Source organism: Gymnodraco acuticeps, unplaced genomic scaffold (genome assembly GCF_902827175.1).
Source record: "Gymnodraco acuticeps unplaced genomic scaffold, fGymAcu1.1, whole genome shotgun sequence".
Lineage (NCBI taxonomy): Eukaryota > Metazoa > Chordata > Actinopteri > Perciformes > Bathydraconidae > Gymnodraco > Gymnodraco acuticeps.
In genome coordinates this window covers 2,334,607-2,478,785 of record NW_022991091.1, presented here as the reverse complement: position 1 = coordinate 2,478,785, position 144,179 = coordinate 2,334,607, and the positions used below count along the sequence as shown (strand labels likewise).

Here is a 144,179-nt window from a genome sequence, read left to right as displayed (position 1 = left end):
CAAAAGCAGTTCCAACCTTCAAATAATAGTAGGCCTACATTTTTTGGGAAATGCTCTTTGGATTGGCTGCATTCCTCAATGATTGGACTGATTTCTAACACATTCTGTTTCTTCAAACTACATTTTTGTGTCTTTTTTTTTTATTTGCCAACTATATTCTGGAGTTTTGTCATTTTAATGACGTTGGCCAACTGTTTGAGAGCAAAATGCTAAGTGTGGAGTCAAATTCTACATTGAAAGAGCTCCGTCACTGGTGTGGACGTGGGCTGAGTGTGTGTTAAGTGATGCATCAGGAATGAATGGCAGTAGAACAGCGCTGGTCTTTTCCTGCCTAGTGAGCAGCTAATGGTGCAGAGAGCATATCCCGTCGGGGGAGACAAACGCTGTGGCCCTGCCATGATGCCAGATGTGCTGTCAACTCTGTATTGTCTGCAGCAACAAAGCACACACACCGGGCCAGGCGCTTGTAGGGTATTCACATTCCGAATGAGACTTCTACCATTAACGTTTCTACTGCTTGCTCCTGCCCGCCTACTCGGATCACTACAAGACTGTCTCGTTCTCATTTTCAGCATTTAAGGCTTATTTTTCTCAAATCAAGAATAAAACTTTGTCAATGCAGTGACAATTCCACATTTTCCTCGAACAGTTTCCCTCATTTCAGAAATGTACAAGAAGTGATTGTAACAATCTTGACAGGATATGGCAGTTCAGTGCATCAGTATCAAGAAATTATACTTAATTTGAGAACCCGCCTAAATAAGTAGAATTTTCATGAAAACAGGTGAATTATTTGATCTTTGTTCACCTGTTTTGATAAGAACACAAAATTGTACACTCCAATAATTGAGCAAATAACTTGTTAAGATAGAGATTTATGTTTGTAGTGAACTGAAGTGACCACACACAAACACACACATAATGAGAACTATTTTATGAGGCACTCGCACAAATCATACTCAGAAGTGAACAGACAGACATGACACACCCAAGGACACACACACAGATAGAGACACAGAAAGAATCATAAATACTGAAACACACACACGCCCTCCCCCTTTACTGAGGGAGGGTCGGCCATCTGCCCTCAGCCGAGGCAGCAACACAATGACCAGATCAGAGGAACCCTCTAACGAGAAGGACTTATCCACAGTTAAAAATGCATTCAATGTTTCTTGCAGTCTAACTAACCTGCAGCCACATTACACATGCATCTGAGGGGGCATGCTTTGTGTGTCTCCTACCAATGACGTAATCACATTACCTATTTTGTCAACACATCAGCAAAAGTTCAACTACCGGCTGAGACTTGAAATCGTCTGTTGCGTAAGATTCCATGACAAAACACTCTGTAGCCGTGTCGACAAGAGAGAGAGAGAGGGAGGTGTTTTGACACAGTCTGAGGCCAGCATGAGGAGACAAAAACAAGCTTCTCTACTGCAGTCGATAGTTCATCTTTTTTCGAACCTCTCACGCAACCCGAGATGAGGGAGGTGTGACTCGGCCAAAAAACGCAAAGGCTGCTGTATTGTCCCGTGATCCGTGGCAGAGTGGGGGTGTGTGTGAGGGGTGGGGGGGGGTATTGATCTCTCTGTGGACATCTGTGGCATCTATCTGGAGGGTTGTCACTCATCAGAGAGGGGAAGTGAGGCCAGAGTGGAGTGGTTTTAGCTGCGTGTGTGGGATGAAGCGGGCAGACAACAGCGGCAAGACAAACAGGTTCACCCTGAGTTCATTCTGTTTTCCTACCCGTCTGACATAAACAAATTGTTTTTGTTTCTCTCTGTCCTTTCTCGGTTCATTTCCCCTTATCTCTATCTTCAACCCTTCAATTCGAACCCTCCAGTCTCCAATGCCGAACACTGTTTGTTTGTGTGAGTGTTTACTCCACTCGCGAAGGGTTCAAATTATGTGTCAGAATTGTATGAAAAAAGGCAGCAGTGTGAAAGATAAGCAGAGTATCTCCAGCTGTCATTTGATTCAGTTGAAAAATAGACTTGCTTGGGCCAAAATTTGAGGATGGTGCCAAGAAATGCAGAACCGGGGTGATAGTTCACATTCTTTGGAGATGCAACCAAGCTGCGGCGCTGGCTATATATATAGGCCTACGTTTATTTATAAGAACGATTTTGTGGAGAAGTTTGCCTAGAGTTGGAGAGATTATCTGAGAAAAATGTTGCAACATCAGTAAACAGCAATACTGGCACAAGATGGATCGAAAGCACTTCCCAGAGATATGAGTTATAAAAAACGTGATTTATGGCACTTTGGTGCCTCTGATTTACAAAGCTGGTATACTATCATTATATATGTGGGAGCAAACTAAAGCATTGAAGATGATTTAGAAACGTGATGATGGAAGAAACGGTCTTTCTCAATCATGGCCGCGGGGCATTCAAACACAGTAAATGTAATGAATCATGGGGGATAAGTAAAAGGAGAAGCTTTAAGGAAAAGTTGCTACGTATGATTCCTGTAAGGTAAAAAGGTAAAACGCAGTGGGTGTTACATGACTCACCATTACTGGAGCCCTGTCACAGACTAGAGACAGTGTTAGGTGAGTGAGACTAATAATAAGCCTGAACAACAGAGAGGTGAGTGAGATCAGGTTACAGGTGCAGGAGAAAGTCTGCTGCTTTATGTTTATCTTGACATGTCGTGCCTGTGAGTACATGCGTTGAGTCAGGTTCTGTTTAAGGTGAACCGCTTGCGTGATAATGTGTGAATACATTTCCATGTTAATAAGAACAAAGCTGTTTAATATCCATTTTCTTTCAGCCCAGACATAACAAAGAAACCAACACCTTGTCTCTGTAAATATATGCTTATAAATCAACCAGGACTGTATTATCTTAAAGGAATATGGTGCATGTTTTAACATTGTGGGAAATATGCTTATTTGCCAGCGCCGTAAGATAGATGAAAAAAAACAATACCTCTTTCACTTCCATTTGTTTATTATGGAGCTTCATGTTTAGCAAGATGCAAGATTTGTATTGATCTAATAAAAAAAACTCTTGGCAAGAAGAAAAATATGTGGATATGTCAAAATATTTATTTTGCCAACTGGTACGGTTGCCAACAAGGGCACATGTGGTCAACTTTATATTCCCTGAACGTCTTGCAGCGTTTTTTTTTATTTTAGTGTTTTGTGTTTGCAGCACTTTGAATATGCAGTGCTTTCAGTCAACTCTGGGCATGTTTCGCCAAGTCAGTGAATGTTTTAAAAAAATTGGTGAAGATGTTCCTTTATTTGCATGTGCTTTGGCACATTTGTTTTTCTATATTTGCATCGTTTTTGAAAATGCACCACATTTCTCCTATTGAGCGATTTTGGGTAATAGTCCGTTGGGACGGGTTTGCCACTGTAACTTTGGGGCCAAGGAAACACATAATATCAATGTTGACTGCTTTTAAATTCAGATTTACCAACACATGAGAAACGTAAAAGGTTTTCCCAATTGAATATTTCCCAACTGTGAGTTGCTGTTCTAAATCCAAGAATTCCACAGAACTTCGCTTCAGGCCTTCCTTCCCTGTCTCCCTGAGCTGAGGACACATAAAGAGGACACATTTTTATGATAAGGAAGGACATTTTGCTGTCCAAAAAGTCCCTTTTTCAGTAACTCCACGAAACAGGTGTTCCTTTCTGATTTTAGTGTGTTACAATATTAAAGTAAAGTAAATGTTGGTAAAATCTGGGATAGAAAATCCAGCATTCATTATAAGGTAACAGAACCAAACTGTCTGAGATTTGTGATTTTTAATAAATGACTGATTCTAAAATGTGTGACTGTATGATCATTTGTAAAAGAAAATGTATGCTTATATGCCTTGTTATTCATTTGGAATAACATTATTAAAAAAAACAATTCACATGCCATCTTATCTCATGACATTCTCCATTGACATGGAAAAGTGTCAATAAAGTCAGCAGGAACTTAAAGGGGACCTATCATGCAAAATGCACTTTTGTACGTCTTTTATACATGAATGTGTCCCCGGTGTGTCAGGGAACTCACCAAGTGTCAGAAAACACAACCCTCTCTCTTTTCCTCCATACCCAAATCTCTAAAAACGGAGCTGATACAGATTTGAATTTTTCTGACGTCAGAAAAGGGGTGCTCCACCTATCAGGTGAATGGCCACAGCCATTGCCACTCGAAAGCGCTGGAGACGCTGTAGTACATATGCCAGGCCTGTAAGTGGCGCTGTAGGCTGCCACAAAAGCAGCGAAGAAGACTTCTCACAGAATCAGCCCTTGCAAAAACAGGGCTGGAAAAGAGCAAAAAGAGCTAAATGAGGCATGGCTAAAATGCAACTGTTTGTTATTTTGAAAAAAAAACTTCACAGACATGTTTTACTGTATATAGGTATGGCCCTACAATATATTATTCAAATATAGCATGATAGGTCCACTTTAAGTTTTGTTTAAGCGGCTCAGATGTTTCAGAGCTGGGTGTGACTAAAGTGCCATGTCTACAGTTTTTCTAACAGAAGCATACACATACAGCAGCACTAGACCCAAAGTCACGGGACATGATGGGTATAAGAAAAACGACATCATCAGCTAAGTAGTTACGTCTCTTAGTGCCCCAGACGACAGATCTCTATACATTGATTTCCCCTCAGACGCTCAGAACACTCAAAGCAGTCTTATCTCCTGAGCATCCTGTCTCAACATCTGCTAATATATATATAGCTTATATATGTCCTTATTTTGTCAGATAACATATAAAACCAGATGGAAAGCTCCCAAGGGGACAAGGGCCCTCTTTAATTCTATTACACACACTCCTGCACACAAAACACACACATCAGCCCAAGATGTAAGCAGCTATTGGATACCACAGAGAGTAGTTCTTACAGATCCGAAGCTGCCCCGAAGGCAAGAGGCCCATGATGGATCAGACATTGATTTGATTTGAAGTGAGTGTGAAAGCCCCCGTCCGTGCCCTTTGCCAGAGAGGTGAACCATGATTGAGCAATGGCTGTCTGGAGGGTTCACTCAGGAAACTGTAAGTGGACAGGCTGGACCTGCTGCTAACAATCACCTTTTGTACAAATCGTCTGGAAATGAATTGTTGATTCACAGAGTGGAAACTAAAAACGAGTCCCAGCTGCACGCTCCTCCACCAAACACCATCTCTGAGCTGTTGCTTCTCAAATAATAGACTCGCAATAACGATGTTAAAACTTGTTTTGCTGTTTTAGCATGGGAAGTCATTAAAGCTGTATTAAGCAAGAGAGCCTCGTACCTGAGACTCTCCTGTTTACCCATAATAAAGTCCTTGTGTCGGCTAAGTTTCTCGTCTGAAATCTTCTCCGCCTACACAAAGGGATGAATCACTTCTTCTGAGTGAAATACAGATGTATCTGCCCAGCAGCAGTGAGCAGTTACAAAAAAAATGGCTACTGCATCACAGATAAATTGGGTTGTTTAAATCGTGTATGGAGTGGTGGAAGATCTAGATAATGTATTAAAGAAAAGCACCAATACCAATTTTGTTTATTTTGTTGAATTTCTACAAAAGTCTGTGGGAGCATCCTTCCCCCTGCAGTGCAGAACCTGGATAGGCAACAAAACTACATGGTTATGGTCAGGAAAATATTCTAGTGTGGGTTAAGATAACGGTGGAAGTGCTGTAACTTAAGTTCGGAAGTCACAAAACAAAAATGTATTGTTGACTTGAGGACATGAGCAGGGGTCTCCTGTGTGAAAGATAAGCCCATCCATCCATCCTAACCTAATTATTTATCATCCTTACCTGTCCTACATCAGAAATATGTGTGTTACAAGTTGATGTGAACCATTTTTATAAGATACAAATACAAATAGTGATTTCTTTGGGCGAAAATTGGATAATAGAAAACCTTCTAATCAAAGATAAATGTAGTGGAGTAAGAAAACAAACTAAGGGAAGGAGAGGTATAGAGTAGGAAGTGCCATTACTGCACTTGGGTACAGTTGAGTAATCTCAACCAACGGCTGAATGTAGTTTCCTGACATCATGCAACTAGACCAAATTAGACATTACCATACCGCTGCTAATTTGTGTAAACATTCTCATAGGTCCAGTTGAGCGAAGTACTTTGCATTTTCCTTCTACTAATGAATCTCTTTGTTGTTATTCTCAGTTGCCACAATGATGATTCAACCTGCAACCAGTTCACAAAATCTTTCACAGTTTACTTGTTCACATTACTTTAGGAAAACCCCTGTGATGCATGGGAAATGATGTGCTTTGCACCTGCAATTTCTTTGGAAGAAACAAAAAACAGAAACCAAAGCTGAAAACAGAAAGTATCAACATAAAAAGCAAGAAGAAGAAAAGTCCCAGTGCTGTGTGCACAGTTTGATTGACAGGTTATCTCTGGGACGAGGCGCACAGAAGAGCACTTCGCAACAAAGATGGAGACAAAATAAACTCAAGAACAGATTTCAAGGACTAACACCTGGAGGAAGTAGGCCATGGAGCTTACTAGTTGGTGTGCAATAAACACTTGAAGGTACACACGGTTTATCTAGGTACGAGAGAAACGTAAACATTGAATCACAGCCGAGCACGGAGCTGACTGAAACACAAACAGGGCCTGCGCTGTCATACAGATGTTATTGATGATAACCCAGAAGCTTTGTTGACACTCCTGATAATGACACATTCTGCCAGCTGCCCCAGGGCCGTCCTCTCTGTCCACCACAGCTCAAAGCAAATATCCAAGTGTCTCGCTGCTTGACAGATAATAATCAGTCTAAACAATACGAGTTCATGGAAGCCCGCTCACACCTGAGGCCTGAAAAACCTCTGTTTGTCCCCATAAAAGCAACACTTCATCACATCCGGCTCCTCTGGCTCAGTGTTTTGATAACAACAATTGCATTAATTGATATTTCCTGCCTCATTGTCTGTCACGAGAGAGTTTGTTTTGATCCAATCGGCCTGGTGAGGCTGAGAGAAGACCACAATATCATTTCCAGAGGCGCAATGAGAACAAACAAAAAGCACCTGTCATATCCTGATCAATAGCCTTCCTGTGGGAATACAGGGCTATTGGTATGCTGACAAAGTGACCAGCGCCAGTCCTATTTCCTGTCATAAACAACTCTAAAGCATGGGCCTGCTAAATAATCAAAAAGTCAGGAAAGCGGATGCTGCTGAAGGCACAGCGAAATCCAGATGTATTATTTACTCCAGATCTTTGTTTACACAAAAACACAATAATCCTCGCAGATTTGGGGCAGTCGGGGGTAGGAAAGGCAACACTTGCTATCAGTGGAGGGATCTACAGTCTTTAGAAAAGAAAATAACTCAATTGTGCAGAGAAAATAAACCCCAAGGCAGCCGAGTACAAAGGGCCGCGGGTCCCAGGCGAGCGCCTTCAGGATTCGACCGAAGACTTGGCCGGAGGAGGAAACTCTATCACAGGGCTGAGGGAGCACAGAGGGGTGGTTTGTTTAGCTATAAATCCTGTTCTTTTTTAATTCACGGGGGGCTCTCCCTGTCTGCCTGGATACAAACACAAGCAGAAACAATCCGTGTCTTCTTTTACTGACATTATGGTGTTCTTCTTTTTAAATGTTACTAATATCAGATAAAGAGCTCCCTTTGTTCCACATTTCCAAACATTGATTAAATCACTACTAAATCATAGGTGAACTGTGAAAACACTGCAAAACAATGAGTGTACCTGTTCCTGCATTTACGGGTAAATTATAAAGTTGGCACATCCTATGGATTGCTTCACAATCGGCTCCAGCTTGATGGGTAGACTGTGATTAACACAGGTGAGTCATGAACTGAGAATGAGGACAGAAAAACAAAATTTCTCGTGTTAAAAGACAGTGACGGTTTTTTAACAACTCTCTGCCCTTTCCTGAAGGCTGGAGGAAGGAGGAAATAAAACGACAATTTGTTTTCTGCTAGCTTCAGGCCGTCAGTGAAGACGGTGTCATCTTTCAGACAAGAGGGCTCCACAGGGGAGGTAAAGCGTCCCCCTGGCCGGGCTGATAGATGTTCCTCCACTGGTGCTCTGTTCAGGTCTGGTGCTGGACACTTGCCCACCTTATTTCGGACCAGGCCCCTTATATCACTCGCCACAGGAAGTCTTGAAGATGCTCATATAGACAAATCCAGCCGTCAGATTTCGATCGCAGTGCTTGAATAATAAATGTAGTCTGGCTTCTTTTGCTGAGTGGTGCTATAAATCAGCACTTAAAGCAGCAAAAGTGCTGAAGGGTGATGGCTTTTTACGCACAGAGCCTCTCTGGAAAGGTTCAAATGTTGAGGTTTACTATGTTTACTTTGGTGCTCTTCAAAGAAAAGATGCTCAGTGAAGGAATTGTATGAGCTCCTTTGTCTTTTTGTTGAAAAGGTATTACTCTGATCACATTAGGACAGCCTCCACCTTTGCACATCTAAATGCAGATGAAACTTAGGTATAATAGTCAAACACATATCAGAGCTAAATGGATCTTTTACAGGTTTAAATAAAACAATATTATTTATATATATATACAGTATACATGTTCTGTATTTAAGTGAAATGTGCGCATTATTAATACAACTTCTTATTTGTATGTAATGTTGTATTCTATTTTTACTTTATTGTATCTTTTATTTGACTTTATTTGATTTGTACTTTATCACATACATATCTTAATTTGTTTTTATTAAAAAGTATTTATTTGTTTTATTGCACATTCTTACTAAAACTTTGTTGATATCTTTTTTTTTTTAAATGTCATTCTTGAATAGAGCAACAGTCACAAAGCCCAATTTCCCCCTGGATAAATACAAATATTCTGATGATGAACCAATCCAACATGTCCCTCATTTCAAATAACATTTATGATGATCAATAAAGATGTACATTTGTTATGCTGGGGAGACACACTCCGCTGCTGATGTGTCCTTTAATAGATCCTCCTTGGAGACTCTTGACGGTGGAAGTAATGAGGCAGTCTGGCCTGGCAGCAGGTTTATTCCCTCTCTCCCTCCGCTGATCACTCGACTCTGGAAAGCTTATCTGCTGTCATCTGGTCCATTGTCCCCGTTATCTGAGGTGATCAGGTCCGAGCTGAGCCCCTGTTGGCGTTTCAGTCTCCTCCACCCTCCACAGGCCAGATGGAGGGGCTCCACCTGCAGAGAGCCTGAAAGAACACTTGCTGTGATCTTCTGTCACTAACAAATGCAGCAGAAGGATCTCTGGAGAACTCAGGGAACTCATTCAGAAAGTCATTGAAATTCGTACTTCTTCAATCCTCTGATCTGCCACGGCGGTGACAGTTATATAACCTTGTTTCTATTGGGAAAACCTGAAAAGAACAGTCTCTTAATTGGAAATTGAAACTGTGATGCAAATGAATACATTCAAACAATCCAAGCATTGCATTTGTATAGTGTGGAGGCCGCTTGCCAGTGTTTTAATACTGTCGCAAGGCAAAACCACAATGGAGACGTTGGTTAGAAAGGAAAAGGAACCCCGGTTGCATTTATCATGGACTCAAAGAAAACACCCTTCCTATGCAACAACATTTCTTAACTGGCTTTGTGGCTTGTTTTGGATCTCTGCCACAAGTGGATATTTCTCCCCTAACTGCTGGAGGGCAGGCATTGTCACCAATTTCACTTTTTATTGGTTCATGCCGCGTTGTCTAATTCTGCATGGAATCCATGTCAGGGCAGGCAGCAGCAGGATGCTGGGTAATCAGTGTGAAAATGTTCTGGAGTCAAAAAAAAATCTCCTCCCTCCAGTTGTTGCCCACCAACGTTGTCAAACAAGCGGCTGGGGAAAAAACTTGCCAGTGTTCCAGTAATAAAACATATCCTGCAGTCCTCCAAAAATATTCTTTTAATTTTTAAACTGGTCATGGATCCTCAGAATCAGACTCAAATTAGATTAAGTGTCATTCCTTAGCACACAAAACCAAAAAGACTGTGTTAAGCTACAAAGGCAGGTTATGACCAATTATAAGTCAAATTCTCCTCAGGGAAGTAACTCATGCATCCATTGTTAATTCAATTCTAATAATTTTGTCACAGGATAAAAAATCACTGAGTCGATAAATGATTATCACTTCACTACAATGTCAGTGATGTTAATGTGATTTCGCTCGAGCACACAGGCTGTTTCTGCACACCCTCTGAATTTCATATTGAATTCACTGGGAAGAGTGACCTTGATTGAGGTCGAGGAAAGGTTTTTTTTAAGCATGTAGCAGCGCAGCAAAGTAGGAAGTTAAAGTGGGTGCCTTTCATAGATAAGGAGCTAGCTTTGTCTTTAAAGTGGGGTCTATTGTTCAAATGGGAGCTCTTTATTCAAACACAAACATTTCAGCAAGCAAGCGAGCCAGATGCTTTTACAAATAATTCTTACTGTGTGGAAATATAATCATTAATATGTGTCTTTGCCAACACTGTGGAAAAATAACAGTTTCCACTTCTATGTCACTCAAATCAAGCCGACTGTGAGATTATGGTCTCCACAATATTTGCTAAAGTCTTGTGATAAGTTGTGTGCTCGAGTATCGTTTTTCTGGTGTCATGTTTTACTTGCCGGGAAACAAAAGGACGGGAGAGAATGAAGGATGAATCTCTCACGTTGCCCCACCCCCATACACCCCCACCATCACCAGCCTTCTTCCCTGAACAGACCATCCATGTGAGGGAGAGATAGAAAAACAAAAGCACCCTGATAAAACCTTGGCTGATAGATAGATAAAAACGTTATGCATTCCATCACAAATAACGATCATGAAGTATATGAGGAAAAATGCAGGAACATTCAGATCTTCTGAAGTCATTTAAAAACAATTAATTCCACACTTCAGCCCTGTACTGGCATTACACAGCTTTCCATAGAGAACCTGTAAATGCCAAGTACTGAGATCCTAAGTAAAAGTACAAATACTACGGTCTTCAAGTCATCCACTACAAGTAAAAGTCCAGAATTTTACTTGAGTAAAAGTATTAGCATTAATATGTTTTAAAATAAAAGTACTCTATGTGCACAATGGCTCATTTCAGAATTATTTGAAACAGAAGTATTATCAGTTTAAAGTACTTCAAGTATCAAAAGTAAAATTACTCAGTATGCAGAATGGATCTTTTCACAGTATTGTATTATTATGGTTATTTTTTTATCCTGTTTTTATTCGTGCAAAATAATTTCGTAATGCTTAGATTATTAGTACAGTACTGCATATTACCATATCAGCATATCATGTGTTTGTATTTGTACAAGTAACAATACGAATAAATGCAGTGGAGTAAAAATAGGATATTTACCTCTGAAATGTAGCATATAAAGTAGTATTAAATGGAAATACTAGTACAAATATAAATATGTCAATAAAGTACTTAAGTACAATACTTGAGTAATGTACTTAGTTACTTTCCACCACTGGGGAAGGGGTGGAATACGAGATGGAACAAACACTACCTTAATAAGTAGAGGATGTTTTTAAATCAAAATGCATGTGCATAAGAGGGATACAATATGGCAACAACAGCTATGTCTACAATGCATTATCAAGTACACACACTTTTCTTCTGTGTGTAGCAGAAATACACAAAGCACTTCTCAGAGCTCAGACAAGAGATTAAAGGTATTTAAGTTACCCCAAAAACCTTTTGTGCATTTATGGCCAACACCCAGAGTCAGCTCCAACATAAAAGACTGGATGTTTTTTAGTATGCAGAGAATGAAAAAAAAGAAGAAAAAGTGAAGGTGATATTTGAGCGGAGCTATCATTATGAAAAGTTATCCCGTGCTGACTTGCTCAGGGGGCCGGGATGAGTTGGAACTGGAGGGCTCGGAGTTGTTTACTGCTCATTCTTCTCTTTATCTCTCTGACATTCTACTGCCTCATTTCAATAGCCATTCTTCACTGAAGAGCCCGCTTCGCTGCCGTTCACACTTCTTGTGATTTGTATTCTAAGTAGCTCAGAGATCTTTTGTATTCCTGGCCGATAGCAATCTGAATCCTCACGCAGATATCCTGCTGAATCCAGAGGGGGGGAAAAGGCATTATTTATCATGAGGAGTGAAATATCTGATGTTAATGTACTAGAAAATGATAAGCTGCATGCCATGTACACACACACTCCACAGATGATGAAAGGTATGGCAAGAAGCAGATTTATTGAAAAACACAGATTTGACATAAAAAGCTACAATACAGGGCACAAATCTTGCACTGGAAGTATGAATATCATCAATAACATATCCCCGTTGTGGGACAAATAAAGAATTTCAGATTCTGAATATCATTCCTAACTTTTCTTCCAACAATCAATATGTCTGTACAAATGTATAAATATGATTCTGGGCCTTAATTTGTACATAATAGCTCCAATCTCAGCATTTCCCCCAAAAACTATAAATATTCACTGAGTTTCGATTCATGCACTCTTAGGACCTTCTTTAAATACCTTAATAAGAAATAAATAAGAAATGTCTTTGTTTTTCCCTCACAGATATATGTTTCATGTAAGGAAAGCATAGTGATCCAATGCCACACAACTGCACCATTTCAAAGACTTCACAACTCCAAGCATCACGCTGAATTTAGAAACAGCCTTTGAGCGAAATGGTAAGTGTAAAGGAAAAATGTATGAATGCTTCAGAGGAAATACTTCTCAAAATGTAAAGAATAAGAAAAAAAAACTTCACAAAGTGAGTCAGCAAAAAGCAGTGAAAGAGATTTGGGGAATGTAGAAAATAAAATAGTGTACGTTATTCAGAAGAAATCCAGGAGTTGTGCTGGCGGAGAGAGATAACAAGTGTGTGTCTGAATGGAGAAGATAAGAGCATCATACCAATACAGTGGCCTTTCTCTGAGCGGCAGATTCCTCCTGTTCCTCTCCTCGGGAGTTCTACTGCAGGGGGATCTGAAGACAACACACACAGGATTAGTCTGCAAAACATCTGTCTGTGAATGCTGCTGTATTACTGCTGATTATTAGATTATTCAGTCTTTCGTGTGTTCTTATTGTATACGAGTAATAATTAGAGGGCATTTTTCCACTCAGAGATCAGGTTGGTGTGATGTTTCAACACTGCATATTCAACAGATTGTAATTCAAACTGTGCAAGTGTTCCTGGGTCTCCTGCAGATGCTTCACGTGCTAACTACTCTTATTCTGAAGGAACATTAAGAACAGTTTCCTTCACACCAGGGGATTTTAGTGTAGAGTTTGGTCAAAATAAAAACCCCTCTTGGAGTTTCTACAGATAGAATAACTTTTGTCAATAAGTACCAGAGTAATAAAACAGCGCTTTTAAATCGCCCAGTCGAGAGTAAAATATGTATTTTTTTCCACACAGATCATATTTTGTGCGAACACAGTGTTAGTCAGTCATGTTCAGAGATGCTGAGTACCGTCACAACACAAATGGCTGTGGTTTCCATTCCAACTTTTAATAACAGTAGGGTTTTTTTTATGATTCAGCATGATGACTGTCTTCTGATAAACTTCCCCATTTTCTAAGCACCCTGGGGTAACTTTTCATCACAACACACTGTTGTTTTGAAATGTAACTGTGAATTGTTCCTGTTGTTGAAATGCAGAGACAGTTAAAAAGCTGTCGAGCATCTTTACCTTAACTGACCTCTGATATAGTACGATACGGCCAGTTGAGAAATTGATTGAAATCTGATATGCACAACATGTGTGTTCCATCAGATAAACCTAAGAACAAATCCGCTATTGCAACATATATGGAAAATAAATGTTTTGCTCTATGAAAATGTGCTGTTGTCCTGATGTTTTTTGAATGTTGTGTTGTCCTGCATCTCTAAGAATCCCTCTTCAACACAAGGGGCAAACATCAATAGAATCAATGATGCACATTGACTCATTGAATCTATCAATGCTCTCATATATCAAAGACACGAGGCAGCATTTGCATGCCACATGGAGGAGATTCGGTTTCAGACAACCGTCAGCTCCGTCTGAGAGGGCGGAGGGTTTGGTGTGGTCTGTCATCACCAACTGAAATCAGAGAGGGTTGGTAAAGCTGTGAAAGAAAATAACGTTCTGCACTGTGAGACTCGATAGCCGTTTGATAGAAATGCCACATTATTGGGTGTGGGGTTCTTTTCAAATCCACTGGGGGTCATTAAGCAGTTGGCAGCGCAGACATAACAGCACTTGAGCAGAGACAGGGTGTGTTTGAAGGTGAGGACGGATTCCAACCTCCGCTGATGAAAACTGTCCTCAGACAGTTATAAAGTGATTTGTAGAGAGAATTATGAGGCTGAGAAGACCCTGAACGACCAATCTAAATGTCAGTGCACGCTTCATGCAGAATGAGGAGGGAGGTGCGAAGTGTGAGGCTGCTGAGCTGATGATATACAACCAGCAAAGCAGGTGTAATCCTAAAATTGCTCTAATTTTTCCAACAACTCTCCTTGACGGATGGCTGAAAATGGTGTCCTTGTTGAACTCTACAGCACATTCCTCTGCTGTGGTGACATTACAGCAGAGAAGGAAGCAATACTCCAATGTTTAACTTGAGTAAAAGTACCAAATATTAAATAGTTCATTTTTTGGTTGATTTATATGTTTGTATTAGCTAATCACCTCTATCTGTAATTAAGATGTCAGAATGCAGTGGAAGTGGAGAATATTGGCTTCCAAATGAAGTTGAAGTATAGTTGCATAACATTTACTTAAATTCATCTTTGTTTGTTTTGGGAATTGTTCTTGTAAAGCAACTTTGAGTATCTAGAAAAGTGCTTTCTAAATTATATTTATTACTCTACTCATTATTACTAAAATAAAATACTCATGTAAAGTACAATTACTTCAAAATGGTACTTTACAGTACTTGAGAATATGATATTTGTTACATTCCAACAACATTGTAATATATTCTGGGTAGGTGCACTTAATAATAGGATAATAATCATATTATCACTGACTGATGTGAAATCTATGTCTTATGATATGTTACTGTGCTTACTTTTTGAAGTGCATGTGATATTGATGTGTTTTTCCTTTATGGTGTCTCTGTAATGAAGGCGTTGATTCAATTACATGTTTGTATATCAGGTTCTCAAAATGTTTCATAGTAAAGGTTAGTTCTTGGTTGTAAATTCATACTTCCTATTGCAAAAAAAATAAAGGAAGTCTTAGTTTTTACAGAGTGCAAAAGTCACCAGAAATAAATTCAAGAATAAGTTAAGCCTTATGACATTAAATAATTGTCACAGTGCCCACACAAACCTCTCTTTTTTTGGTTCAACGTCTTTTTCGAAGGTGACAAAATATTGGACACGGTTGTTAGGGTAACACTTTCACAAAGTGACGCCCACTGTAGTTGGTTTTATAGTGGAACCTCTTTTGGAGACTCGTGCGTCTTTAAGCCCCACCTCCGGGGGGGGAGTGGGCCAGCGCACCGACGGCAAGCCTATATATTGGTTTGCATTAAGACAGACAACGGATAGCCCTGCTGCACACACACAAACACACACTGGTTCTAACGTCTCTTTTCAACGACTGGCAAACATGGACCAAGACGTGAGTTTCTTCATTTGTTTTTACTGTTTAAATTAAGATAAGGCAGTTTGGTCGGTTTTGACTTGAAGCTGTTTTAGGAAAAAAAGGTCAATCTAAATATATTGGATAATTTAGGACCCGTGTAAACAGGGGTGTAATTAACTAGTAATAGGCCTACTAATTGTATTGTTTTGTAATTTTAAATAAACACTTTTATTGGCAAAATAACTAAAATAAATAAGTTAAATTCTAACTTTTTACACAACTTTAGAGAAGTAGCAGATAAAAAAAAATATGTTCAACCATTTTTGCTAGAGGGTGTTTAGTGGGGAAATAATGTGAATATATTTTATCATTTTCATCATTGTTAACAGTGATATTATATACTTTAAATACTTGTATTCTTAATACTTCGATTGGTAAAATGTATTTACATTTTAAACTTTTCAGACAACTTAGGAAACAAGCTGCACATTTTCTTTAAAAGATACATTTATTGTTAACAACTAAATGTATATCAACTGTTTTCTAACTTCACCATTCCTTTTTTCTTTCAGATGGATGTGACCTATGAGTTTTTTGAGAACGGTACTGACAACTTTTCAGAGTCTGGAGACTTTGAGTTTGGAGATGAGCCATGTGGCCGAGCCCTCAGCAGCAACTTCAGCAAGATCTTCCTGCCGACCGTTTACGGAATTATATTCGTCCTTGGAGTCATTGGCAATGGATTAGTGGTAGTTGTCATGGGCTACCAAAAAAAGGTCAAAACAATGACGGACAAGTACCGGCTCCATCTCTCCGTGGCTGACCTCCTGTTCGTCCTCACGCTGCCCTTCTGGGCCGTGGATGCAGCCAGCTCCTGGTACTTTCGCGGTTTCCTCTGTGTGTCAGTGCACACGATCTACACGGTGAACCTGTACAGCAGCGTGTTGATCTTGGCCTTCATCAGCCTGGACAGATACTTGGCAGTTGTGCGGGCCACCAACAGTCAAGCTACAAGGAAGCTTCTTGCGAGCAGAGTGATCTATGTGGGAGTGTGGCTGCCTGCTGCTGTGCTGACTGTACCTGACCTTGTGTTTGCCAGGGTGCTCACAGGGTCATCCAACATCCACTTTTTCAACCATAGCATAGAGACTGCAGACTCCAGGATCATCTGCCAGCGCTTTTACCCGCAGGATTCCAGCATCATATGGACAGTTGTTTTCCGCTTTCAGCACATCCTGGTGGGCTTTGTTCTGCCCGGGCTGGTCATCCTCATCTGCTACTGCATCATCATCGCCAAGCTGTCGCAAGGCACCAAGGGCCAGGCGCTGAAGAAGAAAGCGCTGAAGACCACGGTCATCCTCATCCTTTGTTTTTTCACCTGCTGGCTGCCCTACTGTGTTGGTATCTTCCTGGACAACCTGATAATGCTGAACGTGGTGACTCCCTCCTGTGTGCTGCAACAAGCGGTGGAGAAGTGGATTTCTATCACAGAGGCGCTGGCTTACTTTCACTGCTGCTTAAACCCCATCCTCTATGCTTTCCTGGGAGTAAAGTTCAAGAAATCAGCCAAGAGTGCACTGACAGCCGGCAGCAGATCCAGTCAAAAGGTGACACTCATGACCAAAAAGAGAGGGCCAATTTCCTCAATATCCACTGAGTCGGAGTCCTCAAGCGTTTTGTCAAGTTAACAAAAAACTCTGTGACTTGAAACTCTCAGGAGGGAGAGAAAAACTAAGCTTTGATTTGAAAGAACTTACTACATTTTGTACAATTGTAAAAAAAATAGTTGTTTTTTTATACTTTTTTAATAGTTTTTCCTTTTTTTACTGCAATTGGGTCTTGTGTTTTTTTTATTTGCATTTGTGCAACCTTTATGTTCCTCAGAGAAGACTGTGTCCGCGGGCCTCATTTCCAGTCATGCAGCTTTACAATCGAGGTCCATTTTCCCCGTTTCCATCTTTACAATCTGTGCTGCTGTATCAAAGCTCAGGCATACAATGCCCTACTTTTTTTTCATGGATGGTAGCTGCTCTTGGAAACCTGTATATAGTTTGTAGCATTTGTGTGTTCGCACTTAAGTTGTGTGATTTTCTGAAAGCTATTATTTATTGCTGTCATTCACACTGGAAGTTTTGTAAAAAAAAAAGAAACTGCATGCTGCTTTTTTATGTAAAAAATAAAAAATCCACTGCTTCATTATGACTGTGTTGTCTGCATTTTCACCTCAAACCAAGTCCTCTTTCCCTCAAGGCAGGGGTGGGGGATGGGGTGTGTGTTGGAGGGAGGGGGTGGGTCTCTTAACACAAATGTCTACACCTGATCTGGCTAGAAAGCAGGAGGAGGACTGAACAGGCAGGCCCTGTAATTGCAGGAACATCTGTGCACTTTTACATCTTAAGCAGCCATGACACAAAAGCTCAGAATTCTTGGTTATAATTAGCACCCATATGGCTCCTTAACAGAGTAAATAGCATGTTAAGTTCTCCTTTGACTCATTTTCTCTTCATTTTGCAAGATATACTGCCTCCTTTTTATTTGGCTTGTATACAAGTGTTATGCTTACTCATTTTAAAAGAGCAGGTCAGTGGGTCGACTTAGCTATTTCCAAGTTAACAAAGCACAAAATAATAGTATTCAGGACTCGGGTTATATATTCTAAATATGCAAATAGGCAGACACACAGTCTTTGTTGAGCACGAATGCAATATATCATACGCAATAAATCAGCCACAATTACAAAGATGTCAAGATCAGGCATAAAAATAACAACTTTTGAGCACACATGCTGACATGTATCTTTCTGTGTGCTCTACTTTCTTAAATATAAACAAGAGATGTAATCTTGGTGAACTGGTGACGCGGTGATGTTCAAGTTTCAGACCAAAGGAAGCTGAAAACAAAAGATGTCAAGGAGAATTAAGTCGTCAAATGGCTGTTGTACAATGTAATGCCGGCATCCATTCAAGACTCCAATGGAGTGACATTTCCACTTCTTTACATGTAAAAAAGGTGTGAATTGCCCCCATCAGGCCACAAGGTTAAAGGGTATTTGTGGTTCTGGTCTCTCAGAGGGAAACGGGCGTAAAACAATAGGTGCTGTTTTCAGTTGGAAATGTTCCCAGATAATTCAGAATTAGCATGAGAGTCGCACTGCCTCAGTCTCTGCAGAGACAGAGCAGATTAACACATCAAGTGCTCAGATGCTGCTGCTTAGGTGCTGTTTACACGGGAACGAAACGGGTTGTATCCGCTACTTTTGTCTTTCGTTCACACGAGGCCCTATCGGAACCGCGGAAACGGACCCCTAAAACGATAATGGGTCCCAAGGGTAGATCTGCGGAGGGAACGCTCTGGGGGGCCAAACGGCTCCGTGTGTACGCCCTATCATTTTCCTGATAACGATGAAGCCATAGCCCCGCCTCTGCCCACCTCTGCTGCTCACCCAAATCTACAGCTCCTCTACCACAACCATCAGAAACAAGTGGACATGGAGAACTACATGAACTACATGTTGCTAAATCCACCGCGGAGAATAAACAGAAGGGCAACCATGGCAACCATGCTCAGGGGTCTTCTTCGCTGCTTTTGGTGTATTTTGTGGCGGAATTACAGCACCACTTACAGGCCCGGCATATGTACTACAGCATCTCCAGCGGGTCGAGCGGTCTCGTGTGAAGGGACACGTTTATTGAGCCGTATCCGTGTGAACAGAAGTCTTTTTTTAAATCGAATTTGGTTAGTTTGCGTTTCGTTTGCGTTCCCGTGTAAATAGGGTCTTAGTCCTTCACCGCATCAGGAGCTTCAGGATCAGATCATCTACTATACAGAAATGTTACCTGATGTGCATGGTTAGTTTCCCAGTAAACTGATGATATTTTAGGAAACTATTTAACCAAATAACAGTGAGCTATCATAAATGTAGAAAAATTGTTAAAATGTTGCATTATCAGGAACTGTCGCAAACTTCAATACAAACAAAAGTGATGACTTAGACATAACTGCCTTAAAACAGAGGCTGGAAAAACAGGGAAAGCCCAAAAGAAGAACATGGTTAAAACAAACAGTCAAATGGATATGCTTTTATTACTGTTCCTGAGAATGATATCTTGTTTTTAAGTCATCTGTTTTATGGATCGATTTTTTTGGTTCCTATTGTTATATTGCATACCATTATCACCAAGACAAAACATAAATATTTTATCCTAAATATCCAAAGGGTCCACTTGAGTGCACAAACAGTACTCAGGGCCCCTTTGGGAATAAACCCTCAGGGACAAGAAGGTGCTCTTTCATTCATTATTAAAGCTTTCGCTATCTTTGTGTGGTGAGAAAAGGCTTACTCCTCAACAAAACACACATAAACATCCATACTGTAAATCTATACATCAACAGAAGTGTTTATTTTAGATGGAATAGGTTTTTGTGACATAATAATGTTTTCATCTGTTACTAAGCCTCAATATAAACTTCCTGTGCAAAATCCAACCTCTCTGACATCTTATATATTAGTAAAAACAAACTCATATGTGTATGTTGAAGTAGGGAAGAGTGTCTTGTTTGCTTTGTGGGTTAAAGGGCAAAGCTGTTCAAACGGACAGGAAATACTTTCTATTGGTGATTCATTACCAGTGGGCCAGTTTCAAACCGTGACTTGAGACCATTGTTCAGGACGTGTTGATGTAGGTTTTGCTGTTGAGATGTATAAAATGAACAGTCAGTAAATGCAGATATACATTTAAATGCTATTGCAAACAAGGATGAAAGGAACACTAATACCACAGGTTCCTGTGGGCAGCGACCTGCTCCTCTAATGGTTGCATTGTTTTGGTTGGAAAGTGAGCAGCAGGAAGGCTGTTTCCTGCATCAGGAGCTCCTGTGGCCAACAGCCTGAGAAAAGCTTTGATGACCCCCCACTGTATTCAACCCACCATCACTCACTGTGCTCAGCCATTCCTTCAAAGGTCACTGCATACCTGGATGCACTCAGAGAGCTCGACCAAAGGCGTGAAACTCATTTCATGCAGTGACACTTTATAAGGGTGCATGTGGATATATAATAACTACTAGATGACCACACATGGTGGAACCTTCAAAATAATGAAGACCACAGCATATAATTTTTGACAAGCTGGTTGTGTAGCAATATCCCTTCCTATTGATTTAGTCAAGTGTGTCTGTATATGAAATAGAAAACCCACATAATAATGTACCACTTTATTAACTTCCATGGTTTGCATGCACGCTTAGACAGTTTATTATCATAGTTTATAAAGGTTTACATTTCTATGCACAAACAATATGTACACATCATATTTAACCTTCCCAAAAGCTATGTCTGGTTTCTCATTCAAATATTATGTCTTAGCAAGCACACTTTATCTTTTAAACAAATTGCTTATGCCTTCAAAGTAATGGGCATCATTTTATCAAATATCGTAGCAGCTTGATTGATTGATTGAAAAGTTTATTAACAGCTTGTATATTGGGTACAGTACAGTACAGCTCAAAACATACAATTGTTAAGGGATGCAGACCAGAGAAAGACTTTCGTCTTGTTTACATCAGGGTCCCCCATTTCCAATTCATCATGTCATTTAAGACATATAAGACATACAGATGGCTTATTTACAATTTACATACAGGTGGTTTTTTTACATACAGATTGCTTGTTTACAATTTTCATTTTAGATTTCGTTCTAATACATCCTAACCGGACATTTAAGACATACCAAGTCTACAGATATACAGTTAGTAACAGAGTCTAAAATGCGAGTATATACATAGATGGGGGGGGAAGCTGTCCATTGAACGACAGGTTGAGATTTGTACCATTACCGGGGCCAGTTTTGCAATGCTCTCCCCCAAAGGTGCTCTTTAAGAGAGGTTTTGAAGGTAAGTATAGTTTTACTTTTCTTTACAGTTGTGGGAAGAGCGTTCCACCTTGATGTGGCATAATTGTGAAACGTGTATTCCCCCTTTTTTGTGCCAAATCTGGGTTTCACATGATTTGTGGAGCTCCCTCTGGTGTTATGATCATGGTATTCCTTGACCTTTGGGAAGAATTTTGACATGTACATGGGTACCATAGAGGTGTAGTGGATCTTGTAGACCAGGCCCATTGCAAGTAGCTGTACTCTGTCGTCTACTCTAAGCCATCCTAGGTTGTCAAAGTGGGCAGAGGTGAGGTGGGTTCTAGATGAAAGGTCAAGCAGTAGTCTGACCAGTTTATTTTGCGATGTTTGAAGTTTTATTTTTAGCGCCTTGGAGGTGCTATGGTACCATGACGTGCAAGCATAGTCATAGTACCCTTGAATGAGTGCTCCTGCCAGAGTTTTCAGGGTGTTTTTGTTTACCAGAGAGGAGATCCGGTATAGGAATCTAGTTCTTTGATTGACTTTTTTTATTACATTGGATGCCATTTTGTCACAAGAGAGGTTTGCCTCAAGAATCAATTCAATTCAATTCAAAACCTTTATTTATCCAGGTAAAATCCCATTGAGATCAATGATCTCTTTTTCAAGGGAGACCTGCAGCAGTAGGTTCCACAAGAAGACATAAACAACAGAACAACAAAAGGACATCATACAGCAAAATGTACAGGGATTACAATTTACATATTTAACCACAAGTACAGGTACCAACAGCATCTGATTTTGTAGCATCCAACCGAGCTTTAAAAACATGTAGTGGTACTAGCTTGGTAATTTTCCATTCTTTTTGCAGACTGTTCCATGTTAGTGGAGCTGCACATCTAAAAGCTTTCTTCCCTAAGACAGTCCTAGCACTTGGCACATTTAATAAAACCACAGCATGCGATCTCAGGCAATAAGTACTTTCAATTCGCAGAGAGATCAGGGAGCAGATATAAGATGGTAGTTTATCCAACATGGCTTTGTAAATTACATTACATTACATTACATTGCATTTAGCTGACGCTTTTGTCCAAAGCGACTTACAATAAGTACATTCGACCAGGAAGACACAACCTTGAAGAAAACAGAATCATATAAGTATATCAGGTTTCATAGAGCCAAACATTTCAAGTGCTACTCAACTGGCTTTAGGTAATCCAGTCCTTTATTGGTATAAAAGTGCTTCGTTAATCGTTCTAACGCTCGAAGTGGAGTCGAAAGAGATGAGTTTTCAGTTTGCGCCGGAAGATGTGCAAGCTATCTGCCGTCCTGATGTCAATGGGGAGCTCATTCCACCATCTTGGAGCCAGGATAGCAAACCCACGTGTTTTCGCCGATGGGAACTTGGGTCCCCCTCGCAGCGAGGGCGCAACGAGTCGTTTGGCTGATGCAGAGCGTAGTGCACGCGCTGGGGTGTACGGTTTAACCATGTCCTGGATGTAGGAAGGGCCAGATCCATTCACAGCATGGTACGCAAGTACCAGTGTCTTGAAGTGGATTCTAGCAGTTACCGGAAGCCAGTGAAGGGAGCGGAGGAGCGGAGTGGTGTGGGAGAATTTAGGAAGGTTGAAAACCAGACGAGCCGCTGCATTCTGGATGAGCTGCAGAGGTCGGATGGCACATGCAGGTAGACCAGCCAGGAGGGAGTTGCAGTAGTCTAGGCGTGAGATGACGAGAGCCTGGACCAGAACCTGAGTCGCTTTCTGAGTCAGCTGGGGACGTATCTTCCTGATGTTGTAAAGCGTGTATCTGCAGCAGCGGGTTGTAGCAGCGATGTTTGCAGTGAAGGACAGGTTGTTATCTAGGGTCACACCCAGATTCCTGCAGTCTGAGTCGGGGAAACAACTGAGGTGCCGATGTTGATTGTCAGGTCAAGAGTTGGACAATCTTTTCCCGGGAGGAAGAGCAGCTCAGTCTTGTCAAGGTTGAGTTTGAGGTGGTGAGCAGACATCCACTGAGAGATGTCAGCTAGACAAGCAGAGATGCGTGCGACGACCTGGGTCTCTGAGCGGGGAAAGGACAGAATTAATTGGGTGTCGTCAGCGTAGCAGTGGTAAGAAAAACCATGCGGGCTAATGACTGATCCGAGCGAGTTTGTGTACAAGGAGAAGAGGAGGGGACCAAGAACAGAGCCCTGAGGGACCCCCGTAGTTAATTGACAAGGGTCGGACTCAGACCCTCTCCAAGTCACCCTGTAGGTACGGTCTTTCAGGTATGAGGTGAGGAGGGAAAGTGCAGAGCCGGAAACTCCAAGTTTTTGGAGAGTGCGAAGGAGGATCTGATGATTCACCGTGTCGAATGCAGCAGACAGGTCCAACAGGATGATGACAGAGGAGAGGGATGCAGTTTTGGCAGTGTGCAGTTCCTCCGTGACAGCAATGAGAGCAGTTTCTGTGGAGTGACCTGCCTTGAAACCAGACTGGTGCGGATCCAGAAGGTTGTTCTGATTGAGATAACAGGAGAGTTGTTTAAAGACAGCGCGTTCAAGTGATTTAGACAGGAACGGGAGGAGAGAGACAGGCCTGTAGTTTATAACATCAGACGGGTTGAGAGTGGGTTTCTTTAGGAGAGGGTTTACTCTTGCCTCCTTGAGACTGTTTGGAAAGTGACCAGAAGTTAGAGAAGTGTTGATGAAATGGGTGAGAAACGGTAGAATATCAGGAGCGATAGTCTGAAGGAGGTTTGAAGGGATAGGGTCCAGAGGACAGGTGGTAGGGCGGGCAGAGGTAATGAGGGTAAGAACCTCACTTGGAGAGAGAGGGGAAAAGGAGGTTAGTGTGTTGGTGGAAGGAAGGTCTGGTGACCCAGCGGTGAGTAAAGGTGAGTCAGAAAAAGAAGAGCGAATATCATTAACCTTTTTTTCAAAGTGGGTAACAAAGTCGCTTGACAGAAGTGAGGAGGGGGGAGGAGCTTTTGGAGGGTCCAAGAGGGTGGAGAAGATGGAAAATAGTTTTTTAGGATTGGAATAGGAAGATTGGATCTTATCTTGAAAGAAAGTGCTTTTTGCCTGAGAGATCGAAGCAGAGAAAGAGGAGAGGAGAGCTTGATAGGTTAGGAGGTCGTCACGGTGTTTGGATTTCCACCATTTCCGCTCTGCTGCCCTAAGGACGGTAAATGAAAAAGTACCAGTGACTGAGCTTCCGTACAGTAAGTGATGGCATAACCGCCTTGGTATACAGGGTACAGTGATGCGTGAGTGCTTTACAATTTGTCATAAATCTCAGTGCACTGTGATACACAGCATCTAACTTGCTCAGGTAATTGGCAGGTGCATTCATATATAACAAATCACCATAGTCCAGCACAGGTAAAAAGGTCACAGTGACTAGCCTTTTCCTGGCCTCAAGCGAGAAACAGGACTTATTTCTGTAAAAGAAACCTAGCCTAACCCTCAGCTTTTTAAGCAGGTTATTGACATGAAGTTTAAAAGTGAGACAGTCATCAAGCCAGATACCCAAGTATTTGTAACAGGTAACCACTTCAAGTTGTATTTCTTGCGTAGTTACAATATCCAAAGCAGTCTCTGGTGTATTTTTAGCTTTAGCTTTAGAAAAGAGCATTACCTTGGTTTTATCCACATTTAAAAGAAGCTTAAGCTCAGAGAGCTGAGCCTGAATAATGTTAAAAACAGCCTGTAATTTAACAACAGCCTCGTTAATCGAGGGACCTGCACAGTACATAACGGTATCGTCCGCATAAAAATGTAAGGTTGCTCCTTCGACATTTTCACCTAAACTATTAATATAGATAGAGAATAATAGCGGACCTAAAACTGAACCTTGTGGTACACCATTAGTGATGTTTAACCACTCAGAAGACAGCCCATCAAACTGAACACATTGGGATCTTTCAGAGAGGTAGTTTACAAACCACCCTACTGCATGGCTGGACATGCCTATACTGACCAGCCTTTGCTTCAAAATGCGATGATCGACGGTATCAAAAGCTTTGGATAGGTCAACAAATAGAGCTGCACAACTCTGCTTATTATCTAAAATACTCGTAATATCATTTACCACTTTCATTGTGGCAGTGATGGTGCTATGTTGCTTTCTGAAGCCTGACTGATGTTTAGACAGGATGTCATTGTTACATAAAAACACCTTTACCTGCTCACTCACTAGGCGTTCAAGAACCTTGGCCAGAACTGACAATTTAGAGATGGGTCTATAATTGTTTAATAAGGTGGCCTCCCCTCCTTTTAGTAGTGGCAGGACATAAGCTGACTTCCATACTTTTGGGATTTTGTTCGTGCTGAGGGAGAGGTTAAAAAGAGTAGTAAGAGGTGGAGCAATCAAATCTGCAGCTATCTTTAAAAATAAAGGTTCTACGTTGTCCGGACCAGCCGGCTTTTTAGGATCTAGCTTGGTTAAGACTTCACGAACAACATCAACAGTAAAAGGAGTAAAACTGAAGGGATTTTCCAGACCACATTGTTCTGAGTCACCGACTGTGGTGTTCACAGAAGCAGAATTAGAAACAGAATGAAACAGAGAGCCACAGGACACAAAATGCTCATTAAAACAATTTGGTATGGTGGTCCTATCCGATATAGTGCCAGATACTGTGGTAAGGCACGGAGGTAGCTCATTACGGATATTACCGGTGGATATCGATTTTATGGCTTTCCAGAATTTTCTAGGGTTGTTCAGGTTCTTTGTGGTAACTGACAGATAATACTTAGATTTAGCACTTTTGACATGTGAAGTGAAGCTATTTCTTAGCTGCCTAAAACGCAGCCATTCTACCTCTGAGCCTGAATTCCTAGCCTTTGCCCAGGCCTTGTTTCTCTCATGTAGGAGACTAGATAATTCAGCAGAAAACCAAGGATTGTCTCGTCCCTTTTTAGAATAGGTATGTAATTTCCTTCTTACTTGTGACAATAATGTCGCCCACTGCAACTGAGAAGTCGTCGGATTTGCTGAGATTATGTTTCGAACCGAAGAGAATGGACTCTGTTTTACCCAGGTGTAATGATAATTTATTATCGGCGAGCCAGGTGCAGATTCTGCCGAGCTCGGAGCTGAGGGTTTTTTCAACCTGCAACCTGTTCCTGTCAGAGACCAGCAGGGCTGAGTCGTCCGCGAACAGGAACAAGTTGCAGTCACATGCTGATGACATGTCATTTACATAAATTAGGAACAGTAACGGACCTAATATGCTTCCTTGTGGAACACCACAGCTCACTGGGAGGGGGGGGGGACAGAGTACCGTTTACCTCCACCATCTGTTCTCTCCCCTCCAGGTAGGATTGCATCCAGCTCACCGATAGTTTATCAAAACCAATTGCTTTTAGCTTGTCAATCAGAATGGGGTGATTGACAGTGTCGAAAGCCTTTTGTAGGTCCAGCATCACCATGCCGCAGTACTTGCTCTCGTCCACCTCTTGTTTGATGTGGTCGCTCAAATAAAGAAGGCATGTGTCAGTGGAGTGGGATGTTCTAAAGCCAGATTGAAATTCATAGATTAGTTTATTTTCCGTGAGGTACTTTTCGACCTGTTCATATACTATTTTGTCCATGACTTTCGAGATGGAGGTAAGTATAGAAACAGGGTGGTAGTTGCCTGGGTCCAATTTGCTGCCCTTTTTGTGCAGGGGGGTTACTCTTGCAATTTTGAAGTCCTTGGGTACTTTTCCCTGTTTTATGGAGAGGTTAATTATGTGAGCTATGACTGGTGAGATGGCGGTTGCTGTGTCTCTGAGGAATTTGGAGGGGATATTGTCGTGGCCAGTGGCCTTGTTAGGTTGGAGGGCGCTCAGTTTAATGAGTACCTCTGCTGTTGTTACCCTTGCTAGACTGAAATCATCTTTGCGTACCCCTAGGTTTTTGTAGTAGGTCATGATGTGATCTACTCCAAAAAGCCCTGAGTGGGAGGGTAATTTATTTACAAGAGTTGTGGCTATGTTTGTGAAAAAAATGTTCAAGTACTTGGCCACATCCAGTTTGTCTGTGATGAGCCTGTTATCTGTCTTTATGTTTAAGTTAGAAAATCTCGTTTTGAGTTTTTTACTGCAGCCATTTTCTAACACACATTAAAAGGATGCAACATCTAGCAGAGAATACACACATGCTATAATACACTAACGGCATCATCAAAGAAAATAAAGGGGATTTATATGAAATAATAAAGAGACATTTATAAATAAATAAAAATGTTTTAATCACGAGGCCAATCTGAGAAAAAAACAAAGAGAAGCAAGTACTTCAGATAGCCTATAATTGGCATACATCAAAACAAAAAAACACAATTATTTCTTGCTATTTTTACTACAGTAATTCTTTCATCAGTGATCATGGAAGTAGTTTGAAACAATTTACAAACCAAACAAACACTTTTCCGTTCCCTTATTTTGTCTAACCGATGTGCAGGACTGAAAAAATAGGTGGCCGGAACTATGATTCAGTGAGTCGTTTCTATACGGAGTATCCGGTATTTGGTGCTACATCAAAACAAGTCCTTCCTTCCTGTGCACGTCCATGCTTTGAACAGCTGATGTGGTGCTTCTTTCGGACTGACAGCCGTTAAACATTTCGTCCTCATTCTCCACGAATATAGCTCAACATGACTAAAGACGAAGTCCAGGGGTAAGAACGCTGTGAAATGTGTTCGTGTGGTAAATAACGTCTCACAGAAACTCTTATACTAGCTAACAGTAGAACGGCTAGCAGCTAGCTAGCATTACTAAAACAGACTGCCGATTGCATCATCTGACAGTTCAAGTAAATACATCATGAGTCATGACGTTTAGCAGAAATATATAGCTAAACACAAATATAGCTCATATGATAGCTAACGTATGTGCAGTCTCATTTAAACTCTAATTATATTAAATAATCGCTCAGTTTATGATAGCCTTGCTAAATAAGCTATGTGCATATATGTATGTACGTACGTGGCTAGTGTCTGTGGTGAATAATAACTTGGTTGCAATCAAGGAAATGTCAGACTTTGTGTTTGCAACCTCGTTTACAACATGCAAAACAATATTTTATTGTTTTTGTTTTTTAAAAGCAGTTTTAAATCCCCACCTGTTTGGTCCTGTTCATGCACACTCCCCTGCTGTCAGTTGTGGCTCTGGTCATGGGCCACGACCCCCTCAGTTGTAAAGTCTGTGTATTAGAAATGAAGGAATGTGTGACAGGAAACAAATAAAAACGTGTATGATGCAATGCAAAGCAATATAAGAACCCTGCAGTACATTAGTAACCTGTGTGTTACCTCAATCTTAATCTCATTGCATTAAAATAAGAGGTTTTTAGTATTGTGTGCACCACAGTTATTATGGGGAGGGGTTTAAATATGGGAAACACTTTTAAACAATCATTCAAACCAACATCACAATCCGTTTCTTCGATTAATTGATTCACACCCTGTCAACATTTTAAAACGTCTGCGTCACAAACGTTTGGATTGTGTTGCATTTTTATTTGTAAACTATCAATCATAATGTTGTGTACTTCAGATGACTAAGTCTTACACAATGACTCACAACAGGGTTGTCTTTGTATGTGCAACTGCTTCATTAATTCATTGTCTTTTATGAATACACCTGATGATGACATCTGACGGTTGAATGTCATAATTCGCCACATTTGGATTGGCTGTTTATGTGTAACCATGCAACAAACAATAATTGTGGGTCAGGGTGTGAGTCTGAACTAAATGAGCCGTGCAGACTGGTTTGTTTTTGTATTGATTTGAGAGCAGATTGTAGTAGTGTGTGGACTGTCCCAGGCAGCCAGTCTCACCTCATTGCCTGAGGGAAAGATCATTGGGAATCCAGTTTAACAAATTCAACTGGTTGGTAGAAGATATAAATACCGGCCTGAGGTTCTCTTATTAGGCTACTCTTATTTATGGTTTGTGGTTGTTTGTTGCATTCAATACATACAGAACAAATGCTCTTTAAACACGGTTATGAAGAGTTATAAAACACACAACATATCATACATTACAGTTATTTGTTTTACGCTTTACTGAGAAAGATGGGGCCTGTTTGCAGTGCAGCGACTTCTCATATTTGAACTTATCGGATTCAATTTCATGAGAAATCATAAAATATTTGAATCAGACAAAATCTCTTCACATCGTTTTAAAAGCCACAAGCAATTTCAAATGTGCAAAGTCTAACCGGGAAACCCTGTCAGGTATTGTCTAGTCCTAAACGTTGTGTACAGGAAGTCTGACGTCCTCCCTCGTAGCACCAGCTCATCATCTGTTGGGATTGGTGTTTCTTGTTTAGGTTTTATTGCTATGTATAGTTGGCCTTTGGTCCTTGTTATTTCCTGTGATGAAATGCAAGCAGTTCCCATTTTGCTCGTGGCTTCCTTCAGGTCTAGACACCTGGTCAGTGGGGAGAACCAAACGGGACTAACTCATCCACCTGCAAGCTTAGCACACACTCTTATCACAGGGAAGTTTTGAAGTAGTGGAAACAAAGTCTGTCACAGGACTACCTGGTTTATTGCAGCTTTTTCTTTTACAACCTTCTGTTGTTTGACCTAAAACAGTGGTGTATCACTTCCTCAGTAAACTACAGAGAGTGCCCTGATGTCGCATCGATAAAGGCCATCAGAAATCACTTTTCATTTCGTTTGCATTTTCAAACATAAAAGTAAACATTATTATAAGAAACAAATACAAAATGTGAACTTGTATGATACAATTATACTTTATTGAGTGATCTTGCATCACAGCAGCTCCATTTGCAACATCAACAAGGACAAGATACACAGAGACAGACATTTAACGCGACGTCAAGGGAAACGTGCTCAATACCCTTTAACGTACATTTGACGTTGAAATGTGAGCCTATTAAATCACGGTTCCCTTTATATTGTGCTCTAGTGTGGTTCCCTCTTGCCTGTTAGATGTCTAAAGTCTTTCTCCATTTTAAATGATCTTCATTCATACATTACACTCATCCTATATTGTGACCCAATTGTTACATTGAAAGAGTGCTGTGTATTTACTTTCTTGTGGCTGCTACCAAGCAAACTTGACTTTATAGGCAAATGTCACATGCTTATCAGCACTGACATTGTGTTGAGCTTTGAGTGTGGCATTGGCATTTAGCAAATAAAGACACCTCTACGTTTAGAGAAGACTTAATGTTATCATAATCAGATCATCTGTATTATTCACAAATTCTATAATGGATTAGAAAGTGCTGCTGAGACTAATGTCTTCTTAAAGCGGCGGTGTTTATCTAGCTAATCGTACTTTCTGACATCTCCGCTCTCCGAGCCTCTCGTCTCTGCGCTCACCCACTCTACAGCTGTTTTGTCTGAAATAACAATGGGATTAAAGGTAGCCCAGACTTAGAAGCTGGAGGCGGCGATGGCTAAGAATGCATTTTTTTTTCCCAGGCAGTCAATAACTTCCTCAAGGGATGCGAGAGCAATAGATGGTGGAAGTTGACTTAAATGTTTACGTTGTGTACCTCTTCCTGTTGCAGGGCGATGGAGGAGGACCAGGCTCAGTCAAAGAAAGGCCTGAAGAAACAGCAGAAGGAAGCGGAGAAAGCTGTGAAGAAGGCTGAGAAGCAGGCCAAGCTGGTCAGTGTTGTTTTTTAACATCCGCCTCCTCCATTACAGCTGGTAAGGCTGTGACGTGCGGCTCTGCAGGGCATTGTGGGTCCAGGAGGGTCAGTTAGCCGCACAGCATCCATTGTTTGAGTATTCCTGTCATGTTGGCCGTGTTTATGTCCACATAAACAAAGCGCTGTTTTTTCTACACTGAGGACACAACATATAAGCAGCTCTATAACTACAAGTGGAGAAAGATATTACACATTTTAAACTGTGAGGATCACACTTACTGCAACGTTCTTGACCCTAAGAAAGTATTCTGGAAGCATGTTGGATTAGCAAACCAAAACGCCCACAACACTCACTTGGCTTACAGTGTCTCCTGGTGGGAAATGTTGACCCATTTAGAAATGTCAAAGTGAGTGAAAGAGATCATCTTTGCACTGGACCTTTTGGTTTTCATACAGTAAAGACTTTATAGAGCACTTCATGAACCCGTCTCGAGTGGACTCAACAGGAATACTGCCAACAGGGTTTCAAACTGAGTTCTTTGTTTCTTTGGAATCCAACAAAGCTTGTGAATTACTTTCCTTTGCCAAAATACGTGGAGTGTCAATTTAGTTTGTATTTCACACTCATCAGAGGCCGCCGTGCATGTGTCTGCATTCCTTCCATTGCTTCAGATGACACCGGTTTTGGATATTTATGAGCTTTTTTAAACTTTGGAGATGCACGCAGCCATCTGAATTTTAGGTCATTATTTAGTGTGGATTGGTAACGGTGGTCCAATTGCCCAATAATGTGAATATCCTGATCAGTGTCAGTCCATCCCTAAATTATTTTTCAAAGCAAAATCTATCTATTAAAAAACAAAACCTGTATCCCTATTTACAAAAAATGTAGTCTAGCTTGAGACGGGCTGATTCAAAAATAATTACACATCCTGCACTTTCATGTGTCATGACTTAACGTATCCTGTGTTCCATCTGAATTCAGCAGTCAGCAAGTTTCATTGAAGTAGCAGGTGTCACCAATATTCTGGCTATTGCTGCCCACATCAGTGTGGCACAGTAAGCATTTCCTGGGCGGGGGGCGCCTGAGAGCTGAGTTGAATGTTCGCGGAGGGAGTGTTAGCTTTTTTTAAATGTACCGTTGTGTTGTTTTTGCGCTGACACTTGATATTTTAGTGTCTCTGGTGAGGATCTGTCGCACGTGGCCGTAGCAGGTCTATATCCAGCTGATCATAAGCGGCAATATCATCCATCATGCGACTGGATTATCATATCAAGGATGGGCGATTCCAATTCACTCTACTGCCATCAGCCATTTCCATACACCAATATCAATTTGCATAGGAAATGGAATTGTAACTTTGCCAAGACTCGAGCTCATCGCGCTCTGGGACTCATTTGCCTGAAGTCGGTGCGGAGATAAAGAATCTGTCCACTTACACTGTTTCTATTACAAAGTCATATCTCCTCCTGCCATTACTCATTGTTGTTGATTTGTTAGAGCAATGTGAAAAAGAGCCGTGTATTCCAGGGGTCTGAGACTCGAGCTGTGATTTAGTAATTGTATTCGAATCCCTGATAGCACAAGATATAAAACACGATTTCCATGACTGCTGTAGCAAAACGTTTTAAGTTGTTCCATTGTTTTTGAAAATGTTCAATGGAGGGTCCTGTTGCCTGGCTATTTGCAATGCCCTTAAAATCCCTGTGTCCTCTTTTGTGTTTCAGGCTGCCGACCAGCAGGGCTCAGAGGAAGATGTAAGTATCCCCCTACGGAACACAGTACTCATCCTCTAAGACCTATTCCCTGCCTTCCTCTCTGAATGTGATTCTGCCTTTTGCTTTCACACCTTTGCAACAGTTTGTATGCAAATGCTCACACACTGAAGTCAGGGTCTCCATTTTCTGTTAGACCATTTTCTCTCTAGCACCGTGATAAGCCTGATTATCTGCTCTGGAAGGGTGTTATCTCCGATGTAGTAGACACACTTACGCGTATGAAATCAAAGTGGTGGAGTTGCTTTTGAGAACAATAGAGTTAGAGGTGCATACGCATAAAGTGGTGTGATGTTTTGTTTAGACGTTTGATCAAGTGGCTGATCTCTGATGGCATGCTCTTCTTCTTTCAGGACTTCGCCAAGGACAGATATGGTGTGCCGCCGATGGTCCAGTCCCAACAAAAACTGGGTTAGTAGGAACGTTATTTCCTTGAGCAAACATAACAACCAACGGAAATACCTCTCATTGTTAAAAACACATGCAAATAGTAGCTAGATCATGAAGATTGATTATATATCTTTCTGTTCGTCAGTAATAATGGGATGAGCTTTTGCTTGGGCTGGATGTGACTGCAAGTTTAATTTCAACTTAAACTACTAACTATCTTTTAGATATTTTTAGTATTATGTGCCAGCTGTACATGTCGCTTTCTTCTCCAAACATGCGTCAAAGTCAGCATAGTGATTTCTCCATTGTCACAAATTCACAGAATCTGTTTCAACAAGACTTCGCTTGGTTTGAACAGAAATGTATTCTTTCTCTCATTTCCAGGTATCAGTGTTGAGTGTTTTTCCTCTTATCTGTGTGCTGCATCGTTCTTAGTTTCTTGTCAATCATCTGAAACTTACCCGAAGTCTCTTAAACATTCAGAGTTTTGCAAGGTGCCGTCTTGTTATTTTAATGCATTTGGCTATGCCTTACCACTGTAGAGATTCATTTGACAATGTACTCCATTTTTTAGTTTGGGTTAAAGGGTCCCTGTTATTCTCATTTTCAGGTTCCTATTTTTATTTTGTGCCTCTGACATGTTTCCATGCGTTAATGTTCAAAGAGGTCTTTATTTTTCTCACACCTCTTTTCACCCTCTGTCTAAAACCAGAGCCCAGTCTGCCCTGATTGGTTAGCTGGCCGGCTCTGTTGTGATTGGTCAACCGCTTAAAGATGTCCCGCCCCTTAGCCTATCACGTACAATTTGTTGGAGTGCTATCCAATAGAAGCGCAAGTACTACATGGTGATGTCACTATGACGCGGAAGTAAACAAAGGAATAATAAATAAATCGGGTCTCATTAATGTTTTAAAATAAATAAATCCTAAAGAAGGGTAACGATTCAAGATTCTCCTTCCTTCTTGGGTTAAATGCACACGGACAATGCACACATGAATCAGCCCTGTGTTGTAAACGACATGATAACAAAAATAAGGCATCCTGAAATGGATAATGTGCGGCAACTCTCAAATTAAATGTTTTGATACAGGATGGCTTTCTGATCCACAACCTCTCAGATACCTTGGTCTGGCTGTCAGAAAGTTACAGATAACACCATTACAACTGATAAACACTGTGGAAAATGCTTCTGGTGTCTCCTCTCAACGCGATTGCAGCGGCGATAATTGCAGTAACTAATAGTGTGAGATAGCTCTGGGATCAAAGAGGCCGTCCATCTGTCTGGATGCTCTTTCAGCTCCAGTGGCAGCAAACAAACTGGGGCCTCCCTCACCTGCATGCCGATCCAAACCATTGGGAGGGGAGGGGGGTTAGAGGACAGGGGGTGAGGGCTTTCATGTGGGTTGACGTGGAGTTCTCAGCCAAAAGGGCGGCTCTGTTTTCTCCAGTGCTGCCTCAGTGTCTGCTGCTTCTCCTCGCTGATAATAAGGAGAAAGCATGCCTCTGAGTGACACAGGTGAAACCAGAGTCAATTTGTCATAAAGCCCACAGAGAAAGGCTGAGTTGGACAGCTTTTCAACAGCCCTACTAGTGTGTCTTATTTATTAGGCACCGCGGTAATTTGAGCATTTTATTGTGTGTTCGTTTGCACACGCACAAGCATGCTTATTCACATTTCTTTCTGCCTTTGGGAGTGTGCAGGGGAATGTTAGTTTTTCTACTCAGATGTGGGGAAATGGAGCCAGAAAACGTGCTTTGAAGTAATACATTATTTGTGTGTATGTGTGTGTGAGACAGACAGGGTGTTGGTGCGGGTCGAAGACCTTTCTCCTGAGAAAGCTGACCAGCTGATTTGGCTGCGTGCCCGAGTCCACACCAGCAGAGCTAAAGGTGAGACCCCCCTTCCTCCACCACATCTTTGTTCATCTTTTTTTCAGCTTATAGATACTTTCTTTGTGCAGAAGACACAAACAGCCAAGATTAGATGACCCCTGTGATAATCCTCGGTGTACAAAGGCAAAATAGCTAAAGCGTCTGCCCTTGGGCAAGCTATACTCTTTACTGCCTTCTCTTCAAGAACAAACCACAAAACCCGTTGACTTTGACTTGCTTTTAGATTTCCCATTCTCTAACGATTACATGGTAAGGGAGAGCCCAACATTCTGCTTTTAGAACTAATAGCGAGGCAAACTAGGACTGTGGGTCATCTTTTATTTTCCTTTCTACTTTATTATTTTGTATTATTACTTTTGCATTGTGACTTGTACTGTTGGTAAACGGCTTAGGGAGTGTGGGTGTACATTTGCTTACGTCGGCACTTTTACATCTTGAATTGTACACTGATGTTCGTTAAAATGCTCTGTCCCTATCAAATAAACCAAAACTAAATTGATTACTCTGTTGACTATTTTGCAGATTTGTCGATTTATCTCAACATTGTAAATTCGATCAAAAAAGAACATCTAATTTTTAAAATAAACAGCATTGAATAAAATGTAAACAAAGATTAAAGTTGAAAAATGTCAGTTACAGATGGCAATTACAATATGATGACATGAAACATATGAAACATTTAAATAAAAAGGAAGGGGTTGTTATTTTAGTCAGTGCAACTGCAAAAGAAACCCCAGTTTTTAATGGTTCCCTAACAATATATAAAAATGTGCTACATGAGAAAGAGAGGAGAAGAACAATCACTATTAATTACACTGACTATTCACAGCAGCCATACTGATATCGATCTCCTCAGGTTGAATAACAGTGAGGTTCAAAAACCACAAAATAACCAGTCAGCGTTTATTACAAAGCTTGATACCAAACCTCCCCCCCATCTTCTCCTATATATTCCTCTGTGGGATTGTGCAGACACTCGCAGAGCATTCCTTCCATGTTAAGCAGAGTTTGACAAGCTGAACCAATCATAGTCAGACTTTGCATGTCACCGCCAACTGGAATCTGGCATAACCTCCATTTGTCAGGTCCCAGCTACTGGCAGCTATGAAGTGTCTCTATTTGAATACAATGAACCTGTTGAGCCTTGCCAGGTTATTGGATCTCTGTATCAAAGCCAAGCTTTTTCTTTTTTTTCTGCTGTGAACTTGTGATTCCAAATAAACCCAAGTCTGAATGATTATCTTTGGGCCCATTTCCTCTCAAGATAACTTCCAGAGTCAAGAGTCACTTCCCCTCCTTCATGTCTTTATTCTCCTGGCTCGCTGTAAGGATGTCCGCGTGAGCAGAATAACATCCTGATTTGGTCTGGGATGAGGTGCATCTGTTGGTGGGATCTGGGCTTTGCTATTATCCCCACCACCCACCTCCTTCTCACAGGCAACAAACATCAAAGTACCTGGGTGGTCTGACTGTCTACTGCCCAGAGTTTTTGTTGGCTAACTTGTTTACACTCTTCCTAGGTGTGTGTTTGCTAGGAAGGTAGCAATCACCCTTTCTCAACACAGTGCTCTTCAAAGAGAATCCTGCGCTCACACACTTTACCTGTAGACAAGGAATATCCTTCCAGCTGGAGTCACACGTAGACTTCTGACTGAACAAAAGCACATTGCTTCAGAGAGATCTCCCAAGCTTTCATTATGACAAGCATGTCAAGCATGCATAATAGAGATCTTAACATCCCCGCATTTGTTGTTGTTTTGTTTTCAGGCAAGCAATGCTTCTTGGTCCTGCGTCAGCAGCAGTTCAACGTGCAGGCGCTGGTCGCAGTGGGAGATCGTGCCAGCAAGCAGATGGTCAAGTTTGCCGCAAAGTGAGTACCGAGACCGCTCTTCCTGTCAGAGAGGGCGCAAACAATGGTGGGAAAACCCTGGGCCCTAATCGTCCCACCGATCCATTTTCACACATTCTGAGGGTGGAGGGTGGAGGGTGGGGGGTGGAGGGTGGAGGGTGGGGGAATCAATCATTTTTCACTCCACAACAAAAGCTGGCTGTTAACATGGCAGGCTACAGCACTTTTTAATGGAGCGGTTCCTGTCGAGATGGCAAATCCAACAGCTCGGATCAGAGGAGGAGGAAATACTTAAGAGCCAAGCATCATTATTCAAGTTCGCAGCCAAATTGTAGCCCATTACCGTTAGACTGTAAATGAACCTGACTATCAGCGGATATGCACTTTATTAAAAGCACAAAAGGGGGACGGCTGACTTAGTGCCACTTCAGACTGAAATGTGATGTTCACAAGGCTTCAAATATAACATAATTCATGGTATGTGCTAAAACATATATTGCATTCATCAGTATCTGTCTTCCGTTGCTATTTGTCCTTGTTAAAGATCATAATTAACATGTATTTCTGAAATGGCAGGTATTGCTTAATTAGGCAAAGGGCAACACCCGCTACTGCAATTTGCCACACCATAATGGCAGTTAAGACATTGGATAATGAAGAAGTTGGGCAAGGCATGGTCGTTTTATTTACAAACACATTTCATACAAAGGTACAGGGTGCTTAAGCAATGCAGAGATTGCAGCTGTGTTTAAAAAAGGAGCCTTGCATTAGCAAACAGCTATCATAGCCTTAGAGTCTCGCCAAAAGCTGCCATTTATACTGAATATTGAAGTGTCTGCGGTTTCATCCTCCTACAGAATCTTACAAAACTTGCCAGTTTAGATTGACTTCTAACAGCATAGTACTGACTAAGCAAACATCGTTAGGATATGTGAGACTTCCCTTTGTTCTAGACAGTGACCTCATAGCCACGAGGGACTCTTCTCAGCTGATCTTTTGGGAAAAACAATCCCCATTACAGAATACTGGGTTATTAGATAGCATCTACAACACAATGTATATCACTGTAGTAGTTTTAGAAACAATCAGTTCAGCCAGATTCATTAAAAAGAATGATGCAAGTAAGTGATGAATGTTGAAGTGTATGTACACACCTGTCTGAGTCTTAGTAAACAAGTCTGAGCTGCTAAATGTCTGAGAAAAATGTGCATAAATTACCATGTTACCACATTATTATACTCGTGTTTTTGTAAATGAGAACCCAGGAGCCCTTCGACAGTTTGTTGCGGCTTACAAGAAAATAAAGCCAAACACCAGGACGTGTTTCTAATGAGGGCGAGGTCACCGGCGCTCAGACCCCAGCTTTGACCTCTGCCTGAACACGCTGACCCCACTTTGTAAGAAGCGTCAGAATCTCCTGACCACACCGTGGTTCCCCTGCCGCTCAGCTGACTGCTCCGACATTTTTACAATTCAGTTTCTGTTCCCCCCCACACTAAGCCCAGGCAGAAAAAAGGACCACATTTTAAGCTAGATGTTGTTTAATATTGTAGAAGTGTTTTCTGTATGTCACAGGATATTGTGTTAAGGACATCGAACAGACACTTCAATAGATCCTTGAAACTGCTGGATGATTTATTTAAAGTTGCGTGTTTTCTCAATGTGGTTCTGCAAAGTTGTGGTTGGGCAGTTGGATTTGTATGCAACACATTGCCACCGAACAGAGCAAGTGAGAGTGATGACATGGTCGTCAAAACAACATCTGAAACAAAATGGTGAAGTTATGCTACAAGGAAAATAATGACCAAGAGTTTCAGAGCGTTTAAATGTCATCTGCTTTTTATATGTCAATGGTTAAAAACAGCTGGCACTATCAGTTCCTGTGGCCCCCTTTGTGGCTCCTGTCTGACAAGCCGAGTAAGACCCTGGATTACAAGTAAATCCTCTCATAATCACAAGAGCACTGATGACATTGCTCCGGAAGTCTCCTCTCACAGATTGTATGTCCAAGTCATCCTCCTCTCACTCACACAATTTAATTAAGTGATCTTCAGGCTCTGCAACCTTTACTCTGCTCAAGTACCTTTTAAAGAGCGACGGGGTGGGGGGGAGAAGGGATATGAGCTGAAACTGGAATAATAAACCTGTCTGAGGGTCTTCGTAGATTTGATACTACCTTGACTTACCGGATTCAATCACAGCTTCTTAAATAATATTTCATTTGAATGACACGTGTTTGAAAAAGAGCAACGACAATAAGTTGACTTATTGATAAGTCAATGGACAGAAAAGAATCTGCAACTATTTTGACAAGCCATTCATCTGCAATAACTATTTCAGAGATTGCTGTTTCAAGCATCTGAAGCGTAGAGAGTTCCTACTTTCCTCAGATGTATTTCATAATAAACTGAATATCTTTGTGCTTGTAGACACGTCAAAACATCACATTGGCCTTTGAATAACAGGGATGAACCTTTGACACTAGTTTCTGACATTTTATAGACTAAACAATGAATTGCTTCGTCTAGAAAACGATAAAATAATTGTTATTTAAAGCCCTAATTTGAAAGAATCATAGCATCCTCTGTCGTGTGTGGGATCAGGTTAGCAGCCCTCCGCCAAAATAAAATAATAATAATACATTACATTTATAAAGCGCTTTTCCTGGTGCTCAAAGCGCTTAAAATGTAAGAAGTTTTACAAAAGAAGATTCATCCATATTTAAAAAATAAACATGTTCTCATCTTCCTCCACTGGGGTGTAGACGTTTTAATTGGCCTTTCCTTGTGGATATTTAGAGATGTCTTTCACTAAGGTCAATGGCTTCTCTCCAACATAATGGAGGTGTGTGACATTTCATAGCTGCTGCTCCCTTTGTTTAAAAGTGCACCTAGAAGACCCAATAGCATTGTCTCTTATCCCCTTAACCTTAGTGCAAAAGGCCTGTCGGTTTCTCCTGTTTGTTTTATTATTTGTGTGTCTTTGTAGTCATCAGCAGCACAGCGAAAATGAGTTCAAGTAAAGGTAATGGTACTTGTTTGAGGGTCTTTCACCTTTTCAAACTGAAAGTCAGTGTAGTGAGCTCTGCTGGCCTCTTGTTTTATTTAGTGATGCATTATTAGCTGAGGTAGTGGCCAGACATGTGTCCTTCACCGCCAGTGTGTTGCCTTCCTGGGACATTATTCAGAATGAAAGCAATCTCTATCCCTCTTTTCTCTTATTTCACTTCTCTGTGTGATATTGTCACCTCGGTCCTGAGACAATCGGTCAGTTTCCGTTAGTGCGCTCCGAATGTGCCGCCGCAGCCTGCCTCACGGCCGTGCAGCGGAGGTTATTAATGTGGGGATTTATTCATCCAACTGATCTCCTACCAGAGGGGAAGGAATATGTCGGCAGCTGTGGTGGGGCTGAAGGGACAGCAGTACCTCAGTGTTCAGTCCCTCATTACTGCTTTTTAATGAGGAGGAGTGAAGGATTACAGCAGGTCTCCCATCTGGCCTCGCACGGCATGACAGTCAGTATTGTTCCTCTTATCTCTGATGATGCTCTGGGTTTCATTGAAAAACCTGTGTAGGACAATGTGACAAAATTAGGAATGGGCTCCCTTCACATGCTGTAGTTTGTTTTATACTCTGTATAATGGGGCAATTCTTCACCTCAGGGGCAACATCAAACTGTTTTTCTTGTTTAGCTAGGTGCTTTCCAGGAGCTGTGAAAGGATGTAAGCCACAACCCTTTTCTCAAAGCTCAGCAATCCCCCTCGTCAGTGCATTTACTTATCTTTCTTGACTGGTAAACAATTAGTAAGGGGAACTATGTGACACTGCACGTTACTTTAAACCTTTGTGGAAACATATTTAGATCTTTAAGTTAAAGGTCTCCTATTATACTCTTTTTCATCAATATATTATAGGTCTCAGACAAAACATGTCTCTGAAGTCTTTGGCTCGAAATACCAAACATATCGCACATTATAGCATCCCATAAACCCCTCTGTTTCAGCCCTGTTTCAAAAGTAATGATTCTCTGTCTGTTACTTTAAGGCCCGGACATTCCGGGCCATCGATAGATGTCTGGCCGTCGACAGGTTTTTATATAAATGGATCAGGACAAGAAGAGAGAGAATTTTTTTTCCTGAAACTTTCAGAATCTCTTTACACAAAGGGGATACATGTTTATAACTACCTCTAAATTGTACTTGAGTACAATTCTACCACTGAATATAATGCATCCTTGTCATTTTTTGCTGGTTTAATAGTGAAACCCCCTCTTTTTGATAAACAGTAGGGCCTTTTTACCTCTCAAAATCACAGTGTGTTTCACAGGATGCATAGATTTTCTAAAATAAAACTGTCCCTTTTTGGAGGGAAAATATATAATGCTGACAGGAATCATTTTAAGGCTGGAGAGTTTATATCGACGTTTTTAAAATTGAGGTGTAACTTCTGGAGCTACTCCATAACAGATTGCCAAATCTCTCTAAAGATAGATACGTGGAAACGTTTTCTACCCTGCAACGGTTAGTTTGAGCTTAACGTAAGGAGACACGCGTTTGTGTTGCAAAGAAGGAGGAAAGCAGTTTTATTTAAAAGCCACAAGCTTGTGGTATCTCAACTTTCACTTTCCCTGCATTTTGATTTTTTTTGTATTGAATCTGTGGTGATTTTGGTTATCGTCTCACTATCCCCTCCCCCACTTCACCACCCAAGTGAGACTCACTCAACCATAGCCCTCGCCACCCCCTGCACATCACACCATGAAACATGAATCATCAGTCACGCTTTAATGGAAATATTGTTCTCAGGCAGTTAGCCACCCACACAGATGAGTTTGTTTTCTAAGTGCTATCTGTTGTTTACACGAACCCCCCCCCCTCCCAACTGTCTCCACCAGCATCACCAAGGAGAGCATCGTAGACGTGGAGGCGTCGGTGAGGAAAGTGGAGCAGAAGATCGAGAGCTGTACCCAGCAGGACGTGGAGCTGCACATCGAGAGGGTGGGCATACTTACACTGCAACACACGTACACACACACGCACCCACAGGCACACGCACACACTTCTCACTCAATACAGTTCATAATCATTTGTTATGACAAAGCATCACATGTGGGTTTATGTTTAATTAGTATACCTTACTAGTTGTAATTAAAGTAGGGTGAAATCACAAAGTTCCCTCTAGTCCCCCCGCCTGATATGTCTCCATTGGACTCCTTTCCCTTACATAATGACATCACTAGTAGGGATGTAACGGTATACGTACCCGGGCCCTTCGGTTCCGTACACTACACTGTACCGAACGAATATAATGTTAAACATAAAAAATTGAGAACATGAACAACTTCTTGGAAGTAATCTCAGGTGCTGCGTTGCAGCATTCAGACATTGTTAGTGCCAGCAGATCTGCCCTTTCGGCAAGCAAAGTTCATTTTTCTTTCAAAAAAATACAATGACAAGCAAGTCATAATGTCAAACTGGCTGCTTAGGTACTAGTACAGTGCAGTTCAAATACAGATTATTTCAGTTCATTGAAATGCTGCACCTTAATGTTTATTTTATAAATGTTGTATTTATTTGAGTGAATATTCATAGTTTAATAATAATTTAAAAAAAACAAAAAATATTTTATGTTTTGTGATAATTTTTTCTGCTGTACCGAAAACGTACCGAACCGTGACCTAAAAACCGAGGTACGTACCGAACCGAAATATTTGTGAACCGTTACACCCCTAATCACTAGGTAACATAGGTGCTTCTATTGGCTAGCGCTCCAACACATTTATATAATATGCTAAGGGACAAGACTTCTCTAAGCTGTTGACCATTCACAACACAGTTGGCCAGCGAACCAACCAGAGCTCTAGTTTCAGACACAGGCAGTATGAGACAAATAGACCTTTTTTGAACATTTGTCCTCTTTAATGCTATCAAATGCCACACCACAAACTATAAAAAGAGAGGATAACATACATTTGTAACATGAACAGTATTGCTTGGTGAATTGTATTATATTTCTTCTTCTTTTATCCACCAACTTTGTATTTTATTTGGCAGCTCGGAAACTCCCGAGATGAGGTTTTAACAGTATATAATACATCATATTTTAGTGATTGGAGACAAAATATAGGGGACACACTTCATTGTAATGCAGTTAAATGCAACACGATAATTCTCGAGTGTCTTGAAAAAGGGAACATTTGTATTAGATGTTTGTTTTGTTTTTTATCCACAGACAGTACCTGACAGTTAGCAGAAAACCCACTAGTTTTAACACCTTGTCAGTAACACATAGATGAGGTTTTAACAGATGAAGCTCTCAGTGTCATGACACTTTTACTGTTATACGTTTACTGTATGTGAACTCCAGGTACTTTCCACTGCCAGAACATATGATAGAAACGTTGGTTTGACACCCTCTGAATTTGAATGCTTTTTTATTCTTCCCCCACTCAGATTTTTGTCATCAGCCAGTCGGAGGCTCGTCTCCCCCTGCAGCTGGAGGACGCCGTGAGGCCTGATGGAGAGGGGGAAGAGGTGAGGACGGATGTAGGGCTGGATGAGAGGGGATTCAAACCGGAATCACAATATCTATACTTTAAGTTTTGACAGTTATTTTATTTTACAGTAAATGAATCAAAGAACACATTTAAACATTGGAAGTTAAAGTAAACATTTGCAAAAAAAGAAGAAAATATTTATATTAACTGGATTAAAGATATGCGCATTGTACTACAAATGTTACAATAAAAAAAAAAAAGCAAAAGTATACATAAAAACATAAATGATGAAAACTAGATTATTGCTCAAAAATGCTGTGTAATAATCCTAAGTGTTATTAGTATTAAACAATGCTGTACCGCAAATTCTCACTCCTGACACTCCAATGCTATTTCCTAATCTGTGCCTGCTATGTGAAGTATTAGTGTGCATCCAAGCCTGCGTTCTTCTCAACCAACACACTGCAGTTCCCACTGACTGTTAGACATTAGGGAAGGTGATTAATGCTCTCTTAATGATCCAATATGTAAAGAGAAATTGCAACCATCCACAATTCAAGAGACTTTAAAAGGAATAGTAAGTGGACATACACAAGGAGAAACGGTTATGCCATTGACACAGCTCAGTCTCAGGTGCTGTTTACACGGGAACGAAACGGGTTATATCCGCTACTTTTCTCTTTCGTATAGCCCGTTAGTTCACACGAGGCCGTACCGGAACCGCGGAAACGGACTCCTAAAACGATAACGGGTCCCAAGGTGGATAGATCTGCGGACAGAACGCTCTGGGGGGGCCTAATGGCTCCGTGTGTACGCCCTATACGATCATTTCCTGATAACGATGAAGCCATAGCCACACCTCTCCCCACCTCTGCTGCTCACTGCTGTAGCATGGTCAGTATACTGTTACTGCTACTGACCATGCTACAGATGTTAGTGCAAAATCTACAGCTCCTCTACCACAACCATCAGCAACAAGTGGACATGGAGAACTACATGAACTACATGTTGCTAAATCCACTGCGGAGAATAAACAGAAGGGCAGCCTGGCAACCATGCTCGGGGTCTTCTTTGCTGCTTTTGGTGTATTTTGTGGCGGAAGTACAGCACCACTTACAGGCCCGGCATATGTACTACAGTGTCTCCAGCGGGTCGAGCGGTCTCGTGTGAAGGGACACGTTTATTGAGCCGTATCCGTGTATTCGGTTTGTTTGCGTTCCCGTGTAAATGGGGCCTCAGACTTGACTTAAATAAAAGTCTGACTCCAAATGTTCATTGTAGAAAAACAGTGTCTAATACTCATGATGCAAATGGATAGGTTTGGTCAGACTACACAATGACTGCAAAATAATAAACCACTGAGCCTAGACTTATTGTATACTTTACAATGAAAGAAAATTCTCAGTAGGGATGCACCGAATATTCGGCCACCGAAAATTATCGGCCGAAAATGGTTAAAAAGGCCCTTTCGGCCGAAAGGGTTTTAGCACCGGAAAAATATCACCGAATGTCAGAACAGGCTTACGTTGGTAACCTAACGTGTTGTTGTGATGACGTAATAAAGACGCGGCGACCATGCTCGCGGCTGGCTCACAGGGGGGGGGACATTGACCTTTGTCATCGAGATTGCCCTGAGCCTTTAACAAATCGTATTAAATAATCTGATGACAGACTGTAAACAGAATAGCTGAAATTTTAACAAACTAAATAACTCAGTTTCCTCTAATCATTAACCCATGTTTGTATAATGTAGCTAACTCCGTGTGTTGCTGCTAGCATACATAACACCTGACGTGGAAACGTTACTCGTGGACGGGGCTACAGAGCTGCTAGAAAGACGGTCGAACCCGGTACATTCCTCCGTCTGCATGCGGTGCACTTTTGCTAAATGTTTAGACAAATTGCTCGTGCTTACATGCTAAACTCTTATTGCACTTATGGTAACAAGTATTCTCCACATCGAGACGGGTAAAGTTTAACCACACCTCGGAGCGCGTTCTCTCCGCCATCTCCGCAGTGTGCTCCGCTGCATGTAGCAGCTGCGTGTGTGTAAACTGCCCCGCCCCCTCGCACACAGACGGGAGAGAGATCTCGTCTGATCGAAAATACATCATAGACGCATTTGTTGTCTTTGCATATTAGAAACGAGTTGGCGACACTAAGACTGCGATATAATGTTTTTTAGCAATAATACATGACATATATAAATGTACTGTATGCATTCAAAAGTGCTGAATAAATGTTTTATGGACCCATAATAGTGATTATTAATTAAGTTAAGTTTTGCCATAATCATGTCTATTTCCATAATCAGGTAGCTGAACAACATTGGTAAAAAATGTATACATTATATATATATATTTCTATTAATCATTTTCGGCCTTTCGGCATTCGGTTTTCGGCCAACTGTTTCCTATTTTCGGTATCGGTTTCGGCCAAGAATTTCCCATTCGGTGCACCCCTAATTCTCAGCATATCCATAGAATGTTCTGCTCTTCCTAGAGAGAATATTCACAAAGGACAATAAATATTCATGTTTTTGGCAGACACAAGTATTGTGTAGTTAAACCTGGTTAAATAAACAAAATCCAGAGGAGAATGACTCACACTGATTAACATCACATTCTGTGATTAACGTCACCCTGTGAGGTTTAGCCCTCTCCATGCAAACTGTGATTTCCTCACACAGTGTTCATAAGAGCCAGGGCTTTTGAATTCCAATTAAGCAAACAATGCTGAATCATTTGGGAGAATCATGATGCATTCAAGAAGTCATTACGTTCCCCACCCACAGTTTAGGTGCTTATTAAATCGTGGGTAGGTAGAATTGGAGAAGACAGCAAGAGTCAACTTTATTTTAAAGAATTATTCAATTGGAAAAACCTAGCCCTATGTCGCTGATGGAAGTAGCTATAAGCGCTAGCTCCATCAATTGCTAAATCCAGTGAGAGAGTTGCAAAACGGACATCCTTTTAGCCACTCCCCCAAAACTGTTATTATGATCGAACTATACCATAATTAAGATATACAACAAATATGGCTATTGTGATTGTCGTCTTGTTCTTTTCTTGAGCATTTGATTTGTTTATTGTTGTCTGAATGTAAAAAGCATTCTACCATATGACACATATTTGTATGCAATACATTTCCACCCCTAGCTATAATTGTCATTAAAGTTGAGGCTGCTGTTTTGCAGCCTGAATCAGCAGGTTTGTCATCATCAGTGAGTTTGATTAAGGTGTGATCGTTTGGTGATTTAACTCAAGAAACTATAATTATATTCTTCTAGGTTTGGTTTGTACATTGTGAACCAGTATGTATAATTATAAAGTGAAACATCATTGAATAACTCTCTGCATATGGGTACAGCAGTATAGGCTTTGTGTCTGGTCAAACAAGTTGAAAAATATTGATGTAACAGTGTAGTAATCTTGACAACAACAAAATAACCGAAATATTGAACTGCATTCTGGGAACAAAACATATTTCTCTGAGGAATATTAATTAGCTTTAGTCAAAGTGTAACAATAAAGCAGCCACAGCTGTGTGATGCTGTCAAATCCAGATCATTACTAATGGATGCAGTCAAATAATTGCCACACCCAAAAAGCTATAGTTTTTCTTCAGCTTTGGATCCATCTTCTCCAATATCAAATGATATATTATCCTATTACTTCAGTTATACATCATGAGAACATCTATAAATTGCCCCCACTGTACCAGGGAGACAGCTGAGAGGTGTTGCATGTTTATCCAGTAAGCCCATCTCTGCAGCTGCAGCAGCATCCAGGTGCTTTCTGGGGGATTCAGCATGTCAGTCACACACTCGTAGCAGCACCTGCCCTCCCGAGAGACAGGAGCCTAACAGCCCTGCCTATCCAACTGTACGCCGTCTAACCTTCTGCCCCCTCTGCGTGGGGCTCTTTGGAGCAGGATGTGGCTACACAGGCTATTAGCTCAAACCCCAGCGGGTTCTGAGGAAGCCTGACATCCACGACCCTGGAAGCAGTGGTTCCTCCTGTGGTGAAACATTTATTCTTTCATTTGTTTTTTATTCTTTCCTTTTTATTGCCCTGTTGTCCCACATTGCAGATTTTTTTTTGTCAAAGTAATAGTTGTTGCAAGAAACAAAGCAAATTAATATTATTACTTGTTTGTTTAAGAATGGTCATTGTGCTGTGTTTTATTAGGAGAAATAACAAGCTGGTATTTGTTTTCTCCCAGGAATAATAATCTACGTTAGCTGATATATGAACTATTGTTTTTAAACAGAGACTGACTTTCATGTGACCTTGTATTGTCTTCCTTTTGAAATGTGTAAAGCCTCTAAAAATGTACACATGACTGGCCGCAAACACCAAGAACAGATCAGTTTCATTGTTGAATATTTCATAGTCTGTTTTTTTTTTTGGTTATCTGATCATGTTTTTCTGTTTGCCCTCAGGAAGGCAGAGCCACAGTCAACCAGGACACAAAGCTGGACAACAGGGTGATTGATCTCAGGGTAAGTTGCTACCTGAGCTGAGGAAAAAAACAAGTGAAAAAATCAGTGAGCTCGTGACACAGCCAGCACAGGATCTGTCTTGATAAGTCCAATCTCCCAAGTTCACATTTGATGCTTGTGTGTGTATCTGGGGAGATGAAAAAACCTGTTGGCTTAGATATTTGAGGCTATATCCGTTCAAGCAAGTCTTTTCAGGGCTAGTTATCAACATTTTCTTGCGAAATGAGTTGTTTAATTCATTTTAAATGTTCAAGTTCTATAATAACAAGGGGTTTCTTGTTTTATTGTTTGCATTTCAATGGTCTGCAAAGGCTTAAATCCCAAAGTTCCCTCCGGTGGGAGTTTCTCTCCCACAACCCCCTCCTTATGAAATGCCTCCATTGGACTCCTTTGTATACTTTCGCGCCATAGTGACATCACCATATGATACTCACTCTTCAAAAGGCTAATGCTCCAACGCATTGTACGTGATACGGGGCGGGACATCGTTAAGCGGTTGACCAATCACAACAGAGCCAGCCAGCGAACCAATCGGAGCAGACTGGGCTCTGGTTTCAGACAGAGGGTGAAAAGAGGTGCTGCACCACAGGCAGTATAAGAAAAATAAAGACCTTTTTGAACATTAAAGCATGGAAACATGTCACAGTAGAGGCACAACATACAAATATGAACCTGAAGATTAGCATAATGGACCACTTTAATGTAACTCTAACATTTAATCACATAGTAAACAAAAAAATGGTTTAATTAAAGGTGGGGTAGGTCATTTGAGAAACCAGCTCGAGTGCGCTAGAATTTGAAAATACACAGCCAGAAAAAATCTGCCGCTTCCTTACAGAGCCCCTCCTCCAACACACACGAACGCGCACATGACCAATGAGGGCACGAGATAAGTTTGTGCACAGATGGAAGGCTGACAGGCAGGTAGGCCATCCAGTTATTTTAGCCGGGCCGGCTCAGATGATTGGTCGTGCTTTTTACAGTACTACGGCTTCCACAGGTGACGTTTTTTCATGGATTTTTTGTCAAAGCACTTAAGATATTCATTGCTATCGGGATGTTAAGAGCATTCCATGGAATATAACAAAAAGTGTATCTCGAGCCGGTTTCTCAAACTTACCTACCCCACCTTTAACAATCAAAGGAGAAATATTAAGCATTTTTTATTTAAAAGTGAAGGCTGGCAACATTTTACGCTATTAAAAAAAAATGCAAATCAAACGGAGGTAGTCTGTGATTTAGCGGGCTGATGCTATCAGTCTCTAACAATGTGGGAGATGTACTAACCCTGTGCCAGCAGCAGCAGATACCTAGCCGTAAAGCATCTCATTGTCTTTGATCTGTGCCCCTCACATGTGTTGTGCGGCAGGCAGGAAGGCGCTCACACCACAGAGCCTCACAACAACACCTGTTTCTGTAGCACGGAGCTCTTTGAGCTGGTGGACGCAGGTCTGTCATCAGTTCTGTCATCAGTTCTGTCATCAGTTCTGCACTTTAGAGCGGGGTGAAGCTATAAAGTGGTTCCCACACTGAACACAGACACTCCAAAAGGGAACCATGTACCTCAACCAATAATCATTTAGTTTCTACAGAACTTCCCGTGTAACTTGACCATCCGTAACATAAAGTGTTTACTCGATATCACTGGAAATATTAGCTTGACATTTTATTTGTATTTTAAAGGTCAATTTGAGTTTTCTTCAGTTCAATATCAGAATGAGCTGTCTGACAGCACAGTTAAGCGGTGAAATTGTACTCAATATAGCTTACGCTTATACATTGTTTTGTATACGTAGGCCATTTGAAGGGGGGTTAAAATACAATTTACTCATGCGCCCGAAGTGTGAAAAATATTAATTCTTTAAAGCCCAAGTTGCTAGTTTTCTCATGTAAAAACAAATTCTCAAGATGTTCAGTTTGCTATCACTTTAGAGAAAGAAAAGTAGCTAATCCTTACAAGCTGTAACAAGTGAATACTTGACATTTTATAATAAAGTAAAACTTTAAACCTAAAGTAGGTGATTATTTTCTGTCAGCCTCTGATCGATTATTTGTTTCAGCTTGACCTATTGTTGTCACACTGGAAATGTTTTGCTACTGTGGAAAACTCATATATCAGTAAACAGCATTCAAACGACAGAATCCAATTATTGAACCTTTGTTGAAGAGGAAACATCAACTCTCCATGTTACTAAAAAGCAGAATAAAGGTGAACCCAGGAAAAAATTGAAACCCTCCTGTGGTGGATCATCCCGCAGGCGGGCATCAAACCAGCGCTGCGTGCCACATTGAGGTATGCGAGGTGCAGGTCTATATGTGGCCCCACACTCTTGGGACACCATCAGAAACAGTTTGAAAGTGTGCTAACCGCTACCCACCCACCCATCACCTTTACTCTGCAGACAGGCTGTAAACAGGAAGTGCTTTCTAATTTCTGAAAGTGGTCCTGCACATACTGGTTTTGATTTTCCCAGGTTTGACACGAGGCTAAAGGCACAAATGAGCAATATGAAATATGTGGTTAAAATGATAGTTTTGGTTCACAGCTCTTTAAAGTTTTTTTTTTTTTTTTCCAAACAGACAAATGTACCTCTTTCTCGTCTTCTTCTTTTTGTAACAAATTCAGATTTAGACTGAAAGAAAAGGAACAGCCAGACAGCCCTGAAGCAATGTCTACAGATGAATGAGCCTGCCACTATTTGGACATGATCACCTTTCCATTCTGCAAACTGTTATCCAAGAGAGGCAGCCACGAGTAATGGTGGGGGTAAAAAGAGTGAAACCTTTTAATTAACGCAGAACTGTGAATCTCGAAAGGGACCGAGATCTGTCTTCATGGAGATGTAAAATAACGGAAAGCAAGTAAAGCTCAACTGTAGAAAATGTTGAGGTCATTTGAGATGAGTCAGTTGATCGAATGGGACTGTTTCTGACATGCTCTGTGGCCTAACTGTTGCAGTTTTGGAGGGGGATTTGGGGCTTGGGTTTTTACAGTAATCTCCTAGTTTTAGTTTGAGCTGTGTTTGGACCCCGCCCTGGGTTTCAGCATTTACATTCATAATGATAGGTCTGCAGTACCTGGGGCTGTGGCTGGCTTTCATAAGCACGTTCTGCCCTTGCCAGCAAATAAATGCTTGCCCTTCATGTCGAGAGCAGATATTGGCAGTCTCATTGTTTAAAACATCTGTTATGATTGCATAATAAATCCAATAAATCAAGCTAAGTGTGGTAATCTCCCTGTGTGTGTGTGTTTCCTCCCAAAGACCACCACCAGCCAGGCCATCTTCCGCCTGCAGTCAGGAGTGTGCAAGCTCTTCAGAGACACCCTCACCAATAAGGGCTTTGTGGAGATCCAGACCCCTAAAATCATATCAGGTACAAACACACTCACCGTCACGTTGATCCTGCCCCAGGGGGAAGGGAACACTAAACATGAAATTAATCATATTTTTATTGCATGTTTGAGTAGAGGCACGCTTGTTTCCATATCACCACCCACAGGTGTCCCGTGAGTCATCGTGTGACAGTTGTAAAGTCGGTTTCCTGTATCTATTATTTTTCTTATCAAACTTTTGAAAAATAGTTTGAGTGAGTAACAAACAGTCATGCACATCTGTTTTGAAGCAAACAACTGACAGGGAGGTATAAGACATATTTGTTTTGTTTTGTTTTGTTTTGTTTAAGGCGAGACACGGCAGGCAAAAACATCGTTTTTCAAGTACTGGTCAATTTTGTGATTTTGTGCTATTTTGATTCCATAACATGTTTTCTTTCAGGCTTTTGGAAAGAAAACGTACAAAATACACATTTAAGTGTTTATTTTACTATAGTTTGTCTATTTGCGTCTGTAGATTTCTCCTAAATTCACCAAAAGTTAGCATTCTAACGTAACATAAAGTACCGCGACCGCTGTGTGCACCATGTCAACAGAGATATCGCTGGAAAGCTGTGTCTCTCCTGCACAATCTCATCGGATCCAAATATGGTCATTTCCTGAACATGAAATACCTTCACGGAGTGCGTCGATGCGCAAGCTGTCATCCAAAGAACAGGAGGGTTTAGCTAGCGCCTCACAGCAATCTTTAAAGGTCGTTTTCTCAAAATGAGTTTTTTCTCCTACTCTGAGTTCGAAATTTCAACTTCAGTAGCACGTACATACACCAAACCTTCCAGTTATATTCCTATCAATATTATGAAGGCTTTTACAGAAGGGTTTGTTCATATATCATTCATAGCCTGAATTATACAACATTGTATACCTAAAAACATGGCGAAAATGGATATTTTAGGGCTGTTGACAGTATTTTCTGATTTATGGAGTGATAAAAAGAGATATCCAATATCCCTTCTGTAAAAGCCTTAGATACTAATATGACTACAAAATGAAACAATAATTTTGAATCTGGCTATATCCAAAGTTCAGATTTCGATTCCTGAAATGTGTTAAAATATGTGCATATTTAATGAGATAATGAATAATTTGCATATTTAAACATGCTATTTCAGAAAACTTGTAATACAAAAGACAATTGCCTTATTTTAAGTAATTAACTGGAGACATTTCTAGCTGATACCTTTAAGCTAAAAAAATTACCCTATTCATCTGGGGTGTCTCGCCTTAAGACCTATCAGGATTTGAATCCATCCCAATGGGAATTGAGATGCATCGACCAACTCTCACATCAGCTCCTCCACTCGCACATTTCCACACCATGCCTTTCTAATTTGACAGGGGAGGCCTTTCATAAGCTTGCTCCCAAAAGACATTCTCCCCTTTTACTGAAAGAAGAAAAGTCAGAAAACAGAGATCTACGCACAGATATTCACAAGAAAGTTATTTTGAGTTTCCTTACACACTGTCCCTCTTACCCTGGTGTTGTTCCTCTACATCACATATGGGGGATGACATGTATACAGTTTACCTTGTGATTACACTTACGTTGGAATACATTTGATCTTAAAAGCCTAGAGAAAAAAGCTCCGTGTGGTGTTTTATAATATATAATACAAGCTTTATGTAAGTCAGCAGGATTTGTCTAAAATCATCTATTTACAGTTTGAACAAATAGATAAGTATATTGAATTTCTCCCAAGAAAATGTACACTTCTGTGCACTCCCACGTGCCTCTGGGATTTGAAATAGACTGTGGCGCAACCTAGGACAGTCTCACTTCCTCTTTTCTTTAAGAGCCAATGATAGCTTAGCCTGGCACGGCTAAATTCAAAAGTGGCGCTCTTTTATTTTGGCGGCACCAGTAGTGTAGTAGTAGTGTACACTGTGTGCTTTTTGTTAAAACCGCATCTTCCTGCCTGCACACACCCATGGTACACAGCGTGTGCTGTGTGAACCCACACCCTGCTATTGACGTGGGAATGAGAGAATATCAGATAGTACCCTCTGACGCATGTGCCAAATAAGGAACCACAGATGTGTTATGAAAGTCTGGCGTGCGTTAGGCCAGTATTTGTTTGTTTGTTTTGATAAATATACGAGGCAGCTGTTAATAGTTTTTTGACTTTTGTAAACACCCAAACAAGTGAAAGGTCTGTGGCATAGTCTCTGTTGCCCTGAAGTCAAAGGAATATTCTTATTGTTCAACAAAAAAACATTACAACCTAGTTTAATGGAGTTCCAACTGATACCTCTTTTGAAACGGAAATATGTTAGGATTGCCCCTGATTGCAAATTTGTCAGCCGATATCCATGTTTAGAATATTACTTTTTTCTGTCTTTTCTTTGTCTGTTATCCATTTCCATTTTTTGCCAGGGAAACAAAAACATATTTTTCCTTCAGCCTTTCATCACACAGCTTTTAAATTAGCACAAATTCAGTCAAACTAATTCATTAAACTACCTTGATAGAATATTATTTCACAAAACAATTAAAAAAGCAGTTTTTCTTTCATTTGTAATGATTATAAAACATATTATTGCATCATATTGCCATTCATTCATTTACATGTTAATAATATACAGACAATTTCTTAGTTTATGCATTTATAGATGTATGGTGAATAAAGATGAACAGAGACTATGTGCTGACTCTCCATCCCTCATGTGTATACCATCATTAGGGTGGCGTGTCTACATTTGCAAATGGAGAAATCTCAGTTTACTGCAAAGTGTGTGTGTGTGTGTCAAAAACAGTTGTATTTGAAGCATTTCGTGATGATAAAACCTCATCTCATATCTAAAAGTTGTGTCTGTCCACTTCTAGCTGCCAGCGAGGGCGGAGCCAATGTCTTCACTGTGTCTTACTTCAAGACCAGCGCCTACCTGGCCCAGTCCCCCCAGCTCTACAAGCAGATGTGCATCTGTGCTGACTTTGACAAGGTCTTCTGTGTGGGTCCAGGTGAGACTGTCCACTCCAACACATTCTCATTCACTGACTGCCAAATGAGCAGCAAGAGTGTCGTGAAAAAGAACGTGGACCCCATTAACTGGGATGACAGTTTGAAAATGGCTGCAAATGCATTTAGAGTGTTAAACTTTTACAGACCTCCCCCTGTTGCTTTCACCGGGGTCAAAGAGGCAGCAGAGTGTTGGTGACACAATGGACTTGTAAAATACTTTATGGCGCTGTTCTGAGTTTAGTAGACCCCTCAGTTCTTTAGGTAAGCTAACACTGCCACCATCGGATTGAATGTAACAAAATAACAAGCATACAACACATTCGATATGCAGTCTTCCTTTTTCATTTGCCTCACGCATGTTATTTTAAAGTAAAACACGTCTTGCCACCGAAATCAATGAAACATTGGAGAGAGGGCGGTCATTTAGTATTCTGCAGAGCAGGCCGAGGTCTGCTTCTCTGAAGCTCTGCAGAGAAATCAAAGGGCTTAAGGTCATCACTGCTTCTAAGGAAACTCTTTACTTACCACTGTTGCCTTAGATACGGACCCTCCAATTCATCTAAGAACTGGGACTCAAAATCCCAGTGGCCAGAAGTACTGTTGCCATATGTAGTTTAGAGTTGTTTCAGCAAATGCTTGCCATATAACTATGTAGGTGATAGACTCTGTGGGCATACATATGCATGTACAGATCTATAAATCCGTACATATGCAGGTTTTTTCAAAATGTAATTGTGTGCAATTGCACATACCTGATTTCCACATTGAAGCAACTTTAATTGCCTGCTTGCATGCATGTGTAAAGACCCGTCAATTTAAAAGAGCAGAAAGAAAGAAAAGCTTCACATCAGTAAAACCCTCCAACACTTCACAGCTCCGGCTGATTGCTTATAGCACTTATTATTTCATAATGATCACAAAAGTACCTGCCATCAGTGATGATTTAGACTCTAGAGTTCATAGCATAGATATAACAGTGGTTCACAATCCAGGATAGAATGAAAGGAACAATAAAGGAGAAGGACTTACAGTAGCTAAATGTCTGGTTTATGATTCATTTCAAACCTTTATTTATCCAGGTGTATCCCATTGAGATCATTCATCTCTTTTTCAAGGGAGACCTGCTCAAGTAGGTTCCAAACATAAAACAACAGAACAACAAAAAGGACATCATACAGCATCATTACAGGGATAGGATCACTAGTATTTTATTGTTGCCTTTACTGGTGATATAATAGTATTCAAACACATTGACCTAATTGTGTGACATCATGGGAATAGTGTGTCCAGATGGTTACCCTGGTGACCTTTTTAGTGTTCTTTTGGATTGTGACCTGGTCAGGGGTATATCTTTTTGCATCCTGCCACTTTTCCTCCATTCCCCCTGTTAAGACATTTATATGAATTTGGCATCCGTTCAGTTTTCAGGGCAGAGGACTCCAACACCCACCGTCACTTGACCGAGTTTGTGGGTCTGGATATCGAGATGGCCTTCAGCTATCATTACCACGAGGTCATCGACTCCATCACTGACACCATGGTGCAGATCTTCAAGGGCCTGAGGGACAAGTAAGATCTGGATTCATTCAGTGGAGCTCAAACTAACAACATTTTTGATTTTGACTTAACACATTTTCAGGATATTTGTTTTACTCAGACTGAGGTGACGGTAGAACCAGAAACAATTACATCCCAGAGTGCTTTTAGGATTGTTTTCCTACTCCAAACATGAGTCGACAGAATCAATTCCTGAAATGAAAATGCAGTTGGTGGGGAAGAGTCCAAATATTGTAGGGTAGAACTATTTCAGCTGTAGAATCCATCTTTAAAAGTTTTCACCCACTTCTGCCCATGTGGCTTTACTGCCACCTAGTGGAGAGACTCAGTGCAGCACATGTAAAGAGCTGTTCAACTAAAATACAAGGCAAAGCCCTGATGAAGAACAGACTGGATGTCTCACCATGTACGCTGCCATACAGGCTGCCTAAATGAGGGATTTATAAACTTATTCTGCATTTAGTTTCAGTTTAATCATCAAATCTATTTTTTACTAGTATTCTGTAGCCATGCTGTATTGTTGAATGTCTCTCCTGTTAGCAGTCAGCATGAATTCTTGAGAATATTGTTAATTGAGAAAAGTAGAAGGGACTTTACATTGGACAGTTCGAGGAACAATTGAGTTTCTTTTCCACTTTGGATCTGGTTTTGTTCCAGAAATAGGTGATATTTGGTTCCGTAATGATACCAGCCTCCTTTTATAGTGTAAATGTCACTCTCCGTCTGTTGTTCCAAAAACAATCTCTGTTCCTCTTTCTCAGGGCGCTTTGACATTTTAGCTGTTGTTACCCTGACTTCTCGCTTTTCCTCCTTGACGTAATAATAATTCTAAATGCAAAATCTGTTAGTTGTGTCTCATGCTGCTTTGAAAAACATTGATGATGCTTTTGCCATTCAGCCTAATATTTTAGCACCTTTGTTTTGTCACTTGTGATTGAGTTACAAGCATTGCTCCTTTTTTCTACCTCCACAAGTTTTGCTCTGTTTATAGCAAGAGAGAATGTAGAATATGCTTTAGAAAAATATAAAAAGCCTCTCCCTTATATTATCCTCTGTAAGTAAGTGTGGGCTGTGACCTTGTTAAGTGAACCACCAACAGCAACTTGTCCGGCATTTGGCTGTGTGTGGGCAGGAATTCTGAACCCTGGTTAGTAGATTTGAATGTGTGTGTCTCTCCGCATCAGCTTCCAGACGGAGATCCTGACGGTGAACAAGCAGTACCCCAGCGAGCCTTTCAAATTCCTGGAGCCAACTCTGAGGCTGGAGTACACCGAGGCCCTGGCCATGCTGCACCAGGCCGGGGTGGAGATGGGCGACGAGGAAGACCTCAGGTCAGAATCCATCACACAACTCTGCTGCCAAATCCCACTCATTCTGTCAGATGACTTCATTCGACAATAGCAGAAATACATTTGGAGTTTAAACAGAGGAAAGGGGACATCAGACCAAAAACTTGATTTTAACATTCAAGCCTTTCTTTGATCACGGCTGTTTTTTACACACGGTTCATTTAAAAATGTTTCTATTGACACAGCTTAAAACCACTAAGAAAAGTTATTTTATGATATTTACCGAGTTGCTGGTAAACAACGTGACAAAATAATATAAAGTTAGATTTTTCAAATGTCTTTCTGTTTTCTGCAGTACACCCAATGAAAAGCTGCTTGGACGTCTTGTCAAGGAAAAGGTTGGTTGAAATGTGTTTCATTAATACATATGGGTGTTTCATTAGGGGTTGGACATTGACTGAAGGGTGGGAAAAAACGTATCTGGATCTCTGTGGGTGGATTTCAAATATAAAAAAGTTTGATGGGCTGCAGGATTATAATCAGCACCTGTCTGCTGCTTTAATCACAGTGCTCGACATAGCACGGTGATGTAATTATCAAGTTAGCACTTAAGAGAGAAGTTACAATAGGTACAACATAAAGGGGTCTTTATAATCACTGCTCTTGATAAAAAAGACTGAGTAATGTTGGCCGATTTTATAAAACGTACACAAGGGACATCCTTAAAACATGTATCCTGTAGTGTGGAGGCCGGTGTCTAAGATGTGTCTATAGCTCATTATGTCATGTTAAAGGTCCCCTAGTAGACTGTTTTTCATCAATATATTATAGGTCTCAAATATATACAAAACATGTCTCTGAAGTGTTTGGCTCCAAATACCAAACAGATCATGCATTGTAGCATCCCATAATCCCCTCTGTTTCAGCCCTGTTTCAAAAGTGTCTGTTACTTTAGATGAAAATAAGGAGCCAATCCCCACGCCCCGCTGAGAGAGATTTGGTTAAAAAGAACACAATGGTGCTCTAGGAGGAGATTCAGGTGATAAGGGGGGGAGACAAAAAGTGAGCAAATCTTTTTTCCTGAAACTTTCAGAATGTCTTTACACAGAGGGGACACATGCTTATGTATAAAAGACATGAAGAAGTGGATTTTGCATAATAGGTGACCTTTAAATTATACAAGGAGAGAAGAGACATAGTCTTAATTTAGAGACTATATCTCTAAATGTATCTATTCAGAAAGTCTTGATACAAACATCTGTTGACTGTTGTTATTTTACATATGTTCTTCCTCAGTATGATACTGACTTCTATGTGCTGGATAAATACCCCCTGGCTGTGAGACCCTTCTACACCATGCCTGATCCCAACAACGCTGTAAGTCTCTCACTTACTCATACAGCACACACACTTATTGGCTGCATAGTAAGACATCTACAGGAACAAGTGCTATGTCAATCTTTTCAAACAAGTTTTGTGTTTGACCTGAAGTTAAACTCCCATTATGTCCAGAGAGCAGCTTTCGACTCGCTACAGATTCTTCAACCGTCTGTTCTCAGCTGGATGTAAAAAGGCTGATATGCAACGCACAGGATTTAGCTGAACAAGTAAAGCTCCCTGCAGTGAGGTCATGACAAATGTAAAACATGCTAGCAGAGCCACAAAAAATGCACTGCTATTTTCTACTTATATTGTTGATACCTATATGGAAAAATAAACATATTAGTGCCATTTTTTTCAACCAGTTTTTTTGGACGTGTTCAGCCATTTTGAGCTGTTTGTGGAAATGTGCACCACTGTGTTCCTGTGTTGATCCAGACTCTTCTTTCAACTTTTTGAAATCTTTATGTTTAGCTGTCTCTGTGTTCGTCCCTTCTTTATTTGAACAGATTGTTGACCTCATGGGTGATTATTCTTTTATGTTTTTGTCCAGAAATACTCCAACTCCTACGACATGTTCATGAGGGGAGAGGAGATCCTGTCTGGAGCTCAGAGGGTCCACGACGCTCAGCTGCTGACTGAGAGGGCCATGCATCACCAGATCGGTAAGAGAGGCTCTGATAAAGAGGCATCAAGTGACCTGCATATGAGTTCTGTCTCCCTCTAGTGGTCACCAGATCGAATTACAAATGTGTTGAATGGATCGTTTGAGAAGAGTTCAATCCATGTCCTTCAGCATCCTGTTTCTTTTTTAATACTATAGATCTGGAGAAGATCAAGTCTTACATCGACTCCTTCCGTTATGGAGCCCCCCCCACATGGAGGCGGAGGCATTGGTAAGGATTATCTGTTCAAGCAAACACACTGGAGACAAAACTAGAATATATTGTATTCCTAGTAATAAGTGAACAATCAAACAAATGACAAGTAAATGGTTAAAAGATTACTTGATTTACCTAACATTTAAGAATATTTTAATTGAAATAAATACAATTAACCATTAGAATATTAAAATGATGTTGAGAAAGATAATAAAAAGTGTAATGTATACAGCACACAACATTTCTAATGATCAATCCTGTTAAAGGTGACACCTTAGATGATTGGATGTGCGTATATTTGTTATAATGTATCTTTTATCAATTTCCCATCAATAATATTCTATGAATTAATGCTTATTTATTCAGTCTAACATATACACATTTTTAATTAAAATGTTTCGTATGATCTGTGAATTTGACATCTCTTGACTTAAAAGGTAAAATAATTAAAAAATAAACTGGATGTTAAAATGGCTCCAGTTAGGTTTTCTTTATAAAATAAAGGTTTTAATTGAGCTGTCATGTCTTCCAGGCCTGGAGAGAGTGTGCATGCTGTACCTCGGCCTCCACAACATTCGTCAGACCTCCATGTTCCCACGTGACCCTAAACGCCTCACACCCTGAAGACTCAACCACAAAGAAGATGCTGGTGATGGGAAACAATACTAATACAATACCACAATACATATAGAGGGAGAGAATAGGAGCAAGTGCCACCCTATGACTCTAATGTGCCACTTTGACTAACCAATAAGATGGGAGAATTATGCATTTGCAACAGAGGCATGTACTTTATTGATAGGTGTACAGGGCTGTCTTACAACAACAAATAACATACAAAAGAGAAAAAGGAGTTGGCTGGAACTTCCTGTAGAGCTGCATACACTTAATTCATCTTTGAATCAACTCAGTGTTTGTCTTTTTCTATGTTAAAAACACGTTAACACAGAAGAGTCCCTCCTACTACCAGCACAGACTAAGGACTAATGATTGTGGTCTCAGCAGTGTTCCTGTAACTACAGGTGTTTTGTATGTCATAAGAGAACTGAACACAAAATAATAATAAAAACTTCAACAAATACATGGTTCTCAGTTTTTCCATTTTCTCTCATGCTACATGATGCACGCATGATCTAAAAATACCATTTGAAAATGGTAAATGACAAAATCTTAGAAGAAAAAATCTTAGAAAACAACCATTATGCTTGATTATCCTCATTCACAGCACCAACTTCAAAGTGCTTTAGTGTTACAGACGTAAAAAAATATGTTATATGAAGTTAAATTCAAAGTTTGGAAATTCACCGTATTAAGCTGGTAGTAAAACATTCTTACTGACGCGCTAGCATTATGACAAACGTCAAAAAACAATATACTGTAAGTCCAAACTGGGTGTGCTCTGACCACGTGGGCTCATTCAGTGGCGGCTCCCCCGACTTGAAGGACGAAGAGGAAGATGTGAACAATGTCAATGTAGAGAGAGAGCGCTCCAAAGATGTACTCCTCTGGGTTGATGGCCAACTCACGGTTTCCAACGAGCAGCTGGGTGTTGTATACCAAAAACTACAACAGAGGGAGAGAAGTAAAAAAGCAGAATTAGAAATATGTGTTAATCTGTTGATGAGAGCAGGATGGTATTATACACAGATGATGTACTTTTTCATTTTTTATTAATCTCACGCATTAAGTGGAATCACATATCATTTGTAGATATTGTAACTGTTACAATAATTGCTTGGGCACACTGTCTGTTTAACACTAGTGAAAGACATATATCTGAACAAAGCTGGCCAGACATTTGACAATTTCTTCCATATCTGAATGAATATGAATGTTTTGTGACACTGGCATTTCCTTGGGTACCACTACTAGACTAGAGTTTCCATCTATGCACAAAGATATGGACTCAGAACAGTCTCATAATGCACACATGCACACAGAAGGATTCAAACTTGTATTTCCGGATCCACACTTGTGTTTTTCAATGCACACACAAATGTGTTCCGTTTCATATACATGTAAATAAAATCCAAATACAGAAAAAAGTTTTACATATGTATTTTTGATCCTCACATATTTGTTTTCCATTTAAATCCCCTGAACCTGCAAACACAAACCGCTTTCTGTGCACGGATCGCTGTGCATTCGTGTGTGGTTTTTTTTAGACTCCCCTGACGGTCAGCCGATTCGTACTTGTAATTGTTTCTATCTATAGCCAATCAGATGTCTCCTTCATTCTAAGCCAATCACATGAGCGCGCCCCCACGAGGGTATGATTTATTGCGTTCATTACACTTCATATACGCATTTTGCGCTGTCCGGTCAGCTCGCTAAACAGAGGGCGGAGCATCAGGTGATCATGCAGAGCTGCGTGTCTCCGTCAGACTCAGCAGCTGATCTGATCTATCTCTCGCGTCCGGTTATAATACTTAACTCGCGTTTGTTACCTTTTTACTAACGGTATCTTGGCACCGAAACCGTAGTTTCGGTTACACACCGGTGGTGTCTGACTTGGCTCGTTGTCAGCGGGTAACCAGCTGCCCAGACATTTCGAGGGGGAAAAGGATGCAAACGGGGCGTTCGGGTGCCGTGGGAAGAACCTCCGTTTATTCACGTTCTTCAGGCTAATCAGTTACATTGACACTGTATTGTATAGGCCTACATACAGACTAGTTACTTTAACTCTTCATAACTCCGCACTTCACCTTGGCCATCAAATTTTACACACACACACACACCACAAAACCCACAACCCCTTGTGGCTGCTACCCTTAAAGTGACGGGCCAAGCCTGAAACACGTTTATGTCCATATCGATCAGATCCAGCTCTCCTGATCGGCCTTTATAGAGAGCACCGATCAAACTATTAAGAGTGAATATCGGCCGATAATGACCGGCGGGGCTCCCCCCCGTTGACAGTTCACTGTCTAGCACTGGCTTCGTAGTGCACTGATCGATTAGGCTAAGCTAACCTGTAGCTGCTCCCTCCACACTCACAACAACTTCATACAGACATAAATAAAGCAGCTATTCGCCACACAGGAAACACACATTTAAAACGGTTTTGCCTGCCGTTTTTGTGTACACAAGCATTCATCAATGGTTCGGGAAGTGGCGCTGTACCTTAATAATATAAAGGCTTGTATTTGCGTGCATTTCCTGTTCGGAAAGTGGCGCTGTACTGAGAGTGGAGGTGTCCTGAGATTAGCGCCTGCAGGCAGGCTCCATGGACCTGTCAGCTCCGGACTGCGCAAAATGCGTACATGAAGCGCTACGTCGTCAACGCAAGAAATCTACCCTCGTGGGGGCGCGCTCATGTGATTGGCTTAGAATTGAGGAGACATCTGATTGACTATAGATAGAAAAAATTACAAGTACGAATCGGCTGAGCGTCAGGGGAGTCTAAAAAAAACCCACACACGAATGCACAGCGATCCGTGCACAGAAAGCGGTTTGTGTTTGCAGGTTCAAAGGTTTTTAACGGAAAGCAAATATGTGAGGATCAAAAATACATATGTAAAAAAATGTCAGTATTTGGATTTTATTTACATGTATATGAAACGGAACACATTTGTGTGTGCATTGAAAAACACAAGTGTGGATCCGGAAATACAAGTTTGAATCCTTTTGCGGATCATGAAATACAAGTGTGAATCCTTCTGTGTGCATGTGTGTATTATGAGACTGTTCTGAGCCCATACAAGATGCCTCAAGTTTACATCTAGGCCTACATTAGTGGCTTTGAGCAAAGTGCTAAAACGGGCTAATATTTACCATCTTAGCAAAGACATACCTAATGTTGCTGATATACAAAGTAAACCTGAGGCCATGGTAATGCCAATATTTTTGAAAGTTAGTATTGAATAAATACAAATTATGAAATGATGGTGGTAGGAGTAAAATACCACTAGGGCCCTTTAGATACATCCATGTATTTTTGTGCCAATCATCAACTGTATTTTGAAATATTTGACCTACTACAGGAAAGGTGGGAGGGAATTAAATGTTTTTTTGGGATACACCCCTGGAACCATGAATGTCTCTACACAATTTGACACCAGCGGATCCAATAGTCATCAAGCTATTCTATTTTGGACTAAAGTGAGTGGTAGAAGTAGCTTCTGACAGCCATCCCACCAGTGCCTCAAACTTGGCTAGAGATATTTAAAGATCTAGAAGTAAAATGACAATGAAATTCACTGATCATGTTTAATTAAATGTTGATAAATGTTACTAATGGCCTTGTTTTCTTACACAAAAACCAAGACAAACCTGATGGATTAAGGCTCTAGAAATCCAATTTTCAGCTGGTTGATAGGTCTCACTTGTAATGATGTGTTGACAACAATAGATACAAGACTCAAAAACACTCTCCTACAAATTCATGTGAGAGTAAACTCACCAGAGTGTAAATGACGGCTCCAATTGCAGCATAGAGCATATGCAACCACGGAACCTGTTGAGTGACATAAGAAAGGCCTGTGAATGTGAAATCAGTCGCAGAGTAACACCCTGAGCTGATATTCCTCACACTGAGAAACCCAGAGTAGAGAGAATACATTTGACCAGAGTCCTCACATATTGGAAAGACAGGACAACGCCGGTAACAATCCCAATGATCATGAGCACAACGGACGCAATGCAGAGAAGTCCCCCGCAGGAGGTGAAGTCCACCTGTGAGGAGAAACGGGATGAAAGTAAAGGTAATAGGCTTCAAGCCACATGAAAGAGCAGTCAGAATCGTTTGAAAGAATTGTTATTCGGTAGATATGTCATGTTCCAGGCAAAACATGTAATTCATTCATCTGCAGTTGCATCAGACAGAGAAGTTGGATTCACATCTTATCCTGAAATGTTATAAATATTTAAAGGAACCCAGTGCCCCATTGTAACGCGAGACAAAGGAGTTCTTTTACACTGACAACAAAGACATCCTCTGACAGACACGGGCTACTGAGCTACAGAGAGGCGCAGTTCACATCTACATCTACCTTGGTTTGGAAGCAGAAGATTGTGACAGCGATGCAAACTATTGCTGTTATTCCCATGGCCAGAAACACTGCCTTTGTTTCATAATAGCTGTAAAAGACACATAGCGATCAAAACATAAAATATCAGGGTGAAATCATCAAATATGTACTGTTTATATTGCAGTTTATTGCTTGAACTGGAGTGAAAAAACAAACCTCGAAATTGTTCCAGACATGTAAGACAAGGCCAGAGTCTGCAACATAAAACATGAATGAAAATGTTTTGTTTTTTCTATCTTACTGCCTTTCTTTGTTTGGTTTTTATTCTTCCAGTTATATTATGGTTTTTAGTTTATCCATATCGATCTACTAGCTCATACACACTCTAACAAAGAATACTTACAAATACCCCCAGCAGCACAAGATTCCATGGGAAACGCCTCCTGAACAACAATGGTGTCAAATATGAATAACACATGACATTATCAGTAGTAAAATGATTTTCTCACTGGATCAGTAATGTCAGGACATGCTTACCTCGGTCCTTTGCAGCAGACAAGAATGCAGTAAACCATAAAATATACCACACTATGGAGGAAAAAAAACACTATTAATGTGATTGTATTTAACAGCATGCCATGGAAGTACAGTGATGTTTATGTAAAGGTTTAAATCTAATTGGACTGAAAATGGTGATGTTTTTTGTTTTCTTCCTAGAGTGTAGCTCACAAAGATGCCCAGTAGATGCCAGGATATCTGATGACAAACAGCCTCACTGGTTTACTATGACAGCAAAGACATAGGGATTACTCAGAGTGAAATGCTCCTCATCAACATCAGATACATTAAGCTTTGGAATATATTATACTGCATACAATGAACAGGGACACTTACACAAATGTAAAGACAGCGACAACTGAAAAGGTGACGGCAAGCTGTGCTGTTAAAATCAAGTAAACCTGCCCACAAACACAAAACCAAGCAGTTCTGTTGAGCACACAAGAACACATTTCAGTGGCGTAAGCCTACATGACATCATTGGCACAGAAACACTTGATAAACAAATATATATATTTACCTTTCTAATGAAGGAATGCCGAACAGCTGTGCTTTCCCACTGCGAGCTCATAAAGTCATCCATGTCTCCTGCAGAATTGGGATAGTTAAATTATCATTTATACTTATTAAATGTGGAAGTTATCTAAATATAATGCATGGTTTCATCAACAACGTCTTGTAACATATCCACAGAACCTTGGTCTGATGCATGCACTCCGGCAGACAGAGTCGGTATTGTGGTGGGCCTCCGAGATGGAGAGTAGCCAGGGGCTGCCCACGTCCCGGCCTGCGGGTAGACGCCTTCCTGGCCCCAGTAGCCTGGAGGGCCGGGGCTGGGGCTGTAAGATGGAGGTGGTGGAAGAGGGGAGCCATCTTGCTGCTGATTGGGGTAGTTTCCATACTTAGGTTGGTGAACTGCATCCTCGTAAGGTGGAGGATCATCAGTTTTAGAAGTCATGATCTTACCCTGTTGAGAGAATAAGTGTTGATGAGCAGAATTATACATGTCATCAACAGATGGCATATTGACAATAGAATGGTGTACAGTTCTGTTATTATGCTACTGTGTTTATTGTATCTTTGTCATTCTGGCACAACAATTTCCTTCAGGATAAATAAAGTCTTATCTTATCTTATCTTAATATACAAGGTAAGCCATAACATCTAACTTGCTACTCATATCTGTTCATACTGTTAAACAGTTATTAAATGAAATGTTATCAACTCTTATACTTTCATTGTTATAATAGCTCAATCAAATAATGTGCACAAAAACTACAACACAACCAACAAAGGTGAACTTTTTTGTTTTATTTATGTGCTGGACCAACTCTGCATGTGAACAAATAAATACACCATATAAAACAACCTATTGGTGGTTAACAAATTATATGAGGACAATGATGGAAATAAAAACATGCATCAATCAAAACTATAAAAGAAAGAAATTGTACTCACCTGTTGGCTTTAGCCTGAGATGGGATCAGTGGTGCCTTCGTCCTTTCTCTCTTGGGGTATGCAGTCTTAAGCTTCACCACGGGAGGATGGCATCCCTGTAATAGGATACGTTCACTGAAACTTACACTGATGTGTTTTAGAAAGCATGGGCACTCCGGTTGCTCAGGTTCCTACTCAAAATAATAAAAATACAACTGAAAAACCAACACCACAGACTGTCCTACACACAACTAGGTAAAACATCTCCTAACAATGAGTTCATTTTTACCATGTTAAGCATTCTTCCTGAGGATTTTTTTGTACAAAATCATATTCACATCTTAGTTGACCCAATTGTTGACTGTATTGTCGGACTTAGAGCTGTAGCCTATAAAGTTAACCAATGTCATAGCAGGAATGTTAAGTGTTGCTATATTATTTAGAAGTCTACTGAAACAGGCTTGATTCCATATTGACGTCATACTATGAATTCATTATTTAATTAAGGTGGAATTTTGTTGTAGCATAGATGTATCATTCTGTATAGATTAGTCACTTTAACGCAGGGCTAATATTAAAACAAACATGTTTTTTGTGGAGGTGGGGTTAATTTTGGAACAGGGTTAATTAAGCTCAAAATAATTTCTAAAAATGAATGTGTCATAGAGAGAAACAACAACACATTTTTTTGGGGGGGGAAAGGAAAAACATTAGAAGTACACAGTGCATATTTTGGAAGCCAATTTCCACCATTTACTATCTCATTATTATAATTTAATTATCTAATCATTATTACTGCTATCTGATGGTTGTTTTTGCTCTAATGAAATAGTGAGTCTTTTTTAAGAACGCTTCTCATTATCTTATGATGCAAAGTCATCATTTTGAGACAGTTACTCAGAATTAATTTGACTATTTTTCCCCTTTTGGTGGCAAAAATTAACTTCCATAGACCATAGATTCCATGGATGTGAGATATAAAATAAAAATAAACATGGTTTACAATTGCAACAGTATTGATTTATTTTCTTAATTATTCTTTAACATGGCTTTCAGAGTCTTCAAATAAAAAAATAGAAAAAGGGACAGGTGCATACAGAAGCCAATAATAAACAAAGCAGAACTTCACAAGACATTAAAGGAATTAAATAAATTAAAGTATTTACAACAAAAGGCTAGGGCTTTTTACATACATTTATTTTTTATTAATTTAAGGTCTTTAAGACAAATTAAAATAATTCATTATGAAAACGATATCGCTGTATTGTATTTGTTTTATTTATCTCCTCGCTTCCGGGGTGTGCGTGTCCCATGAAACGTCATTACGTTCCGCTTAGGGGCTATGGCGCTTCCTGACTGGATGGTAACGCTGGTTGCCACCGCATCCTTCTTCTGTTTCTTATGTTTATGTGTTCGCCACAGACGCAAAGTACAAGTGCATTGGAGAAAAGTATTCAGCAACATAATGGCCCGCACAGAGAAGCCGTTGTTCCGAATCGCGTGAGTATATTATGACCTTCTTAATATAAACATGTTTAGTTTTCATTGCAGTGATTCTCGCTAGCGTAGCTGAGCAACATCTTGTCATTCTTATTCAGAGGCCGACCCACCGGACTGTATTCAATTATTCTCCACATTTAAGCCACTTTGCCAGTCGTCAAAAGTTCTACCCCTGACAGTCTGGTCGAAGCATTTCCTTAAACGACATCAGTAACTGTTTTATTCGGCGTACATACAAACAGAAAAGTTATATCTGCAAGATCAGATTCTTCTGCATGATCTACTACTATCTTGTGCTGCTTTGATAGAACACACTCTGATATGTTTTGGTATTTTATCCTATGGTTTTACTGGTGTAGCTAGTTAGCGCTTTGGCCATACTACATTTGCAGTGGTGGAATGTAATGAAGTATATTTACTCAAGTATTGTGCTTGAGTACCATTTTGATATAGTTGGGCTTTACTTGAGTATTCCAATTGTATGCTACTTTATTATTATTCTACTCCACTACATTTCGAAAGCCAATAATGTACTTTTTACTACACTACATTTATTTGACAGCTTAAGTTACTAGTTGGTACATACTACATTGGTTTAAATAAATCAACTAATAACTAAACATATATATATAAGTTAGGGTATTCAAAAGCAGTATACCATGTATTTCGAATTAGCTCTACATTTACGATTTGTTATAAACACATTAATGCATCAATGATCTGAATCTCTAATGTAATGTTATGATTCTGAAATGGGCCACTAGGCATAACGTGTACTAGGCATTTTGGTACTTGAGCATATTTTGAGGCCAATATACTTTTGTACTGTTACTTAAGTCATATTTTTGAATTACTGTTTTTTGAGTAGTTTTACAATTAAGTATTGCTACTTTTCTTAAGTAAAACATCTGAGTACTTTTAGCACCATTGTACATTTGTAGATGTTTCACTTGGGTACGTGTGACCTCCTTGTCATTTAGAAAGATGATAACTTCATGTTGTGGTTAGGTTAGCATTATTAATGCTTGCCACTTAAACCTGTGCACTATTTCCCAGGTACACACTCTACACTAAGACCAGACTTGGCTACTTGTACTACAAGAGGCAAATGAGGAAAGCCAGAGAACAGTACCCTGCTGGACACTCCACATCTCAGCCAATGGAGTTCAATGGTAAGCAGTAGTCTGGATTTACAGGTTACTTTTTGTACACAGTGTTGCTCTTACTCCTTCATTTTTGTAAGACGGTTGTTTGTTCAAACCAAACACAGTGCATGTGGTGTACAGTATACAAGCATATTGTGTTATTGTCAGTGCAAATGTGCTATCATTTAATTACATACCATTAACATTAATAGTCTATTTTGATCATTCTAAATAAATAAGGTTTAATATTGACCCAAATACTTAATTTTGTTATCCTGATTTGTCTGCCCGCAGGTATTAAAATTATTCCCATTCCGGTGCTCTCTGACAACTACAGCTACCTTGTGATCGACACAGCCTCCAGTGTTGCAGTCGTTGTAGACCCTGCAGACCCTCAAAAAGTGCAGGTGAATGCCTCTACTGTCAGATGTGTGCATTGTGTTTATGTAACACTTCAAAGACTCTTTTGTCTGTAAGGTGCTTTTATATCCATGAAACTATGCAGATCCTCTGCAATTACACCTTCATGTTTGCTTTACACACTGCCGAAGACAGTTATAATATTTTCTAGATCTCCTTGAAATAAATGATTGCTTTCAAATTCAGTTAAATGATGTAGGTTTACCACACCTCTGAAGTGCTGCCAAGGGTGAGATATCAACGTTATTGCATTCTCAGAAGCATCCATTACAATCCCACGAGCAAAATTGCCATTGCTGTACTGTGTCAATAGACTGAAGTATTTTGCAGCTCAAAAGGCTTTTGAATACAGTGTTCCTGAGGTTATCTTTAATATGGTAATTGACGGTTGTGACAGCATTTGTAATCTTTCAGGCAGTTCTTGAGGAAGAGGGAGTGACTCTCGAAGCAATACTCTGCACACACAAGCATTGGTGAGTTTTTGTATAAAAACACGAGGAGCAATGCGCAATATTTGAATGTGTCCACAATACTGGCAAACGTCGGCTTTCTGTTCTATTGACAGGGATCACAGTGGGGGAAACAAAGGGTTGAAAAGGATTCACAGCTCATGCAGAGTATACGGAAACACCGCTGATAACATTCCTGGCCTCACGCAGTAAGTCACCGCTCACACGGCTTTGCACAGAATCATCCTGTCCCCTCTGTTAGCAATGGAAGCAGCTGACTGCACGGTGCATTATCATTGTATGATGAACTGTTCCGTATAAACTGCTGAAGTATGTGGCTACCCTAAGCTCAACATCGTCCAAACCACTGGATTCAAGTGTATTTCCCCCAGTGATGATGTCCAATTCCCCTACATAAACCATAACAGAATGTATATGCTAATTAAGACAACTTCACTCAAATGTTGAAAAGGATAAAAGAATGATGCAATGCCATTTTTGTCAGTAAACTAAAACCTGACTGGTTGGTGGAGGCAAACAACTGCAAGGTAGTCATTTCCAGTGTTTGTTTGTTTGTTTTCCCAGCCCTCTCTCACACAAGGATTCAGTAACAGTGGGCCGTCTGCACTTTAAAGCCCTCTTCACTCCGGGACACACAGTGGGTCACATGATCTACCTCCTGGACGGCCAGACGGTCGACGCCCCATCCAGCCTCTTCTCCGGTGACCTGGTGTTCCTCTCCGGATGTGGTGAGTAACAGAAGGGGGGATCCATCATAAAGATAATCATACAGCAGTGAAAAAACGAGTTTATGTGAATCACATGACACACAGTAAAAGAGAACCTCTGTGGGGTGTATGTTTGCTGTAGAGTCCTTCTACACATAATGTGACTCTTTGTACCACTTAATGGGGCCACAAGGTCATAGTGAATTGTTTTTTTGCTAATGCTAAGCTAAATAATGTGCTGGATACAGTCAGATATGCATTATGGTCCTCATGCAGAAATCTACCCGTGAAAAAGTAGACTTGAATATGTAATTATTTCTCCTGATTGTTTTTTTATATAGAATGATATTTTAAGAACCACAAACCATCCTGTGAAACAGGCATTCAGGAGTGTGGGAGGGTAAAGGTAGAGTACTTATGAGCAGTCTATTCTGTACTGGATTATCTCTATGTTAGAATCCAACATGTGCAGTGTGCAGATACCTAGCGGCTTATCTAAATGTAAGACCTCAAGAATGGTAGTTTTGTACAGCTCCTATATGTCTTGTACGGGGAATGCATTTTGAATTCATAGCGCTGGCTCATATGCCTCCTTTGGATGCTTATACACACACGAAAATACAAACACACACAGGGCACTAATGTCCAATGCATATCACTGTCATTCTTTCTCTACACTGCTATTACATGCAAGTAGTGAAACCATGCACGTTAATTTTTGCTTTCAAATGTAACAGGGCCTTGACAATGCCATGTCTTGTTATTAATTCATTTGTTATTACCTATATTGTTTTACACACCCATCCCCTGGAGTTAAAGATAATGTAAATACATGTGATCCGCAGGTCTGAACTATAATAATGGGTGGTGTTGTTTTGTTTCATTATGCAATATCAGCATCTTGTGTACTCTTTGGAGTACTGCAGGGCAAAGTTACAATTACTAACCAGCAACCAGCTATTAAACACAGCTTGATTTAAAAAAAATTGCAATTTATTTTACGTAAATATATTTTTATTTTATATTGATGCCCCTTAATGTGGGAATTTGTGATATGATATTTATGTTTGATTATGTAGGTATCTTTCTATATTTAAACTTGTATTCCTTTGGATTGTGAGAATCAGCATTTCGATATCCCTGTCTGTATCTAACACACAGAAGATTGTCAATAATGTTGACTTTGACTGACTTCACTTTCCATTTCCAGTATGGATTAACAACCTTCATGACCTCGGAAAATGTTTTTTTCTCTCCACTATTTGAACAATTTTAAGTATTTTAATTTTAAAGTGCAGTCTTCTAACATTCAGATAGTTTACCTTCTAAGGCTTGATTAAACACATAACCTGTTAAGTTAAGATTAGTAACAACAACCTGTTCTTGTTTTCAGGGAGAACGTTCGAAGGTAGTTCCACAACAATGCTGTCATCTCTGGACACAGTCGCCTCCTTAAGTGATGAAACTTTATTATGGCCTGGTAGGAACATTTTGTGATGTAGATGTGGTTTAAATGTGTTGCTCTGGCTTCATTTCTGTACCTCCATAGTCATTTTTTATAAAGTCCCATAAAGGGCTTTTGGGAGGCTCGAAACGTTTAAGTGTCGTTGTGCATGTAAACTTTATTTCTGTGTCCCATGGCTTTTCCTCAGGTCATGAATATGCTGAGGACAACCTCCTGTTTGCTGCTGAGGTCGAGCCTCGTAACGCTGCCAGGGAAAACAAATCTCAGTGGGTGCTGCTGCAGCGTGCCCAGAAGCTGTGCACGGTGAGAATGATCTATGGCCTGTGTTATGCCTCCATAGCACGCCATCCCAGAGAGGATTCAGCACCTGGAAAGAAAGCTTTATCACCTGCTTTCACAGCGCTGTTCTCCCGGGCTCTCACACTCAAGTCTCATCTGCAGCAGAGCAAAGGTTCACTGTTGAGTGAAGTGCCTATCCAGAATTTAGATGAGTTTTTATCTGCCATCTATACAGCATGGCACTAGAGGCAGTTTCACACATCGGTAATAAAAGGGCTTTTCTGCGGCAGAAATTTTGACTTGTCACAGCAGGAAAAGCAAAGGTGTTACTAATAACATCAACAATGGTTCTGTTATTTCGAGTGTCCTAGTAAGCTGTGACAGTGAGAAAGCATGCACAACAACAGCCGTCATTAAGTTAATAATTACATCTGTGCTTTCACCCACAAGTGACATGTTAACAAATTAGCAACTTTAGCTCTTCTTGCTCCTTGACTGCTTATTTTGCAGAAGACGAATGAGAGCTTTACATTAGGGAAGATAATAGCAAATTCCTAGTAAAACATTAACTCCTTGTTTCCCTGCTTTTTAACTTTGGTTAGTTAGAGTTGTATTATAAGGATTGGCAATCATTGTGGAGTATTCTCAATTAAATGCATAAAAGGGGAAAGTTAAAATGTGATTTATTATTGACTAAAAGGCAGAGATACAGAAATGCAATGCAGTGGTGGTTTTAGTTGGCAGGAACCACTTGGTACACAATCCTGTTCTGTGAATGAATGACATACGAGTCATTGAGACTACATTCATTTTGAGGAGGGTTTCTTTTTTTAACACGCGCTTTATTTCCAGTGTCCCTCCACTATCGGAGAAGAAAAGCAGTACAATCCTTTCCTGCGGAGCCAATCTGAAGAGCTCCATGTGGCCCTGGGCGTCCAGCAGCTCCAGAACGAGGACTGGACCCAGTTCAGGGCCCGGGTGCTGGAGGAGCTGCGGAAACGCAAAGACCTCTTCAACAGGAGATAGTACTGGAAACACTAAGCAGCTAAACACCTGGACTGGACAGTGGTACCATGTGAAGCTAAGGTACTGAATTGAAAAGGCTAAGTCTGTTCAGAATTTTTTTTTTTTCTACATTTAAGGGGCATTACTGTAAGTAATTTAGTTGACCTTTTATCAACCTAAATCATACCACTAAGAACCTTTTCATTACTACATGATACTTTTCAATAAGCCCATCACCTCTCCACGTACTGTATTTTATGCTAATTTTGTGTTTATAGACAGAAAAGTTCTGTTTCTTTAATATAAAGATCTTAATAGTAATGTAAGTGTGCATGCGTAACTTTAAGTTATGTGAGGTACAAGCAGATTTCTGATTTGTGTGTGTAAAACAGGTCTGCATACTACATGAGTTAGGTACTGTATTTTAAATGCATAGTCTGGGTTACTTTAAGGGCAAATAGAATATTGTTTTGAATATACACTGAACAAAAATATAAACGCAACACTTTTGTTTTTGCTCCCATTTTTCATGAGATGAACTCAAAGATCTAAAACATTTTCTATAAACACAAAATAACCATTTCTCTCAAATATTGTTCACAAATCTGAAAAAATCTGTGATAGTGAGCACTTCTCCTTTGCCGAGATAATCCATCCCACCTCACAGGTGTGGCATATCAAGATGCTGATTAGACAGCATGATTATTGCACAGGTGTGCCTTAGGCTGGCCACAATAAAAGGCCACTCTGAAACGTGCATTTTTGCTTTATTGCGGGGGTCTGGGGGGGTCCGAAAACCAGTCAGTATCTGGTGGTAGGGGTAGGGTTAGGGTTAGGGTAATGTTGTGAATCGAGTGGCCTGTGTTCGTCGTCCATAACATACGCCTGCCCATACCATAAACCCACCACCACCATGGGCCACTTAATTCACAACATTACCCTAACCCTAACCCTACCCCTCACACCAGATACTGACTGGTTTTCGGACCCCCCCGACCCCCCCAATAAAACAAAAATGCACGTTTCAGAGTGGCCTTTTATTGTGGCCAGCCTAAGGCACGCCTGTGCAATAATCATGCTGTCTAATCAGCATCTTGATATGCCACACCTGTGAGGTGGGATGGATTATCTCGGCCAAGGAGAAGTGCTCACTATCACAGATTTTTTTTTCAGATTTGTGAACAATATTTGAGAGAAATGGTTATTTTGTGTATATAGAAAATGTTTTAGATCTTTGAGTTCATCTCATGAAAAATGGGAGCAAAAACAAAAGTGTTGCGTTTATATTTTTGTTCAGTGTACATCCTACACATACAGTGTTGCAGGAGGGTAACTTTTCCATGGATGTTGTAATTTTTGTAATTGAGTGTTTGTGAATATTTAATTTTGGTACGGTTCATTTATCAAATTACAAACACTCTTTGCTGTTTACTGTCATTTTGTAATAGAACATTGTAGGGTAAAAGGTCTGTACACTAGCCTTTCATGTGAATTTTTGTTTGCTGCATGAAGAGCCATTTTTAAAAGTTAACTCAAAACTTCAAAGTGGTGTTGCTGACACTAATTATTTACAATGCACGTGATTATACTGCTTTTTTTTTTTTTTTTAATTGCTCGTTCATTTTTGGCCAACACTTATAAGATGTAGAACACATGTTTCCCACTTTTGCTGAACCAATTGTTCCACATTTGGAATTGTATTTTTCAAGTGTTCATAGTTGCACAGCGTGAGCGAGATCAGCAATAAATGTGATAGATTTGACTGGTCGCGCATTGATATGTATGAGACATGACAGAATGGCTGTTAAAGAAATAATTTTCTTTTTATGTTTACCTTTGGATTACAGATTATCTAATGTACAGGGTGATGTTCATTCAAGCGATTGTAGGCATGAGCTATGTTCTGCAATCACTTTTGATAAAAATGTGTAATATTTAAGAGTAAGTTGGTGATGGAAAGATCTTAAATAAAATAAAGTTTATTATATGAGAATACAATGTGACCTTGACTGTGGTTTTAATAGCCGATTTGAAAACCCAAATTGTACATATTATATTTAAGGATTTATTATACTGTGACAATACAAGGAACACATTATTTCAGTATAATAAACAATCTTCTTCCCACTCACATGACAAATATTCCTCTTTTATTGTTTGTCAATGTCTCTTTGTGATGGAAATGTGATGCAGCTTTTGTTTAGGTGGAGATGGGCCACAATGCAGAGGAATAAAACCTCTAAACCTTTGAGGAGCTGTGAACGCTCTTCAGATTCCTCTGCTGCTCCGGCAGTAGGGCGCGTATCAAAGCACCTTGTCCCCTGGTGATAGTTGACTAAAATGTTTTTCTGTTTGTTTGATGCAGATTCCCCATCTTATTTGCATATGTTTGAGTTATGAATACCACCGCATGGGAGACTGTTTTACTTCAGGTTACGTTTTAATGAGGAAATATCAAAGTGAACTCCTTCATTAGAGCTGTGTATGTGTTATTTGTCGTCTTTATGAGTGCTCAAGACTGACAGCTGAGGTTTTTTTCCCAAACGTCTTAACTTCCCTAAACTCAAATAAGGGAATAACCTACTTTACGCAAATGCCGGAGACGCACGGGAGAAAAATAATAATCCATTAACAAAGCCTTGTGATAAAATGGAACAACAAAACAAAATATCTTGTGTCTTGGATCCACCTCAGACACAGCATATTAAAACAGTTTATAGTAATTATTACACAATATAATGGCAGCATTTGAATGCCTTTGTAAATTATAAACCTGTGATAAACCATCAGAAGCAGCATTTAGGTATTAGCTCCTGAAACTCACAGCCCCTAATACTCTTAGAAATACATATACTAACATATATAAAAACATTATTTTAAAACAACCACAACCAGAACATATTGCACTCATTAACAGCAACTCAATCTGTCATAAAATAATGTGCTGTCCAAGTATAATGTCTTGTAGGTCAATGGGTATTTGTGTTTTCTATTTTATTGTTATTCCAAAATAAATAAATATAGAAGAAACAGTTCATGTGAGTACTAACACCTGTGCTTTTCCTGCCTTAAAATGTCAACATGTGTGTTGTTGAAAAGGCTGATGCCAGATGCCATTTAAAATAATAAAATCATGAAAAATTACTTGAGAAGATGATGCCAAACTGGTACCGTCATTCTGGTAAAAAATGGATACTTTTCAATATTTTGTTTTAATCTTGGTGAAAAAACATTTAAGACATCGTTTTTTTTAACATTTTTAGGAAGTTTTTACTTATAAACTTACACTTTAGAGTTTTTTTTACAGGACCACATCGATTAGTAATCGTAGTATATTTTAAACAATGTCTTTTTAAATATTGTATACAATTGTATATATTTAACAATGTCTTATTATATATCAATGATTTTGAAAAACGAAAAGCAGAATTTTATCTGTATAAAATGTTTTTTAACATCCCACATTTTGCAGTTGAATTTGGCCAGCTGAATTAGAGCCACTTGAATATAAATATACTGAATATTTTAACAGTGACATTTGGATTCTAAATTTGTAAACATTTAATCAAAAAAGTGAAAACGAGTAGATACATTAGTTCAATGCATAATTATTCAGTGTTATAATTAATACAATTGCTTTTTAATTTCAAAATCCGATGGTACAGATTTACTTCCATATCCAACAGTTGAGAGTCTGCACAGGAGACAGGGCTGTTTAAACTACTGTTGTCTGATTGGTTGTTCTATTCGTTTACAACCATAGGAAAACGAAATGTTCCTTTTAAAACTGTATTGGTAGGTATATGTATTGGTAATAGATTTTGTATAATACGTCTAAAGTCTTCTCCACTCACTTTCACACAGACTGCACTCTACTCCGTGCTTTTATTCTGATAACGTCAACGTCACAAGCCGGAAGTGGATACGGAAGTGTCACCAAACAGTTACAGGTGTAGTCTCCAGGCACCTCGTCTGTCACAAATTAAAGCTTCTCAGTCAAGATGTTGAAGGCGGTTATTTTAATTGGAGGCCCCCAAAAAGGTGAGCATAACACAACTCCTTTCTATCGTGTTTTCAGAGTCAGCTGTGCTTCGTTAAAGCGAAGCTAGGTGGCTAATACCAACAAGAACTCCAAAAACCCGAAGAGCTTGTTTATATCACTGACGTGGCATAATGAGGGAACCGCACACAAACAAATGACCTAATAGCCTAATCACTTGATGATTACAACGTTAAATTACGCTATGTAAATAACAACACTGTCTATACATGTAGCTATTACAGTTATGTTGCTGTTTATACCCTGCCTACTATTTATTATCATTTGCTCATTTAATCTCCTTGTAGAGCCATTATCTCGTATCAAGTCAACTTAATCCCATTTATAAATGAGTTTTTTAGGATGATAAAGTACCTTTACTAAAGGAAAGTGTTTAATAATACGTGTTATCTTTGCGTTACGACACCCTTTTCAGTTCGGCAGACATTCAGTTCATACATATTAAGATATAAGTACCGTAAATGTAAAGCAAGTGGAGCTTTAACAGGAATTACGTTTTATATAGAAGTTTTAAAATAGTTTTGCAATGTGAGAGGACATGGCATCCCCTTTGTTGTAGTTAAGGAGTTATCTGTATCCATACAAGATACTAATAGCGCATACTAGAAACATGGATTAAAATGGGAAATGCATTGTAATCTGATTTAAGAGTAATCCCCCACATTGCTTTCCAGGCACAAGGTTCAGGCCCCTGTCATTTGAAGTGCCCAAACCCTTGTTTCCTGTAGCTGGTGTAGCCATACTGCAGCATCACATTGAAGCATGTGCCAAGGTAAGTGCCACTGCAATACAACTGTTATGAGTAAGAGCTTTTCTCAATGTAATGTACAATGTAGGGTGATTTCTGGATGCCTAACTAGACTGTAGAAGGGTTACATTGTAGATATGTTCTATATTCAAGTGAAATATTCTATTAAGTTAGTTACCAGTTATGGGGGTTGTACTTGAATTGATCCAAATAGAAATGAGTCAATCTGCATAAATGCATCTGTTCATAAACAGTTCATACAATCTGATAAATACTTTTTTGTATTACAAGGTACCAAATATGAAGGAGATTTTGCTCATCGGCTTTTATCAACCAAATGAAGAACTGAACAGATTCCTGTTCAATGCACAGCAGGAGTTTAAAATCTCCATCAGGTAAAGAAACAAAGCTCTTAGTCTTACTCGACTACCTTACTAAATAAGAACATTCATACAGTAACACTTGCATATTGACCGTTCATAGCTATGACTTATATACTTTGTTTATAAAGACATTTTCACAGTGCACTTTTTTTAATATACATAATTAAACAAATAAAAGAACACTTATTTTTTCTTAGATGTGCTAAACTGTGATAGTATTCCTAAACATGGTAACACTTTCTATGACTCCCATGTCTATAATACATTATAAACATACTTTTGACCATATCTCCGTGGTTAGAGCTGGCAGCCCATTAAATATTTCCGCTGCCAGATAAGCAGGTTCGTCACACGAGCCCTCAGAAGCATTAGGCAATGTCATCCCCTCTTGTCTGCCCCTTTCAACACTGTATCTGGAATAAAAACACTCTCTGGCCAGAACAAATCTTTAAAAAACACATACTTATATTGCCCTCTTATAGCACTTTATAAAGGTATAGTTATAGGCGCTATGACTATTGTCGTAACACATTATAAATCATTGTTTATTGACAAAGTATAATAATACTTAATATTAATTGTCACTAACTGTCATTTTTTCAAAGTAAAAAAAGTTGTGTATTATAATACTAGTAAAAGTCGGCAGTGGTTGGAGAAGTATTTAGATGTTATACTTAATTAAAAGTACCTTCAAAATTGTACTTAATAACATTACTTAAGTAGATTCATGGACATAAAATAAACATGACATTATTATTATTATTTGTATTAATAAGAAAACATGAAGGACAGACCATCTATTTCTATTTTCTTTCTTTATTTTGAGAAAGCGGCAGGTAATATAAGATCATTTTCTTCTCCCTGCTTCTTTTTGGGTATGGTGTGTTTACAGAGACATGTTTGTAAATAATTGTTATACATTGAGTTTGTGCATACGATGAACTGAACAAATACAAAATGGAATGGAACAGTTGTAATATACTATAATCAAGAATTATGAATAGATAGTAATTCCTTTTTCCTATGTTTATACTGTATGATGCTATTAGTAGAATTCAACCCATTTAAAGTATGTTTATAATACGTTGAAGTCATGGTCTTGATAGAAACTGCTGCTGCACCGCTCCTGCTGAATGACTGCAGGTTAGCTGATCTTCCTGACTCTGCACCACAGGTATCTGCAGGAGTATGCTGCCCTTGGCACCGGGGGTGGCATCTATCACTTCAGAGATCAGATCGTGTCCGGCAGTCCAGAGGCCTTCTACGTTCTGAATGCTGATGTTTGCTCAGCGTTTCCCCTTGCAGAGATGCTCAGCTTCCAGAAGGAACACGGAGAACCAAACAGCTTTGTTATCCTGGGGACAACGGTGAGACTCATAGAACTTGTTAGATCTGGTCAAAGTAAAACTCCAAAAGGTTTTTCTTTCTGTTAGTTATTGTGTCTAGCTTGCTGAATATAATGAAATATGAGATCTGGCTTCTTGGATGTCAAATTTTGATTTCTAAAATCAATTTTTTCAGGCAAACAGAAAGCAGTCCATGAACTACGGCTGTATTGTTGAAAACGAGACAACAAAGGAAGTAAGTAGCCCTTCCTATCTTCTTTCCACTTCTAGCAGCGACGTGCAGTCAGGGGAGGCAGGGGAGGCAGAGCCTCACCTTTCATACTCCAATGTAACGGAAAAACAACTAAAGAAAAACTAAATAGTAATAATAATAAAATGTCTCCACTAGGGATGTAACGATACCAAAAACTCACGGTACAATAATATCGCGATAACAAGTCCACGGTACGGTATTTATTTTTTTACTCGGAAAATGTTTCTTTATTACATAATAAATCTGATTTGTACAGCATTTGAGTAGGATAGCAGTATTTTAAAGTGTCAAAAACAAAGTGACAGTAACAGACTGGAACAAGAAAACCAGTGTTTTTGTACCTATAGTACTACCAAACAAAGTAGGTATTTTCTTTGTGCCACTGCATCTCACAAATAAACAAGGACATTTAATAATCAGACCCTGCAATAAAATAAATCAAGTTTCACTTTAGTAACTCAACTCAAACTCACTAGTCACTCACTCAGCATCATCAGACAGGTTTTTAGGAATATGAGAATGTCCACATTTCCAGGTATTTATAAGCTGGGATGTTTGGGCATTTACAATATCCCCTGCTCTGGAAAAAACTCTCTCGCTTGGTACTGATGTTGCTGGGACAGCAGTGGTCGCGTTAACCGAATATTTTATTTAACAATGACGGAAAAATCTGAAAGCAGTCTGTCATTTTGACAGATTAGAACAAACTCGGAACAGCGCCAACGTTTCCCCGCAGCGAGGCTCTGGTGTTATGCCGTGTTATGCATGCCCTCCAAAAGGAAATGATATAGTTTCCAAACCGTACTTTGCCGTACAGATCAACACATGTCTGGGAGGTTTTGCTTTACGCTGTGTGCGCTCCCGCGAGGTGCATGCACACACGGCATAACACCGCCCCCCCCCTGTTGACAGTTCACGAGCGTGCTCTCTTGTGAACTGTTCAGACCCGACGGGTAATAACTGATGATGACGGACATTTTACGATCCTGTCTGTCAAAATGACGGACAGCGAAAAAGTCTAACGCCACCTCAGTGGGACGGAGAGATATGCTTTGGCCATGGGTGACAGCAGTGGGTCAAACTGTGCATTGTCTCTCCACCACTTCAAAAACAATACAGTTTTTGCCAAGAAGGTGAGGCTTATTGACAGGGCGAGATATAAATATACTGTTGGTACTTGTCAATGTCTCTAGGTGTGTAAATGTAGCACTGTAAATACGATGTCCTTTTGTGTTCTGTTGTTTTATGTTCATGTTATAACCTACTTGCTGCCATGTTGGACAGGTCTCTCTTGAAAAAAAGATCGATGATCTCAATGGGACCACCTGGTTGAATAAAGGTTTCAAACAAAAAAAAGTGTTTAAAAAAAATTATTTAAATTTTTTTTTTTAATTAAAAATAAAAAAATCGCGGTAGATTTTGTCAGTCTCACGACGGTATTGGGACGTTTATTTACCGCGATATTCGGTATATCGTTACATCCCTAGTCTCCACTGATCTGTGTTGTAAATGTGATTTATATATGATTCCAATCACTTTTTATAGTCAAAATCAGCAAATTTGACGAGCTCCGCTACAACTACGGGTAGCGATGAGCAGTGAGGCAGGGACGAGCTCTGCCTTTCGTAAGCCCACAGTAACTGGCTGGAGCGCGGGCACTAATTTAACGCGTGTGGCGGCCGGCCCATAGGGGCGCTAGGGGCGCCGCCCCACCTCTTCCCACATTAAAAAAAAAAATGTAAATAAAAAAAAAAATATATATATATATATATTTTATATTTTTATTTTTAATGAACAAGGTAAATATCATACAATTGGTATCAGTAAAATGTATAATCTACAATAACATCTCGTTTAAAATTGTGTTACGATGTCTAAAGTTACTGATAAGTCACATGTTTCCTGCCTGGCCTTGCCCATGGCATTAGTTTATCATTACCGGGCGGAGCCCCCGAGACAAACAGCAGCAACCAGCACGTTGCAAAAGTCTCAATAGTAAACTGTGCCGCCGAAACATAATTTCAGCCAATCAGCGCCGTCAAATATTTTGGTCACGAGGGCGCTCACGTTGGCGCCCACGTTGGCGCCCACGTTGCTTACGTGACGTGAGTTGTTTTTTAGACTCGTGAGTGACCAAGGTGACGCAGTATTGAGAATGGTGTGCAGGTGGAGTCGCCGGACCTCGGTCCGCACCCAATTCCGTGCAAGAGCTACTCTCCAATCCTTTCCAAAGGAGAAGTTTGGGAGATAAATTGATACTTAAAGACCTTGGACCGGACCAACCCGATTTGTATATATCACAGCAAGCTCGTGAAAAAGACAAAACGTATCAACGAGGCTAGCTGGATGCAAACAATGCAAACAGGTAAATGCTATCTTTTGTTTCCCATGCTTGCTCTTCAAACAGCCGGGGACAGATACGATCTGCTCAGAAACTAGACAAAAGTTAAACAAGTACAAACCACAGACTGTCTGTGTCATGGAGAATACAGTCGCTGGTTTATTTATGTCTGTATAGGCCGTTGTTGTGAGTGTGGACGGTCGGAGCATATATAACTGAGGTTACCTACTGTAACCCAGCTTCTATGAGTATTGGCGCAGCCCTCTAAGGCTATCGCTATTGGGTTTACCCTTCTGCGCCCCCGCGCAGTACTGAAAACACTTGTAGTCCACGCCCACCCGCTAGGTGGGCCCCACCCTCGGGCCTCCTTCCGGTATAAATAGGGAGGTTGCCCGGCGATCTGCTCCCATACAATATAACTTTTCTTCAGCTATTCGTAGAGCCAGTGGGGCCCAGCGCTTAGAGGGCTGCGCCAATACTCATAGAAGCTGGGTTACAGTAGGTAACCTCAGTTCTATTTCGTATATGGCTTCGCCCTCTAAGGCTATCGCTATTGGGTTAAGGGCGAAGCATGATGTAGTCTGCGCCCCACTGGGTCCGTCCAGCATTAGAAGCACAGACATACCTGCTTAATAACACCGCCCTGCCTGTTGTACCATGCGTAATGGCACATCCCCGTCCCTGGAGAAAACATACCTGTTTTCCTGACGGGGTGAAGGCTGGGAACAATACATACCGACCGCTGTGAGAAAGTAGAGACGAAGGTCCCACCTTGTCCTGCGATCATAGAGGGGGAACAGCCGCTCTCTCCGTGTCAGCCATGTAGGAGAGCTCTCAGCTGGATCCCTGACGTCACTCACTCTGACCAGGCACTCCCTACGAAGTGTGTCAGAGGAAGGGGAACGTCCCTCTCCTACGAGGGGAAAAAGGGCTGCTCTCTGTGTGCCGCGAGGCAGGAGAGAGGCGCACAGCTGGATCCCTGACGTCACTCACTCTGACAGGACACCCAGTACAGGGCGTGTCAGAGAGGAAAGGGAGACATCCCTCAAATAAAATTGAATAAATGAACAGGGGGAAGACCAAGATGCAGCCGTGCAAATATCTTCCACTGACATTCCTCCGCGCAACACCGAGGAGGAGGAGGAAATTCCTCTGGTTGAGTGCGCTTTGATATTCTCCGGGGGCTCCACCCCAGAGGAGACATATGCCTGTGACACAGCCTCACACAGCCAGTGTGACAGCCGTTGTGTAGACAGAGGTTGCCCGATCGAGCGCTCTCTTTAATGCACAAACAGGCGCTGAGAACGGCGCAATGCCGCCGTGCGCGCTACATAGCAGATAGCGTGCGCACCGGGCAGAGGAGATGAGATGTTTCTTCTTCCTCCGACCTGTGAGGAGGGGGGAAGAAGCCAGCCAGGGTGATCACTCTTGACCTAAAAGAGTTGTGATGACCTTATAGGCATGAAGCCGGGTTAGGGCGTAAAACAGCTGAACTGCATCTCCATGGATCCGGAGACATGACGGAGCCACCGGCAGAGCAGACAGATCACCCTTTCCTCTGATAGAGCCAAAAGCAGTACTACTTTGGCTGAATACAGTTAAGGGGAACCTGATCAGGTTCAAATGGGGTTTTTCTTTAGTGCGCGTAACACCAAAGCCAAATCCCACTGAGGCGCCAGTGTGCGTGACACCGGTCTGAGTCTCTATACTCCTCGCATAGCACGGCTGCTGCATTCTGCGAGCCCCTTGGTTAAATTCGCCGGAAATAACACTGTTCCTGGGATAACGGGAGTGTTTCTTGCATCCCATGGAACTGCTGGGGGGAGAGGCTTCTCTGTGATGTGCCGTAATGGTCGTCATGGTGACGTGCCACGCCCTCGCCGCTGCTGCCCGTGAAGCAAAAAAGCTGCGAGGGAGTTTCCACACGCTGCATTCCACTCTGTCTCTCATCATGAGGCGCGTACACGCCCAGAGGATGAGAGGTGTGTGTATGCTGTCCTCACTAGGCGTTATAACAGTGCTCGTGGATTTATTATGACCGTGTGTAAGGCATATCTGGGACAGAGGAATGCCTCGAGCTCTGCAGTTTATAAACCAATAGGTTAAAACAGCAGGCTTCTGCAGTGAATGAAGCACCTCTGGAGACTCCCCCTGTGGGGGAGACCCAGGGGAATCCCCCCCCGTGACAAGCTGACGCTAATGCCGAGCAGCTGCATTACGGAGAGGGCTGTATGGTTTGTGACACGCCGGAGGAGAGCTGTCAGTTTCTCACTCGCTGCCAGAGAGCGCTCTGCTGCTGGCTGAGTTTTTAATTCCACTCCAGATAACGTTTGTCTGAGAGGGAAGGGAACAGCTCTTCTTCCAACTTGTTATGAAACCCAGGCTTTGACAGATGCGATACGAGATGTACCGTCTGTAAAGCGACTTCCTCCCTGGAACGAGCCAGCAACTAGCAGGTCGTCCAAAGGAAACCACCCTCTCATCCCTCCTCTGTGTAGCGGCTCCAGCCTTCTCTACACAAAAATGGGAGGAGCCAGGAAATATCCAAACGGCAGACGATTGTCTGGTCTGATATTCCCTGAAATGAGAAACCGCAGGAATTTCCTGTGTTTCGGGATGATGGGTACGTGGAAGTATGCATCCTTCAGGTGGAAGTGAACCAGTCGTCCTGGTGAACACATTCCAGCCCCTGTTTGATCGTCAGCATGTGAAATACTGACAGATCGAGGATGTCTCATTGCCCCAGTCTTTTTCGGGATTAGAAAAATAACGGGAGTGAAAACCCCTGATTTTCCTCCCTTTGAGGAAACCTGGAAATATCCTCTTTCAACAGGAGTTCCAGCAGCTCGGATTTGGAGCGTAAGACATAGCTTCTGGGAGGACAGGAGTGTTTCCTGTATCCCATTGACCTGTGGGGGCTTTTTCGTCACCACGCTGCGGGGTGTGACACGTCGAAGGAGAGCTGTCAGCGTGTCCACTCCACTCTCTGCCGTGAGAGTCGTGCTCTCATGCGGGCTGAGTTCAATTCCACCCAGGTAAACAATACTCTGGGCTGGAATAGGACAGCTCTTTTCCCAATTTATCATGAAACCCAGCTTTGACAGATACGATATGAGTTGCTTCCTCCCTGGAGCGAGCCATGCAGCAGCAGGTCGTCCAGGTAAAAATAGTACTCTCATCCCTCCTCTGTGTAGCGGCTGCAACGCCGTCTCTACACACTTTTGAAAAAGTATGAGGAGCCAGGGAATAGCCGAACGGCAGACGGTTGTACTGGTACGCTATTCCCTGGAATGAAAACCGCAGGAATTTCCTGTGTTGCGGAATGATGGGTACATGGAAGTATGCATCCTTTAGGTCTATAGAGGTGAACCAATCTCCCTGGTGAACACACTCTAGCACCTTTTTGACCGTCAGCATGTGAAAAGGCCTTTTCATTATTGCCTTGTTGAAAACTGACAGGTCGAGGATGGGTCTCATTCCCCCTGTCTTTTACGGGATAAGAAAATAGCGGGAGTAATACCCCTGATTTTCTTCCTCCTGGGGAACCCTGGAAATAGCCTCTTTCAACAGGAGTTCCCGTAGCTCTGCTTGGAGCGCAAGACACTGTTCAAGGGATGTTAGGCATGTCACCTGTATCCCGTTGAACTGTGGGGGGGGGAGGCGAACTGCAGGGTGTACCCTCTGCTTATCAGCCTGTTCATCCATCTGTCCATCAAACACATGCGCTGCCACGCCGAGAAACACTCTGACAGCGGGCGCGCATGCTCGAGATGTGTTGTGGTTGTCATGACGACGAGCCACGCCAGAGCCCTCGCCGCCGCTGCCCGTGAGGCAACCCAAGGTTGGCCTAGAGCGAAAGGGCTGTGCGGAGGCCTCCACACGCTGCGTATCACTCCGCCTCGCATCATGAGGCGTGTACACGCTCAGAGGATGGGTGGAGGTGTGTGCAGTAATATCCACATGAGGCGTTAACACTGCGCTCCTGGCTTATTATGACCGTGTATAGGTGGCGTATCTCGGACAGAAGAATGCCGCGAGGTCTGTGGTTTAATAACCGAAGAGTCATAACCATCAGATCCCTGCAGCGAACCCTGCTGCCTACTAATCACCAGATTGAAGGCAGCTGGTGTAATTACTGTGCTCCGCAGCTTATTAATCGATAGATTAAATAGCGCAGGCTTTTGTACCGAACCCGGCTGGCTATTAACCGATAGGTCATGGCAGCTGGCTCACCGGCCAGAGTGGGGGATATGTGAAACACATTTGAAACTGATGACTCAGCCAACATGTTGGGAAATAATCTTCTTTTATTTTCCTCACACTGCCTCCCCAACCGTCAAGGCCGCTCTGCTTCCTCGGCGGCTCTCATGGAGCAGACGCCGAACGGGAGTACCTCACTCCCTTTTTACCCCCCCCTCTCCTGGTGGGGGGGCGGAGGCCCCGTGAGGCAACCCAAGGTGGGCCTAGCGAAAAGGCTGTGAGGAGGCCTCCACACGTTGCATTCACTCCGCCTCTCATCATGATGCGCGTACACGCTCAGAGGATGGGTGGAGGTGTGTGCAGTGATAACCACATGAGGCGTTACCACGGCGCTCATGGGCTTATTGTCACCATGTGTAGGTGGCGTATCTCGGATAGAGGAATGCCGCGAGGTCTGTGGTTTAATAACCGAAAGTTATAACCACCAGAACCCTGCAGCGAACCATGCTGCCTACTAATCACCAGATTGAAGGCAGCTGGTGTAGTTACTGTGCTCCGCAGCTTATTATTCGATAGATTAAAATGCGCAGGCTTTTGTAACGAATCCTGCTGGCTATTAACCGATAGGTCATAGGCAGCTGGTTTACCCAGAGTGGGGGATATGTGAAACACATTTGAAACTGATGACTCAGCCAACATGTTGGAAAATAAGCTTCTTTTTATTTTCCTCACACTCCCTCCCAAACCGTCAAGGCCGCTCTGTCTCCTCGGCGGCTCTCATGGAGCAGACGCCGAACGGGAGTATCTCACTCCCTTTTTACCCCCCTCTGGTGGGGGCCCGTAGGTGCGGGACGGTGCCCTGGAGGTGTGGGCCGGTGCCCCGGCCGCCGCTGACGGACGATTCTGACGCCTCGGCTGCTGTTGCTGCTGGTGTCTGTCCGTCTGCCGCTGTGGCCGGGTTGGCTGCCGCTGGTGTCGCTGCTGCTTCACCGCTGGCTGGAGCCAGCCGACGTGCTGGCGGATGTCCTCCGCCTGCTCCGATGCCGCCTTCATGGAATCAACCATGGCCAGGAACTGGGGCCCGAACAGCCCGTCCGAGCTGATCGGAGCGTCCAGTAAAACCTTTCTGGCTGGCTCTGTGACCGCTGCCTGCTGTAACCAGAGGTGACGCTAGATCTGTGTCATCCAGGCTGTAATCCTCGCCTAGGACACCGCCGCGGCTGCGCACAGCGACGGTGGTGTGTTCTGGATGGGCTCCTGCCCACCCCAGACGTCTTCCTCACCCGCAGCAGCTAGAGCGTCCGCACTTCGCTTCCTGTCGGATGAAGGAAGACGCACACAGTGAGGACATGCGACCTGCTGGCTGAGAGCCGCGTCCGCGTGCTCTGGCCCCAGACAGGCTGCGCATATTGGATGCAAATCGTAGCTCATAATGTAGCCCGTATTGCACGAAGGGCACATACGGACACACTCTTTATTGCTCATGATGTTGCTTTTCTCGTGCTTCAGTAAACTGCTGGTTGCTGAAGAAAAGAGGGAGCAGATCGCCGGGCAACCTCCCTATTTATACCAGAAGGAGGCCCGAGGGTGGGGCCCACCTAGCGGGTGGGCGTGGACTACAAGTGTTTTCAGTACTGCGCGGGGGCGCAGAAGGGTAAACCCAATAGCGATAGCCTTAGAGGGCAAAGCCATATACGAAATAGAACGTTAGCTTAGCCAAGCTCCATTCAGAAAACAAGCATTCTAAAAGGTTTTTCGCCTGCCGTCTGTCTGCAGACTTGTCAAAGCATTAATTCATGGTTTTTACTAACCGGTATCAGTATGTTGTTACGTCAGCATCATTTAGAAACGTGTATTACAATTTAATCACGGTAAAATATGTTCATTTTGTTGTAGTTGTAGCTCCCGAGCCAGCGCGTCTTGTTTGAATGATGAGAGTATACACAGCTGGCAGCCACGGTGAAACTCGAGCGACTAGAGCGATGCGATAGGAGCGTTTAGAGCGAAGCGAATATTCGCATCGCGTCCGGTCTGAACGCAGCATTAAAGCGAGCTACGCGCTGCACTGGAAACGCGCCATTACATCACCAGAAGTCCTAATTTAAGAGGTAATTTCTCCCAAAAAACTTTTTTTTACTCACTATATCAAAAGCCCCACCAACATTTTTTCCACCAGCCGCCACTGGCGGGCACTTATTTTGTGAGCGTGCTCAAGCCAGTTACTGTGGGGTGAGGTGAGGCACAGATGAGATCTGCCTCACCTCAGAATGCGTCACCCCACAGAAACTGGCTGGAAAGCGGGCCCTAAGAGCATGCCTGCACGATCTCACTGTATGTCACCAATGTAATGTTTGTAGATCCCTTTATTACATTTATCCTCGCCATCCATAGTCTCTAAATAACTTATTTCACGTATATATGATAATTTAGGCTCGCTGGTCTCATCATACAACGGCAATGAAAAAAGCACCAGGGGAGGCAGCCATAACCTCTGCCGCACTGAAGGGGGCGCAAGTGAGCCCACAGGTTCTTGTTGCTACTGTTATGCTACGCAGAGACGGAACGCAAACAACAAACTAGACTTTTGAAACTAGAGGAAGATAAGGAGGACTTTTACAAAAAAGTAATAGAGATTGTTGTCCAGAAGGATAGCATGGACTTCATCTTCAAGTCAAGGTAAGACCCCAATTGTAATGAAAATGGGATCTTACTAAGAAAGAACAATCCAATATTTAGATTTTGGGTATCCTTTTGTTGAACGGTCTGTTTAAAATGAATCGAAGCATCAGACTAAAAAAGCTTTTGAAAATAACCGAATATTTCGATTAAGGTCAAAATATATATTTGTATTTGTAAATCTGACTCTGAAAGAGTCAGTGCCTCACCAGCCACGAACCTCACCGCACGTCACTGACTTCTAGCCACTCATTACTGTTTCATCTTAAAATAACAACAACTCTTCTTTTTTATTCAGGTCTTGCATTATGTGGAAAAGCCGAGCACATTTGTGAGCGACATCATAAACTGCGGCATATACCTCTTCACCCCGGAAATCTTCCAGCATATCGGTGCTGTCTTTCAGAAGAACCAGCAGGACATGTTGTTGTGAGTTGAAGCTCTCCATCATGGGGATGTGTGTGTGTGGGAATGCATGTGAACATCATTTATTGCATTTCTTTGCTTTCTCTTCATTTGTCCTTTTTCCTTCCCTTCTCATCCCTGCCATGATTACTGTTTGCTCACACAATCATCAGATATCCATACGATGGGTAAGTGAGGACCCTCAGGCTACGCGGTGTAGTGATAGAGCACTTAGTGTATGGTGTGAGCTGTAGAACCCAGGAGAAGGCTGAGACTGCCCAGGCTGCTTTGTGAATGTGTGTGTGCCCTTTTCTTCGTCCAATTATGCATCTCCCATTTTGCCTGAGGCCTCATTTCAAACCTTTATTTATACAGATAAATCCCATTGAGATCATTGATTTCAAAGGCCTGTTTTGGTTTATTTGCTTATTGTGTGTTTTGGCAAATTGTTGTGCTTGAAACTTACACTACAGGATATTTGCCTTTCTGAGAGTACTACGGAATAGTTAGACAAGTATGGTTATTTACTTTCCATCAGACACCTAGATGAGATGACTCTCATATCTGTTTTGTAAATATGAAGTTAAAGCCAGCAGGCGGTTATAGCTTAGCTTAGCATAGACACTGGAAATGATGAATCAGCCTGCCTCTTTCCGTAGGTAAGAAAATCAAGATAATTAACAGTAGAGCTGAGAAACATTCTGTGATATTATACATTCTGGATTTTATTCTTCAGTTTTTGATTAGGTTAAACAAATGACATATATGTGCTTTTTTGTTATCTTTGGATCAAGCCAGGCTAACTTTGGCTTCTTTTTGTGCTACGTTAAGCTACCTGGCAGCTGGCTTTGGCTTTATATTTAATGTAGGGCTGGGTAATATAAAATTATTATTATATTGATATTGTGATATTAGATTAGTAATCTTCTTATATTTGTAATATCACATTATCGTTCATTGTGATATTTACGTTATCTATTCCCAGTTTTAAAGGCTACCTTACAGTAAATTAATATAATTTTCAGAATCAACCACTCTATTCTTGTGCTTCTATTTTTTGCCTTTATCGGCTTAGTCATTATATCCACATTACCTATAATATCATCACAATATTGCTAAGAGGTATTTGGTCAAAAACCTCAAGATACTTTATTTTCTTTATTTCTCCCAGCCCTAAGGCTTTATAATATTCTCATCTAACTGTCAGTATGCAAATACAATGTTCCCAACATGTAAAACGTTTGCATAGAGTAAAGACAAAATCCACTTGCAAAAAGGTTAAAAAAAACCCTGCTTTGACCTTATCGTAGCTTGCTCTCCCGAGTTTAAACTGCATCCTGCATTTTTTGTGATTGTCCGTTGATCTTTTTAAGGACAAGCATTTAACTGAACTGACTTCCTCATATCTAGTTTTATTTTTCTCTTAATATATCCTTGTTGTGATTTTAGGTTAGCTAGCAAAACGTCTTAAAAGATAGTTTGCTTTTGTGAAACTTTATTGCTCAGCTACCATGAAGAATTAAGTAATGGTTGTGTATATTCTGATTTATGCATTATTATTATTATTATTATTATTATTATTATTATGTATTTGCTACACTCCCAGCTGTGCTTTTTAAAAAACGTTTCCTGTCTGCTCACAGCCTAAATGTGCATGTGGCTGCACACTGGTCACTCACAGAAGCCATCAAAACACATGGGATTACTTTATGGATTTTTATTTGTGTAAATATTTGGAGATTTGACACTTTCCCTTTTTATGTTTTCTAACGCTCACTGTGGTGTAAAGCACCTAGCATTTGGCACCCCAAGGACACTTGAAATATATTACGAAAAGGTCAAGCCACGCTGTGCATAATTCACCTGCCTAACATCAATAGCACTTAAATCAAGCTGGGCACTGAATCAGCGAAACTGTTGAACTCATCAGAGATGCTTGATAGAAATGAGATGGGTTATACTGCAAAATCTCTAGGGGAGCACTTTGCCTCTAACCACATCCCCCTCTTTTTGGTAAAACTTCGATTATCGGTGCACTCCTTTAAAATATTATTTTCATCAATATTTAAAACTGTTTCATCTAGGGGCTCTCACAATACACTATGCCAGAGACCCTGATTAATATGGAGCACATACTCTCTTCTACTTAAGTTTTGGATCACCACTAGGTAATAAGCCCAGCTCTGACGCAATCAAAGCTAGCATCATGATGCATTTTAACTAACTGAACTCAATTTATTCTGGGGGATGGATTGTAGAGCAATACATTCATGTTTTATTTGGCGTTAGCATCATTTGGAAATAATGATGCCACTGGATTGCTTCTGCCCATAAATATAGGTTTTTAGAAATATCAAAGACTAGTTTACTAATAGTGGGGTAGGGCTAGACGATCAGTTGTCAGCTCATGGGTCGTATCATTGGAAAATAATACATGGAGGTATTATGATAGACACTTCCTTTCTAATTTGATAACAATATGCGCATTTTAACAGGAAGGCTGATGTACTTGCTAAAGTTCTTGATTAAATGAGCAAGTACTTTTAATTAGTCAATAATTTAATTAATAAAGAGTTTAAGATAGGATTTACCGACTGACGTATTCACTTATTTACTCACCACGAAACATCCAATATCATGTATATCATCATAAGGGTAGATATTGGCTCTTAAAGTAGGGCAACAGGAATACAAACTCATCCTCAATTATTTAAGTACATATGTTTACTTACTTGTATTATAATACAACTCTAACTGCATATTTATAGTTCATAAGATAGTTGGGGAGAATGCTAGTCCGTGAGTGTCAGTGTTTAGTATTTCACTTGCGTTCACTATAGGGCCACGTCTTCTGTGAAATCCTGTGCCTTTTTAAAAAATAATATTTTCAATTTCAATACATTTTTTAAAAGAATATCAAGATACATGGCAACCACACTTGGATAGTGGCTGAGTTTAGCTTGGGTGTTACTACAGTAATAATTGCATCCAATAAACACAATAATCTGTTAACATTATTCATCATATTTCCTGGTTACATCCCATCTCTGTCTTGGATTTCTAACCCCTAACCCTGTGCACAAGATTGTATTTTAATAAATGTGGCCCCCAGCCCTGGTTTGTGACTCAGTGCCATAAAGTGACGATGTGTCTCCTGCAGAGAGGAGCCAACCAACGGCTGGCACCGGGCAGAGGCCATCAGGCTGGAGCAGGACATTTTCACTGCCCTGGCGGGACAGGGCAAGCTCTACGTGTATAAAACCCTCAGCTTCTGGAGCCAGATTAAATCTGCAGGGTGAGTGCTCATTTCATAAATGCTGCCACATTCAACAGCACATCAATTCGTTTTTGTGACAACACTGTAGCCTTTAAAAAGGTTAGAGAGGAACAGAGACTTCGGACTGTAAATCATATAGGCTTAAATCAAAAAAAGTATGGCATATTCAAATTGAACATAGTTTGAGAGTATTATTAATTGTTCTTAAGCAAATAACAATTCATACTTTATATGTTGTTTTTTGTACACCAACTATTACTATTACTATTATAGTATACTATTGAGATCTATATTTTGATGCTAAGCAGTTGTTGTATGTTTGTATTTGATTCCTAGGTCTGCGATTTACGCCAGTCGGTTGTACCTCAACCAGTATCACACCACTCATCCTGAAAGACTGGCCACAATTAAAGAGGGGGGGCCTAAAATAAGTGGTAAGAATGATTACATTACACTATATTTCATTTAGCTGACACTTTTATCCAGTAAATCAACAATGAAGATACATACTCAGAACGGCAAGAATCCTGCATGTACATTTTCTTTCAATAGGCCAAACCATTTTAAGTGCTACTGCATTATCTTCAAATACACCCGAGTCTTCCATAGCTTTGTTCTTTTTTATTGGAGACAAAGCGATTCATACTTTCACTCATTTTCCTAGGTAATGTCTATATTCATCCTACAGCAAACATCGACCCCACTGCTATGGTAAGCATCCTTTCTCATTGAGTTGCACTTTACATCGTGAACACATTTAAATTAACAGAACATCCTTTTGTGTACAATATGTAGCTTTTCTTGGTAAAAGAACAGATGGAGAATACAAGTGTATCTAACTTTTTCTTTCCTTGTATTGCTCCAGCTGGGCCCCAATGTCTCGATTGGCACAGGAGTAACGATTGGTGCTGGGGTCAGAGTTCGGGAATCCATCATCCTTCATGGTGCAACTCTACAGGTGAGCATTTGTAAACTATCACTGACCAAAGAAAACCCAGCCAGGGTGTTCGGACACACGGCTGGAATTGTATCCTCTCCTGCAGTGGCTTGGTTATTTGGTGTTCTGCCATCCACTGCAATGCACAGTAGGTTATGTCTGAATTGAATTGATGATGCCATTTTCATCTGTTTACCACACAAGCAGATGAACTAACTTATTGTTAAGATAGGTTCAAGGTTTTTGCTAAATAAGCAGCAAAACATCCATTGCTAAAATGATTAACTTCCCTCAGAGTATAACTTTGTATGAAAAAACAGGTGGTGTTTATTTAGAAGGGCAGCTCAACTAACAAAGTGTCCTTGTAGGAAGTATGCAATAAAAGACAATAAGTCACCTGCAGTCTGAACTCATTTCGGAGGCACCCGGTCATCATTGGAGACATGGGATTCAATTATGTAAGCCTCCAAATCGTTAAAAATGACATCTTTGTGAGCGGCACGGGCAACACTATTTCCTGTTTGACACAAGCTTGAAGATTAATTCAAGACAAGTCACTGTTGAAGTGTGGATAATGTTTCTAATAAAATGGATGTCCCCAGGATGAATGGGCAGATAAATCTAATCCGCTCACCTCACTTGAGTTTAAACTTGAATATTAAAGATTCTGATTAGACTGTTTGTCTTACCTAGAAACATTATCTAACACAGCTCGTAGGAATACCTGAAATACTTTGTTTTTTCTTTCTTGATCTTTACGTCATTGTACAGTCAATTAATTAACTGTTGATGTTTTCTGTCAAATCGTTTTCCTGTAGGATCACTGCTGTGTTTTGAACAGCATTGTGGGATGGGACAGCACTATTGGCAAGTGGGCCCGAGTAGAAGGAACCCCGAGTGACCCTAACCCAAATGATCCCTTCGCAAAGATTGACAGCGAGACGCTCTTCAGAGAGGGAAAACTCACACCCTCTATTACTATTCTGGGTAAGCATGCTCTGACCTAAGAGAAACCTCAGTCCTTACATGTGTAAAATGATCATATATTAAATAACATAATTGCATTTTGCTATTTAGTATTTTATGTTCTTGACATAAATGAACAGTAAGTGGTATAATGAGAGATCTGCTTTCATTTTTCTAAATGTAGTTCGCTTAGACCAAGGGTTTTATGCTGGAATCCGTTTCGTAAAAATAATTGTTATTTTACATATGTGTCATAATTGTCATATTGGTCTTTTACATTTTCCAGTAATAATCAGCTACAGAAAGCATAACTGAATTATAGACGTGTCACTTCTTTCACTTTAGTGCCCAGAGAAAGAGGATCTATCTTAGTCTATTATTTTCCGTAAATGTTTTATTTTCTTGTACATTTTATTACAGTTTTACCTCTAAGGGTTATTTTTCTTCTTTCAAAACAAACCAGAAATGTAAAACACATCAAATGATAAATGCCAGGAGTGCGTTTTTAAAACTGAAATATAATGTCTCATGTCCTGCACAGAGACTAATCACAGCCTTGGCTTTTCTCCTCAGGTTGTAACGTGACCATCCCTTCTGAGGTCATTATACTCAACTCGATCGTCCTACCACACAAAGACCTCAACCGCAGCTTCAAAAACCAAATTATTCTCTAGTTAATCTTACTCGGGCTTCTGTCCACTTACTGTCCTGATGAAGAATGCTGCTGGACACACAGCGCCCTTCCTCTGAGTTACTGTATATAAGACGTCAAATATCAAGATAGGGGATTCATTTAATCATTTTGAAAAATTGTTTTTTTATATTTGTCCTTCAGCCCTTTATGCATCACTGGGTGTCAGTAGCATTAACGGAAAGCTAATCAAGCCTGTTGATTCTCCTTGAAAAATGCTGTCATGCCAGGGGTTTAAGTTGTTTTTATATTAACTTTACCGAACTGTAAAATTACTACAAATATTAGTGTAATATATTTTCTTGGATATAATATGATGTTAAGAAAAAGGTGCATAGACAACTACGCTCTGTTTTTCTCAAGGGCATCCTTGATAAACTTGAGACTTGTTACTTGAGTGTGAGAAGAGGAATTATTAGGGAATAAAAATCCCTGGCCACTGAGGTGATTATTTGTGTGGAGCTTTTGATTAAAACCGTTAACCATCTTCATTGTTTGTCTCAAAAATTGACTACCACCAAAATAAATCAGCGGGCTCGAGATTTACGTTGCAATCAAGTGATGTTGCCTTTTTAAAATGTAAACTAAGCAGGGGGCCTGGAGACGGCTATATAAGCAACAACACAAGATGCTTAAATGGTGCTTCTGCAATCACTGGAGGAACTGTTTCAATTTATGGATACAGCACATTAACATTTACTTATTAAGCCCTCGAGCACTCATGATCACTTCAGCACTTTTGTTCCAATTATTGCGAAGAGCGTGTCTATTAAGAAGCGATTTAAATTGGGATACAGGAAATGCAGAATGGTATACTTAATCAAGTCTATTCACAAACTACCCTCCAGTGACAGGAGGGAAAAACAAGTTAATGTAAATGTTTAGGTAAATAGATTTCTATATGTAGGTGCCTGTGCTTTCCATTGATGATTCAGGTGCCTAACTTCTTCAAAAAGCACTGCCGCATGCCAGTCTGAGGGGCTGTCATTGAAGTGTTTTATCCTCTTTGTGGGATGGTAATTAATTAGCTAAAACCCCCATGCTCCTCACATGAAAGGCAATCTTAAAAGTCATTAGATCTAATTGGCTTCCACTCACAGATTTTTAGATTTTAGTTTCTCTGCTCCCCTTTCTGATATAATATTCTTGTCTAGTGTTTTTTTTTAGGGGGAATGTTTTTTCTTATCTAGTTTGTAATTCTAAAATCCATTTTTATAACATGACATCAGAGTTTCAATGATACCAATATAATATGTTCTAATTTTTAATATTTTTTAATTTTACCATTAGTCTTTAACTTATGGTGTAAGGCGATGTCTTGACAGGCATACATAGCATAATACTGTATGTCTGACTGATAACAGGGAAGTAAAAAAGGTTGCTTATGTGGAATAAAATGACATGTGACACCTTTTTTGTATTGAGTAGTAATACAAATTAACGGATGGCAATGGTAACAATACTAGTCTTTGTTATCTGAAGTCACCAGCTGAGGAGAAATGTGAATCTTGTCAAGTATGCAGTGTTAATTTAAATAAATACGGTAGTTAATGATGTAAGGAGGATTCATTTTTCAAAACTTCCTTTCATTTTTAGCTGAGTGCAGGATAGATACAAGTCTGAATCCAGAGTGTAACACATCATACAAATTCAAATGCCCATTTTTACTGGACCTTGATATCTATGATTCTCTACACACTATATATTTGTTGCAGTGCATTAACTAATCTTCACAGGAAATACTGCCAGTTATTTTCAGTGGAGGAGGAACTGAGAGACAATCAACTCTGTAAAATGCTCTTGAAACTTTTCAGGATAATACCATTACCAGTCGACACAAGTAGTGTTGGAATACATATTATTGCTCATTGATAGATCAAATATAAATTGTCTGTGTCTTTGACAAGGAAAATCAGGGAATACTCATTAAAGGGATAGTGGAAATGGAACCTCAAATAGTTTCGTTTTCACTTATATACAAGCATAATTACGTACCAAAACAATCACACCTGATTAAAAAAATATAATAAATGCCTTACGCATGTTAGAAGCACTTTATTGCAGCTTCCCCGAAGTTTTTTAGAAACGAAATGTTCGACTCAGCCAAACCGGAAGTGACGAAAACTCAGGAAGACGATACGATAACAAACCATGGCGTCTATGCAGAATGAACGTGGAAGGGCAAATATACCAGACAAAGAAGAAGGATTGTACGAGGTATCCAGTGATGATAGCGAGTCAGAAACATCCTCTCGGCTTTCCTACGAAAATGTCGTTTTAGGAACTGAATCTGAATCCGGTTCAGTAAGCGACGATGGTGACAATATTGAGCCAGACGATGGACCATTACGTCCTTATTTGTTCGAGCCCGAGGTGATGGTTCACGGCATGGGCAATGGCGAGGATGACCAGGACCAGGCGCCAGATGATGCACCCCTACGCACAAATAATCTTGACTGGTAGGTCCCTAAGCATAGCTCACGCATCTTAAGATCACCTGTAGCCTTTACAAATATTAATCATTGTTAACCAGTTAAGCCCGAAGGTCCCCCCAGTGGACCCCTCCCACAGTTTTTTTTCTCTCACATGTCTCAGGGCTTCTTAACATTTATGAAACTATTAATGTTTCATACCCTTTTAAAGGTAAGAAACTCCGCTAACTGACAATAAGAACAATTGTTAGCTAGAAAAAACACAAGAGTAATACCAAGCCTTTGAATTAGCATTGAGCGAAACAATGCTAACTAATGCTAACGCTTTTTTACACACAACACACGGTAGAAATTCCCTTATTACTATCTTAACTGCACAAACAAGATATACGATTTAAAGCTGAGACTCCACAGATTCCACACATGTAATGTCATCACTGTAAGACCTCGAATTCCTGGAGCTATCAGCCAGAAAAGAGAAAGTAAACAACATCCGGTTCCAAAAATATTACAATAATTACGTCTTACCTTTTTTGATTTGTGATCAAAAGTTGTGTTCAACGGAATAAAAACGCATCTCAAGGTTAATCCAATGTCGTTGTGTCACGTAGAATTATTACGATACGCCATTCTCTGCATTTGCTGTCGCACAACAGCCATACAAAACACATATATTCACCATAATAAAGGTCGGCTATTCACATGCAAATGCTATTGAATGTCCGCCATTGTTTGTGCCCGTCTTCCTATGCTCTCGTCATCACCCGAAGATTCCCGACGATTCCCGAAGTATTTCGTTTCATTGAGAGGGCGCAGTAAAATTGAAAATAAAATGAAACTAGGCGCATGAAATAAAAAAAAATTGTTTATTATGCTTATTTTTAATAAAAATACATAAGTTAAACCCAAAATTCGCGGATTTCCACTATCCCTTTAAGTTGCATATCCAATGTGCGACTAAGTAAGGCAAAGACATGATGAGGCAGTCATATCTATTTGACACAATAACATATAGTATACTTTCTTGAAGGGCAGCAGGCTAAGACTGAATCATACTGAAGGTGTTTTTCTTCCCATGACATATTAGCTACTCATTTCAGGCTTTTAAACTAACACCTTCTCTAGTCTGACAAGCCATTGTTGTGCCATGACTTGTGTTTAAAACAGGGCAGTCGGTACGATATAACAGGCCTCCTGTAAGTGAAGCGTGAGGAAATCCAAAGTGTCGCTATTAGCCTCTTGAAAGTCTCCAGTGGCTCGATGCTTCCTGTTTCTAACAGGAATCTCTGCTGAGGACACATGTTCAAGTTATGAGTTGATCAGAGGGCTTTAGGATGTGACAGTTAAAGGCATTGTTTAACTAGAAAGGCAAATGAGGGCACAAAACTCGTCGAGGTGTTTGTAAATGTTCACATTAGTGCCTGATTTAGAAAACCTCTGCTGCTAGATTACAGGTTGTGGTCATACACAAATTGAGAAACATACACCTCTGGGATAATATATGAACACAGACGCAACATTTCCAATATTATCTTGTCAAAACAAAATAAGACAAAAATAAACCAAGAAACAGCTGCAGTAGTCATTGTAACTCCTCAGAAGGTGTGTGTAGGTGTGATGTGTGTGTGCTTATGGGCAAAGGTCCAGGGAGGTTTCCACCTGAGAGAATAGGTGGAGATTTGCGTGTCTGTAAACTGAAAGGGTGAAGCCTACTATAAGCCTTAAGGACTCACAAATGAGCTGTCAAATAGAAAGTCGTCTCGCACTGCACAAATTTATACGGTAAGGAAGAATAGCATTTGCCTTTCATGTCATGCATCACCAGTGAATACTAATGTTGTGCTAAACTGTGCCCTGAAACATCAAAGAGCGCCTGTTCCCCACTTCTCCAAAGAGGTTTAAAGCGGGCGTTTTTGTTCCTCACTCAGCAGATGTGCTGTGTTCCAGAAATGTTAAGTCAGACTTTTTGACTTCTGACTTTGATAGATGTGGTGTAATAACCCCTGAAATAGAAACGCCAACTGGAAGGCAAACTTGTCTCAACACTGAGGGTTTCAAGTTACAGTTATGGCACCAACATGACAGCACAACACCGTGTAGAAAGATGTAGGCTATTTTAGCTTGTTTAGTCTTCTTAGATGTACAAGGTATTGGCTGAGCATAAAATATTGTGTTTTTCATTCATATCTGTGGTGTCATTGGTTATGCCTGTAAGTGTATCAAGTGGTAAGGAAGTGACTTTACATGTAGAACTTGCCATGAAATACAGTATACAAAATATTTTCTCATTGTGTCATTATTTTGGGAAGTATGCACAATAAGCAACTCAAATCTGACTGAAGGAATAATCTTGCATTTGTATTAACAAGATGTTGTAAAATGTAAAAATTGTCCTTCAACACATTTGCATAAACAACCAAACACCATCTGTTAATTTCAGCCACTGCCAGCTATGCTGAGTCAAGGTTCAGCAAGATAAATACAGCACTGACATATTTTTGCTCAAATGTTAATAGCCTGACTAATATTGCTGTGATTCATAACTTCATGGCACTAAATACCAGTTCCAAGACAAAAATAAATGTGTTGTTATAGTGCTTACTCTCTACAATGTTGAATGCAGCATGAAATATAAAGTCATGAAGTTTCCACGCTGTTTGATTAAAACCCAATTTTCATGTATTGTTTTTGTGCCTTTCACCGTCTGCTTTGGCAAGTTTAATACCGAGGAGCTAAGCCAAGTCAGAATCCCCACATTGAAAACAGTCTTAGTTCCACTTCTCTTCCCTTTATAAACTCAGCAGCTCTTTCTCTTTTTGGTCAGATTCCTCTGAGCACAGGATTTACCACAAACAATGAGAGAAATCACTTAATGTGGAGCAGAATGACAGAATGGAAATTAAATTGTGTCAACTTCTTTTTTTTAAATGAATTGAAAAATGCTCTGATTTACAAAGTAGTTTGTCAGCTCAGCTCCTTTCAATCCCTTCATCCCTCCAACACCACCATGTCTAGACCCGGGGGGGGGGTTCTAATATTGGTTTCCCCCTCCCCAAATATATATTTTAACACAACGGGGTCTAATCCCCAACACTATTACATTCATCCGTGTATTCTTGGCAATAAATACAATCGTGTTCAATGAAATCAATCATCAAAGTCTCCCCTGATCGAAACTAATCTAGGCTTAAACATAAACAAACACTGTACAGTAAATCTATGTCTATGTTACAATTGTCATGTTCTATCACAGCTGATGTCAGAGTGTAAGAAATAACTGACAACCAGTTGAAGAATAAACATTTAATTAATTAATCACAAAGGACATTTTATTTTTTTCAAGGAGGGCAATGCGTCTATTACAGCTTACCGCTCTTGCGCAGAGTGACATCAGCTCCCTTGTGATCCATATTAGCCAGAGGAGACTTCTGCTCATCATTCAGGCTGGCAATGTATTTTTCATCGACCAAAAACCCCAAATCAACTGCATCTCCAATTGATGGAAAACCAACTTGAATGGTGAAAGTTTGAAACTATAGAGAAGCAAACATCAAGCAGCGATGCAGTTCAACAAAGATACAAATGACACAAACAGCGGCAGATCCAGACGGATTTCTTATAAATAAATACATATATTCTAGCCCTCGTAAAATGTAATGTTAGGGTGAAAACTAAAACGTTCAACGTATACCTGACAGCCTCACAACGATAGCCTGCTGCTTTGGTTTTGAAATTCATCGACGAGTTTCAGTTAAAACTGTAGAACGGCTTTGGTCATGATTGATTTAATCAGCAGTTTTTTTGTATTTTATGAGCTCCAGCTCAGCATGACGCTTTCCAGTTGCCTCAAGCCTCAAACCACTTCAGCTAACTCTGAGATACAAAAAGAAAACTGTGAAGATCCATTATTTATCTATGTTTAAAAACTGAAGGACATCAGCGCCGAGAGATTGTTCACCCACATATGCTCACCTGAAATTCACCTTCTCTATATCCCCCTATAACCCCATCTTGAACTCATTGGAGTTCACAGCTGGGCCAAACTCAAAACATTGTATATTTATCTGTCCTACATTTATTCTTCCTTAAGTAAAACTGATGATGACTTTGCTAAACTGCTGTTTATGATCTGCATTGACTTTGACTGTGTCTTTGATTGGTTTTACCTTTAATGTTGAAACCCCAGAACAGCAGCACTATAAATCTGTGTTGTATTCTTAATAACTATGGACACTTTTGTTGTAGGTTGCAAAAAACACAACTACACTGCACAATAACATCTATAAAGAGAGACTTTATAATTGAGATTGTAATTTTGAATTCAGAAATGCAAGGAATCATTATTTACAATAATAACAAATGGGCCTTCTTTTCAATTGTACATTCTTCACTGTCAAAATGTTGAAAATCTTGATATTGGACATTGTTTTTTTTTCTCCAACCAGGTCAATTTACATGACACCATTTGATCCTATCAATGATGAAACCTTTGGAAAAGAAGTTGCAACATCTGAAATCCTCCTCCTGCTGCCTTGATATCCTACAGGCTTTTTAAAAACTGCGTGATATATCAACACTTCTCTACTGATGTTACTGCTATTTCCCACAGTCCCTGAATATTACAAGAAGGCCAGCTACTCTCAAAAAAAGATTGGCCGTGTACTATTTAAAAAACTTTTTATAAAATGAAAGTTTTTACATTATAAAACACTTTGAAGGTAACAAACAATTCGCATCAACACAACGACAATTTATCTTATATGTTTTAAATATCAAACACACTTCTTGGCCTAATTTGTAAAGTTTGTATCTTCAGGGCTCTCAAGTTTTGAACAGAGTTCAGAGTGAGATTTTGGCAGCGGCGGGGCTTTGGGTGGGGACGGTGGTCTTATCTGGTGGCTCCCATCTGAAACAGTTTGGTTCCAGGCCTGCCATCTTCACTGTCATGATGGAGGACAGTGTTCCATCTAGGGCCAAGCTGTTCATAGTTTTTGTCTTGTTCAGTCCAACCATCGAGAAAACCCTCTCCGCGTCGGCATTAGAGTGAGGGAGCACTAGAACAAGTTGAGCTATTTTAGTGAGCCTCCCAAACTGGCTCAAACCGGTCACCTTTAAAAAAAGGAACCAAGAGACTCTATTACTCAAATGCTTTGCTTTTGATTTCAATTAATTATGTGTATGTTATGTGGTGCCACATATTTCTTACCTTTGTTGGAGATTAAAAGGGATATCTGATCCGCTTTTCAAATCTCCGCGCGTTCCTATGAAGCTGGTTATAATACAGGAAGGAATCCATATCTACTAATAAACATATATATATATATCTAAGTAAACGTTAACAATAATCTACTTTAATGGCAATATGACAATGCAATACAATCATTACAATACAACATGATATATTACAGTTATATTGTAATGCTTAAGGAGTAATACCGGCTTACTCCTGCCCTGGTTCGCATACTGCAGAGCTACTTTCACCCGAGGGCAGCATGTGAAGAAGAGGCCGAACGCCAGGGATCCACCGGATATATACCAGAGTAAGAAGGAGGGGTTTGGTGTTAGGTCAGCTGGTCATCTTTTCAGGTCATCTCATTGGGAGACGCAACGCAGCAGGAAACGCAGCAGGAAACCAAACAGGCTCACTTTCCAACAAAAGGTCTCAAGGCCTGCATACCTACACCTCCCCCACAGAGCAATAAAACCCTGTTTACTCCAACCAGCCCAGAATGTTTATAGCCATTTGTAGTCCTTACATTTATGAAAGGATAAAACAGAGAAATCAATATAAAACACAAACACAGGTATTGTTTGAACAGTATTCACTTAACTGCTACTGTTGATAACCACCAGAGAAACCCAAGGGACCTCTCTTAATATCACAACCACTGTAGCTCGTTCTAAGTTGAATGCAAATCAGGACATGCTCTCACCTTCCCCCATCTTCCTTTGTCCTCAAAAACACATGTCAACAGGCCCCATATCCAGCTCACAGTTTTACCCAAATTATTCCCATTTTAAGCTTATCCATAGTTTGCTAACATGAATAAATACAAATATAACTCTACAAATCCCCCTTTTTATCTCCTTCTCCAGAGATAAACTTAGACAAGGCATTTTGAAATATACCCACGGTCATTCTTTTCTACTGTGTCCGTAAATCCATCCGAAGCTGGTATTTAGAGCACTTGAAACCTTCATGGAGACCGAACACCACTTTCCATGGCAGTGAAGGAACCATGAGGGGGTAGCTGAGTGCTAGAATCATCAGCCCCCCCCCCCCCCCCCCTCGGAGGAATAGCCCACAAGGACAGCTAATAGGGAGGGGGAGATGCAGCTTTCCCCTCACGGGTAGAACTGATCAGAGCGAAGTAGACTCCTCTGCTGCCTCGAAAAGTCCCCTGTGCCGTCCTGGCTTGCCGTGTCTTTGTCTCCCAATCCGCTGACAGCAGCTTCTGGGCTGCCTGCTAGAGAGATGTCTTCCACCTCCTCGTCCTCCGGCCCGCTGATGGCGGCTTCCGGGTCGATGCTGTAGAGATGTCTCCAGGGTCCTGCTCCTCCAGTCTGCTGCTTCCGAGTAGTCCACGTCCGTCCTGATGTCGTCCCCTGGTCCTAGTAGGTGGTTTCCCCGCCGCACACTGGCTCCGTGGTACGAGCTGTCCCCCTTTTCTCCCAGGCAGACGGCATAAGAGGTCCGCTGGGTCACTCGGTCGGGGTCGGAGAGCCTGGGGTTGAGCCACTTTGTCCTGATGACTTTCAGCCAGACGAACTCTGCTGTCGGCCTCGTGCTTCTCGGGTCCCCCTTTTGGCGCCAGCGACCTGTGTGGAGAAATCTGATACAACTCCCTCAAGCCTACGCTCAGCTGTTTTGACCCACTTGGAGCCTGTTGGTGGGGTGTCTTGAAACAACAGCCGTCTGTGAACAGGTTTTCCAAATTAATTGTAGACCTCCTATCTGCCAGTACAGCTTCAGAATCTTAATACTTGGATTGTGCCAACTAAATAAGAACCTCAACATCTTTAGGTAAACTAAATAACATATTTCAATAGCTCTGAATTTCTGACAAGCATCCGTGTTTATTTTTAAATGAAATCCTATTTAAAATCCAAATATAATATGAACTGCTAATGTTTCTGGTAAAGAAACACACTAATGTTATGGATTCAAAAACAACCAAAATCACGATGCTAACAAAGTGAATGATTTCCTGGTGATACTGCTTCTACCTGTCAGTGCTTAGATATTATTACGCTGAAAAAATGAATACAGAATTCCAACAAACTGTCATCAAATGTCTTTCTATTATAAATTTAGATGAAATGTATATCCCCATAATGACCTAAACAATAAAGTCTATGGCTTTTACTTCTTTACCAGGCTAGTTACATGATGTTGTCTAACTTAAATTCTGTCTCAATACACTACTATGTTTTAGCTTTAACTGTAATATGTTCTTTCTACATTTCAAACCTCAGTTACTCTAATGTCTGTTAAAATATTACAAAATGGTTTCATTATCACAGGTCAACTTCTTCGGTTTCACAGTAGCCCCTTGGCCACTGCTTCTTTGTTACCTGCTATAATTCAAATCAATATTTAGAAACATCTCAACCTTCATCAAACAGTATCTTATCCCCAGATATGGAGCAGGTTAATTACATTCAATGCTCAGTTTGAACATCTGGGTTGGGGCGGAAGGTTTCTGTCAATCCTTAAAAGAAAAATTTAAATTGTGAATTTTACAGCCATGTTAACATTTATACATTATACTCACTCCCCCTTTTTACACATGAAATAATGTGTAACAAAAGCCTGTAATGGGAGGGGAACAAAAACTGTCAGGTAATTGGTTAGGGACATAACGAACATTATTATCATTATTTCCACAGTGAACACTTCAGTGAAAAGAAGTGTTCCTCTCCGTCCTTCAGGCCTAAAAGAAACAGAATCTTCAGATTGTAGTTTTACATTTGCAAACCGCCAACTCATGTGAGAGGAAAATATCACATGTGTGGTTTCCCCTTTTTGTGGAATTTTTAGGAAACCTCTCGTTTCCCTTGGAGCTCCAAAATAATATGTTAGTCCAAAAACATGCTTGGTTAGTTATTGTTTTAGAATCATGCAGTTACACTGATCACATGCCGGCATACATTCACACTCACACTGTCTGGTTGTCATGTCAAGTTTGGTCAGGTTCACCCCAGAGTCAGTCATCCACAGTGCCTTGTCAAGTTACACTGTCGGTCAGGGTCAAAGGTCAGTTGGTCTCCGTCTTTTTTGGCCATGTGTCGTGCTCTGCAGAGACTTTGACATTTCAGCATAGGCCAGTATCCTTTGTCTACAAAAATATGTCACGATTTCAACTATAATTTTCAAGATGATTCTCACTTGTCATTGGGACTTCCGCCTCCCACTTTTCCTGAAACTTGGTACAAAACTCACTTCCTTCGAGTACCACTACTAATTAAAATGTCTAATGATCTATTTCAGAAACTTTTGTACAATAACTATTATCTTGAGTCAAAACATTACTAGGATCTGTGTCGCTCTGCATTTCATAGCTCATTATAATTCTGGTCTACTTAAAAAACGATGTTAAACTCTTTAGCAGTGTGTGGAACCTTGGGTGTCCGAACATGCAACAATTACTCCCTCCTTTATCAAGGATTTAAAACCGAAGTCTGGTAATAACTATGCCACAATGGTGAAATCAACACTTTAGATTGGAATTTAATATGTGGCTTGGCACTAGCCATTAATACAAACAAAGATTTGTCCTATAGAGTGGTTCCTAAAACTATCCTTTTAATGGTGATCAATATTGTAACCAATGAGATCACTACTTTATTCACACGTGAATAAAAATGTCTTAAAGAATGAATTGTTAACATGATGAAAATATTGAAGAATATGGTTCTACTCTGTCAGTGTGTTTTAGGATGATTATCATTTTACTTTAATAGTTTCCTCTTTACTGCTATTTTCAATTGACCAATTGATTAACAAATCCTTCTGTCTTTACGTATTTATGAAGTTAATTCAAGTTATTTAAATGTGCGTTTTGTGAATAAGTGTGTTTATGTGTAACTCACTCATTCCCGTTCTCCTTTCCTCCTCCCCTGGTTTTCTCAAGCCGTGACCCCGGCCTCCTCACTTCTAATCGACCATGCCAACTCCTCTGATTCTGTCTTCTCTTCAGTCCATCAGCTGTTGAATCCATCCGCTGTAACTTTTGTAGGCAGCCATTGGCCCAGTCACATCTGCAGCCCCATCATGCCACTGTTGTTGCACTCCTCCTTTACAGTCTCTCTGCTGTTTTTATGGAGGGCGGATTCTGCTCTCATGTCTATTGTGCCAAATCTCGCGGCGCAGTTTGGAACTTCATGTCCTGTTTGAGGGACCGATGAGAGTTTGCCTCTTTGTCAGCATGCTGGTTTGGTTCTGGATGCCACAGGTGGAGTTAGTTCTGGCTGCAGTCTTGATGTAGTCTTGTTGTTGTTGTTGGTTCAGCTCTGGTTCTCTGTCTGTACGATGGAGAAGGAGGAGTCTCCTGTTGGGTTAGGTCTCGTTATCTGCTTGGAGGGTCGGGATCAAAGCCTTTCTAACTCAGAGGGGGAGTCCAGGTCTCGGTACACATTACCTATAAGAAGTCTAGCCCACTGATGTTAAATAAATCCAACCCTTTCCACTCTGTCTAATCATACTATCTGTCTTAGTTGTTAAATGCCATCTAAACAACATAATTAATGTCTACTTATGATATTACAAAAACTCCCTCCAAAAATTGTTTCATCCATTGTTACATATTTACCCAACACAACTCTGAAATACTTACATGTTTCCAGCATCACATATTCCACACACTACGAAAGAACATCTCCATATCTTCTCTTATTTTAAATCCCACTGTTACTTCGAACAATAGTAAACCTGCAGAGCACACCAATCGGATCACAGTAATGACATTTGAATCAAGTGTAGGCCTATGTCTTCTTTCTGAACATTTATTTATATTGTCTAAATTTGCAAACAGTTCGAGTGTAAAATGTGTTTTGCACAATGTATTTACACTCCACAGATTCTTGAGTTTACTCATCTCCTGGTGCTGTCGTTGTAAAAAATGTTCAATCCCTTATTGTTTTGTACCAGTTTACCAAAATCAGTTATAATATACTGGGAACGTGCTTCCCGTCTTCAATACCGGCCAGCAATGTAATGATTAAACTCTAAGCTCGCATAAGTTTCAAGGGTGTGATACCCCCTTGCAGCCACTAGATGGCAGCAGCAGAAGTTTCAAGGGTGTGATACCCCCTTGCAGCCACTAGATGGCAGCAGCAGAAGTTTCAAGGGTGTGATACCCCCTTTCAGCCACTAGATGGCAGCAGCAGAAGTTTCCAGACAAAGGGAAACGCTCTACCTTGGTTTAATATATAACAGACCTCTGGCTTTAAGCTTTTAGCATTGGTCTGTTATTTAAACCCCAGTTTTAAACGGCGACTCGATCTGATTTATCGAGTTTCCAGGTTTTGCCGTGCAGGATTCAAACCTCGCATTCACACAAACTGCACCATTTCCACGCCACTCAGGAATAATCTACCTGCAGATCCACGCCAAACTGCTCTATTTTACGTCACGCAGGACTTTCGTCTACCTGTCGATCAACGTTTACGTTTTGTATATAACTTTCCTAACATAGTAAAATATGCATTGTATATTCCATTTAAACTATAAAAACACTGTGAAACGCCTACAGACAATCCTAAAGTTTTAGCGTATCCAATTACAGACAGGCGACTTTCATCGTCTGCTTACCTTATTTGCAAAGTTGCAGAGTCCTGCTGATTGTCTGAGATGTTTGAAAGCGTCTGAATTCTTCCTCAGCTTCGTTATAGACGTCGGGTCACCATTTTGTTGGAGATTAAAAGGGATATCTGATCCGCTTTTCAAATCTCCGCGCGTTCCTATGAAGCTGGTTATAATACAGGAAGGAATCCATATCTACAAAGTAAACGTTAACAATAATCTACTTTAATGGCAATATGACAATGCAATACAATCATTACAATACAACATGATATATTACAGTTATATTGTAATGCTTAAGGAGTAATACCGGCTTACTCCTGCCCTGGTTCGCATACTGCAGAGCTACTTTCACCCGAGGGCAGCATGTGAAGAAGAGGCCGAACGCCAGGGATCCACCGGATATATACCAGAGTAAGAAGGAGGGGTTTGGTGTTAGGTCAGCTGGTCATCTTTTCAGGTCATCTCATTGGGAGACGCAACGCAGCAGGAAACGCAGCAGGAAACCAAACAGGCTCACTTTCCAACAAAAGGTCTCAAGGCCTGCATACCTACACCTCCCCCACAGAGCAATAAAACCCTGTTTACTCCAACCAGCCCAGAATGTTTATAGCCATTTGTAGTCCTTACATTTATGAAAGGATAAAACAGAGAAATCAATATAAAACACAAACACAGGTATTGTTTGAACAGTATTCACTTAACTGCTACTGTTGATAACCACCAGAGAAACCCAAGGGACCTCTCTTAATATCACAACCACTGTAGCTCGTTCTAAGTTGAATGCAAATCAGGACATGCTCTCACCTTCTCCCATCTTCCTTTGTCCTCAAAAACACATGTCAACAGGCCCCATATCCAGCTCACAGTTTTACCCAAATTATTCCCATTTTAAGCTTATCCATAGTTTGCTAACATGAATAAATACAAATATAACTCTACACCTTGCACTTGATTGAGGACATACTCCCCCAAAACTCCTCAACATTAAAGGTGGTGGGATCTTGGGGCATGGGGATATCCATCAGCTGATATTCCAGGAACTGCTCACACACCTTGTCCTGTTCCTCCGGCCCATGGAAAGGTAGTAGTTCCTGAAATCTAAAAAGAGCACCATGTGTAAAGAACTGATTAATGTATTCAATCAAAGTATTGAAATCCTGGAAAATGTGGAAACCCTTACCTGTCTATAAAGTATAGGGCATCTTCCACCCCACACTCAGTCCTCTGCTGCACATCCACAAATCTTGTATGCCTCAGAAGAGCCTCCTTCAGAGGGAGTTTATTGATGCCATACTCCACAGCCCTGACCAGAAATGCCAGTGCTGCCTGTTGGAATAGCTGCACCTCCTGAGGTGTGATGTCTCCAGCCTCAAGGAGCCTATTGAGGGTAGCTCTGGTGGTGAAGCCAACATTTAGATTTTCTCCTACCAGACAGAGAACAGAAAGAGATAGAGAAGCAAATTAAGTCCAGGTAGTTTCAACAATATGCATCAGGTAGAGACAGGGATTTCACTTGGCAATTTAACTCAAAACTAGACAAACCGTCAGTGTATAGATTCAGTCTGTCTAGTTTTGAGCACTATGTGCACAATATGTTCAAGTGGTTGAAGGTATTCCTCTATGGAAGCATACCATTTTACCCATAAACTACACAAGCATAGTATGCCTACACACATGCTTTTTAACAGCCATAACAGAGATATCACCCAACTTGCCCAATAACAACAATCTTCCCAAAAAGTATATTTGAGGTCAATGAGAATACAGGTGTATCTCTTTATATGAAACTTTTACCTGGCAGTTGGTTTAGTGGGTAGTAGTGCTGACGGCTTCATGAACCTCGCACACAGTTTCTTGATGAACTTTGTCATCTGCAAATTTGTAGTTCATAAAACATTTCCATGTATTACTTGAAAAAGGACATATCAGCCAATTCAAGCAGACATACTGTATTTGGCAGCAGGATGGCCTAACCCTTGCATTTTACCTCTCCGTGGAGCTGAAAGATGGAAGACCTTTCTCTATGGAGGAGGAGGTTCAGTAGGGTGAACACTGGCAGCGTCGCTTGATAGAAGAGTAGGTAGGGGGTTGGAAAATGCATCCACCAGCCTTCTAAATCTTGGTTGTTTCTCATCTGTAAATAAACACAGTCAGTGCTTAAAAGTACACATTTAGTCTGGTGTAATGCACCTGTATTACTGTCAATGAAACAAACAACATACTTAACCCTCTGGAGTCTAAGGGTATTTTCTCGATTTTTAGATGTTTTCATAAATCACCTTTTAAATGTATTTCTTCTAACATGGCACCCCATGTGTTAAATATCAAAATGTTCAGGACAATCTCTGGTATTGCTATATATGCAAATTACTCACCTTAGAGCACTGTGTGATGAGATAAGTAGCTCAAAAGCTTAAAATTTGACATCCGATTTTCGGAAAATCTTCAAAACTTTTGTGAAAACACAAATGTACTCATGTGATCGAATTGTTTTGGTGTTTTAGATTAGGTTATAAAGTCTTAGGATCACAAAAGCAGTGACATATTTTAATTACACTGTATATAAATGTGTTATTCATGTCTAGAATGAAAAAAATTAAATTCGAATTTTGAGTAAAATAGGTGTTTATCACTCTACTTTCACCACAGCAGGGACTGAGATACATCAGGACTGAATAATGACTTCATATTACATACCAAGGTTCATGTGATGTGTACAAATACAAATTGAGCATTCAACCTTTTTTTTCAACCAACAATTTATTATAAATATGTTTTTTTCAACCAACTATTTATATAAATATAAGAAACTGGAAAATCTAACTATTTACAATATTGAACATCAGAACTTTCAACCAACTATTCATTATAAATGTCAAGAAAGTGTCAAGGTCTTTGTCTGTCTTCCAAGACAGTGGGTCTGGCTGCTGTGAAGATGGGGTTGATGGTGCATGGGCTGCTGTGTAGGTGGGGTATACAAGTGCTATACGAGACCTCCACGAGACCTCCTTGCTGGCTGGGTTGAAGGTGATGGCTGTGGTGGAGCCTTTGTGCTGAGGTGTATCTTGACCTGGTGGCAGCCGCAGATGGAGGTGGAGGCAGCTGTAGTGATGCTGGTCTGCTGGTCCTTGGTGGTGATCGCTCTGGTGAAGGCCCTTGAGCCACAGTAGATCTTGACCTAGGGGCCGGCACAGATGGATGTTCTGGCTGCTGGATAAACGACGCCACCTGTAGGCCACTAGGCCCAGACAGCTGTGAAACATCTCTGTAAAACAAATTAAAATGTAGGACAATAATTACAACTAATTTCATTGAAATAAAGTTCAAGTAAAATGTTGCTCAAGCACAAATAACAATGCACACATAAAAAGAAAGTTTGGGAGGTTGGAGAAGGAACACACACACACACACACACACACACACACACACACACACACACACACACACACACACACACACACACACACACACACACACACACACACACACACACACACACACACACACACACACACACACACACACACACACACACACACACACACACACACACACACACACACACACACACATCAAGGAACCTGTGCACAACTTTGTTGGTGTCAAAAATTCTGACAGTGAGAGGATTCATCTTCTTTAGACCTGTAACAATAAGGACCATAACTAAAACAATATGTTGTTCAAATTGTATAAGTGCATGTAGAAATGGATACAAAAACAAGTACTAATTACTGATAGAAGTTGTTAAGCACATACCAGTATCATTCGAGCCATCTGTGACAAGTGTGAAGGGTTTCTCTCTCATCTTCATCACCAGTTCCTTCTTAAAATGAGGTGCCACTGCTTCATTTATGAGGCACGTTGTTTTTGTGCTTGCGCTCTTAAAGCCCTGAGCTGTAGGGGAGTCTCTAAAACATTCTTTGTACAAGGGGCTGAAATGGTCAGCAACGGCAAAGGGCACATTGTGCTGCACCATTGCAACAGCAACCTTCACCTCAGCCCTCCTGGTCTGCAACAGAAACAACTGATTACATATCTCATAACCTTAAATACGTTTTCAAGGTAATATGACCATCAATTTGAAGAGAAATGTAATTCATCAAACATTGCCGCCAGCTTTTTAGTTTTCCTGTGCTACACTGTACTGTATGTACCTTGGCCTCTTGTACACTCATGCCTCCAACAGAAGTTTCTGGCACGTAGAACTGTGCAATACTGCTGACTGAGTTTAGAGACTGTTCTTTGGCCCGATGTCCCTTGCCTTCCACATGCCTGCTTATGTCCCTCACGCCTTGATGAGCACATTAGTTATCTTGTCTGCACACTGAGCACCAGTAGAAGGAGCTGGTGGTTCCCATTGTGATGAATGGCCATCGAGTTGACCACTCCTTCTTAAAGGAACACCTATATGTGGCTGCTCCACATAATCCTCTCCTTTTCTCTGTTTCCAATGGGTTCTCCCCAGTCTCCTCCACTGCCTCCTCTACCTCCTCCACAGTCTCCTCTACTGCCTCCTCTACTGCCTCCTCTACAGTGTCCTCTGATCTGGCCACCTTTTTAGGGAGCTGATTGTTTTGAAAGCATGAAAGAATGCTTAGTTGCCTCTTTCCTGACATCTTTGAAAGACAAATGCAATAATTATTAATATGCTTTGTTTTCTGATAAAATATACTCACACTCACGCCAGGGATGGAAATGAACACCAACCATCAGCCAAATGCTGGTAAAACATAACAGTGGCTGGTAGATTTTAAATACATACAAATGTACCATTGGTTTACTACTGAATGGCTGTTAGATTTTCCCCAGTGGCTGGTAAATGTTCATGTGTTGTGTAAATATTCAAATGTTTTTAAAAATGTATTTCCAGCCCTGGCGCGCGCGCACACACCGGGAAAATAGGAGACACAGGGACAGTCCAACAAGGGAGCAAATAGCCTTGGTGCTTACTACAATAACAATAACAATAACAACAATGATAATAATAAATAACAATAATAATCATTATAATAAGTTAGTGTAGGCGCAAAATTCCGAAGAAAACAAGCGTCAGAATAGCTGCTGAAATTAGCTAGCAGGGATTCAACCGGCTAGCTAGGCTAGTTCATGCATACTCTAGTCTAGTCAGTCAAACTGTTAGCTAAAAGCTCCCTGGACATATATTCCATAACAACGGAAATCAATGATGAGATGACTTACTGTACTGAAAATATGGTCTTCTCCCACGTCGAGCAGTCTGTAGCCACGCAAAATGTCAGTGAGTGACTATGTGACAGCCGTCCTCTTTGGTTACTCTTCAGCGAGCGTCTTAATCATTGGAATGGAATCAGAATGTAATGTTGGAGCGGAATGTCTAAATCCTACCCGGATACAGCCATGTTATTTTCTAATTGGCTGTTCGACAGCTTACATTCTTTTGATTGGTTGATGCGTGGCTACAGTGATTTTGTACTAGTTTGTTTACAAAATTGCGGCGCAACTTGGTGGGCGGTACCCTGGAAAGAAATCTCTGCGTGAGAAATACAAGGTGTGGCGTGTGAGCGTGTGAATGGAGTGAAATGCGTGTGTCTGAGACTTGAGAGGTCTGTATCTTGCTGCTTTACAGCCATGCTTTACAGGCGCGTAACGGTGACGTGCAGCTAGCTTAGCATTAACCTAGCCATGTGTTTCTCAAATCACGCATCTACATTTCAAACTTGTGCTGTGATGTTGTGGAGCCGCGGAGGGAAAATTGTCCGGCCGGATAAGTGTTTTACAGGTAAATTAAGTGTCTTCAAAATGACTTGAGGGTTATTTTTCAGAGTTGACAAAGACTACTTTTATTATTAAGGGAAAAAATACCGACAATTTTGATGTTTGCATCTGGGGGAGAGCTATTGTTTTAGCTAATTGTTGAGTACTAGCTAGCAACTGCGTAACAACATTATCATCTGATACACAGATAAGTGTATTTAATAATGAGTGCTAATGTCTGCTTAAACATGTGCCTGCAACAACAACGATTTAACGTGTCAGTTGCGCAGTGTTGTGCTAGTTACTGAAAACCAGTAACTAGTTACCATTACTAGTTACTTCATTCAAAAAGTAACTCAGTTACTTTACTAGTTACTTACACCCCAAAGTAATGCGTTACTGTGAAAAGTAACGTTTTAGTTACTTGCAAAAAGGGCTCCCATTAATGCCCTTATAGCCTTCATTTCAGTACTGTTATTGCAATGGAGAATAATACAATCTGTTGATCAACTTGACATGCATTATATGCAATCTGGATTGCATCGATATTAGCTGGCTTTCCATTTTTGTATATTCTTTCTCCAGGTAGTTGGAAAAAGTTTTCCGTCCCATATGCCGTGTGCCGCCCGGACATGCTATCATGCTAACTAGCTCCCTGAAAGCGGGTGACTCCACTGTAGCAATAGCCTGCATGTGTTCTACAACATACCGTGCAATGGCTTTATCGACTTTTCCCTGGCTAGCAGTCCCTTGGTTAAAATCCAGCCGCTGTTGCTTAGGTGGAGGTGGAGTGGCGTCGGTTGAGTCTCTGTGGTCTTAGCTACTAGCTTCGTCCCAGCATGTTGTTTTTGCAGATGTTTTAAGAGATTTGAATTACTGGTTTGGGCAGTAGATAAGATCTTTGACCCGCCAAGACACAACTTACATTTAACTAAAACGTTCTTTTCTTTGTGCTCGACAAAAGTGAAATAGTGAGAATATCTCCAGGTGGAGAAACTAGACTTGAGCTCCGCCGCCGCCATGATAGTCTTGTTAGTAAACAACACAAACACGCCCACAGCCCGTCTCCGCATGTGACACAGGAAGTATCTAAGTACATTTACTCAAGTACTGTACTTAAGTACAGTTGTCATCTCTGTTCGCCTGGCTGTTGACTATATAAAAAAAACTAACGGAGTAACGCACCATGTAGTAACGGTAACTGAGTTACTGAATAAAAGTAATGCCTTAGAGTACTAGTTACTGCCCAAAATAACGGCGTTACAGTAACGCGTTATTCATCACTGCAGTTGCGTAGTATTTCTGTTAATAAAAAAGCCTTATTAGCTTAGTGTAATTATTTGTAGTTGGGGACAGCTAACCCATAATAGTAAAAGCACAGGTGTATTTAATCATTACTAATTGACTCGAGGCTGGCTAAGCGGGACATTTAAGGAAACTCATAATTCATATTATCAGTAACACCTGTGCCTTCATGATGTCATGAAAAGGTAGGTATTTTGGAGGTAGCTATTTGGTCGTTTGAATTAGGTATTTTGGTTTTGAATTAAAGAACAACTTTGTTGTTCTTTAATTAATGTATTTGTTATTAGTTTTTCATATATATATTTTTATTTATGTTTATTATTTTGTCTATATTATGTCATGTTGACATTTTGAATGGAGAGTATTCAAACCCCCCACTCATTCAGTCAAATTAAAATTATACCAAAAAAAGAATATTGTATAATGGTTAAAATATTCCTTGCATAATAAGTATAGCCTTGTGTTTAACAAAGATATAACATTTGATGGAAGAAGACAGTTGCTGAAGAGCAGAAGGGCCATGCAACTAAGTGAAGCCTTGATAATGTGGGGCTGGAAAGCTTCTTGATTTATGCAGTGGGGTAGATGGTCCAAATGTATCCTCCTGCAACATTTATTAGACATGCACACCATCACTCTGCATTCTGAATGCAATAGTGGTAGGTGGACAGCGCACTATGCATTGCATTGCATAATGCAGGGCTGTCACATACACATAATGGAGGATGGCATTGTGATTATTTGCATCATTTCCATAAGATCATAATTTTTCACATTCTGTACATCTAAGATTAAAGCGTGTAAGGAACACCCTGTCCTGGGGGGTGTTTGCTTCTGCTGTGCTGGCAGCATTTGTCAGACAGCTCCTGCATTAAAATAGACTTATGTATATTGATGTCCTGTCAAAGTATAGTTATGTTCACCAACACATCTGCTTCCTTTCCTCTGAGTGAGCTGGTTCCTAAACTACAATGGGCCACACACTGTGCAGTCAGAATAATGTGTTCTGTGACATTGCGTACCAGTAGCAGTGTGGCTTATTTTGTTTAATATTCCATTATCTTCAAAATAAGTCACAACAACAACAACAACAACCGTAACCTATAAATAGTAGTGCTTTCAACTTGTTACCATAGTTGCTATTGAATAAATACTAAAGATTTACCGTGACTAGGCCTGCAACTAGTTATTTTTTTATTATGGGTTATTCTGAATCTGATTATTTTCTAGATTATTCAAACTCTCATTTGGTCTATAAAATGTTAAAATGTCAGAATAGCGAAAATCTTCATCTCATTTTTGATAAGGAACTTGTTTTTTTTAACAAAAATTACTTCCATCAGACATTGATTATCAAAAAGTTGGCAATTATTTTTGTATCGTGGACCTCTATTGACCAATCGTTGCTGTGAATTTTGGAGATGATTTCTGGTTTACTTCAAACTAGAGCAGGCAAGTGTTATCCAAATTGTGTCAACATTTAGCTCAGGATGAGTTCATTTCCCGGCATTGCTTAAACAGGGTGTCCGCGGGGTCTTAAAAAGTATTAAAATGTGATAAATCAATTTAGCGAAAATTAAGGCTATTAAAAAGTATTAAAATTTGATAAATCAATTTAGCGAAAATTAAGGCTATTAAAAAGTATTAAACGGCATTTTCCAAGGTATTACATTTTGTAGCTTGTTTTCAATAAGTATATAAATTGTCCAAAGAGGTTGCATTCTAAAGTGTGCCTGAATGTAATCATTGCGTAGGTGTGTAGTGTGATTCTATGTAGTTTATTTATGGCATCCCGTTAGGTTTGACGTCATCTGAACAGGACATCGCACGCTCACTGCTTGATAGCGCGAAGGCCCGTTTACGCCGGTTGTTAAACAACATCGTTATGGGGGAATGCAAGTCTGCGTCCAAATGGTTGGAAGATAAGGAGGAAGGACAATCAATACTGTATATAGTCAATGTGAGGTAAAGTGTGTCGCCAATGTAACCGGTTAGAACTCAAAGTGGCGTTGAGGTCTTAAAATGTATGTAAAGGGTCTTACATTTGACTTCAGCATTCCTGCATATACCCTGTTAAAGCAATATTGCAAATACACATTAAATAGTTAGTTAAGGGGGTTCTGTGATAGCTTTAGTACCTCGATCCTATCATGGAAGATTTGACGTCACTGCACAAACTGAAGCGTTTCTTATTCTAAAGAAAGAAACAAAAAACCATTGGGACTTTTATTTAAATTGCTTTCAATAAATACTGTTATACAGTAAGTTAAACTCCCATTTTAAATGTTTTGTTTCTTGGACCCTTTCACAGATCTCAAGAGGATCTAGTCAAGTTGGTCACCAATCTCTAAGTGGCTGAGGCTCTGGACAGTTCGATGACAGGTAGGAACAAAATTACATGTTCTATTGATGTGAATATCTGTTGCCTAAACTGGCACTCTTGTTCAGCATTACTTTTGTAGAATATGAAGTTTAAAGGTGCATGTCTTTGTCCCCAGTAGAGGGCACTGTGGGTATTCATTAAGGCCTGGCCTGTCTTGTGTCAGTGTGTGACCCCCCAGTGAAAACAGTGTTGAAACAAAGCTGTTGTCTTTGTGGCATGAGAAAATGAGATGCAGCTTCTAACCCTTTACTTACTTCTCGCATTCCCTGTGCATCTGTAAGGACAGAAAAACACACACAATTAAAATGCATAACATTTCTTATTGATCTAGCAAAGCTTTGCAGGAGATTAGAAGGTTGGGATCCCACTGCTAGATGCAGATGCATGTCCAAGCCTAATAGCACGTGTTTGTTCAGTTTTGATATATTCATGCAGACAGCTGTATCACTGGGATGTTGGGTTGTTGATTCAGACATGTAAACTAAAATGTCTCAAGATTCATTCTACTGCATTTTCTGAAGAGCTGCAATGTTGTGCCATGCGAGCATAGATATGTGCATGATACCTAGTGTGATGCAAAGGAGAATTAATACATCAGACCAGAATAATGATTTGAAATTGTACACAAGTCTCCACTCCACTAGAACTTTCATAATTCAGTCTCTATAATTCTGTCTGTTTGACTGAGAAACGGGCAGAATTATATAAATGGAGCCTTTGGATCCTTTGTGTAGTCATTTCTGATTTCTCTTTCACCCACCTTTTCCTTTCTACCACAACCAACCACATACTCCTTCTAACATTACTCTTCTGTTTCACACACAAACACACACACACACTTTTTTGGTGTCCTCAATGATCTCCTCACCTGATTTTTCCTATGTAATCCTACTGTGATTATACAAAAAGAGTTTGCTCTCAAAGTGAAATGCATTTTTGCTAAGCCTTGTTGATTTTGAAAGTGTCATTGTGACCGGGACTGTCATGCAGAATCTGTTATGCTCTTGGCTGTACAAAACAATGTTTATAAAACACTTAATGTTATCAACAGGCAGCAATAAGACATTGAATTTACTTGCCACATTAATTTAAATTAAATGGCGTTTATCTATGTGAGACATAAACTGACATTGCTGTTAATTGTCTTATTTACTACAGTTAACTCTTGACAGAAAAATATATTGGAACAAGTTTGTTTACTCGGCATCTCTACACATTTATTTTAACTGGTTATCAGATAATTGACACCATACTGGTTGTATTATCTTGCCTCATATTACAATGATAACATTCATTATAGTTGGCATTCAGGGTTTCCCACACATAGACTATACTTGGGCGGGCCGCCCAGGTATATTAACGGCCGCCCAAGTATATTTCGCGACCCATTTTTTTTTTTTTTTTATACGTTTTTTTTATTTTTTTTATTCGTCCGTGACCACGACGCCATCTGCGATCGATTAACTTGTGGACAATGATCCCTCGCTCCCTTGCTCTGATCTCGCCTCGTTAAGTGGCCTGCCTCACACAGGGTGACTGGCTGTCTACATGATGTGGCCTGCCAACATGGCCACTGTCATAGAGATCATAAATCAAAGCCCTTGATTGGTCTCTGTGTGTCATTCAAGCTCGGGATAACCTCAGCTCAGGTGAGGTAAAGGACTCTCTGAGTGTTTAGATAGTTAACTTAGTCTAAGTTCTCAGTGGGTCTCAAACGGTGTGGTCACCATTTATGTAAACACATATTTCCATTTGAGAGGGTAGTGATTGATCTAATGGATAGTGAGGTGGGCTGAAGATCGGAAGGCTGTGAGTTCAAATCCCGCCAGGAACACCACCACTAGTGTGCCCTTGAGTGCCATCTTTACGCAAAATGATTATACAAAATGATTATACAAAATGAAAACTTTTTTTTTTTTTTGCGCACCCCCACCCCCCGCCTGCTGCCACCACCCGCCCAAGTATATTTCAGATCTGTGGGAAACACTGGCATTACACTAGGGCAGTCTCGCACACAGGTTCCTCAATTGTGATAAGATGTCTTAATTTTGTTCATTAATCTCTCAAAGGAAAACCACTATAGCACATTTTTTAAAACATCTGTTAACTGATGATAACTGTGTTGATTCATCACATTAAAAAAAAAGAAACTCGAATAGACAAATGCTCTGTGAGTTTCTGTGTTTGACCTTGTTTCAACAAGCTTCACTAAGTAAGTGCCCCTCCCAATTTAGTAGGAAGTTCTTTCTAAAAAAAACCTCAGTTATTCTGCTAAACAGACACGCATACAGACATTTGCGGACACATGGACGACGTGTATTTCAGTTTATACTGTCCACTTTCCCACGGGCAGGAGATCACTGCATTACCACAACTGAATGAATGTAGCAAAACATCGCATAGCATCGTTTTTTTTCCTTCACACATTTCTTTAGAAATTGACCTTCCCTAAGCCCCGCCAATCAAATACTTCTACCTAAAAAAACTGTGGCGCTAAATTTGCAAAGATCGTTAAAACATCATGAACTAGCATTAGCACGTATATGCTATGCTAGCTACAGAAGATATATTAAATGCAGTATAACACCGTCAGTTGGACAGAAACCAGTGTCAAAAACCCAGAACTTGCCCATAAACAACATTTCACTTAGTATAGTACTTTGCTTAACACTGCAAGCCCTTGAAACATTGATTTGTGTGTGCGTGTGCTTGTATGTTACATTTTGTTTTCAGCACTATTATCAGGGCAGTGTGTTATAAGCAGTGGAGGTGAAAGTGTGGCACTCCAGAATCCTCTGGGAGCCATTACTGGCATCACTGATGCAGGAAATAGATTCAATGTAGAAAATAATAACCTTGAATAATTTATTAGATTAGTTTTAAATCAACAGCGAACACACCAACTGCACAAAGGGAGCAGGTAATATTCCAAGAGTTCTTTAACAACAATGTTAGGCGCTCTTGAAACTTAAAGATAATCAATAATAATCTCAGGGTATGTGGTTTAACTTAAAGATGCTCTTTGAAAGCCTATAATTCATGTTCCTACTGCAATTGTTTTACCATAAAGGCCAAAGCCATTTACCAAACAAGTTCCATGTGCATTTATAGCCTCAACAAAGTTACGTTTTGAGCTAAAGGTAATGGTTCAATCCTTCATTGCTGTCTTTATAACTCCCAAGTATTTCAAATACATTTGAATGGAATGTTCGATTTAAATACAGGATATCTGTTGTTGTAGTAATATTAATAACAATATGTCAGACAGACTGTTGCTGACTTTGAATCAAGGTCAATCAGAATCAGTCAATCCCCTTTGGAAAAGTTGCGGCTTTATTACATTCCTCTGTTCTTCTGTTCATCTTGGATGTCACACTTGAGAATAACAGTTTTCTTTTCTTTAAAAAAATTAATCTTGGCAAAAGCAGGTCCCAGTGATTGGGGACAGGACGTACCAGTGGGTTTGGGTATTGACTGAAAGCTTGACTGAATGACTGATTCTTTCCATCAAATCTTTTGAAACCATTGTTATCAGTGTTACATCTTTGATGAATATTTAATAGTGAGTAAGTGTTGGTTTGTATATTAATAATTTAGGAAAATTGCCAGATTAACAATATCCTGTGAGACAGACATATCTACTCACACAGCAGTGTGTGCATATAGACCGTGGTTAGCAAGTGATTGAGAGACAAAGTGCTTTTCATCTTTGGACATGGTCATGGAAAGTGTAAATACTAGAGTTGTGTTTGAATCTTTAATTTACAACAATTGTTGCCTAACATGCTTTTTTTTGTAATGCTGATAGCAATAATCAGCATGTAAAGTAAAACAACAAAAATATCAACCAGTCTTGTTTCCAACAAATTAAGTGGAGGTTGTCCAGTTTTCAAGACACATGGTCAGTAAGGCTGCATACAGATGGTGCAGATTAATGAGTGAGGGGCCTCATATCATTTTAAATGAGTCCTCCTCTCACAATGCAAAAGGAATTGAATACAGCCAACAAATTCAATTGAAAATATCTTAATAAAAATCAAGATAGCATATATAGAAAAATAATGATAAACAGGAAAGTAGTTGGCAACTGTGATTTGGTACACATGATGTACATCAATGCCTGTTGCACCCCAGTTATTTCAGCCAAGATAAGCCATAGATGTGGGCTGTAGCATATCATATTGTATTTGACACATTCCCGAATATACAAAAAAACATTTCGGCTTCCTATAATGGACCTTTCATCAAGGTTTGTGCTTTCAGTAGTCTCCCAGGAAAGTACATTGAAAGCAAATTCATGAATATATTTTCAAATAATTTCCACCTCTTAAAAGGTCTCAAAATGTGCCTTTCTTTGCATATATTTATAGTAATTTAAGAGAGAGTCTTGCAGGGGGGGGCATTATAAATAATCAAATCTATCATATTATAACTGTGGATAGCAATACACAAATATTAATTAGCTGGGTGTTATAATTCGTGAAACAAATTACATGGACAGAACACTGTTTTTCAGTCTATTTGGGATGATAAGAGGTAAAACCATGGCTGCTGCTTCAGGGTAATTTTAGAGCATTGTTGAGAAACTCAAATCGAGTGAGATAAAAAAATCATTATCACTGTTTAATGAGCATCCTTTGTCATTCTGTGATTTTAAGATTTATACATTGCAGCAGTAATAAACAAACACCAAGAATATTACAGATTATTTTTCTTTATTGAATCTGCATATCCTGTCCATCAAAAATATGTTGTCTGTGACTAACTTGCTTCGGATTACAAAAAAAGTGTTAATTGCGTTGGTGAATGAGCTGATGTCAGTAATGGCAGGGCAATGATGCAGCTGACAATTGGCAAAATCTGACAAAATAAGTGAAAAGATGTATCATAGACTTTAAAAAATGTATAAACTCACTGGTTTTGTATAAGAGAGTTTATCCTATGAGGAAGAATTGACATGTCATAATCTCAATCAATCAATCAATCAATGTTTATTTATATAGCCCAATATCACAAATGTTACATTTGTCTCAGTGGACTTCACAGTTTGTACAGAATATCAGTATGACAATACGACACCCTCTGTCCATAGACCCTCACATCGTACAAGGAAAAACTTCCGGCGAAAACCCACAGTTTAAAGGGAAAAATGAGAGAAACCTCAGGGAGAGCAACAGAGGAGGGATCCCTCTCCCAGGTCGGATAGACGTGCAATAGATGCCGTGTGTAAATTGAAAAGATAATACATTTACAACATGGGTAGTCCAAATGTTTGGAAATGCATGTGTCTATAATAAGAAGATGAATCCACGAGGATATCCATCCAGGACTTATGATCCAGGACCACAGCAACAGGCACAGCCACGACTCAAGATCCAGGGCTTGCGATCCAGGACTCAGGACCACAGCAACAGGATCAGCCACGACTCAGGATCCCGCCGTAGATAGACACCAAAAAGAAAATTTGGGGAAGCTGGGTTATTCAGAACATGAGAGTACACAGGTACAGACAGAGAGTAGGAAGAAGTAAGGTGTCCCCCGACAAACTAAGCCTATAGCAGCAAAACTAGGGGCTGAATCTAATCAGCCCTAACTATAAGCTTTATCAAAAAGGAAGGTCTTAAGCGCACTCTTAGAAACCCTAACACAAACTGGAAGCTGATTCCACAAATGTGGAGCTTGATAAGAAAAGGCTCTGGCTCCCATTGTACTTTTAGAGACTCTAGGAACAACCAACAACCCTGCATTCTTGGAACGCAATGCCCTAGTTGGACAGTAGGGTATAATGAGTTCTTTAAGGTAAGATGGCGCCTGCCCATTAAGGGCTTTGTAGGCTAGGAGAAGAATTTTAATTTCTATCCTATGTTCTATAGGGAGCCAGTGTAAGGCAGCCAGAACAGGAGTAATGTGGTCCCTTTTCCTAACTCTGGTTAGTACACGTGCTGCAGCATTTTGAATCAGCTGAAGCAACTTAACTGACTTCTTGGTACACCCTGATAATAAAGAGTTACAATAATCCAGCCTTGAAGTAACAAATGCATGGACTAGTTTCTCTGCATCGTTTTGAGGCAAGATATGCCTGATTTTTGCTATGTTACGTACATGGAAGTAGGCGGTCCTTGAAATTCCTTACAGTCTCACTGGAGGCCAAATTAATGCCATCCATATATCTTTAGATAATTTGTTTCGTAGATTATTCGGGCCAAGTACAATAACTTCAGTTTTGGCAGTGTTTAACATCAAAAAGTTTAAAGTCATCCACGTTTTTAAGTCCTTGAGGCAGTCTTGAATTTTATTTAGATGATTTCATCAGGCTTCATTGATAAATATAGTTGAGTATCATCCGCATAACAATGAAAATGTACAGAATGATTCCTTATAATATTGCCTAAGGGTAGCATACAGGGCAGAGGTGTGGACTCGAGTCACATGACTTGTACTCGAATCAGACTCGAGTCACACATGTTATGACTTGAGACTCGACTTGACAACATCACAAAAGACTTGCGACTTGACTTGGACTTGAACACCAATGACTTGACTTGGACTTGAGCCTTCTGACTTGAGGTGACTTGCTACTTTAATTCAGAGGTCTCCAACACGCCGATCGCGAGCTGCTGCTAAAAGAGCAGACTCCCGTCGGGGAAAGCAGAATCTTCAGCCGCTCCTACTCTTGCTGAGAATCCTTGCAGGCAGGGGCGGGTCTTTATTTAGTGGGCCACCATGCGGCCAATCATATGCGAGGACACACTAGGATCATACCATTATGTGAAAGAAGGGTGGGGGGCACAGCCTGTGTAGTGGTACAGGCCAGCTGCACAGAGCGACGGGGAGCCGGATTTAAATGCAAGCGCGTCGGAAAAAGTCAAGAAATGAGCGAAAACCGAAAAAAGAAGCAGCATCTGGCTGCTTTTCAATGATATTGGAGAAAGCAAAGCTGAGTGCAGGATTTGTAAAATGAAAATAACCTTCAGAGCAGGGTTTTTTTTTGGTAACCACTCAGGATTTATTGTCAGAGGTGGGAGAAGTTCAGACAATTTAAAAAAAAAAGTTACAATCAGGGTTCCCGCGGGGTCTTAACAAGTCTTAAAAAGTCTTAAATGTGATAATCAGAATTTAAGGCCTTAAAAAGGTCTTAAATATCATTCAGAAGGTCTTAAAAATTATCGGATTTGAAAGGTACTTCTATGTTGCGATAGCGTCTAAATGTGTTTTGGGGGAAATGTCCGGGCTGCAAAGTAACCAGTACGGTAATAGCCTTTCAGTTCCCCCCAACAATTTGTATTGAATTAAATCAACATGGAACCAGTAATCACTAACTTTGTTTCCCCCGGCCCCTTATTGGAGAACACCCAGCTAGTAACCTAGCAACCAAGCTTCAGCTCATGTAGCCTATCTTCGAATCTACTTACAAATAAATATGGGGAAGTGTAAGTTCAACCGTATTTGGTTGGAAAACATCTAATTTAGTGCTTGGTTGAAACCAGTGGAGGGAACGTGTTTGAAGCCCGCTGCATCTTTTGCAAAATAAATTAGTGTTTGTTTTGCTAATGTAGCGTTAGCAGGAGCAAATGCAGCAGCAGCAAATGCAGCAGCTCCCGCAACAACACCGGGGGAACCTCCGGTCTACCCAACCCTAAAAGCGGAGGTGCTGTAGACGCTAAATACCGTAGCTAAACACCAATCATACAACAGCAACGATGAAATAGTGTAGCCAAGGCAGCAGAGCTCTGAATATAGCTCTTGTCACTCTCTCTCAGAGACACACACACACACACACACACACACACACACACACACACACACACACACACACACACACACACACACACACACACACACACACACACACACACACACACACACACACACACACACACACACACACACTAGGGCTGCTCGATTATGGCAGTAATCAAGATTATGTTGGTCAATAATTAATATCACGATTATTAAATATGATTATTCATTGACTTTGAAAACATCCATTTATTGAACTTTAAAACAAATAATAATTTGAACAGTATCTTTTAACTGTTGATTACCCTGAACGTATAATTCAACTGAAAAACCAATACAAAATTAAATAAATGATACATTACTAAAAAATTCATTAGATCAAATATGTTGTGGTGCACTGTCACAACCTAGCAAAGCAAAATAATCGTTTTTTTCCGATTATGTTGTTTTCGTAATTGTGGCAGGCCAAAATCGTAATTGCGATTAAAATATGATTAATTGCACAGCTCACACACACACACACACACACACACACACATACACACTTTTTGTCTAACACGCTAACACAGTTCTGTACTGTTACGCTGTTGTGTTCAGTCATTGTTCTTATGTTGAACATGAATACATTTACTTTGTAAGTGATTATGGGACGTATTTCTTCTTTATATACATTTTCCTTCATACTTTATTGCCATGAAATAGGTCTTAAGTTCTTTTCAAAGTGGTCTTAAAAAGGTGTTAAAAAGTCTTAAATTTGAGTTGGCGAAACCTGCAGGAACCCTGTACAATAAAAAGTCCTGCATTCAAAATGTTACAAGTAAAAGTACAAAAGTATTAGCATCAACATATACCTAAAGTACCACCTGCAGAGGGATCTAGATTCAGGTGTTCTTTTCCCCACAGAGACCGCCTCGCTGCACATTATCCCTTGCATAAAGATAGATTGTGGGTCCCTTATAACATGTTGTACACAGTGGAAATAAACATTCTGGTTACCTCAACATCAGGGATCTTATACATTAAACTCCTTTTGAATCAAACCGTCACGGTAGCCTTACCTTACGGATCCCTCTTAAATTAGAAAAACACACGTTACTTTACCAGCAGAGAGAAAATGGATTATTAAATTATTAATGTGACTAATAAAGAGCAATTTGATTATTAAGTATTATTCTGTTGATCGATGTCATTACATTTGGTGAAAAACACATAATGACTTGTTTATGACTCGTTTTGTCAAAGTTTAGGACTTGACTTGACTTGAACTTGCCCATCCTGACTTGAGACTTGACTTGGACTTGCAAAACAATGACTTGAGACTTGACTCGGACTTGAGCGCAAAGACTTGAGACTTGACTCGGACTTGCAAAACAATGACTTGGTCCCACCTCTGATACAGGGTGTCCGCGGGGGGGGGGGGGAGAGAAAGAGTCTGTCGATGGGGATCAAAGCTGTCCGGTCCCACATGCTAAGTGCTAGCCAGAAAGCCGCGGCGTTTAAGTCCCGAATCTCCCGATGGCCAATCGGTGCCTCCCCTGACTGCACGTCGCTGACACACACCGCTGCAGTGCAGACTTTCTGCACGGAGGAGCCGCGAAGGAGCACCGGAGGAGCAGCCTCCTCCAAGGAAGAGACACATGTTCACTAAGGCCACGGCCCCACGAGGACGCATACGGTCGTTTCCGTTACCGTTTTGTGTCATATAGACCGTTCGGCCACACTAGGACGACAGAATATGGCACTAAACGACTACGGTAACGATAATGGGTCCCAAGGTGGGTAGACCGGCATACGCAACGCTCTGGGGGGTCCAACGGCTCCGTGTGTACGCCCTATACGATAATTTTCTGACAACGATGATATAGCCCCTGCCTCTCCCCACGTCTCCTGCTGCTGCTGGGCTGTCAGAAGAGGGGGAGGAAAAGAGAGGCAGGCACCCTTTATTAGCGCTTCCTTCGTCCCGAACCGCTAATAAACGCAATGCAATTTCTCCATAGGATTTTGGAAAATAGCTCGAAATAAGGTCTGTGGTTGACACACATTTAAGAGACGGATCACGTTTTGTTCAGCCGGATAATATCCACATGTATATCCTACTTTTATAATTTTCGAAGCATAAATCAAGTCGCAAGAAGCAAAATGCTAACGTTATGCTATAAAAGAACTACAGCAGGGTCGCTGCTTCAACGTCACGCCAACTTAAGATCCATATTCCAAAATACAGATTGTAAATGGTACAAGTTGAAGTGTTTGTTTGAACAGTTTGCAGGAGGCAGGTACTTGCTTTCAAGCAGAACAGGGCAAACAAACTTAGCGGGAGTGTTTTACGTGTTCGGTGTAATGACGTAAAACGGCCTGGACAACTTCTGTAGTCCTATTCAGCCACTTGTTAACAACCATCGTTTTTCAGACACGTAAACTCTTCAAAAATCACCAGCGGGGTCACTGCTGATGTATTTAATGTCGTAGAACAAAACGTGATCTGTCTCTTCAATTTGTGTCAAACGCAGACCTTATTTGGAGCTATTTTCCAAAATCCTATGGAGAAATTGCATTGCTTTTTATCGAAGGAACCGGACGTGGTAAAAATGCTAACTTAATTCCGGGTTTTAGGATGCGTCACTGCGGTTCTCTATTGTCATAATCTGTGATGACACTAAGGTCTCATTCACACCTAATAATAGTCCGCTTCTCTGGTGCGCACCAGAAGACAGTTTGTTACATTGTTTCATTTTTCAGAAGGTTCGGTTTGCGTTCACACGGGCAAAACTCAAACGGACTATAAACTTTAAACACAAGTCATGTGCACGGAAATGCAGTTAAACAATTGGTCAGACATTAAGGGGGTAGAAAGGCAAATCCCGGCAATTTCTACCTCCACAATGGAGCATTGGCAGGTTATTTTCATGCTGTTGTTAATCTGGAGAGGATATCAACAGACGCTAGAGAAAAGCACATATGATTATACAATCAGACGACATGCGTTAGAAAACATTATAACACATATAATGAGACGTTCTGCAGTAAGGAGGGGCGTTTCACTGACGGCAGGTGGCTCTGACTTTTATGTATATTTTTTTGTTTGATAGTTGTTTTTACTTTACACAACACTGTTCAACACTTCATTCTGCTTCACTCTTTCGCTAAAGATTTTGAAGACATCCGCGTTCTTGTGACTCGTAAATAATAGGCTTCCTATTTTTTGTTGCGGACTGCGTTCACACCAGTGATGAACCGCTCCAGAGTTCACTTGCAAGCGGTTGTTTAGTTCACTTCGGACTGTGTTCACACCAACCCAAACGAACCGCACCAAGTGGCTAAACGCACCAGGTTTCGATTCAACCGGACTATGCAAGTAGGGATGGGTATCGTTAAGGTTTTAACGGTGCTACTACTTTTATCGATACCGCTTATCGGTCCGGTCTTTTAACGGTACTCTTATCGGTTCTTTTGGAGAACAAAACAAGGTAAACTAACTAAACAAATTGTGAACAAAACTAACATTGCTTTTTATTTAAATTAAATAAATAATATTTCACATCAAAAGAAACAACAATGCTTTAACAAATCGTATTAAATAATCTGATGACAGAATAGCTGAAACTTTAACAAAATAAATAACTCGGTTACCTCTAATCATTAACCCATGTTTGTATAATGTAGTTAACTCCGTGTGTTGCTGCTTGCATACATAATACCTGACGTGGAAAAGTTACTCGTGGATGGGGCTACAGAGCTACTAGAAAGACAGTCGAACCCGGTGCATTTCTCCGTCTGAATGTGGTGCACTTTTGCTAAATGTTTCGACAAATTGCTTGTGTTACTGCCCTTACATGCTAAACTCTTATTGCGCTTTTGGTAACGAGGATTGTACACATCGAGACGGGTAAAGTTTAACCACACCTCGGAGCGCGTTCTCTCCGCCATCTCCTCCGTGTGTGTGTGTTGCTGCATGTAGCAGCTGCGTGTGTGTAGTGTAGTGCCGAGAGACGGGAGTCGGAGGCGGGGTATCAAGCTAAAGTGACAAGCTATACTTTTATTTAGCATCTGAACACACATGAAAACAACTTCATGCCCGGGAAGCGAAGACCGGCGGAAACAGGAAGTCCGGCTCACTCAAATGTCCGTGCGGAACAATACCCCAACCCATAGATCCGTGGGTGAATAATGTCAATCACCACACAAGCCCCCCCAGTATTCACCCATAGTCAAAATCCTCGTGCCTGGGAGGAAGTACCACCCGACCCCGGCGCGTACGGACCACAGGGGCTGAGGAGGGCGGGGCCGCAGGCGAGGGCAGGGGCGCCAACGAGGGCGAGGGCATCCCCACAGGGGGCGGGCCATGGGACATGGGACATGGGAGGGCGGCCCCGACGTGGGGGCAGAGCCAACTCCAACGGCCTGGAAATGTCCACGTGAGCAGGCTTAATCCGATCAACGGACATGCATGCATTTGTTACTTCAAGGCTGGATTATTGTAACTCTTTATTATCAGGGTGTACCAAGAAGTCAGTCAAGTCGCTTCAGCTGATTCAAAATGCTGCGGCTCGTGTACTAACCAGAGTTAGGAAAAGGGACCACATTACTCCTGTTCTGGCTGCCTTACACTGGCTCCCTATAGAACACAGGATAGAATTTAAAATTCTTCTTCTCGCCTACAAAGCCCTTAATGGGCAGGCGCCATCTTACCTTAAATAACTCATTATACCCTACTGTCCTACTAGGGCATTGCGTTCCAAGAATGCAGGGTTGTTGGTTGTTCCTAGAGTCTCTAAAAGTACAATGGGAGCCAGAGCCTTTTATTATCAAGCTCCACATTTGTGGAATCAGCTTCCAGTTTGTGTTCGGGCGGCAGACACCCTATCCGTTTTTAAGAGTGCGCTTAAGACCTTCCTTTTTGATAAAGCTTATAGTTAGGGCTGATTAGATTCAGCCCCTAGTTTTGCTGATATAGGCTTAGTTTGTCGGGGGACATTTTACTTCTTCCTTCTCTCTGTCTATACCTGTGTACTCTCATGTTCCGATTAACCCAGCTTCCCCAAATGTCTTTCTTTTTGGTGTCTATATACGCCGGGATCCTGAGTCATGGATGATCCTGCGCTCCTCTGTCCTGGATCGTGAGCCCTGGATCTTGAGTCGTGGCTGTGGTCCTGGATCATAGGTCCTGGATGGATATCCTCGTGGATTCATCTTCCTATTATACACACATGCATTTCCAAACATTTGGACTACCTATGTTGCAAATGTATTATCTTTTCGATTTACACACGGCATCTATTGCACGTCTGTCCGTCCTGGGAGAGGGATCCCTCCTCTGTTGCTCTCCCTGAGGTTTCTCCCATTTTTCCCTTTAAACTGTGGGTTTTCTTCGGAAGTTTTTCCTTGTACGATGTGAGGGTCTAAGGACAGAGGGTGTCGTATTGTCATACTGATATTTTGTACAAACTGTAAAGTCCACTGAGACAAATGTAACATTTGTGATATTGGGCTATATAAATAAACATTGATTGATTGATTGATTGATTGATTGATCTCAGGCCTGCCACCAACGTCCACCACCAGGCTCTTGTCCCCGTGACGTATGACCCTGAACGGACCGTCGTAAGGGGTGCGCAGGGGACCGCGGTGGGCGTCGTGGCGAATAAAAACGAATTCTGCCGACCGTAATCCGGGGGACACCCGGAAAGCTGGGTTGCTGTGCTGCGACGTGGGGACGGGCGTGAATGTCCGGAGAGAGAGATCTTTCGACTGATTATTTTTAGTATTTTCGATCTTTCCAATCCAGACGCATTTTGCAGTCTTTTTAGAAACGGAGTTGGCGACACTAATACTGCAATATAATGTTTGTGTAGCAAAAATACATACGACATATTTTTTACATGTCTCCAGTACCGATAAAAAGACCGATAACGTTGGAGCTTAACGGTACCACGGTCTTTAATAATTCAGCCCCGGGGCCCGTTTAATACCGGGGCTCGGTACCCATCCCTATATACAAGGCTGGTGTGAATGCGACCTAAGAAATAGCCCGGGTCTTTATCAGGAACGTTTAAAGGAAGACATCATTTTCCCTAACTCGATTAAAAACGAAGTGGGTGCAGTAGAAAGTTATTTTCACAAATGCAGTCAACAAGCCAAGAGATTTTTTTGGAACTGCATGTGACTTATTTAAGAATTTATTGAGTATTTTTTCTGTTTTTCTTCTGAACGAAACTGTAAGATTTCATTATTGGAGGCATTTCTTGGTATTGTCATAATTATTTTAAAGGCCACATATTATGCAAAATCCACTTGTTCATGCATTTTATTCATAAAAATGTATCCCCTCTGTGTAAAGAGATTCTGAACGTTTCAGGAAAAAAGACCCCCTCTCTTTTTGTCCTCATCCATTTATATAAAAACCTGTCTGAAAATGAGCTGATCAGATTTTGCTCACTCTATGATGTCATAACGATTTTTGGGGTTTTATAACCATTAGCCGATAACCAACCAAGGTAACCCCCCCACCTTATCACCTGAATATCCTCCTAGAGCACCATTGTGGGTTTTTTAACCAAATATCTTGCAGAGGGGCGTTGGGAGTGGCTCCTTATTTTCATCTAAAGCAGGGGTGAGGAACCTCCGGCCCCCGGGCCGTATACAGCCCGCGAGACAATTTGGTACGGCCCTTGAGATAATTTATAAACACACGCAAAAAAGAAAAACATTTGAGAAATCTAGACCGCAAAAAAATTAAACAAGCGAGTGCCTGTTTTTCCTAGCCAAGGTCAGGGTCCTTGGAAAAAGGTTCCCCACCCCTGATCTAAAGTAACAAACACAGAATCAGCCCTTTTGAAACAGGGCTGAAACAGAGGGGTTTATGGGATGCTACAATGCAGGATCTGTTTTGCCATTTTGCCGTTTTAGCTACTTAGCGCCACATGTTTTGATGTCTGTTTTTGTTTATAATGTCGCAAGTTCTTATCATGGAGTGATAATGTAGGTACCAATCGATTCTGTGTCTTCTCACAATGCTAATCGATGGGTTGGACGTGCAGCTACGATACGTAATAAGGGTGTTATGAGTAGGGTTGGGAACCGAAACTCGGTTCCAGATGAGAACCGATAAGAAAATGACGGGTACCCATACAAAATACACAATTTTGGTTCTGCTTAACGGTTCTGCTTAACGGTTCCTAAACGCAGTAGACCCTGTATTACACCGTCTGCGCCACAGCGCCGCGGTGACTCGGTGGAATACAGCCAGGGTAAGGGAGGACTGGCCATCTGTGTGTTCTGGAGAATCACAGAACGGCCAGTCGTCAGCGGGCCGTTGACGGCCGGCTCGGTACACTGACGGCCGGCACCGCCCTTCATGTTTTTAAACGGCATCATGTAAGTTGCGGTGACAGAGGTCCACAGTTGCTCCCATAGACAGTTCACGAGCTCAGTCACTTCATAACACCAAAGATGGATCGCGGTAAACGCTCTAACGTGAGGCTCCACTACACTAAAAAAGAAAAAGACAAGACACAGTGTAATGCCTGTTAATAGCTTGCCACAGGCATAGCTCAGTTAAAATAAAGCACAGCTATTGTGCAATACATTTGTATTGCATGTATTTTTTTATTTGTAAAAATGTCAGTTAAAGCTTAAAAGAATAAAGATATTTTTGTTATCTAAACGTTTGACGATAAGAACCGGAATCGATAAGCAGAACCGGAATTGGAATCGATACATTTCAAACGATACCCATCCCTAGTCATGAGTGAGTTTCTGTGCAGTAATGCGTTAGCATTTTTCCGCTCGTGGCTAATTTAGAGGCTCAGCGCTAGCTTTGTGTTTTTTTTTGAAAAAATAAATAAAAATGATCAGTTAGCTGAGTTTCTTCCCGTTACATGGATATAAAACATTCATAGTTTATTAAATATTAAGAAGCCCTGCGTTTTTCCCCGCAGTACCGGGGGGATGGGGTTCAACAGGTTAACACAACCATGGAACAGAACGTATACTGTAGTACAGAACAAACCACATAAAGGAGCAATACTTATTATGGGTTCACTTTCAAAACGCTGCTCAGAAAGACGGTTCCGATGAGCTCCTTCCCGACCGCGAAAAGCTCATGGATGTATTATAAGAACGGTAAAGCTTCCGCATCCATTCAACAGGCATGACAATCACTCACCTTTCGGCGAAATTCGCCGTTTTGAATCCAAAATAGGTCGTTTGTGTGATTCATGTAGTAAGATCTGCAATAAAAATATTTTTGGGGTATTGGGGGGTCTGGGACCCGGAGTAATCTGCGGCCGCGAGCTGTTATGTGCCATCATGACATGCATGGTGTTCTTTTTTTATATATTATAATACAGCGCGAGCTGTGTGCTCGAGTCTTCCTGCCTGTCGGCTCTGCTGCTCCGCGATGATGGTCTAGCTTCAGCAGCCACATTACCTACGGGTGCGTTCGTTAATATTAACTGTGCGGTCCGGAGTCACTGTGGTACAGACTGGACCGCTGGTGAACAGCTGTTAGAACGGTTCTTTCAGGTGTTCAGAGCAGAGCTTCCTGTCGGAGCGCAGAGCGTGATGTGCACTGAAAAGTTTTTCTGTCGCAATATTATCGTTGAGCTAGCTAGCTAGCATACATTATCACTATCTGCTAATGTTAGCTTTAGCCTTCGTTTTCTAATAGTTTATTTTTCATAGGCTATAAACAGAGGTGGTATAAGTATAGATCTTGTACTTGAGTGAAAGTAGAAGCACTCAGATCTTGTACTAGAGTAAAAGTAGAAGTACTCAGATCTTGTACTTGATTAAAAGCAGAAATACTCAGATCTTGTACTTGAGTAAAAGTAGAAGTACTCAGATCTTGTACTTGATTAAAAGTAGAAGTACTCAGATCTTGTACTTGATTAAAAGCAGAAATACTCAGATCTTGTACTTGAGTAAAAGTAGAAGTACTCAGGTCTTGTACTTGAGTAAAAGTAGAAGTACCAGAGTGTAGGAATACTCTGTTAGTGAAAGTACTGCATTCAAAATGTTCCTCGAGTAAAAGTAGAAAAGTATTCTCATCAAAATATAGTGAAAGTAGCGACAGTGAAAGTAGTCGTTGTGCAGATTGGTTCATTTCAGAATAATATATATGATATGTTTTATAAAGATTGATCATGAAAGTGTTCTCAAAGCTGGTAAAGGTGCAGCTAGTTTGAATGACTTTGTATACTGCAGGGTAGCTTGTGGATTTACTCCAGGTGGAACTAAAGTCTGATTCAACACTTGATTAGATTTCACATCATTCATCCACATCTGTAAAGTAACTAAAGGTATTAATACATGTAGTTGGGTCAAAGTACACCATTTACCTCTGAACTGTAGAGGAGAAGAAGAACAAAGTAGCAAAACATTGAAATACTTAAATAAAGTACAAGTATCTCAAAATTGTACCCAAGTATAGTACTTGAGTTTATGAATTTAGTTACTTTATACTAGATGCCATAAAGATAGAAAGACTAAGCCTTGCACAGAGGCATGACAATAGGTTTTCAAAATGCTCAACAGTGCTGCCAAAATTATAAACTGACTGCTACACAATTAAAATAAATGCTTTTATATATTTCTATTAGATGTGACTCTTTAGCGTTTCTGTTATTATTAACACTGCTGCTTTTAGGGATGCTCCGATCGATCGGTCACCGATCGATATCGGCTGATACTCACTCTCTACCGATATCGGTGCTCTCTAAACATGCCGATCGCGAGAGCCGATCGCATGACGTAAAATACATGACACTTTTCTCTGTGTGCGGCAAAACAAGCTCGCCAAAATGGCTTCACCGGTCTGGCATTATTTTAAGGTGTCCGAAAAAGACAGTAAAATAGCGGTATGCAACGTGTGTGTGAAGCATAAATCCTGCAGCTCCGCCCGCCGTTATTATAAATATATTTATTCTTCACTGACGGGTCACTCATTACTAGATCAGTGAGCTGCATGAGATACTGACAGGCTGTCAGGAGAGAGAGGGGGAGAGAGAGAGAGTGAGAGAGAGGAAAAGAGAGGAAAAGAGAGCGCTTCCGCTGTTATTCCGTGTTATTCTCCAAAGTGAATGTAAACTTGAATAATGTACATCATTTGAATGTAATAATTAAGTTGATTGTTGTTTGTGGAAGCTCCATTGAATGAGCCCCATTAACTGAGTTTAAGCATCACTTTAAATGGAAGATTTAAAGTGATGTTTAAATCTTCCATTTAGGCCCCGCCCACTCGATCGGATCGGCGATCGGTATCGGCCGATACTGATTCCGGCGATCGGCCCCGAAATTGGCGATCGGAGCATCCCTAGCTGCTTTAGTTGTTTTGACTGCTAAAATCCTCTGTTATTCCTCATTTTAAAGCCGATATTCCGTGGGGTCGGGGGGCTCGGGTCCTTGTCACCTTTTCCATACCTGATGAGTTTGCATCCCTGATAATACTTAGTAAGGAGGCCATAATATTTTTTACTCATGGCTGAAGTTAAGTTTCTCCAGCTCTCCCCAGGTTGGCAAAAAAATGCATCTCAAAATGCATCAGATTGATGCTTTAAAATATGGAATATTCAACATTTTCTTCCGGGGGAGCATGCCCCTGGACCCCCCTAGAGGGATAATATACTTCTCACCTTTTTCACCCCTGACCCGTTTTCATGCCTGATTCAAAAACGGAGTAGCCAATGGGGACGCACCCCTGAAAGTCCCGCCCACCTGGGAGGTTTGTGTCAGAATCTCAAACAAAAAGTGAAGGAGCGCAAATGAGAGTGCTGCAGCACTCTCATTGAGAAAGAAGAAACAAGAACTGCAAACACAAATATATGTTAAAACAAAGAAAAAATACTTATAGTTTACATGATCACACAAATTATTTGTTTGCAACTTATAGTTTTATTTTTGAAATTTATTTTATTTTGCTTGACTTTTAAAGTCATAGTTTTGCTTTATTCTGAGAAAGTGTTGCTTTATCTTTATGATACAAAACTAATCCCATAGACAGCATGCCGTTTTACTGCATTATATTTTACTTTGTATACTGTTGCAAAGTTACTTCAAGTTAAAATGCAAAGCTTAACAAACAATACATTAATAAAACAAATATGTCAGACTGTTGCTGTTGCTGGGGACACAGACCTGTACATTCTATCCTTTAGTTAAACTCAAAAGTGTTAAAGGTCTCCTATTATGCTATTTTTAGGCATATATTATGGGTATATACAAATATATAAAAACATGTCTATGATGTGCTTTGCTCAAAATACCAAACAGATCATGCATTTTAGACATCCCTCATATCCCTCTATTCCAGCCCTGTTAGAGAAACGCTGATTTTGGGGGAGCTAATGCCTGCTCAGAATTACCCGGCAGATTCAGTTAAATTCAGCTGTGACTAAATGCCATCATGTTCTAAACCACATCAAGGATTATTCCTGAAACAGTATGAAGCTCAAATGCTTTTTCTCATCTCAAACCTTTATTTAACCAGATTGGTCCCATTGAGATCATAGATCTCTTTTTCAAGGGAGACCTGCAGCATATAGGTTCCACATGAAACATAAAACAATAAAGGACATCATACATTATATTTACAGGATACATTTACATAGTTATAGACATTTACAAGTGCCCATAGTATCAACGAGCATTTCATTTAGCCTAGCTTTAAAAACATGCAGAGGAATGAGATTGCTCAGTTTCAATTCTTGCTGAAGACTGTTCCAAGCAAGTGGAGCTGCGCACATAAAAGCTGTCTTACCTAAGACAGTCCTTGCTCTTGGCACATCTAACAATACTACATCATGCGATCTTAGACAATAGCTGCTTGCAACTCTCTGTGTTATCAGAGAGCAGATATAATATGGGAGTTTACCCAACAAAGCTTTATAAATAAACGTGTACAAATGACTGAGCCTCTTTACAGTAAGTGATGGCAGACCTGCCTTGGCATACAGGGTACAGTGATGAGTAAGTGCTTTACAATTTGTGACAAATCTCAGTGCGCTGTGATAGGCGGCATCTAACTTGTTCAGGCAATAGGCAGGTGCATTCATATACAACAAATCACCATAGTCCAGCACAGGTAAAAAGGTCACAGTGACTAGCCTTTTCCTGGCTTCAAAAGAGAAACAGGACTTGTTTCTGAAAAAGAAACCTAGTCTAACCCTCAGCTTTTTAAGCAGGTTATTGACATGAAGTTTAAAAGTAAGACAATCATCAAGCCAGATACCTAGGTATTTATAACTGGTAACCACTTCAAGTACTTGTCCTTGCATAGTAACAATATCCAAAACAGGCTCTGGTGTCTTTTTAGCTTTTGAAAATAGCATTACCTTGGTTTTATCAACATTTAAAATAAGCTTAAGTTCAGCAAGCTGAGTCTGAATAATGTTAAAAACAGCCTGTAATTTAACACCAGCCTCCTTAATGGAGGGACCTGCACAATAAATCACGGTATCATCAGCATAAAAATGTAAAGTAGCTTCATCCACATTTTCACCTAAACTGTTGATATATATGGAGAATAAAAGTGGACCTAAAACAGAACCTTGAGGAACACCATTAGCAATGTTTAACCACTCAGAAGACAGCCCATCAAAGTGAACACATTGGGACCTTTCAGAGAGGTTGTTCACAAACCAACCCACTGCATGGCTGGATATGCCGATACTGAGTAGCCTCTGCTTTAAGATGCGATGATCGACGGTATCAAACGCTTTGGAAAGGTCAATAAATAGAGCTGCACAACTCTGCTTATTGTCTAAAATACTCGTAATGTCATTCACCACTTTCATTGTGGCAGTGATGGTGCTATGTTGTTTTCTGAAGCCTGACTGATGTTTAGACAGGATATCATTTTTACATAAAAACTCCTTTACCTGTTCACTCACTAAGCAGAACCTTAGCCAGAACTGACAATTTAGAGATTTGCCTATAGTTATTTAAAATAGTTGCCCCCCCTCCTTTTAGTAAAGGCAAGACATAAGCTGACTTCCATACTTTTGGAATTGCATTTGTGCTGAGGGAGAGGTTAAAAAGAGTAGTAAGAGGAAGAGCAATCAAATCTGCAGCTATATTTAAAAAGAAAGGTTCTACGTTGTCCGGGCCAGCCGGTTTCTTAGGATCTAGCTTAGATAAGGCTTCATGAACAACATTGACAGTAAAAGGAGTAAAACTGAAAGGGTTTTCCAGACCACATTGTTCAGAGTCAAGGATTGGGGTGTTCACAGAAGCAGAGTTAGTCACAGAATCAAACAGAGAACCGCAGGACACAAAATGCTCATTAAAGCAATTTAACATAGTGGCCCTGTCCGATATAGTGCCAGATGCTGTGGTAAGGCACGGAGGTAGCTCATTACGGATATCACCGGTGGATATCAATTTTTATTGCTTTCCAAAATTTCCTAGGATTATTTAGGTTTTCTGTGGTAACTGACAAATAATACTTAGATTTAGCACTTTTGACATTTGAAGTGAAGCTATTCCTTAGCTGCCTAAAACGCAGCCATTCTACCTCTGAGCCTAATTGCCTAGCCTTTGCCCAGGCCTTGTTTCTCTCATGAAGGAGACTAGACAGCTCAGCAGAAAACCAAGGATTGTCTCATCCCTTTACTCTAAATTTACGCAGGGGTGCATGTCTATCAATGATCTCCATAAAACCAAGATAAAAATAAGACCATGCGGTTTCCACATCAGCACACAGATTGATTTTACCCCAATCAAAATCAAACAGATCATGCACAAAACCCTGCTCAACAAAATGTTTTATGTCTCTCTTAATGATAATGCGAGGTTTAACCTTTTGGACCTTAGTGTCCCTAATTGTGGCTACAACACAGTAATCGCTCAGATCATTTGCAAATACTCCCACAGATGAATATTTATGGGGAACATTAGTTAAAATGAGATCAATTAGGGAGGATTTATTAGGGGACTTAATATTTGGGCGAGTAGGACTGTCAACAATCTGAGTAACATTCAAAGAGATACAAAGGTTTTTAAAATCCTCTGACACTACAGTTAACCAGTCCCAGTTAAAATCTCCAAGTAGCACTATTTCCTTGTAGTCTAGTTGTGATAAAAGATTTGCTAGTGAAGACAAAGAGTCTTTGACAGCTAAGGGGGGTCTGTAACAACTCACTACCATGACCTGTTGACCCTTTGCCACTTCTATATTTATGGCTAAAAATTCAAATTGCTTACTGATCGATTTGGAAACTAATGTGGTTACACTGAACTTATTCTTAACATAAATGGCAACGCCTCCACCTTTATTAGGCCGGTCGGTACGATACACATTAAAACCATTTAAGGCAATGTCAGAGGCCAAAATAGATTTGTTTAGCCATGTTTCTGATAAGACAATGACGTCAGCGTCAGTCGATTTTGCCCAGATATGGACAAAATCTAGTTTACCTAACAGACTGCGCACATTCAAGTGGATGAAACCCAACCCAGACCTAGCTTTAAAATCAGCAGGAGTAGGGATCTGACTACTACTACTGGGCGGACCAGGGTTAGGTTGTACATTTCCTGACAGTAATAACAACAAAAAAAACAGGCATCTTTTCCTCTTAAACGACACAAATACATTGTCATCTAATTTAGAAACACCGGAAAAGTCTGCGAGAGTGTGATTAGAGCTTAAGAAGCAGTCCTGAAGAACCATCATCGCAGGAAAATAAAAAAGACAAACATATTTTGTCGAGCAGATTGACTGTGACAAGGTAACCGGTAATTGTTTGAGCAACACATCCGAACCTTTGCAGGGGATGCCCACTGCGGGTGGCAGAACAGACCTGAATCCAGTAGTCTTCTCAGAATGACTAGAGATCTTCTCATAGTCCAAAACAGTTAACAGGCACAGCAGAATCCCGATATGGGCCATTTTCCCAGACCAGCACACAGTATCCGCGATGTTCCTGGAGCAAAATCAGCACAGCAGCAAAGGACAGGCGAAAACAGCAGCGTGGAAGCGCTCCGGTCCCTCCGTGGTATCCCCGGGGTGAAAGCAGGCCTCTGCAACAGCAGAACCAGGACAGGTGGAAAGCAGTCCCCAGCGGTGGTAAAATCCTCCTCCGCACAGCAGCACACGCCCGGTGGAAGCAGGCCAAGCCCGAAGCGTGGATCCACTCCGTCTCTCCGCAACGACTCCGGGGTAAAAACCTCTCCAGTACAGCCGTATTCTACAGGTGGGAGCAGGCCTCCGTAGATCGCAGATCGCAGGCAGCAAACAGGTGGAGCCACTCCGTCTCTTCGCGACGAGCAGGCCTCCGTAAATCGCAGATCTTATGCAGCAACAGGTGGAGCCGCTCCGTCTCTTCGCGACGTCTCCTGAGGAAAAACACCTCAGTACAGCCGCACTCGACAGGTGGGAGTAGGCCTCCACAGTTCGCAGACAACTAAAACTACTACTTGTATAAGCAGGGATGGCTAAAAGTTTGTAAGCAGGAGAGCTAGATGCTGCTAGATGCTAACAGATGCTAACAGATGCCAGATGCTAACAGGTAAGTGCGAGCCTGTAGAAATTGCGACTGCCTCCAATGACAGCGTAGGTATGGTTGGGAATAAAACCTGGGTGTGAAAGGTCAATGTGTATTCTCTTGCGGGTTTACCACAAGGTGAGTTCCTTTGTTTTAGGGGTGCAACAACTAATCGACTTAATCGATTAAAATTGATGACCAAATTAGTTCCCAACTAATTCAGTCGTCGATTCGTTGGTGACGTCATCACGTTTGTTTTAAGCGCCGTTAAGCTCCAACGTTATTGGTCTTTTTATCGGTTCCGGAGACATTTAAAAAAGATATGTCATGTATTATTGCTACATAAGCATTATATCGCAGTCTTAGTGTCGCCAACTCGTTTCTAACATGCAAAAAGACAAACAAATGCGTCTATGATGTATTTTCGATCGTTCCAATCCAGAAAAGAGATCTCTCTCTCCCCCGTCTGTGTGCGAGGGGGCGGGGCAGTTTACACGCGGCCGCTACATGCAGCAACACACTGCGGGGATGGCGGAGAGAACGCGCTCCGAGGTGTGGTTAAACTTTACCCGTTTGACAATGGGGTGGACAATGCTCGTTGCCAAGAGTGTTTAGCATGTAAGGGCGGTAACACGAGCAATTTGTCTAAACATTTAGCAAAAGTGCTCCACATTCAGACGGAGGAATGCACCGGGTTCCACTGTCTTTCTAGTAGCTCTGTAGCCCCATCCACGAGTAACGTTTCCACGTCAGGTGTTATGTATGCTAGCAGCAACACACGGAGTTAACTCAATGATACAAACATGGGTTAATGATTAGAGGAAACTGAGTTATTTATTTTGTTAAAGTTTCAGCTATTCTGTTTACAGTTCTGTCATCAGATTATTTAATACGATTTGTTAAAACATTGTTGTTTCTTTTGATGTGAAATATTATTTATTTACTTTAAATAAAAAGCAATGTTAATTTTGTTCAAAATGTGTTTAGTTAATTTAATAATATATGCATTATTATATGCACAGATGGTGCAGCACAGTGCTGCACCATCTGTGTCTGATTTATTAAAACAACAACCTTGTAACTGAGAAACACTTAAATGCTACATTTCAAATGTTTACAATCCATCACTAAATTCATGGCAAACCAATTTTAACATCATGCAATAACACTAAGATGACATTAGTTGCATTGAACTTATCTTTTTAATAAGTTGTACTTACAATTTAGTGAGAAACATGGGCTTGTGCTTCACTGAGGATCTGTTATTCTCAGTGACAGGAAGGCCACTGCAGTTATTACACTTCGCGTTTTGAAATATGTGTAACTCTGTTAATATAAAACCCACACTGCTCAAACTTCGTTACTTTTCCTAAAATTGGTATTTTTTTATTTTTTTTCATTAACATAAAAATAAATCTCACGTACCCCCTGCAGTACTCCAACGTACCCCTAGGGGTCCGCGTACCCCCATTTGAGAACAACTGCACTACAGGACTATTCCATTTTGTACCAGTTCCCGATACCCATTTGTTAGAGCCATTTTCTGTGTTGACAATGAGTGTATTATTTTCTTATTAATTTAGATCTTAATATATTCTTTCCATTTATGTATTAGTACCGAATTAAATATTCGGAGAACCCTTGATTTACTGCGAGCCACACCATATAAGGAAGGGGTGGGACTGAGCGTGAGGAGGAAATTGTCTCCAGCAATGAACGGGGAATCGGAACAGTCTTTGACCTCACGTTACACTGATCATTTTGTTTATTTTGTTTGTTTAAATATATGGAAGTAAATAAATCGGACAAGGAAGGCAAAGAAATCAGCGCCTACAGAGCTTTATTTGGATGGTTTTTAACGTGTGAGTCAAGAAGCGGATCCCTGTTGACGTGGCACAGTTTTTAGATATCCCACAAGAATGGGCCACGACATAGTCAAAGACTCCGGACCGCTGGAATAACTGATGTTAAAGACGCATCGCTGACTGGAATCCCGGTTTTGAGATTTGTGAATGGAAGAAGGATACTCAGTGGATAGAGCGTAAGGATTGCGCAACGATCAGCTGTTGAGCCATGTGGAGGGCCGCGAGTAAACAAAGGACGGATCAAGAACAGTGAGTAAAGGTACTAATATTAGGAATGAGATGAACTCTTAAGCCAGAAGAAAGACATTTAAAGATGATCGGGATGTGGATATATGCTGGATGCCTGCCAAGATAAAAGGAAACAGAATGGAGCAGAGAGAAATGTTTGTGACGACGTAATGTTTGAATTAAAGTGCGGATTGAACGATCAAAATAATTGATAAAGGGTTATCCTAAGGACAAGAAAATGATGTCATGATGGCTGAAGAACCTGATAAAATAGACAATGAGTTAAAAACTCTCAGTGCGAAGCGCAGAGGAAATCTGGGCGCGTGCACTTGCAAACTGAATGAACTCAGACCACTGCTTGCTGATAGTGGAAATAGTGAAAGGGTGTTACGAGGTGTGGAACAATTAAAAGTGACTCTGGATGAATTTAAAGATGCTCATGCTGCTGTCAAAATGCTCTTAACTTCTGAAATAAAGGAAAATGAGACGTTGGACTGGTATGAGCCCAAAATGGAAACATTTGAGAATTTCCTAAAGGAAGTGGATTCATGGAGCACTTTTCCACCAGACCCTCAGATGCTTGTTAATCCTCATGATAGTATCTCCAATGTATCCGATGAGTCTAAGTAGGATATCAAAATGTTCAAAACAAA

The 144,179-nt window shown here is 40.6% G+C and overlaps 6 protein-coding genes across 6 annotated transcripts; 4 read left to right on the top strand and 2 right to left on the bottom strand.

Annotated features, from left to right (window-relative positions):
• Positions 1–15,418: 15,418 nt before the first annotated feature.
• On the top strand, positions 15,419–17,690 carry cxcr4b (chemokine (C-X-C motif), receptor 4b). The gene is made up of 2 exons (XM_034236930.1): positions 15,419–15,527; positions 16,064–17,690. The coding sequence occupies exons 1-2, from the start codon at positions 15,516–15,518 to the stop codon at positions 17,177–17,179; spliced, it is 1,128 nt and encodes a 375-aa protein (XP_034092821.1). The 5' UTR covers positions 15,419–15,515; the 3' UTR covers positions 17,180–17,690.
• A 10,099-nt stretch (positions 17,691–27,789) lies between these two features.
• Positions 27,790–60,396, top strand: dars1 (aspartyl-tRNA synthetase 1). Its single transcript, XM_034236835.1, has 18 exons — positions 27,790–27,990; positions 30,864–30,963; positions 32,676–32,705; positions 33,077–33,134; positions 34,911–35,003; positions 36,774–36,876; positions 41,749–41,851; positions 43,307–43,387; positions 47,795–47,854; positions 51,118–51,229; positions 54,073–54,207; positions 55,630–55,777; positions 56,950–57,096; positions 57,410–57,452; positions 58,351–58,431; positions 58,988–59,099; positions 59,258–59,330; positions 59,848–60,396. The coding sequence occupies exons 1-18, from the start codon at positions 27,968–27,970 to the stop codon at positions 59,915–59,917; spliced, it is 1,572 nt and encodes a 523-aa protein (XP_034092726.1). The 5' UTR covers positions 27,790–27,967; the 3' UTR covers positions 59,918–60,396.
• Positions 60,397–60,462: 66 nt separating this feature from the next.
• Positions 60,463–65,801, bottom strand: LOC117560080 (protein lifeguard 3-like). The gene is made up of 11 exons (XM_034236837.1): positions 65,540–65,801; positions 65,364–65,431; positions 65,180–65,244; positions 65,015–65,068; positions 64,823–64,873; positions 64,689–64,728; positions 64,502–64,539; positions 64,307–64,394; positions 63,894–63,989; positions 63,718–63,771; positions 60,463–60,878 (listed from the first exon to the last, which is right to left on the bottom strand). Exons 1-11 carry the CDS (start codon positions 65,799–65,801, stop codon positions 60,729–60,731), a joined length of 966 nt encoding a protein of 321 aa, XP_034092728.1. The 3' UTR covers positions 60,463–60,728.
• Positions 65,802–67,616: 1,815 nt separating this feature from the next.
• Positions 67,617–73,362, top strand: pnkd (PNKD metallo-beta-lactamase domain containing). Its single transcript, XM_034236926.1, has 9 exons — positions 67,617–67,780; positions 68,837–68,952; positions 69,220–69,332; positions 69,760–69,818; positions 69,911–70,003; positions 70,380–70,543; positions 71,916–72,002; positions 72,175–72,290; positions 73,119–73,362. The coding sequence occupies exons 1-9, from the start codon at positions 67,623–67,625 to the stop codon at positions 73,290–73,292; spliced, it is 1,080 nt and encodes a 359-aa protein (XP_034092817.1). The 5' UTR covers positions 67,617–67,622; the 3' UTR covers positions 73,293–73,362.
• Positions 73,363–77,182: 3,820 nt separating this feature from the next.
• Positions 77,183–96,041, top strand: gmppaa (GDP-mannose pyrophosphorylase Aa). The gene is made up of 12 exons (XM_034236913.1): positions 77,183–77,312; positions 78,006–78,103; positions 78,371–78,474; positions 79,637–79,829; positions 79,984–80,043; positions 89,577–89,707; positions 92,844–92,978; positions 93,297–93,394; positions 93,625–93,671; positions 93,826–93,918; positions 94,716–94,884; positions 95,437–96,041. The coding sequence occupies exons 1-12, from the start codon at positions 77,273–77,275 to the stop codon at positions 95,535–95,537; spliced, it is 1,269 nt and encodes a 422-aa protein (XP_034092804.1). The 5' UTR covers positions 77,183–77,272; the 3' UTR covers positions 95,538–96,041.
• Positions 96,042–102,552: 6,511 nt separating this feature from the next.
• Positions 102,553–113,241, bottom strand: LOC117560097. Its single transcript, XM_034236863.1, has 7 exons — positions 112,948–113,241; positions 112,550–112,802; positions 112,365–112,435; positions 110,768–110,927; positions 109,974–110,217; positions 109,735–109,891; positions 102,553–103,095 (listed from the first exon to the last, which is right to left on the bottom strand). Exons 1-7 carry the CDS (start codon positions 112,966–112,968, stop codon positions 102,826–102,828), a joined length of 1,176 nt encoding a protein of 391 aa, XP_034092754.1. The 5' UTR covers positions 112,969–113,241; the 3' UTR covers positions 102,553–102,825.
• Positions 113,242–144,179: the final 30,938 nt, after the last annotated feature.

Excerpts from the sequence above, each read along its gene's own strand:
- dars1 (XM_034236835.1), top strand. The coding sequence starts at position 27,968 with ATGACTAAAGACGAAGTCCAGGG. Across the intron at positions 43,388-47,794 it reads CTGATGGAGAGGGGGAAGAG|GAAGGCAGAGCCACAGTCAA; the intron begins GTGAGGACGGAT and ends GTTTGCCCTCAG. Across the intron at positions 57,453-58,350 it reads GACGTCTTGTCAAGGAAAAG|TATGATACTGACTTCTATGT; the intron begins GTTGGTTGAAAT and ends GTTCTTCCTCAG.
- LOC117560080 (XM_034236837.1), bottom strand. The coding sequence starts at position 65,801 with ATGACTTCTAAAACTGATGATCCTCCACCTTACGAGGATGCAGTTCAC. Across the intron at positions 65,069-65,179 it reads GTCGCTGTCTTTACATTTGT|TAAACCAGTGAGGCTGTTTG; the intron begins GTAAGTGTCCCT and ends TTGCTGTCATAG. Across the intron at positions 64,395-64,501 it reads ATGTCTGGAACAATTTCGAG|CTATTATGAAACAAAGGCAG; the intron begins GTTTGTTTTTTC and ends TGTCTTTTACAG.
- pnkd (XM_034236926.1), top strand. The coding sequence starts at position 67,623 with ATGGCGCTTCCTGACTGGATGGTAACGCTGGTTGCCACCGCATCCTTC. Across the intron at positions 70,544-71,915 it reads GGTGTTCCTCTCCGGATGTG|GGAGAACGTTCGAAGGTAGT; the intron begins GTGAGTAACAGA and ends TCTTGTTTTCAG. Across the intron at positions 72,003-72,174 it reads TGAAACTTTATTATGGCCTG|GTCATGAATATGCTGAGGAC; the intron begins GTAGGAACATTT and ends GCTTTTCCTCAG.
- gmppaa (XM_034236913.1), top strand. The coding sequence starts at position 77,273 with ATGTTGAAGGCGGTTATTTTAATTGGAGGCCCCCAAAAAG. Across the intron at positions 79,830-79,983 it reads TTGTTATCCTGGGGACAACG|GCAAACAGAAAGCAGTCCAT; the intron begins GTGAGACTCATA and ends CAATTTTTTCAG. Across the intron at positions 93,919-94,715 it reads TTCATGGTGCAACTCTACAG|GATCACTGCTGTGTTTTGAA; the intron begins GTGAGCATTTGT and ends GTTTTCCTGTAG.
- LOC117560097 (XM_034236863.1), bottom strand. The coding sequence starts at position 112,968 with ATGAGTGTACAAGAGGCCAAG. Across the intron at positions 110,218-110,767 it reads CGGAGAGGTAAAATGCAAGG|GAGAAAATCTAAATGTTGGC; the intron begins GTTAGGCCATCC and ends TCTGTCTGGTAG. Across the intron at positions 109,892-109,973 it reads GCCCTATACTTTATAGACAG|ATTTCAGGAACTACTACCTT; the intron begins GTAAGGGTTTCC and ends TGCTCTTTTTAG.